General features: G+C 43.8%; 3 protein-coding genes across 3 annotated transcripts; 2 read left to right on the top strand and 1 right to left on the bottom strand.

Annotated features, from left to right (window-relative positions):
- Nucleotides 1–25,171: 25,171 nt before the first annotated feature.
- Nucleotides 25,172–73,325, top strand: LOC106576426 (semaphorin-3C). The gene is made up of 18 exons (XM_014153606.3): nucleotides 25,172–25,542; nucleotides 30,010–30,184; nucleotides 47,600–47,760; nucleotides 49,870–49,932; nucleotides 54,419–54,538; nucleotides 55,757–55,847; nucleotides 57,019–57,138; nucleotides 57,373–57,515; nucleotides 57,675–57,789; nucleotides 58,374–58,443; nucleotides 62,885–63,029; nucleotides 63,352–63,574; nucleotides 65,278–65,366; nucleotides 66,151–66,192; nucleotides 66,417–66,574; nucleotides 68,364–68,431; nucleotides 69,437–69,567; nucleotides 70,752–73,325. The coding sequence occupies exons 2-18, from the start codon at nucleotides 30,049–30,051 to the stop codon at nucleotides 71,181–71,183; spliced, it is 2,307 nt and encodes a 768-aa protein (XP_014009081.3). The 5' UTR covers nucleotides 25,172–25,542; nucleotides 30,010–30,048; the 3' UTR covers nucleotides 71,184–73,325.
- Nucleotides 73,326–74,001: 676 nt separating this feature from the next.
- LOC106576427 (platelet glycoprotein 4) lies at nucleotides 74,002–83,548 on the bottom strand. The gene is made up of 12 exons (XM_014153607.2): nucleotides 83,240–83,548; nucleotides 82,725–82,885; nucleotides 82,237–82,384; nucleotides 80,134–80,280; nucleotides 79,833–79,924; nucleotides 78,967–79,016; nucleotides 78,676–78,745; nucleotides 77,973–78,157; nucleotides 75,953–76,071; nucleotides 75,611–75,684; nucleotides 75,458–75,512; nucleotides 74,002–75,309 (listed from the first exon to the last, which is right to left on the bottom strand). Exons 1-12 carry the CDS (start codon nucleotides 83,360–83,362, stop codon nucleotides 75,139–75,141), a joined length of 1,395 nt encoding a protein of 464 aa, XP_014009082.1. The 5' UTR covers nucleotides 83,363–83,548; the 3' UTR covers nucleotides 74,002–75,138.
- Nucleotides 83,549–88,486: 4,938 nt separating this feature from the next.
- Nucleotides 88,487–116,752, top strand: LOC106576428 (guanine nucleotide-binding protein G(i) subunit alpha-1). Its single transcript, XM_014153608.3, has 9 exons — nucleotides 88,487–88,901; nucleotides 99,177–99,219; nucleotides 105,211–105,352; nucleotides 105,581–105,738; nucleotides 107,065–107,193; nucleotides 109,062–109,191; nucleotides 112,709–112,862; nucleotides 115,209–115,429; nucleotides 116,314–116,752. Exons 1-8 carry the CDS (start codon nucleotides 88,784–88,786, stop codon nucleotides 115,397–115,399), a joined length of 1,065 nt encoding a protein of 354 aa, XP_014009083.1. The 5' UTR covers nucleotides 88,487–88,783; the 3' UTR covers nucleotides 115,400–115,429; nucleotides 116,314–116,752.
- The last annotated feature ends 14,116 nt before the right edge of the window (nucleotides 116,753–130,868 follow it).

Here is a 130,868-nt window from a genome sequence, read left to right as displayed (position 1 = left end):
AGAGCCCTTATTGACGAGAAACTACAGATTGTGGTGAAGAATGTTTTTCCTCAAAAATGAAGATCACCCTTCGTTCCTTTCAGCGCTCTGAGGATGGGAGGCGTTCGGCCATTATGCCAGTGAAGAAACGGGGATGGTCAAAGGTAAGAACAGGTATGGTTTTGGGCTTGTGTTCCTACTTTGCCAGGTGTTACTATCTATGTTTGTGATACTTCATGCAAATATATTTTTGGGAAAAATTACAATATTTTCACTCGTTTATCAAATTGCTGTAGTAAAGCAACAGAGTTGTGTTATTGTCCTGTACCGTGTGTGAAGTTGCCGAGGACATCCATTTCGGTGGTTCTTATGTGGGCTTAGAGTCCATGGCCTTACTGTGGATCATGAGGCCTGTGTCTGGCAGTGAAACAGGACTCAGGTACACACACACATACACACACACACACACACACACACACACACACACACACACACACACACACACACACACACACACACACCAAATTACATAAGATATGCCTCTGCTCCAGTATGAATTCTGAATTATTTTCAGTTAGCTCTCCCTACATAGTTGACTGTTTCTTTTCTCCCTGCCTGGTTGAGGAAGAAGGATATCCGTACTCCACTGCTGGTCCAGATCTTTGTGTACAGTGGCCACATCAGCCAGGACTTCAGTGAGCAGGCTGCTGTAGCCTGTACAGTCGTAGAGCGCTGGTGTATGGCCCCGTAGTCCAAAAGATAGACATCAACAAGGACTGAATCCAGGGAACCCTTTTAATACCAGCAGGTGACTAAACAAGATATTTCGTACGCGATTAAATGTCCTAAAATGCATTACGGTATATCATTAGACCAGAATGTTGACCTTGAAATGTGACGGACTGTTAGATAATGGATGCAAGTGTAACAGATATGTATACTATACTATACTATACTATATTACTGTATATGTTTTCCTGCTGTGCTGGAGCTATCTGGGGGAGGAGGGGGGCTGTTTGAGCATCGCTCCTCCCTGTTAGCATCCCAAAGCTACGTCTCCTTTGTGCTGCAGTACTTCCCTACAACAGTTGCATGTACTTTGAGGTATTTGTACATTTCATTGTGGAAAAAGACACAACAAGCCTGAAGTGTGTGTGCTCTGGAGTTTGTTGTGAACCTGCCGCCCCTACTTCAGACAGCCTTCACTATGCTGAGACCATCCCCAGCTGGCCAGTGATAGAGGGGCTGTGTTTGGCTCCTCACTGGGAATCCTTATCACTGGCTGTTTACTCTGATGTCATTAATGTGAGTATTACACGCCTTCCTCTTTGAATTTGACTTGTTTGATTGATAACCAGTTAATTACTGAACACAAATACTGTAAACAATTATTTTACAGGTGCTCTGTAGACACAACCCTCTCCTGTTTTCCAACATATTTTTTGATAATTCCCCTCTTTTCCAGCCCAGATGTATGGTGTGTATAAGTGGCAGCCATGTTTTCCCTTTTAGGTTGTCCCTTGTGTCAATAGCTGACAAGTACAGCACGTGAGTGTGTTTTAACCTATTCTAAAGCAATGGTAAATTACCTCATTTGGAATACATTGAAATTATAGTTGTATTTTGCTCAAATCCCTAGAAATATGCACAAGATGCACTTTGATGAGAACAACCATTTGATCTGGAGAGACACGATGCAGCCCATCACTGAGAGTGACCCTAAGGTAGAGGTGATGATATCTCTCAGACTGCATTGTATGCACACTATACTGTATGTACTTGTACAGTGAGGAACTGACATGTGTTTGGACCTATTTTTTGACCCCATAGCTCAGGAGGTTAAAGTGTCCATTACTGATGGTCATTGGAGAAGCTGACCAGAACTGTGCCACTACAGAATTTGTCCAGGATGTAAGTACTGTACATTTGAGTTATTTAGTAGACAGTCTTGTCCAGAGCAACATACAGGAGCAATTAGGGTTAGTCAGTTCGGGGATTCAAACCAGCAACTTTTCAGTTAATGTCCCCACACTTTTAACCACTAGGCTACCTGCCACTACCTGATAATGCATACAAGTTGGCACACTAAAAGGCCTATCCCAGATATCACCTGACCTCTGACCTCTATGCACAGATGCGCATTACAGTATGTTGGAGAGGGCAGGGAATCTGTGTCTTACACTGGGGCTGGTCACCTGATCAAACCTTTCTACACTCCTCACTTCCGCCACAGCACCTTCCTTAGGCTTTATACCAAGAACAGGGGCAAAGGTGAGGGATTTTACAGAGCATCTCTCATCTGCTCTTACTTACTATAAGGCTAGATCAAGGACCCAGTCGATAGTATCACTAGACATTACACATTACATTACAAGTCTCTGAAAGGGATTGTTTTTCATTAGTATTTTTACCCTACTGTAAAACTGTGATGTGTTGTTGCAGTGATCATGTTGTAGGGAGAGCAGCCCAAATGGAGGAGGATCCTGGAGTTCCTTCAGAAGAACCTGTACCAAAGACAGGACCCCTCTGTCCCCTCAGAGCTGTGAGATCCTCCTGGACTATCTCCATTATAGTTGTAGCTTCTCTAGCTTCCTTATCTGTCAGGGCCCTATTCTTGAAATTAAGTGGAGACAATATTGGTTGGATTTGTTTTTACTCACCAGGTGGCAGCATTGCACAGTCTCTTAAATTACTGGTCTGCTGCTTGTAGTTGTCATGGTTGTCAATGTCCTGACAGACCTTGGCTGCTCGGTCACGTTTGAGTTGTGGTCTTCTAGCCAACCTGGTTTGGATTCCAAACTCCTGTGAGGTGATATGAAGTGTTATTGATATCAGCTGAGTTGGAGAGAATGAACACCGCTGCCTTTGAATCTTATCAACTGCAAACTTTTTTCTTATTTTTTTAGATGTCACCCATATATTCTCACTTCAGACTCCATTCTGGCAAAGGGGACCGATGGCCTAAACATCTCCATGTGTTGCACATATATTAAACCAATAAGCCTGGTCTGGATCTGTTTGTGCTGTGTTGCTCCTATGGTCATTGTCATCCCAAACATCGTCATGCACAAACAGATCTGGGACTACGTAGGCTACTAAACCAATGCCTTTTCTAGTGATGAATGATAAATTCCAATCTGGCAACCCTCCGTGCCATTAAACCAATGCCTTGTCTAGTGATGAAGAATACGTTCCCAATCTGGCAACCTGTCGTGCCATTAAACTAAGGCCTTGTCTAGTGATGAAGGAAACATAACCAATCTGGCAACCCGCCGTGCTGTTAAACCTTTACAGACTCAGTGGTGAGTTTCACAGCATAGACTGTCAATCTACTCCTTGCCAAGCACTTGCCCGCTTTGATGTGGTTTCTTGGGGAAGGCTTCTTCTCCAAAACCCCATAATGCTCAGTAACCAAAGCGGCCAAATGTATCACAGCTCTTGGAATTCTGGCATTCTGCTCCATGTTCCCACAAAATGAATTTGTTGTGCATAGCACCCCTGACAAAGTCGATAAGCGATGGGAGATAATTGTCAAGGAGGGAGTGATGAGGCTTAGGCATGAGGTGGTTCTCTCGTACTCCCCCCTACAGCTCTTATCTAGTATTGTTATGTAGGGGTGCTGGGTTCTCATGATAGATCTGGTATTGTTATGTAGGGGTGCTGGGTTCTCATGATAGATCTGGTATTGTTATGTAGAGGTGCTGGGTTCTCATGATAGTTCTGGTATTGTTATGTAGAGGTGCTGGGTTCTCATGATAGTTCTGGTATTGTTATGTAGAGGTAGTGGGTTCTCATGATAGTTCTGGTATTGTTATGTAGAGGTGCTTAGTTCTCATGATAGTTCTGGTATTGTTATGTAGAGGTACTGGGTTCTCATGAGAGTTCTGGTATTGTTATGAAGAGGTGCTGGGTTCTCATGATAGTTCTGGTATTGTTATGTAGAGGTACTGGGTTCTCATGATAGTTCTGGTATTGTTATGTAGAGGTGCTGGGTTCTCATGATAGTTCTGGTATTGTTATGTAGAGGTGCTGGGTTCTCATGATAGTTCTGGTGTTGTTATGTAGGGGTGCTGGGTTCTCATGATAGATCTGGTATTGTTATGTAGAGGTGCTGGGTTCTCATGATAGTTCTGGTGTTGTTATGTAGGGGTGCTGGGTTCTCATGATAGATCTGGTATTGTTATGTAGAGGTGCTGGGTTCTCATGATAGTTCTGGTGTTGTTATGTAGGGGTGCTGGGTTCTCATGATAGATCTGGTATTGTTATGTAGGGGTGCTGGGTTCTCATGATAGTTCTGGTATTGTTATGTAGGGGTGCTGGGTTCTCATGATAGTTCTGGTATTGTTATGTAGAGGTAGTGGGTTCTCATGAGAGTTCTGGTATTGTTATGTAGAGGTGCTGGGTTCTCATGATAGTTCTGGTATAGTTATGTAGAGGTACTTAGTTCTCATGAGAGTTCTGGTATTGTTATGTAGAGGTGCTGGGTTCTCATGATAGTTCTGGTATTGTTATGAAGAGGTGCTGGGTTCTCAGGATAGTTCTGGTATTGTTATGTAGAGGTACTGGGTTCTCATGAGAGTTCTGGTATTGTTATGTAGAGGTGCTTAGTTCTCATGATAGTTCTGGTATTGTTATGAAGAGGTGCTGGGTTCTCAGGATAGTTCTGGTATTGTTATGTAGAGGTACTGGGTTCTCATGAGAGTTCTGGTATTGTTATGTAGAGGTGCTGGGTTCTCATGAGAGTTCTGGTATTGTTATGTAGGGGTGCTGGGTTCTCATGAGAGTTCTGGTATTGTTATGTAGGGGTGCTGGGTTCTCATGATAGTTCTGGTATTGTTATGTAGAGGTGCTGGGTTCTCATGATAGTTCTGGTATTGTTATGTAGGGGTGCTGGGTTCTCATGATAGTTCTGGTATTGTTATGTAGGGGTGCTGGGTTCTCATGGGACTTCTGGCATGCTATGTTTCAACACAACCCACTGCAAGGGCCTTTAACTCAATTTGTCCCGGTTTAATCCTACCACAGGAGCTGGCTTCCCAAGGGGAAATGTTCATTGTGTGTGTGTGTGTGTGTGTGTGTGTGTGTGTGTGTGTGTGTGTGTGTGTGTGTGTGTGTGTGTGTGTGTGTGTGTGTGTGTGTGTGTGTGTGTGTGTGTGTGTGTGTGTGTGTGTGTGTGTGTGTGTGTGTGTGTGTGTGTGTGTGTGTGTGTGTGTGTGATTTTATACTTTTTCTTCCCCATTTTATGTTTCTAAGTTTAGTTAGAAAAGCAATGGTAGATACAGTAGTCGCAATAGATCCATGATAGTTATAATGCCAATATGATACTGATGAGATCAATTTGTTTCAGACCATTTCTGTCAATCCATCTGAAATTAGATATATGAGCATGTACATATTTATACTGAACAAAAGTATAATTGCAACATGCAACAATTTCAGGGATTTTACTGAGTTACAGTTAATATGAGGAAATCAGTCAATTGAAATAAATACATTAGGCCCTAATCTATGGATTTCACATGACTGGCGATACAGATATGTATCTGTTGGTCACTGATACCTTTTAAAAAAGTATCAAGTTTGACCAACATTTGCTTCATGCAGCGCGACACATCTCTTTTGCATAGTGTTCATCAGGCTGTTGATTGTGGCCTGTGGAATGTTGTCCCTCTCCTCTTCAATGGCTGTGCGAAGTTGCTGGATATTTGGATATATTTGAACATGCTGTCATACACGTCAATCCAGAGTATCCCAAACATGCTCAGTTGGTGACATGTGTGGTGAGTAGGCAGGCCATGGAAGAATTGAGACATTTTCAGCTTCCAGGAATTGTGTACAGATCCTTGCGACATGGGGCCGTTTAGGATGAATGGCACGATAATGGGCCTCCGGATCTCGTCACAGTAGCTTTCAAATTGTCATCAATAAAATGCAATTGTGTTCGTTGTCCGAAGCTTATGCCTGCCCATACCATAACTCCATCGCCACCGTGGGGCACTCGTTGACATCAGCATACTGCTCGCCCACACAACGCCATATAGGTGGTCTGCTGTTGTGTGGCCAGTCATACGTACTGCCAAATTCTCTAAAACAACATCGGAGGTGGCTTATGGTAGAGAAATTAACATGAAATTCTCTGGCAACAGCTCCCTCAAAACTTGAGATATCTGTAGCATTGTGCTGTATGACAAAACTGCACATTTTAGAGTGGCCTTTTATTGTCCCCAGTACAAGGTGCACATGTGTAATGATGATCATGCTGTTTAATCAGCTTCTTGATATACCACACCTGTCAGGTGGATGGATTACCTTGGCAAAGGAGAAATGCTCACTAACAGGGATGTAAACAAATTTGCGCAAAACATTTGAGAGAAATAAGCTTATTGTGAGTATGGAACATGTCTGGGATCTTTTATTTCAGCTCATTGAACATGGGACCCACACTTTACATGTTGTGTTTATATTTTTGACCAGTGTACCTTTTTCTTTGGATCATGTGGTTTAACTACTTGGGTACCCCCAACTAAGAATTCAGGCAACACTAAATCTAGGTCATATCTGGAAAAGATTCCCATGTGGTAACGGTTGGATACTGGATGCCTGCTGGGTCTGTTTTTGTTACACCTCAGCATTTGATTGGTCCATTAAACATAGGATCACAGGTGTTTTACAGGAACTGATTGACCTCCACAAGGCCGGAGAGGAGACCATGAACAGCTCAGATGTGGTTGCTTCAGATATAGTTGCTTATATGTGAATCACTCCATTTCTTCCATCAGGTAAAGATAATCTTTAACCAAACGGATCCTCCTGAAGAGCTATGTCAGCTCACACAAGCCCTGGCAGGGACCCAAATGAGAGCGCAGCACGCTGCAGTTAAATCACATCTGAAATCATCACTGTCACTGTAATGTAGGCTGTGACAAACAGCATTTTCCATCTCACATCCAGCATTCTTTTTTTTTGCATCATCGTTATTTATTTGATGACACATGGGATTGATGCAGGCAATATAAACAGAAAAAGGAACGTTTCAAGCAGGGCTCGTTCTAATTGAAATGCGTTCCAGATGAGTCAGAGTTCTCAATCACATTGTGCGTATCAAGGCATGTGTTGGGGGGGGGGGGGGGTCGGGGGGGTTGGGGGATCAGGGGGTGTGTTGGGGGGGTCAAGGTGTGTTGGGGGGGTTGGGGTGTGTTGGGGGTCAGGGGGAGTGTTGGGGGGGTCAAGGCGTGTTGGGGGAGTCGGGGTGTGTTGGGGGGTCAAGGCGTGTGTTGGGGGGGTTGGGGGATCAGGGTGTGTGTTGGGGGGGTCAAGGTGTGTTGGGGGGGTTGGGGTGTGTTGGGGGAGTGTTGGGGGGGGTCAAGGCGTGTTGGGGGAGTCGGGGTGTGTTGGAGGGTCAAGGCGTGTTGGGGGAGTCGGGGTGTGTTGGGGGGTCAAGGCGTGTGTTGGGTGGTCGGGAGGGTGTCGGGGGATCAGGGGGTGTGCTGGGGGGTCAAGGCGTGTTGGGTGTGTTGGGGGGGTCAAGGCGTGTGTTGGGGGGTCGGGGGGGTGTTGGGGGATCAGGGGTCGTGCTGGGGGGTCAAGGTGTGTTGGGTGTGCTGGGGGGTGAAGGCGTGTTGGGTGTGTTGGGGGGTCAAGGCGTGTGTTGGGGGTCAGGGGGTGTGTTGGTGTGGTCAGGGGCTGAGTTGGGGGGGTTGGGGAGTGTATTGGGGGGGTCAGGGGGTGTGTTAGGGGGTCAGGGGGTGAGTGCCGGTGGCTGTATCCCTCAGGGAGTCTTTAGCTGCACTCTCTGGTGAGGGTCTGTTGACTCTGTCAAATAGCTGTTGTCATGGCCCACTGATTAAACGGGAGAAGAAAAGAAGGAAGGAGAAGAGGGGGTCAGGGGGACCCAGAGGCCCCTGATCACTTTGGCATGAGCCGGCCGAGACCTACAACCACTCAGCCCGCCAGGGACGTTTTTGCTACTGAAAAAACTCAAATCTGTGTTCTTACTGGACAAGTTTGGTAGTATACCTCCACGTTTCTCTCTAGACCAAAATGTTTTCTCTACTGAACACCACCCAACAGTTAATGCCAGAGGAGCAACAGCCTTATCACGCGCCCACATTGCCCCTTACTGCCCAGTCCCCACAATAGACTCAGTGTATTAGCTATGTGGTTACAGCAGTCTGTTTTTAATAGACTCTCTCACTTTGGACATTGTGCAAATGTATTTGCCATCACAGGCTTGGGTTTCTCTTCCCTTGTTGCTTGGCATCTTTGTGGAGGTGGTTATCACACAACTGTTTTTTCTATTGGTTGTCGTCCATGGAGAAACTCTTGTGTGATTTTCTTGGAAAACGTAAGAAGATAACTGTGAGTAATGAGTAAACAACTTGCTCCAGGAGGTGTGCTGACTGTTGGAAAACACCTTGAGAATAAACACTGCACTTTCCTGCGCTGAGGTTTAAGGCCAATGGTTACTGACCCAGAAACAAAAGGTGGGACTGAAACAGTCAAACACTTGACTGTAAATGAACTCCAAACTGTTTAGGTCCTTGGCAGATTTCCATCCTAGCATTTTCTCTGTTTATTTAAGAAATAATCATTAAAGGGGTAATCCCCAGTTGAAACAATAACAAAACATAATCCCCGCCCATGTTTCAGTAATACATTTAGCTGTGAGATTGGGCTGGAGAAATGTAACCACTCTCAAATTCATAGACAGAGCTATGGATGCAAGGACTGACCATTCATGATATAAAAATTACAGTTTTAACTTTGTTTTGAGGCTGTATAGTGTTGGTTTACATTGACTTTGTTTACAAACATTGGAGTAACTAAGCTCATGAGGCATTTATAAGATATATTCTTCAAGAATCAATGAATTAATCATTAATGTATACGACCAAAAATTAATGTAGCAGCTGCAGATTGCCCCTTTAAGTAACTATAGTAACTATAGTAATGTGCATCGTGCTGTTGTGTCAACACATACAGGAAACCCAGTGTTAGGCCTCGACGTACGGGGAATTCAAGCGTTTATTTCTCACAGAGTAAACCGTGAAATTAGGTGCATGTGCGTCAGTGTGCACATACAGTACCTGTGTGCTTGCGTGCGTGTGCGCATTCGTCTGTGTGTGTGTGTGTTCCCCTCAGATGCGCTCCAACCCACCCCTGAGCTGCCAGTCACCAGAGGCAGCAGGACCATTATGTGTGTGTGTGTTCAGTGTGAAACTAGCTGTGAAGACGCGTGTGGCCCTCGGGGAGCCATCCTGACCCTGTGAGCCGTTTAGTCAAACTGCTTATCCTTCCATGTCAACACGCCATCTGATTTGTATTTCAGGGAATGTCCACCTACAGTATGATGGACCTTAGGGGTATGACAGTCTCCACTTGATGACCTCATCAGTAAGAGACACATGTAACATAACCTCCCTAGATCATCCCTTAGTCGTCACCGCTGGGTGGTGGTGCCTTATGGGAGTGGTGGCTTATGGGGGTTTTTAAGCAGTATCCATCTGACAGACATTGTTTGGCCTAACACACCCCAGGCTTTCCACAATGGGGAAGTATGTTTACTTGGATAAGATAGTAGAAAGTAAAAGGCTGTTGGCTTGGTGAATCCCTCTTTCCCCTCCTTTCTTGTTAATGGTTGTTTTTTTCAGGGGAACAGATGTGTTGACTGAGTCACATAAGGACTCTGCAGATGCTCTGGGTTGAGGAGTTGAAGCATTCGTGTCCTGGAGAATACATAACACACAGTAGGAGGGATATGATGTGGTGATCAATGTGTCCACATGGGGGGGGGGGGGGGGGGGGGAGGAGAGAGAGAGAGAGAGAGAGAGAGAGAGAGAGAGAGAGAGGAGAGAGAGAGAGAGAGAGAGAGAGAGAGAGAGAGAGAGAGAGAGAGAGAGAGAGATGAGAGAGAGAGAGAGAGGAGAGAGAGGAGAGAGAGAGAGAGAGAGAGAGGAGAGAGAGAGAGAGTGAGAGAGAGAGAGAGAGAGAGATGAGAGAGAGAGAGAGAGAGGAGAGAGAGAGAGAGAGAGAGAGAGATGAGAGAGAGAGAGAGAGAGAGAGAGAGAGAGAGAGAGAGAGAGAGAGAGAGAACTGAATGTGTCTTCCGCATTTAAACCCAACCCCTCTGAATCAGAGAGAGATACAGTGTATTCGGAAAGTATTCAGACCCCTTGACTTTGTCCACATTTTGTTACGTTACAGCCTTATTCTAAAATGGAATCTACACACAACACCCCGTAATACAAAACAGAAATACCTTCGTTACATTATACCCTTTGCTATGAGACTCGAAATTGAGCTCAGGTGCATACTGTTTCCATTGATCATCCGTGAGATGCTTCTACAACTTGATTGGAGTCCACCTGGGGTAAATTCAATTGATTGGACATGATTTGGAAAGGCACACAACTGTCTATATAAGGTCCCACAGTTGACAGTGCATGTCAGAGCAAAAACCAAGCCATGAGGTCGAAGGAATTGTTGCTAGAGCTCCGAGACAGGATTGTGTCGAGGCACAGATCGGGGGAAGGGTACAAAAATATTTCTGCAGCATTGAAGGCCGCCAAGAAAACAGTGCCCTCCATCATTCTTAAATTGAAGTAGTTTGGAACCACCAAGACTCTTCCTAGAGCTGGCCGCCCGGGCAAACTGAGCAATCGGGGAAGAAGGGCCTTCGTCAGGGAGGTGACCAAGAACTCGATGGTCACTCTGGCAGAGCTCTAGTGTTCCACTGTGGAGATCGGAGAACCTTCCAGAAGGACACCCATCTCTGCAGCATCTCAGGCCTTTATGATAGAGTGGCCAGACAGAAGCAACTCCTCAGTAAAACACACATAACAGCCCGCTTGGAGTTTGCCAAAACTCACCTAAAGACTCTCAGACCATGAGAAACAAGATTCTCTGGTCTGATGAAACCAATATTGAACTCTTTGGCCTGAATGCCAAGTGTCACATCTGGAGGAAACCTGGCACCATTCCTACAGTGAAGCATGGTGGTGGCAGCATCATGCTATGGGGATGTTTTTCAACAGCATGGACTGGGAGACTAGTCAGGATCGAGGGAAAGATGAACAGAGTAACGTACAGAGAGATCTTTGATGAAAACCTGCTCCAGAGTGCTCAGGTCCTCAGACTGGGGCAAAGGTTCACCTTCCAACAGGACAACAACCCTAAGCACACAGCCAAGACAATGCAGGAGTGGCTTTGGGACAAGTCTCTGAATGTCCTTGAGTGGCCCAGCCAGAGCCCAGACTTATACCCGATCCAACATCTCTAGAGACCTGAAAATATCTGTGCAGCGACACTCCCCATCCAACCTGACAGAGCTTGATAGGATCTGCAGAGCAGAATGGGAGAAACTCCCCAAATACAGGTGTGCCAAGCTTGTAGCGTCATACCCAAGAAGACGCAAGGCTGTAATCGCTGCCAAAGGTGCTTCAACAAAGTACTGAGTATAGGGTCTGAACACTTATGTAAATGTGATTTTTTTTAAATTATTATTTATTATAACTTCACAAAATGTTTGAAAAAACTGTTTTTGCTTTGTCATTATGGGATATTGTGTGTAGATTGATGAGAAAAAAAACTAGAATAAGGCTGTAAACTAACAAAAAGTTGGAAAAAATCAAGGGGTCTGAATACTTTCCGAAGACACTGTGTATCTTGGCATCACTGACAGACTTTACAGTTATGATCATGTTTGCTCCTATCTGTTAAATAGGCCTATAATTGATGTGTACTCAACTAAGGTACGCATATAGCTCTAGGAATGAGCTTTTACTGTTCCTGATACCACTGATAAATATGTCGGCGACATAGTGTATGTTCATATGCACAAAGCTCAACTTCAGCCCGGCCTTTGTGATTCCATCCCAATACAGCCGACGTGTAGTTTACCCAGGAAATCCTTGTCTGGTTAGGGTGCCAAGATTGCCCAGAGAGAGGTTATCTAGCGAACATCTGCTCTTTGTCCTGAGCGTTGGCTTTGGTTCTCCTGCAGCGTGTTCAGTCTCATAGTCCAGACATGGAGTTCAGACATGGAATCAGCATGGAACCCTAAACACATCATGATTAGATAAGAGGCTTTCTATTTATCACGTTCAAGTCTTTGCTTTACAGCTTTGCGGTGACTGTCAAGGACATATATGCTGATATGCAGAACAGTAAATGTGTTCATTAATCTGGTCCAGTATATAGCTTGAAGCGTGGAGCCCTGACCCAGTGACGGCTCCATAAATAAGTCCATGAGTCCATTAACGCAGTCGGTACTGCCTGACATGGAGCCATTCCTCTAGAAATACCGAGAATCAAAACTCATAGTTACACCTTACTAAACGCTGATTCATTAAAACAGTGATAACAGGTTCTAGTGTCCATGACTCAACACACACCATGCAGGGAACCTCTCATACATTTGCAGATGCAGCAATGGAAGAAGTGACCGCTGGCGCAGCGCCGGACACATGGCAGATGAACCTTGGTCCTCTCTGGGGCTGTAATGAGGAAGAGGGCCCATAGCGTGCTGGAGGAATATGAACCGCAGGTTAATCTTGACAGAATCAATCAGAGCCTAAGTAGAATTACCTAAGCCTGTCCCACCCAGGTCCCCAGGTCATCCATTCACATAATTAGCAAAGTACTATTCACCTACATCTCCCTCAGCGGTCTGAGGCTGGGCCAATTAAATAGCTGGTATTAATACAGCCATGTGTACGTACACACACACACACACACACACACACACACACATACCTCTGGGATTAGAATACAGGGGTGGGCATCCCATCAGCCCATCCCCTGTGGATTGGGCCATATTGATCTGGCCTTAAGTCATCCCCTTTAAAACATGAGGGACTCAATAGGTCAGAGACCTGGGTGCAATTCAATTGTTGGACGTGGTAGTAAAAGAACGAGCAGCTTACTCAAAATATGCCTCTTCAATTGAGTGAAAATGAATGGGAAGACTAGGGGGTAAGGATGGCTTGATTGAAAGAAACAAAGCTCCCAGCACACTGCACTTTCATAGTGTCACTTGTTTATTTTGTGCCAACGTTTCGCCTTCACACCCGTAGCTTGTGGTGGGAGAACGGTCTGTGAGTGTGAGGGTGTTCTTGTTTGTTTTCTATTTACCCAATATGTATATCTTATCGGCACCTTGCTCCCAGCCTTGCCTCATGTTGTCCACATGTGTTTCTAATCCAGCCTGCTGACTGCCTGATGGTTTGGTGTAATGAGCATATTTCTTATGATGCAGAGCTGGCCTTAACACTGCAGCAACCCTCCCTCAGAGAATGAGTTCATATCTGAGCTTCCAACATGAAGAAGAAAACAAGCAATCTGTAAGTGATTCCAGGATATGGTCAGGAAGATATTGCAATCAGCGGGCTATACGGAAAGTCTAAGATCCGCAAGATGTACTGGTAAGAACGCTTTTGGAAATTGTAAAAAGTTGCAAGCTGTCTAGCGATTTACAGTATATCCACATACTGTATCAGTAAATTAATGTGTATTTTATTGATGGTAACTCTGATTGAATACCAGAAATTGTAGGACATTGTTATATGCAGTAAATGCCTATGTACACCTACTACTTGTTATTGTCATACTTTACAGATGACATTTCAAAAAGCCTGGAATGAAAGGAATGGGTAGGTTTAATTGGTCACTTATCGCTTCATTTAGCTGCATCTGCTTAATCAGTGGCTTTCAGTGCAGTTTTTTTTGTTACTAAGCTATTTTTAAATGTCTAGAATAAAATAGCTATAGGGCCGATTTTCTGAAATATGAGTTTAGGCTAAGGCAATGCCTTTCTAATTCAAAAAGTTAAGACTGGAATATGTTAAACCTAATCTGAAAAGACTAAACAATGGATAGACAAGAGAACTCACTTCCTGTTCCAAATGCAGACACTAATCAGAAGTAGTACTTCTGCAGTGAAACCTATCTACCCACCAATAATGCAGTTATTGATTAACATGGCTGAGGCTCAAGTCAGTCTCTTTGCTGCTGATTGGTTTGGTCTTAGGGGACCTCCTGATTGAATTGTGGACCCAACATAAATAATGGTCTGCTGGCATAGACCAAAAGAGCTTCTGAAATGCAACTGGTAAGCGGAAATCAAGTGTCACTTTTCTCCTCTTTCCATTAATGCACTCGCTGCAGTTCCTTTTGACATGAGGAGGCGTGCAATCCTTGCATAGCCTTCGCCTGTTAAAAAAAACATTCATCAACAAAGTAACAATGAGGCTGACAGCAGGTCTTTAAAATGAATTAAACCTAATTGAATTCCACTGTGCTGATGACAGAATGCGTTCAGAGCCTGATTTGTGGCTGTGATTGGTCATACACGCCTATTGACCCCTGGCCCCAGGAAGCATATAAAACAGCAGGATGTTTGCACAAGGCCAATTCATAAGTGCTGCGAGACACAGTGGCCAATATCCCCTCCCCTCCCTTCTCTGTGCTATCCTGCCAGTCCACTCTAATCAGATAAATTTGTCTTTGTTTCTACCTAATTTATACAGCATGTGGAGGGAGGGACCACAATACACAGGGCCCCCTGCCCGCAGTTACTCATGGAGAATGAAGTCACTAGGTTAAATGAAAATGTATAGCTTTATTGATCATGTGATTTCTAGATAAGGCACTCCTTGGTGAAGGGAAAGCATGGTCACAATGCAATTCCATTTGTTTTGATTAGGGAGTGGGTTACATTTTGTCATGTTTTGCTGGATGTTAGAGGTTAAAGGCATTATTCCTGGTGACTGGGGTTCCAGGAATGGTATCTGCTAGTAAACAAAACGTCACTCTGAAGTGGAAAATCAGATCTAAAACATCAGATTTCTGGAAATAGTGAAGCATTTGGCAACACACTTTTGTTCAGAATTGGGTCTTGTTTGCTTTCAAATTCTACACCAGCTCCATAAAACCAATGATTATCCAATAATGCTCCAGATAGCGGACCGTAACAATGCCTGATAATATTGTGCAGATGATTTAGCCGTGGAAACATTGGTCGGGCTTTTGCTTAATCGTGTTTATCTCCCAGGAGAGAGACATCTGGGTTGGGAAAGACTGAAGGCCACGGCAGATTGCAAATTGAATCCCTGACATAGGCCTAGGGAACATACTGACCTTCCCCTACACTCTGTGTTCAGGCTTTCTACATCCACAGGTGAGTGGCTTTAGTGGGTATCTGGGGGGCGGTCTGGGGTAACCTTGAGTGGATGTAGGGTTGTAGGTCTACATAGCTCCATAGGGATGGATGAAATAGGGCTGGGTACTTGGGGCTAGTTAGTTTGAGTTCATGTTGAGTGGTTGTTGGGGTTGCCGGTCCGTGGGGAGGGCCACGGTCACAGGCTCCACCGTTGGTCTCCCAAGGCAGCATCGGCATGGAAACTAACATCATGCATCTGTGTTTAATGCCCAGACCGGGTAAGGGATATGGCTTGAACCCTGACCTCTAGAGAAATCCAGCCATTCGTCACGCATCGTTGGATCAGGGGGTGGCAGCTCCCAGCACATCTGTTCAGAGGCAGGCAGCATGTGGGGCCACTGGGCCAAGGCTTCTGTGCATCCATAGCAGTCTGTTGGTGTATGGAAATGGATGGCAGTTGGAGTTGTAAGCTCTGGGATAGCCTGACCCTCGTTGATTTATGTTGCCTATCCTAAGAGGTTTACCTTATCTAATGCAGCGGTTTTTCTTGAACTTTGAACTTTCTATGAAACTCAAACAGCTTTGGTTGAGTTGAAAGTCAGGCTAAACTCAACATGTATTTATATATTTTGATTCATTTGCTATCTAGATAGACATTTCAAATAACGTTGAGGTTGTTCATCTGTGGGCCATTCAGGTCTCCATCCGTGTTGAAAGCTATTGTGAATTTGAGTCTTTGGGGAACGTGAGGCGTTTACATGTTCCAAGATGGATGGCACTTACTTTCCCTTGCTCTGAGACTTTGTGTACATTATACCTTATTGTTACCATTGACGTAGCGTGAGGCTTGGACTTCCACATACACAAACTGGGCTTAGACTTTGGGCTGCCAGACAGACCATTGACAGCTATTCTGTGTTGAATGGGTAGAGATGAACGGTGGAGGCATATGTATTGAATCAGGCATTCTCTCCATTTCCTCAGCGGTCAGAAAGGTCATTCCTCTGATTGACACTTGGATTGTGACGGAGACTCAATCGGAGAAGCATGACCATTCCCAGTTGACGTTGACATGATCTGCTCAGGGAAGAATGGCCATAGAATACTGATTGGCATCTGCTGCTTTGAGCAGAACGACTATTGAGCGATTTGCCCCTGCCGTGACCCGGTTGAAGAAGGAATGTCCCGTTGAGAATTTTTCTACATTGACATGAGCTGATTAAAATTCCGGCAGAGGATACCAATGAACAGCTGAAGATCCCGGTGATGATCCACATGATCCAAGATGACAGTCAAATTACAGGAGTCTAGATGCAGAAGATAAAGCAGAACTAAAAACGCCCTAAAGGAACCTTCTGCCTTCACCTCCATGTTTAACTGTCAGCTACAGCCAAGTAGATTATGATGGATCGGTCTGTGTGGAATGTTGTTTTCTAAAGGTTCACTAGGCTCTGATTGGTTCTCTAGTAACTCATCAGTGTCCGTCTTTAGGGGTTTTCAGTGTCAAAGTAATCAGAGGTGTTATCAAAAGCTTTTGACCCACCAACCAAATCATTAGCACATTGCTGATAGGAGAATTTAGCCAGTGGTTAAAGCAACAATCCCCGGAAAGACGGAAAGCTGCTTTTCATACCAGATTTTCAGCTTCCAACTTACCGGGTGGGTCGGCACGAATACGGCTGCATTCTTTCAGAGGCTTCAGTTGTGTGTTTTTAAACTAGTATCCATCTGTAACTTCTGAGTAGGAAGAGTTAACAAGTCCTCCACCTGTCTAAAGGAAGGTCAAACTACGTCCTGTGTGTTCACTTGTTTTCTGTCCCAGTAGAAACTGTCGGCAGGGTCACATGCGTTCCAGACAGGAGTGCTCCATGTTAGATCTTGGGAACTGATACACTCTGGATTGAAGGAGAGTGTTTTCAGGTGTTCCTATTCCAGGAGTAGGCGCTCAGCTGGCTGTGCTGTTCTGATCTGTTCATACTGTGGTATTTTCCCTCCTTTGGCCACTTGCTTTGATATTGTTTCAATTTTCCACCACAAAGGCAGTAGAACTCTCCAACAGTACTAGAACTCTTCATCAGTAGTGCTTGTTGGCTTATGGGAGATGAGGATAAATAAATGAACACAATATCAGTGATGTAAAATGAGGGATGAAATGTAATCAAATCCAGTAGAAGGCAGAAGTCATTGTAGTGAAATTGAATGGTGCTTTATGGGAGGGTAATGACCCATGTACTTGACAAGCATAGAGGAAGCTATGATAATGGAAGAGAATGAGAAGCACTATACTATAGCTCTGGTCATGAGGTGAAACCTACTGTGGTATCTGCCTATCGGTCAGTTTTTCTGTCCCTCAGGCCCATGTCTCTTTCTCTCTCTCTTGTTCCCTCTCTGTGTCTCTGTGTCTCTCTCTCGCTCGCTCTCTCATCATTTGAATAACTTATTTAGTAGCTGGTAACATCCGCTGAGTAATGCTACACAGATGTCTGTGGCTTCTCAATGTGAATGCAGCACTTTGAGCAGCTGAAACATGGACAGAAAGAAATAGACTTGTCCATTCGCTATTATGAATCATTGGAGGAGGCTATTATTACAGTGTACATGGGACATTGGTCCTTTAAATTTGACCTTTTCCTGATAACTGTTCTCATCATGACATAAGGTACCATGCATCTGTGCTAGACCCACTGCCCCCTCCAAAATCCATGAAATTGAAATGATATGCCATAGATCCCTGGATAGGAAGGTCGTAATTATCTCTGCTAGTAACTGTAACCGTACCCTTTATCACAGACCATGGCTAGACAAAACTACAGGAAGTGGTATAAATCTTATAACTCAACTCCAATATGCTTTTCCTATTGAAGTTAATGCCTGAGCTAGAGAGATGTAATTGAGAAGATAAAACCTGCGAGGGCACATATGATATTATTATACTGTACCCCTTGCTGAGGTGTCTGGCACTGTGACAGACGATATTGTTCAGTGGCAGGGGGTGAGGGGTGGGGTTCTCCAAACAGTTCACTGTGCTGTATACCACACCTGGGTTCAGATACTATTTGAAATCTTTAAAAAAAAAGTGTTTGTTCTAGCCTGCCTGGAGTGCCAGATGGTCAGGGTTTGCACTATTGTGACTACTCTATTGGCCAGAAAAGCTCATTCAAGCCTAGCGGAAGTATTTCAAGTAGTGTTTGAACCCAGGTGTGGTGTATACATGTCATAAACAACAGGAAGGCCTCATACAGAGCCAGTCTAGGTCACAGACAACAGACAGACCAGTTGAGATTAAAGTTGACTTGTACAGTGCACCTCAGGGAAGGAAAAGGAGAGTAGTAGGAAGGTGGAGATAGTATAACAGTTGATTGATCCCATAATCTAACTCTGGCCCTTCCTGTGGGACTTTCTGGGAGCTGGTACGTATGAGACTGTGTTGGCAGAACTAATGGTGAGATGCAGCGCTATTATTAGACACCTGATGTCTGTCTTTCCTCGCGCCCTGGCTGCCTTAGTCTTCATTGGGCGACCTCGAAGGTATGCGATTCATAATAGGATCAGGTGTGGAGATATTATGAACAGTGTTCTGGGTTGAATTTAGTTTGTGGGATTCATGTAGTCTGGGGTCAAACAGACGTCAGCCAGAAGCTAGTTGAGAAGTAATCGTTCATTTTGACAAAGACTCGCTCTGTCTGGGTATTATGAGTCACTTAGTTAATGGAGTTTCTCCTCTCCTCTCCACTCCTCTCCTCTCCTCTCCTCTCCTCTCCTCTCCTCTCCTCTCCTCTCCTCTCCTCTCCTCTCCTCTCCTCTCCTCTCCTCTCCTCTCCTCTATAGGCTTCCGTCCAGCCTCCACTGTGAGATGATGTCCTTTAGATATGGAAATGCCCTCGTTTGTAGAAAATCTCCCTCTGTTTCCCTCAAATGCCAAGTCATTCTACATTAGACTGAATAAGTAGTCTCGGCTGTGCTGATTCCACCAGAACTGCAACTGTACTACAGTAATGGAATTCTTAAACACGGTCCGAGGGGAACACTTTCAAAGACAAGTGTCTGAAGAGATCTACCTCAAGCTGTTCTGACCGTGACTCCGGCTGAATTCCTCCTCTCTCTCTCTCCGTCCAGGGTGGCAACGGCCAGTCTATTCATCTAACACACGGTGCTGTTCAGATCAGATTCCCCCCCTCTCGCTGCCTGGTAGGTTATTACTGATCCCACTATTCTCGTTTTCTGCTGTTGTTATTGAAGTCTTTCATGGCTAAATGGCAGCCGTGGCCTCAACTATGTGCTGTGTGCACAGATGGAGGGAGAGATATGCAAAACCAGAGCAGCTGCACCAACAGAGAAAACAATATGTCCTTATTATACCTCTCATAACACACACAACACGCAAATCAATCAATCATTAGCGCGTTCAGGCGTCCACTACTCACACACTCCTGCCTCGTTGTCACGCCCGTCATTCCCATGGTAATTGAGGAGAGGGTTTGCAATAAGCTTCAGTCCGTTGATTGGAATGTCGTGTGCAATTTGGGTAGTATTTGTCAGAGGTACATAGGCTGTCCGAAATGGCATGCTATTCCCTATACACTGAGCATACAAAACATTAAGAACACCTTCCTAATATTGAGTTTCACCCCTTTTTTTCCCTCAGAACAGCCTCAATTCGTCGGGGCATGGACTCTACAAGGTGTCAAGCATTCCACAGGGATGCTGGCCCATGTTGACTCCAATGCTTTCCACAGTTGTGTCAAGTTGGCTTGGATGTCTTCTGTATTGTCTATTCACTCTCTGAATGGCACACATACACCATCTATGTTTCAACATCTCAAGACTTAAAAATCCTTCTTTAACCTGTCTCCTCCCCTTCCTCTACACTGATTTGAAGTGGATTTAACAAACGACATCAATAAGGGATCGTAGCTTTCACCTGGTCAGTCTGTGTCATGGAAAGAACAGGTGTTCCTAATGTTTTGTACACTCAGTGTATAGTGCACTACTTTTGACCAGAGCACTATGGAGTGCTTGTACTCAAGCTGGTGGGGGTTCAATACCCATGTGTTGAATACACAGTGAGGGAGCAGGCCAAGGTCAGCTCTCTGTCTCACATCTTTTATCATCTCCAATTAGTTGTTTATTGTAGATAATTAGTTAGAGACTGTAGCTATGATAATGACTTCCCAACTGTACTGTTTCACCAGGCAGTACTCAGACAGTAGGAACCAATTGGAGGTTTCATTGGCTCAGTGGGTTAGAGCATGATGCAGCCAACACCAGGGTTGTGGGTTAAATTCCCACACAGGCCACTGAATGCAGCAATCTTAGTCACTTTTGCCAGAAACATCCGTTAAATGATGCGAAGCTGAAGGCAAATGTCCAAAGAAAAATGAGTGCGGAGAAATCTTGATTTGTGTTAAGAATAAGACCAAACTTGAAGTGAGGAATATTTCATGCCTGATAGATTGTCCATGTAGTCTCTGATGAGAGTTTTTGTTGTGTTACACTATGAACTCTCCGGTATAGAATCACATACCATGAAAGCAGATGTGTGTGACGGAATATTTTGGCTTAGAGTGGAACCACCCGTAACCCTAGCCATCGCTCAATGTATTTAAAATCGGTGTGGCAAACAAAAAACATATGGGTGTGTGTATGTGTGCGTGGCCGCTTGTGAAACAAAGACACAGTCATAAGTACAGGTGGACAGTCCAGATTGCCTGATGAATTCTATAAACTGAAAGATGTATAAATCCTCCCAACAAGACATTTTTGGAAAACTCCAAATGAAGCATACCAATGTTTTATCATCTCTGGCCTTTAGAATTTCTACACAGAGCAGACATGTTTTACATGACACCACAGAGAATGCATCCTATTCTCAGGGGGAGAGAGTTGCAGCTACCTACAACGTCGTCACGTTCGTCGTAGGAAGGAGACCAAAGCGCAGCGGGGGTATCGTTCCACATCTTTTATTTTAATGTGAAACTTTGCAAAATAAACTACAAGCAAACCACAAACCGTGACGAAAGAGGTGCAACATGCACTAACTCAAAATAATCTCCCACAAACACAGGTGGAAAAAACAACTACTTAAATATGATCCCCAATTAGAGACAATGATGACCAGCTGCCTCTAATTGGGGATCATACAAAAATCCCAACATAGAAAAAAGAAACTAGAACCAAAACAACATAGAACTAAATAAACTAGATAAACCCCCCCAGTCACGCCCTGACCTACTCTACCATAGAAACTAAGAGCTCTCTATGGTCAGGACGTGACAAACGTTTACAGTGTCAGAGAGGGCTGTTATTCAGAAAGGTTCAGTTCATTTCCCTCCTCTTGTCCTCTATAATAATGTCTCTCATTTCTGTATGTAATGTCATGAAGATAGTTGCAGCCCATCCCTTCTGTCTGAGGCTGACGTGCTCTCAGCTTCATCACAACCATTAGAGTAATTTACTGCTCCTCCCTCCTCTCATCTGTAGAGGGGCTGGTTAAAGAGGAGACCCCTTCTGCCTCTATTCTCTCTGGATGAAGAGAAGAGGCTTTACGGCCCTATGAAATGGTCTCTCCCGCTCTGCTGCTCCATATCCTGACAGTTTAATTGGAGAGGCATAAATCAGCCCATCTGTCAGAGAGAGGGGTAATTATTTCCCTGTCTCCGCTACCAGCTTTACTGCCCTCTCTTCCTCCCTTAAATAGACATGTAGGAGCACACACACACATAGTAGTAGTAAATACACACACATATACGCACATACGCACACGCACATACGCACACATACTCACACACACACACGCACACACACACACACAATTACATTTGTCTTAATATTGTGTTGCAATGTATTTTTAAAACATTTTCTCTGAGTTGCATTTTCCGAGTTTATTGTATATTGTAAATGTTTTGAAACCATAAAACATTGACAAATATACATTTTCAATGGGGCGGTTTGCACCAAGCTCTCAAACTCTGTGAAAACTCAACCTCAAAGCTGTTAAAATGTAAAATTGTAAATCCTGCTTGCTTGCCTTTACCCATAAACTGACAGGAATTCAAGTCATTCCAAGAGCAAAACAAATGTGCCCGTTCATGGAAACACAACCTTGGTAGAGTGTACAATACTTCACAGCTCTCTGGAGCACCCTCTGGAAATATAACACACATTGGTATGTGGCTACGATGTGTGGTAACACATCTCATTCATTTATTTAAGTATGTGTCAGGCCTTTGAACAATGTGGTTTTGTTTTGGCACAATTCGCTGGGCAGTAGAGGTACAAACGAGGAGATACCTTTACATATCTCATCCTGAGGTTCCTACTCAACTCACTGGTGGAAAATACAAGTAAATGCTCCCTCTTTTCAGGACCCCGTTAATTGTAACCCCCAAAGCTGACTCAGCACAACAGGGTTGTGTTCATTAGGCACCAAATTGAATAAATGTACTGAAACAAGGAGAGACTACCTAAACTTGTCTAATGTAAATGTTCATATTATGTTGCAAAACGTTTGACCCAGGAACATGACCCAGGACTCCAATGGCCCCTTTAAAGTGTGTTTGGTGGGTGTGTTTTTAGGTGACTCTGAAAGTGATATGGTCTCTGCATGGTATGGTTGCATGCTTCTGGTCTAAGAGAGGGCATACCACTCAGACCATGAGTCATATGCTCCCAGAGGCTACCCTACTATAGTAGATCTCTCAGGGATGCACTAACCTACCCTGTGACTTAGAATGTAGGCTTTAGGCTATACCTTAGTAAAGGCAATGGAATAATAAAGTCTGTATATACAGTTGAAGTCGAAAGTTTACATACACTTAGGTTGGACTCATTAAAACTCCTTTGTTCAACCACTCCACAAATTTCTTGTTAACTATAGTTTTGGCAAGTCGGTTAGGACATGTACTTTGTGCATGACACAAGTCATTTTTACAGCAATTGTTTACAGATAGATTATTTCACCTATAATTCACTGTATCACAATTCCAGTGGGTCAGACGTTTACATACACTAAGTTGACTGTGCCTTTAAACAGCTTGGAAAATTCCAGAAAATGATGGCATGGCTGTAGAAGCTTCTAATAGGCTAATTGACATCATTTGATGCAATTGGAGGTGTACCTGTGGATGTATTTCAAGGCCTACCTTCAAACTCAGTGCCTCTTTGCTTGACATCATGGGAAAATCAAAAGAAATCAGCCAAGACCTCAGAAAAAGAATTGTAGACCTTCACAAGTCTGGTTCATCCTTGGGAGCAATTTCCAAACACCTGAAGGTACCACGTTCATCTGTACAAACAATAGTATTCAAGTATAAACGCAGCCGTCATACCGCTCAGGAAGGAGACGCTTTCTGTCTCCTAGAGATGAACGTACTTTGCTGTAAAAAAGTGCAAATCAATCCCAGAACAACAGCAAAGGACATTGTGAAGATGCTGGAGGAAACAGGCCGCTCAGCAAGGAAGAAGCCACTGCTCCAAAACCGCCATAAAAAAGCCAGATTACAGTTTGCAACTGCACAAAGATCGTACTTTTTGGAGAAATGTCCTCTGGTCAGATGAAACAAAAATAGAATTGTTTGGTCATAATGACCATCGTTATGTTTGGAGGAAAAAGGGAGAGGCTTGCAAGCCGAAGAATACCATCCCAACCATGAAGCACGGGGGTGGCAGCATCATGTTGTGGGGTGCTTTGCTGCAGGAGGGATTGGTGCACTTCACAAAATAGATGGCATCACGAGGGAGGAAAATTGTGTGAATATATTGAAGAAACATCTCAAGACATCAGTCAGGAAGTTAAAGCTTGGTCGCAAATGGGTCTTCCAAATGGACAATGACCCAAAGCAAACTTCCAAAGTTGTGGCAAAATGGCTTAAGGACATCAAAGTCAAGTTATTGGAGTGGCCATCACAAAGTCCTGACCTCAATCCTATAGAACATTTGTGGGCAGAACTGAAAAAGTGTGTGCGAGCAAGGAGGCCTACAAACCTGACTTAGTTACACCAGCTCTGTCAGGAGGAATGGGCCAAAATTCACCCAACTTATTGTGGGAAGCTTGTGGAAGGCTACCCAAAACGTTTGACCCAAGTTAAACAATTTAAAAGGCAATGTTACGAAATACTAATTCAAATCAAATGTATTTATATAGCCCTTCGTACATCAGCTGATATCTCAAAGTGCTGTACAGAAACCCAGCCTAAAACCCCAAACAGCAAGCAATGCATGTGAAAGAAGCACGGTGAGTGTATGTAATCTTCTGACCCACTGGGAATGTGATGAAAGAAATAAAAGCAGAAATAAATCACTCTGCTATTATTCTGAAATTTCACATTCTTAAAATAAATTGGTGATCCTAACTGACCTAAGACAGGTAATTTTTACTAGGATTAAATGTCAGGAATTGTGAAAAACTGAGTTTAATCGTATTTGGCTAAGGTGTATGTAAACTTCCTACTTCAACTGTGTGTATATATATATATATATATATATATATATATATATGGAGGAAAGTGGAGGAAATTAATAGTTTAGGAATATTTGTATGAATGCCATAGTAACTTCCTTAGGATATTAAATTATCATCAGAATTCAAGTAACGTCTCACAACCGATTTTAAATATTTCAGCACGAAGAAAACATGTCCCCCGACTAACTCAAAATCTGGGCTGTAACATTTTACGACACTACTATGAAATAATTCATCTGTGGTTTTTGAAACTGTCTCCAGCCCATGTTAGTTGTGATTTTTTTTTATTTGGATATATTCAACAGGAATCATTTTTAATATTGTGTTGGTGTGTAGTGTAGATAGTGAAGAAGGAAGGGTCTGTGTTTTAATTTCATCTACTGCTGAAGGGCAATATGACTGAATGTGTTTGGGCAGTGAGTGTCCATAGATAAACTGTCCAGGGCTCTGCTGGACATAACTGATTGGTACTGGCTCAGTTTCTCTCATATTCTCCTGCTTTCTCCCTGGTTGTGTGAGGTAGGAGTCCTCTGTTTGCCTGTGTGAGATGGGAATCCTTCACCAGATGAATGTTAGTACCGGGAGGGATTGGGTGATCAGTCCGCTGTCTCGTTAGCTGACGGAGGGGGAGAGAGAAAGAGAAGCGAGGGGGGGACTTCAGTAGAGTATGTAATAGGAAACCAGCCCTTTCTCTCTCTCCTCCTCTCTCTCCCCTTCCCTCTATCATCTCTTTCTCTTTCACTCATCAAGTCAGTCCTGCAGGCGGTTGGATGGAATAGCAGCAGCGCTCTCTTCTCTGCCTTCTATCTGGGAGAGTCACCAGGGAACCGTCTCAGTGGTACTAAAGTGATTGAAGAGGATAAGGACTGGGTCAACACAAGAACAAACAGGGAACCAGGGCTTTGGGATCGGGACAGAGACAGAGCAGGAGAGGAAGCCTTATAAGGTGGGTCCAAGGCTGGGCTGTCCTAGGCTGGGACAGGGGTGTGTGGACAGTCAATCTTTGTGACAGAGAGATCACTCACCGGGGCCATGAAAGAGAAGTGGTAGTGGGCGAGAGCTGCATAGACTCGGACTAACAGGTGCAGGGTCCCACTGGTAGACTGAGACTGAAAGGGAATAAGAACGGCTGAAAGGAACACATTTAGACAAGTATTAGGAAAAGCTCCTAAAGACTATCAATTTGTGTCTTGTTAATTTAGATACCTGTTTACGGTTTGGTGGTTTATTTTCTCCTTTCTATAATGATGGATAAGGGGTTGTCTGTGTTGAGTTTTGTCACAATATGTCTGAAATGACATGCTGTGAGGTGTCTGAAAAGTAATGCTGATCATTGAATATGTTTTTGATTGTTCTTCATCACTGATGTTTGCACACCATACTGTATTTATGGTGGGGTAAATGTTATTAACATTTACATTGATTAGAAATAAGTATAATTGTTATAGGGCGTACTATTACAAATATATCAGGGTGATCACAAGTGTGCCTTTGCTCTGGGACTGAGATTGTCACGTTGTCTGACGTTAACTATATGAGTAAAAATAGAAGGTTGTGAGTCTGAGATGATTGACTATAAACCAAAGATATTGTTCAAAAGTATTATTCAATTCTATTCAACAGGTTACTGTTGAACCACGAATCCTCTGTTTTCGTAATACAATCACTCAGTTTTCCTTAGCTCTCCCTAGTCAAACGTGTTCTTGGCAACATGTCCATGTACCCGAGCCGTTAACTTGTGAGTGACAGAGTGTGGTGTGAACACTCGGAGCCCCTCTGTTAGATCCTGTAGGCAGAGGGATCACTCCGATACAGACAATTCACACAGATCAACTCTTTACTCTCAGTATATTATTATTATTATTATTATTATTATTTACCATCTGTTATTATTTCATGCTCTAGGTCTAAATAGCATATCTGTCATGACTAGAGAGAGAGACACAGTCTCTTGTCTAATTTATGTGTTGTAATTACAGTGCGGTTATGTCCATCTAAAGTAGGAATCTTTGTACAAATAGAACCAGGAAGAAGAGCGAATCTAGACCAAAACAATCCATTTATCAAGTCGTAACCCAGATGGAACTGCTTTTTCCTCATTACGTTCCATGTACAGTGCATTCGGAAAGTATTCAGACCCCTTGATTTTTTCCACATTTTGTTACGTTACAGTCTTATTCTAAAATGTATTAAATTGTTTTTTCCCCTCATCAATCTACACACAATACCGCATAATGACCACGTTCTAGTGTACAAAGCCATATGGAGAGCCATAAATATTCACATTAATTTGTCTGGCAAGACTGTACTCTGTCCAGAAATACTGCTGCTTGCAAATGTATAAAAAAAATATATATATATAATTTTTTATATTCAGACCCTTTACTCAGTACTTTGTTGAAGCACCTTTGGCAGCGATTACAGCCATGAGTTTTATTGGGTATTATGCTACTTTCAGGTCTCTCCAGAGATGTTCGTTAGGGTTCAAGTCCGGGCTCTAGTTGGGACACTCAAGGACATTCAAAGACTTGTCCCAAAGCCACTCCTGCGTTGTCTTGGTTGTGTGCTTAGGGCCGTTGTCCTGTTGGAAGGTGAACCTTCGCCCCAGTCTGAGGTCCTGAGTGCTCTGGAGCAGGTTTCTATCGAGGATCTCTCTGTATTTTGCTCCGTTCATCTTTCCCTCAATCCTGACTAGTCTCCCAGTCCCTGCCGCTGCAAAACATCCCCACAGCATGATGCTGCCACCACCATGCTTCACCGTGGGGATTGTGCCAGGTTTCCTCCATACGTGACGCTTGGCCTTCAGGCCAAAGAGATCAATCTTGGTTTCATCAGACCAGAGAATCTGTTTCTCATGGTCTGAGAGTCTTTAGGTGCCTTTTGGGCTGTCATGTGCGTTTTACTGAAGAGTGGCTTCCTCTGGCCACTCTACCATAAAGACCTGATTGGTGGAGTGTTGCAGAGATGGTTGTCCTTCTGCAAGGTTCTCCCATCTCCCCAGAGGAACTCTGGAGCTCTAGGAGTGACCATCTGGTTCTTGGTCACCTCCCTGACCAAGGCCCTTCTCCCCTGATTGCTCAGTTTGGCCAGGTGGGCAGCACTAGGAAGAGTATTAGTGGTTCCAAATTTCTTCCATTTAAGAATGATGGAGTGTTCTTGGGGACCCTCAATGCTGCAGACATTTTTTTGGTACCCTTCCCAGATCTGTGCCTCAACACAATCCTGTCTCAGAGCTCTATGGACAATTCCTTCAACCTCATGGCTTGGTTTTTGCTCTGACATGCACTGTCAACTGTGGGACCTTATATAGACAGCTGTGTGCCTTTCCAAATCATGTCCAATCAATTGAATTTACCACAGGTGGACTCCAATCAAGTTGTAGAAACATCTCAAGGATGATCAATGGAAACAGGATGGACCTGAGCTCAATTTCGAGCCTAATAGCAAAGTGTCTGAATACTTATGTAAATAATCTAAAAACCTCTTTTTGCTTTGCCATTGTTATTGTGTGTAGATTGAGAAAAAACATTAATTTAATATATTTTATTTCTGTAACAAAACAAAATGTGGAAAAAGTCAAGAGGTCTGAATACTTTCTGAATGCACTGTAAACATGCTCAATTGTGTGAAATGTTAATAGTCCATTACAAAAGACAGACAGAGGAATTGCTCTCATTCAATAAAGACATTATGGCAGAGCCAGACGATCAGATCTCCTGTTCGGCATCTAGGAAAAACAAATCGGTCTTAAAATGTCATCATACATTCATCGATTAGTCGTTTTTGAAAAGAGAGACTCCCTCTGAAGTGGTGAGATGGAATATTCGTGAGGCAAAGGGCCAAGCAACACACAATAAACCCAATTATCCTTATACCCCTTCGGTAATGTATTGCTGTATTTATTCAAGTTCACCTCCTTTGTGGAGACCGATTTATTTGTCATTGCCAGGATTCCTGGCAAGGCTTCGACAAGCAGCAGTATTTCTGGACTGACTTCAGTCTCGCCAGACAAATGAATGTTTATGGCTATCCACATGGCTTTGTACACCAGAATGTGGAGCAATGCTCCTTATAAGGCTGTTATGTACATCAATGTGGAGTTTGGTTGTGTACATGGAGCACTACCAGGCTGCCAGACATGCCTTAGGAGGTTAGGCAGGTCAGTTGTATTAGCTAGGTGCCAGTCATATTTGTAGGGATCTCCATGATATCACCTGATAGGTTATACAGTGTGACAGTGGTAGATTTAAAGCAGGAGAGAAGTTCCAGTTGTATGTGTCTAATCCTGCTGAGGTGGTGTGTCAAGGCAGGTCTGTGTCTTCTCTCACTGTAATGACTCCTGGCACTCAACAGCAGCAGAGGCTCGGATCTCCAGCGATGGCTTAAGCAGCTGTGAGGCTGACATCTCTAGTCCAGCGCAAGGGCTTCTCTCTCCGGGAACTCACCCCAGCTAGGGTGGGCTGGGATAGGGAGGGCTGGGGCTAGGGCCAGGGCCGGTTTAGGAAGCCATGCTGCCAAAGAGATCTTAACCCTTCTGCACTTTTCCATATGCGTTCTAACTCTTCACACGCGGCCGCTCAAACGTCAACCCTAGACTGTCATGCAGGTTACATTTCAGCTGGGTGATATATGGTCAAAGGTTCATCTGATCCCAGTGCCTCAACCTTTCCGTCAGCTGCATCCCAAATTCAAAGTTTCATAGATATCCCAGCCTCATCTATAAGCCATGAGAATATAGATCTGCCTTTGTTTGGGTGCATTTTATTGTCTCCCCCATTTTTTATTTTTTATTAAACCAATATGGATCCCTTGCGTACAATACATTGAGTGGCGTGGCCATGGGCAGAAGAGCCTGCACATTAGCAGTTAGCAGTAGGAGAATCTCTCTACAGGAGAAGGTCCCCTGGTAATACCTGTCTTCATCAATAATGGAGCTCCTCTTGTCCAATAATGGAAGCAGAGTGAAGGCAGAGAGGAGATTCTCCCCCAGCTCTTTTGTGTAGATGAATCTCATCCATATTTAACAGTGAGCCATGTTAAAGGATGTGGTAACTGATGGATTTAACTGTCATGTGACGCTCTGATCTCTCTCCTTTAATACGGATCCTCCTTATGTATTGTTATTATTAGAACAGGAAGTAGTCACCATAGGACAGGAAGTAGACACCATAGGATAGGAATAGTTAATGGAGGGCTGCAGCACTGCTAGTTTTAATCCTACCTTTCCAATCAGGAATTGTTTCAGACCTGGGAAACCAGATGAGTGAGTCAATCAATTACTGGGATCTATTAACTACCGGGAAGAGAATAAAATCAGCAGTGCTGTAGCCCTCGTGGACTGGATTTGAACATCCCTGCCGTATCTGTGGTACTGTAGTCTGACCAGTGATGTACCTCTCTCCTCCTCCTTCAGGTCATTTGGACTAGGTGTGGTTCCTGAGGCCCTGCTGTCATGAGGTCGCCGGAGGGGGTCGTGAAGACCCCACCCCGGATAGGAGTCAGATCCACCCTCCTGGCTCTCTCTCTCCTCCTCACTTGTGTCTCCAGCTTCCTCCAGCCACTGCCAAGAGTCTTCCTCTCCTTCGAAGGTAAAGAAATGTCCTGTTTACTCCAACAGTGAATCCCTAAGCATCGGACAGACATGCCCTCCATCTAACCTTCTACAGAACATCCGTAAAGCATTACCTCAGGCTTAGTCTCATCCTGATCTGCTGTGTTTCACCACAGCTGTGATGAGCTTACAGAACACAATGAAGCTATTAGTTTATGGTGTTAATGGGTCACATATGGTCAATAACAGATTGATGCCCAACCAGAGGATGTACAATCATCTTTGTCATTTTGAACTAATGAGAAAATACTCTATAATTACCTTCTCTGCAATGTCTGAGATGAGATCGTTGAATGTTCCCTTAGATGTTTGATTGACCGGCTCTATCCTTTATAGTACCCATGCTGCTTAGACCCTGTGGGCCTTAACATCATCATGTCCTTGGTTTCGGCCTGTGAGACCCTGAAATCATGGTTCCATTTTTTTGTTCTGTTCAATGTCATTGAGGCGAGCCAGCCGTACCTCTGTGAGATTGTACTGTGTCATGACTGACTGACCTGGCTCAGCCTGGTCCTGGTTAACTTCTATGGGCTAGGTGGGAAGTTAGCGTCCCACTCTATTCAACAGCCAGTGGAATCGCGTGGCGCGAAAAACAAATACCTCAAAAATGCTATAACTTCAATTTCTCAAACGTATGACTATTTTACACCATTTGAAAGATAAGACTCTCGTTAATCCAACCACATTGTCCGATTTCAAAAAGGCTTTACAGCGAAAGCAAAACATTAGATTATGTCAGGAGAGTACCCAGCCAAAAATAATCACACAGCCATTTTCAGAGCAAGCTAAATGCAGCACTAACCTTTGATGATCTTCATCAGATGACACTCCTAGGACATTATGTTATACAATACATGCATGTTTTGTTCAATCAAGTTCATATTTATATCAAAAATCTGCTTTTTACATTAGCATGTGACGTTCAGAACTAGCATACCCACCGAAAACTTCCGGTGAATTTACTAAATTACTCATCATAAACGTTCACAAAATACATAACAATTATTTTAAGAATTATAGATACAGAACTCCTTTATGCAACCGCTATGTCAGATTTTAAAATAGCTTTTCGGCGAAAGCACATTTTGCAATAATCTGAGTACATAGCTTGGCCATCACAGGCTAGCTAATTTGACACCCACCAAGTTTGGGGCAACCTAAACTCAGAATTACTATTAGAAAAATTGGATTACCTTTGCTGTTCTTCATCAGAATGCACTCCCAGGACTTCTACTTCAACAACAAATGTTGTTTTGGTTCCAAATAATCCATAGTTATATCCAAATACCTCAGTTTTGTTCGTGCGTTCAGGTCACTATCCAAAGGGTAACGCGCGAGCGCATTTCGTGACAAAAAAATTCAAAATATTCCATTACCGTACTTAGAAGCATGTCAAAAGCTGTTTAAAATATTTTTTTTATGCTATTTTTCACATAAAATAGCGATAATATTCCAACCGGACAACGTTGTATTCATTCAAAGAGGGAAAGAAAAAAATGGCGAGGTCTCGTGAACCCGCATCTCCAGTCTCTCTGTCCCCAGGCAGACCACTGACAAACTCTGCTCCTGTTATCTGCCCAGAGACAGGAGACGCGTCAATCCGCTTTCTGAAGGCTTTAGAGAGCCAATGGAAGCCTTAGAAAGTGTCACGTAACAGCTCAGATGCTGTAATTTCGATAGAGATTGTCAGATTGTCAGAAAGGCCACTTCCTGCATGGAATCTTGTCAGGTTTTTGCCTGCCATATGAGTTCTGTTATACTCACAGACACCATTCAAACAGTTTTAGAAACTTTAGAGTGTTGTCTATCCAAATCGACTAATAATATGCATATTCTCGTTTCTGGGCAAGAGTAGTAACCAGTTTAAATCAGGTAAGTTTTTCATCCGGACGTGAAAATATTGCCCCCTAGTCCAGACAGGTTAACTTTAAACACACACAGTGGGTGGAGGCACTGTTTCCTTTCCCTGTAAGTGTTGTTACAGCCTCTTGGTCTGATTCTCTTTTATTTAATTTCCATGACACAGATAATTGGATGAATTATTAACCCTCTGAACTAGGAAGGAGTTTGCGGGGGAGGAGGGGTTGTTTCTTGTTTCTTATGCTTTCAGGAACCACCTACCCCTCCTCATAAGTGGTGTAACTGTACACTGGTGTTGATGTTGTACAGGAACTGATGGATATGTTTGATCATCTTTCAGTACCTCCAGGCCCAATGTAGGAGAGACTGTGTGGATGTGCTAAACTCAGCAAAAAAATAAACTTAATATAAAAGCAAACTTAATATATGTTCATACAAATATTTACACAACAAGATTCAACAACTGAGACATAAACTGAACAAGTTCTACAGACATGTGACTAACAGAAATTTAATAATGTGTCTCTGAACAAAGGGGGAGGGGGTTAAAATCAAAAGTAACAGTCAGTATCTGGTGTGGCCACCAGCTGCAATAAGTATTGCAGTACTGCATCTACTCCTCATGGACTGCACCATATTTGCCAGTTCTTGCTGTGAGATGTTACCCCACTCTTCCACCAAGGCACCTGCAAGTTCCCGGACCTTTCTGGTGGAAATGGCCCTAGGCCTCACCCTCCGATCCAACAGGTCCCAGATGTGCTCAATGGGATTGAGATCCAGGCTCTTCGCTGGCAATGGCAGAACACTGACATTCCTGTCTTGCAGGAAACCACGCACAGAACGAGCAGTATGGCTGGTGGCATTGTCGTGCTGGAGGGTCATGTCAGGATGAGCCTGCAGGAAGGGTACCACATTAAGGAGGAGGATGTCTTCCCTGTAACGCACAGCGTTGAGATTGCCTGCAATGACAACAAGCTCAGTCCGATGATGCTGTGACACACCGCCCCAGACCATGACAAATCGATCCCGCTCCAGAGTACAGGCCTTGGGTGTAATGCTCATTCCTTTGACGATAAATGCGAATCCGACCATCACCCCTGGTGAGACAAAACCGCGACTCATCAGTGAAGAGCACTTTTTGCCAGTCCTGTCTTGTCCAGCGACGGTGGGTTTGTGCCCATAGGCGACGTTGTTGCCGGTGATGTCTGGTGAAGACCTGCCTTACAACAGGCCTACAAGCCCTCAGTCCAGCGTCTCTCTGCCTATTGCGAACAGTCTGAGCACTGATAGAGGGATTGTGTGTTCCTGGTGTAACTCGGGCAGTTGTTGTTGCCATCCTGTACCTGTCCCGCAGGTGTGATGTTCGGATGTAACGATCCTGTGCAGGTGTTGTTACATGTGGTCTGCCACTGGAGAGGACGATCAGCTCTCCGTCCTGTCTCCCTGTAGCGCTGTCTTAGGCATCTCACAGTACAGACATTGTAATTTATTGCCCTGGCCACATCTGCAGTCCTCATGCCTCCTTGCAGCATGCCAAAGGCACGTTCACGCAGATGAGCAGGAACCTTGGGCATCTTTCTTTTGGTGTTTTTCAGAGTCAGTAGAAAGGCCTCTTTAGTGTCCTGCGTTTTCATAACTGTGACCTTAATTGCCTACCGTCTGTAAGCTGTTAGTGTCTTAACGACTGTTCCAAAGGTGCATGTTCATTAATTGTTTATGGTTCATTGAACAAGCATGGGAAACAGTGTTTAAACCCTTTACAATGAAGATCTGTGAAGTTATTTGGATTTTTACGAATTACCTTTGAAAGACAGGGTCCTGAAAAAGGGGTGTTTCTTTTTTTGCTGAGTTTATGTCTGTGTTGCACATGTCTGTGCGGCATCTGAGTGCTCAGACAGTGTTAAGAGGTGTTGTGACTGTGACTCATTGTCTTTGGAAAGGCTGTGATGTACTGTGGTCATCTTTTTCCTTGACTCCAGGCACCTTTCTCTTCCTCTCACTGGCTCTCGTCCTCTCTCTGCCCCTTTTCTCCTACTGTCTCTCCTTTCTCCTTTCATTTACTGACTTTCCCTCTCCTCTCTTCTTCTCTCTGTGTTTCTCTGTGATTGTCTTGAGTGCTGTAGCCCAGCTGTCAGACAGAGACAGGCAGTGAAACGCCCCACTCAGCAGAGCTGCTCACAGACAGGACCCAGGCTGTATAGTCTTGTCTAGGGGATGTGTGGAGCATTACGGGTGGCGTGGAAAAAGCCTGCTCACTCACTGCAAACAGACCAAACCACTCAAATACCTCTGTGGCTTTTACATACAACCCCGGTAGGCCTATTCACTCCTGCCCTGTTAAAATGTCTGACCTCCAGGATTCCCCGTCAACATGCTGGAATTAATCTATCCCTGCTGCTGATCATGGGATTGGTCAATCCCTTTTCCATGTGTGGATTTGATTTGTCCCCATTTCATGCTTTAGTTCGGTACTACTGTATCTGAGTGAAACGTCAAAGGGAGCTATTATCAGTCAAATAGGTTCTAAAGTGGTTCTTGGTTGGTTAGCTCTGGTTCTGTGATGGACCGGTAGAAGCTTTTTTCTTTTTTTAAGTCAGATGTGTGTCTGTCACTTAGGATGATCTATGTAGGTGCTTCGCTGTGCTTCGTTCCCATGGGACTCATTGGATTGAATTAGTGGGAAAACAGAAGGGGAGGGGATTTGGCAGTGACTAGAAGGACATTTCAAAGTAAAGAAAGGAATGTGATTGGGAGCCAAGATTTCAGGTGTTGGTTTGCTTCCATGCTGTGATTTTAGAGCTATTCTGTCCGAAATGTTAAGCACAGGGGAGTTGAGCTGAAGTGATCTTTGTTGGTGGAGATGGAAATAACTTGCCGTTGGGGCGGACAGGCTCCATATTTCACCCTGCTTTCAGTGGAGCTTCTGCCTGGGAGAGATCCAGATGTAGGGAGTTGGAGACTCCTCTGACCCAGGCAGAGGGCTCTTCTCTCCAATAAACTCCAGTGTGGATTTCCCCACTGAGGGAAGTATTTGGGGTGCATGGGCTCTCTCCAGTACCAGGGTGGGGAGAAGAGAGGAGAGGTGCAGGGCCCAGAGAGGGTAACAGGTGGGGGGTCCAGTCAGCAGCAAGTGTAAGGGTGTGCGTCAAAGGTTCTGCACTGGAGGCGAGATATATTGTAGTTCCCTAGAGTAAAGACTTTATTACTACAGCCTAAACTGACTAAACCAAAAAAGAGAAAATAAACTCTGGGAGGAGGCTTGTGTCAGTACATAGTATCTCACTCTCTCTCTCTCTGTCTCCCTCCCTCTATCTACCCATCTTTTCATCCCTCTCTCCTGAAACTTTAGTCGAGGGTAAGGCAGGTTCACGTGGCCGAGTGAGTCAGCTTGCGTCTCCAGGAGAAGTTGCCGTCACTGACATTCCTGCTCCCTCACACTGCTAAATCTTGTCTTGGAGAGGCAAACGCAACGCAACGGGACGGCAACCAAAACACAATAATAAACGGTGAGAAACGCAGGCCCTATATAATAAACGTCAAATACGGCCATACGTTTCAGTAAAGCTGGAAAATAAACGAGAGGCTTCAATTCTTTGCAAAAATCATTATGGATTTACTAGCATGATAAGGGATTTGTTTTTAAACTTTTGTTTTCAATCACTTTTATTTTCTCCGATATTTAGTCTCGTGTTCCCTTTCATTTCACATATTCCAAAACACAGACTCCATCTGTTGTCTCAGTGAAAGTTAAAATAATGAATAGCAGAGCGTTCCGAAGTCTGTGTTTTGTAAACCACGGATCAAAGAAGACAAGGGCCATATTTTCCCATGAATCATTAAAATGTGAGAATGGTACAAAGCCCAGGACTAAGTACTGAATAATAAACCACTAACAGTGAGGCGTCCTATAGCTTTCTCTGAGCAGGTGAGGTGTAGATTAGACTGGACTAGGTCTAATCCAAGGCCAAGATTCAGACAAACGCAGAGAAAATGTAATAAAATATTTGTCTGAATCCTGGGCTAGGGTTACCTAGTCCATTCAGATTTACACTTCCCATGCTCAGAGAAAGCTTTGTGATTTAGAGCCCTTGGCGTCGTGATTTGATGGTTACTACTACCATCACCTCTGTCATGGTCTACAAATCAAGTGCACTGTGATGTCGATAATCTGTGTTTATTTAAATCCCTGCCTTAGATTATATGGAGATTTGTTTCAATTTCAACTAAGGTGGAAAATTATTCTGGATCTGGTCCAGTGGTCATATAGCATTGCCCTTTCTCAAATGGATTCAGTGACATAGGTGATACGCTTTTAATCAGAAACAGAATGAACTTTTCTCTCTTGGCTTTTTACCCCGCAAAAAAAAAGACTTTCAAACATACAGTATCTGGATTTCATCTCAGTTTATTTGGCCAAATTGCTGAGCATAGAAGAAAACGTTTGATCATCAGTTTCTTGGTCAGAAAGGCCCTGGCTCATGCCATGTTTATACTTTCTGTTGTTTGACCCAGGTGAAGCTGTTCACAACCTTTGTTAGGCTGCATTCTGCACCTGCCAGTGAGTTTACAAGCCAATAAGACAATGTTTTAGCCCCGATCTAATTGTTAGGAGGCCATATTAACAAGTTGCCAGCCCAGGGCTATGGCTGTATGGTACTTCTTCTTAAGCCTAGGCGTCCCGCTAGCGGGACAACTTCCGGTGAAACTGGAGGGCGTGCAATTAAAATAATATTAAACATTTAGGTACATATAAAAGTGTCTTATATCGGTTGAAAGCTTAAATTCTTGTTAATCTAACTGCACTGTCCGATTTACAGTAGCTATTACAGTGAAAGCATGTCATGCAAATTTCCAAGACTGTGTCCCTGTACTAAAACTGATATTTCTTCTTCGTTTTTGAAATTACAAGCCTGAAACCTTTAACATAGACTACTGACACCCTGTGGAAGCCATAGGAATTGCATCCAGGGAGCAAATTTCCTGTATGCCCTTATACTTTCCATTGTAAGAGCATGGTCTCTCTCAACAACAAAAAAATCTGGTTGGTTTTTCTTTGGATTTTCTCCTACCATACCTATTGTGTTATATTCTCCTACATTATTTGAACATTTCTACGTTTTCTTTCCAATGGTACTAATTATATGCATATCCTGGCTTCAGGGCCTGAGCAACAGGCAGTTTACTTTGGGCATGTCATTCAGGCAGAAATTGAGATAAAAGGGGCCTAGCCCTAAGAATATTTATTACACATCTAAGGCTTTCTGTATATGGTCTGGTAGGATGATTTTGGTTTTGTTTCTCTCTGGGTGATTGTGAAGAGGATTATACACTAACACAGTGGGTGTTGAGAGTCATGGTCACTGTCACCGCTGACAGGGTGCGTGTGGCTCAGGGTGGGTGTTGGTCTTTGTTTAAGATGTCGTTAATGTCCTTCTATCCTGGTAAAACACTGCTGGTGGTCAGGGTGTCACTATGGAAATTACGTTGAAGAAAATATAAAAAATAATAATAATAATATTAAAAAAATGTAAAGTGTGTGTGTTTAGCAGGTGTCTATTTGAATCCTCCTGTCTAGTCCTTGGTAGAGAGCCTTGGTCGCTTAGCTGCAGTTTGAGACGTGTGGGAGATTAATTAAGATAGTGTTCTTGTAATGAGTGTTCCCTCTCTCTGGGAGCTACTCCTGTTCTCAGCCAAACCCTGAGCGGAACCAGACGTCACACACACACACAGCCGTCTGTCTCACAGCCTTTCACCATAGAACGGATGCTCTGGTGTCCCAGCTTCCTCAGATTAGTTCCTTCTTTTATCATGCATCATTAGAATCTCCTCCTAGCCCTCATTATTCATAAAGGATGACTATCGGGTGCTCGTCCAATTGCGAAGTATGTTTATTTAATTGTGGGATGGCGTGTGGGTGTGTGCGCATGCAAATTCTTCACATTTGATTGCTTTCTGATGGTATGCCTTTCTGCTGAATCACCATAGAAACTGACCGGGGTTTTTTTGTCCCTCTTTATAAAACAAATTGAGGCAGTGAGCTGTTAAGTGAATATTTGGAATACTTCAGGTATCCTGAAAAATGTTTGACCCCTTTCAGATTTAACCCTAATAACACTGCTCAGCGTTTTACTAAGGAAAATCAAGAGGTGCATTCAGTGGAACTGAAACACAGCCAAGGTAAAACATTTTCTGAATTCCTACGTGAAGAAATCATTTGGAAGACCAACAGCAGAGCCTTGCCAATGTAACATTCACCTCCTGTAAGATAATGTCTCAAACTTTAAATTTAATGGGAAGGTCTGAGCCAGTGGTTTGATGTTCAAGGTTTTTTCCTTGCCGAACCTAAACCTTTAAACCTGACCATAAATCGCCTAACTTGCCCCAGATCTCATGATAATGTGTTCTCTATGGGTTTGCCCTTTTGTCTTCTATCCCTGACCCCTCCGCAATTACGGGGCCCGGATAGGTCAAACAGACCGCTGCCTGCATGGTTGTCAGCAGGGTCAATAGGAAGTCAAAGGTCGTCAAAGGTTATAGGCAGGGCTGACGCGGGGCAAAAGTGGACCAGTGTGTCTGCGTTAGTGCTCAGGGGCATGGAAGTAAAATAAAATGCTTATAATTTCACAGAGTATCCCATATCTGCTTTACACTATTTTTCCCAGAGTGCATCTAAACTTGTAATTTGCAACAACATTTGCCTTTGAAGTGAAATCACAAATCCGTGATGGTATGCTCCAGGGAGTTCAAGGCTATACAAACCGGTGACCTGTCAATACTGTCGACAGAGAGATGTTTAGAAGTAATTTTTGTGTGGTTGTTGCTTGTGTCTCCAGGCATGTGTCCTATTGCTAGCCAAGCTAATTGATTGAGTTAGAAACAGGACATTCTCCAGTGAAGGTTAGCGGGTACAGGCTGCAGCAAAGCCTACGGCTGCTGTGTTTGCAGACAGGGTTTGACAAGCCTTCTGTCAGTCATACCTTTTCTCTCCTTTCTCCTCCTTTCTCTTCCTGTCTCTGTGTTTTGACATTCCTGTCTTTGACCTTGCCGCCCCAGATGAATGTTTTAGTGTTCATCCCGTGCACCATGTTGAAAGGTAATCAATGGCCATCAATATGGAAGAGACAGTATCTTTCTGGAAGATACACAAGGTCAAATGGAAATGGTGACAGTTGGTCTTTGGGAATTTAGGCTATTGATTCTGTGAAATGTATTCTCAAAGTTGTTTTTCTGTTTTTTTACAGATGTATCATTAAATATTTTCTTTTGTACACAGAACTATTCTCATACTGGCTTTGAGCTTAAGTGAGTTTCCATAGAAAAAGGCCAAGGTTATCTACATAATAAAAGGGAAAAGGTTAAACTAACACAGCTAGACTATTACATACAGTGCATTGGGAAAGTATTCAGACCCCTTCCCTTTAACCACATTTTGTTATGTTACAGCCTTATTGTAACATGGATAAAAAATGTTTTTTTAAATCTCATAGATCTACACTCAATACCCCAAAATGACAAAGCGAAAACTGATTTTTAGACATTACTGCAAATGCATAAAAAAAAACGATACCTTATTTACGTAAGTATTCAGACCCTTTGCTATGAGACTCAAAATTGAGCTCAGGTGAGTCCTGTTTCCATTGATCATCCTTGAGATGTTTCTACAACTTGATTGGTATCCACCTGTTGTAAATTCAATTCATTGGACATGATTTGGAAAGGCACACAGCTGTCTATATAAGGTTGACAGTACATATCAGAGCAAAAACCAAGACATGAGGTCGAAGGAATTGTCCGTAGAGCTCATGTCTTGGTTCTTGCTCTGACACAGGTTTGTGTTGAGGCACAGATCTGGAAAGGGTACCAAAAAATGTCTGCAGCATTGAAGGTCTCCAAGATCACAGTGGCCTCCATCATTCTTAAATGGAAGAAGTTTGGAAACACCAAGACTCTTCCTAGAGCTGGCCGCCCAGCCACACTGAGCAATCGGGGGAGAAGGGCCTTGGTCAAGGAGGTGACCAAGAACCAGATGGTCACTTTGACAGAGCTCCAGAGTTCCTCTGTGGAGATGGGAGAACCTTCCAGAAGGACAACCATCTCTGCAGCAATCCACCAATCAGGCCTTTATGGTAGAGTGGCCAAACGGAAGCTACTCCTCAGTAAAAGGCACATGACAGCCCACTTGGAGTTTGCCAAAAGACGCCTAAAGGACTTTCAGACCATGAGAAACAAGATTCTCTGGTCTGATGAAACCAAGATTGAACTCTTTGGCCTGAATGCCAAGCGTCTCGTCTGGAGGAAACCTGGCACTATCCCTACGGTGAAGCTTGGTGATGGCAGCATCATGCTGTGGGGATGTTTCTCAGCGGCAGGGACTGGGAGACTAGTCAGGACCGAGGGAAAGATGAACAGAGCAAAGTACAGAGATCCTTGATGAAAACCTGCTCCAGAGCACATACGTCAGACAGCAGCGACGGTTCACCTTCCAACAGGGCAACAACCCTAAGCACACAGCCAAGACAACGCAGAAGTGGCTTCGGGACAAGTCTCTGAATGTCCTTGAGTGGCCCAGCCAGAGCCCTGACTTGAACCCGATCTAACATCTCTGGAGAGACTTGACAATAGCTGTGCAGCGACGCTCCCCATTCAGACTGACAGAGCTTGAGAAGATCTGCGAGAAGAATGGGAGAAACTCCCCAAATACAGGTGTGTTAAGCTTGTAGCGTCATACCCAAGAAGACACTGTAATCTCTACCAAAGGTGCTTCAACAAAGTACTGAGTAAAGGGTCTGAATACTAATGTAAATGTGATATTTAAAACATTTTATTTTCTTACATTTTAAAACATTTCTAAAAACCTGTTTTTGCTTTGACATTATGGGGTATTGTTTGTAGATTGATGAGGGGGGAAAAAACGATTTAATCAATTTTAGCAAAAGGCTATAATGTAACAACATGTGGAAAAAGTCAAGGGGTCTGAATATATTCTGAATGCACTGCATTCACTAACAATGGAACAAGGCTCAGAGTGACTCTTTGGATTAACTTTCTATTATACCAGTGGAAATGATTGTAGTGAAGTAAAAGTAAAACTCGTCGAAAATAGTAAAGTACTTTACAACACTGACCCTCACCATCATTCAACAGCACTGAGATGACCGTTTGACCTGCATGATGTCAGCCAGACTTTGTAATCCAACCAAACGACGATCTCAACATGTCATCTCCGCCCCATTCGCCTAAACTTTACTCAGCCTTTGCTTCTCTTCCACCTCCATCACTAATAAATCAGAGAACCTCATGGCCCAGTACTGTCTATTAAACCTCCCCTACACCCGACAGTTTCAAGTTTTATTAGTCGTATGTACGGGATACACATGGTATACACCGTCCAACCAAATGCTTACTTGCAGGTTCCTTCTCAACAACGCAACAAGAATAAGATATAGAAGTTAAGAATACGAACGTAAAGTAAATGGCAGTAGAACAGAATAAACATTTTAGCATAAATACAATACAGGAAGGAACATTTTACATGTCCAATATTGACACTCCCTCTGGTCTCATGGGGCCTGTAGTCTGTAGCTTAACTGACAGTAAAAATACATTTGATTTGGTATCTGCGGGTGAAGGTGTAACCGGAGGACTGGTTAGGTGAAAGGTCGTGAGAGGCTCTATAGAGAGTTGGTGGGATTCTGTGGCAGGTGAAGAGGCCAGGTGCTAATTAAGGCTACCGCTAGCTAGCGTGATGGACAGGTTGATTTGCGTCTCCGGTTTCAGACTCCTGGAGGGAATATTACCCAACGCCGCTGCAGCGCAGGTCATCCGTGTAACGAAGACTGCTCTGACGCTGGTGCTGAGTAACCTCACCCTGCAGAGTCTCAGAGAGCTTCACTCTAAGACTCTCGTTCCCTCTTGTCCTACACTTGTGTCCTACGTAGTGAAGATGGAGTGAGAAATCAATGATAGGGAGGTTATACCAAAGGCTAATAGGATAGTCATCCTTCATATGGCCATGAGATTCCCCTGACATTACGTCTGCAGACTGCTAGATAATGCAGTAACTTACAGAAAATGTTGGGAAGAGGATGATGACATTGGATGGGATGAGAGTTAGTCAGCCAAGCGGTTGTCCCTCTTCCTCACAAGCAGTCCCTGTATGTCTATGGAGAGGAGTGTGTTGATGCTTGAGTGGTGAGTTTGTGTGCTCCTGCTCCTCTTGCCTGGCCGAGAATGTGGAGAATGTCAGATAGACAGACAGCCAGACGACTCTGTCGCCCTGCACTGGCCACTCTGGGTGGTCCCTCTCTACGAGGGGGGACAAGGAGGAGACCATACTCTGGCACGATACCCAACCCAGCCCCTCTGCTTTACCTGCCTATATACCACCTGCCAAAACTCTGTATACTGTAGAAGTACTGTAGGCTAGGCCTGTATCACCATGGAGATGGAAGAAATGTCCTCGTGCGGGTCAGCGTCTCCAGAGCCAGACCGAAGCTTTGAGTTGCCAGGATAAAGGTTGTGAGTGGCGCAGTATGTGTGACTGTACCAACATTGTATTAGAAAAGTGTAGCCATGCAGAACTGAACCCAAGGAGATGTGGCATTGTCCTCACAAAGAGCACCGACACTTGGCAAGAGGTCTAAAGTCAGACGTTTATAAAGAAACCCACTCTATCTTCAGTGGGTACATGAATCAGGGGGCGGGGGTGTACTAAGCCCATGCTTCAATATTTATCAAGGCGAGTGATTGGGATCTGCCTACTCCTGCCCCTGAAAACAGGGGAACACAGGTCCTATTCGCTGAAAATAGACGATTCCTCATTTGCATGTGGTTAATGAATTCATGATGGCTTTTGAGGGTGCGGCCCGTTTGGAAAAGGACTGCATTGAATCTGAGACACAAAGGGAGGTTTGTGATTGGCCGCCTGCCCAGCTCTGTGGTGTTAATTTGGTCTGAATACCTCTGGGCCTTTGGCTCTCAGACACTGAGGTAGCCAACATCCAGAAAGAACTCACACTCCACAGGCCTAGTTAACCATTTAAGCTAGTCTAGCTTTCCAGTACTCCTATGAGTAGAGTGGATTAAATCTTGGTTGTGTAGACTTGGTTCTCTTAAACTTCATCCCCAGATAAAGCCTTGGCTCGAACTACGCTGTACCGTGTACGGCATCCATATTAGGAAGTTGTTAGTTCACACAATGCCGTAATCCTGATCTTTTGATATCTCTCCTGCCTCCTTGTGCACCTAACCCTGCCTGGACACAGCTGGACTACAGGTGTCATGGCTCAGTACAGCCTGAGAGTGTCAGTCCCCAGCTGGTGCCCCCCACATAGAGAAAGGGAGAGTAGAATGAGTCTGTCAGGGTGGCTCAGTGGGCCGACCAGCACAGACTGCTGGCTCCATGTCCTTAAACACGATCTTGGGGGGACCCACAAAGTCATCGCTCTTGTAAAAGCCAGACAGCGTACTTTCCAGCGGCGCTGAATCTCTATTTTTACAATTCTGCAATGTGATAAACTGTTCCTTGTATGGCGAGCCAAACCTAAAACACCACTGGCTTGTTTACTGGTGGGGATCATGGTGGAGGCCCGCTTCTTTGATCAGTCTAACAAATGGGAGAGTTAGTCTGTCATTCCGTGTTATGGGTTTTCACTTCGCCGGAGGGAAACTTCTTATTCTCTGTGGTGGCACCATTCCCGTCTCCCTCCCTTTCACTCCCCCCTCAATGTAATCACAGCACCATGAAACAAGACAAGGCCTATCTCCATCTACATAAAAAAAAATATGAAATGAACACTGCAATGTCTTCCACGATTTTAATTACAGTAAAACCATCATGGGCAGAATCCTTCACTTAGATTCTACAGACTGACATCACAACTGTTTTGTTCCTTTTGGACAGTACTATGTGGCATGCAGGACGGTTGTTGCCTTTCTCTGCTGTCCTCCCTTAGTTTACAGAGGACTCGTTTATAAGGAATGATGATCAAGGCTTGTAGTCTTGTCATGTCACTAGACGTTCCTGGTGGGTACATTTTAGACTGGATTAAAAGCCTGCTGTCTAAAACAGATTCGCCCTCTGTGCGAGGTTCACTGGACTGAGGATCAATGCAAATGTGAATCGAAAGCTGAAATATAGATCTGAGATCCTGCTGTAATGTCAAGGTGAATGTGTATTCATTAGGCTCGTTAGTTACATTATCACCACCGAGGATGTCTGACCTGCTGTCTTGGGTGACCGCTAGTATGGATTTATATCTGGGTTTTAGTCTTGCATGCGAAATATGTAGACTACTTCACTCAGACTAGATAACATCTGCAGTTGCTCTGCGGCAGTGTACGACCATGCGAAGCCCGCAACCCACCACCACTAAATATTGAATGACCGTTGTGGTCTCTTGGCACCTACGAAAGGTTTTTGTGCCGCTTCCGCTTGACCCAGCTCTCACAAATGAACCACTCTTCAAAAGGGACTAGAGGTATTACTGTGCGGTCACCTGCAGCGGTCGGCTGTTCTGCCAACCCGCAGTCCACTACATGGATGACCGCTCTTGGTCAGAACGCTATTCCTGCACAGCGGAGCCCCCATGGGTGAACGCTCACAGTCAAAGTGAACTCGGGAGTCCTACCAGGAGGCACATGGGGGAAGGTGCGGCCCACCTGCACACATAAATAATAGACTACCCACAATCTTCTACTCAGTCCTCACCACTGCTCTGCGTTGTCCTCCTGCGGGCTTGTTCTATAACGAGGCCAGAAAAGTGTTTGTATCCTGTCTGTCCATGATGCCTAAACAACAAGGGATACGCCATTTCATCCTCAGTCATCACCACAGCAGCTCAACCTACATACCAGACCTCCCCAACGTCTTACTGTCAAGGGTGGTGTCCTCCCATTTTACGACCCCCTGAATACTTCAACCGAGCCAATAACAATGACCAACATTCTTATCCATTATGTTTAACATTCAGAGCCAGTTTATCCTCAAGCCACATCTGAGTGAATCCAGTCTACATAAACAGCACCAGCCATAGCAGACTGGACAGACAAGGACAATTTAGCCAATTATATCCACAAACACTTATGACACACTCAGGATCTCTGCTGGTGATGTCATCATAGTGGAATGCAGGCTAAGCCCGTGGCTAATCAATCACATGTGGCTCGGGAATATTACTACAACCTAATGGATTTATAATTCATTGTGATGAGAGAATATGGAAGCTCCCATTTGATATGTTGGTTTTCAATAAACAGGCCCGAGCTCATCGTAAGAGCATGGGTTTGATTGTCAACCCAATGATTTATATGGTAACAGACCGTACTGTACATGTATCAGCCACTGTCCTCAAATGCTTTAAGCGATACTTCTGGGACTCATTATTACTGATCTATGACAGCCATTATATAGTTTAAGGTTTGATTACATTTCCACAGCCACGTGTTAATGTTATGGCGTCAAAATCTTAACTCGTCCCACAAGGATGACCTCCGATCCCATCAGGTCAAAGGTTAATGGGTAGTAGAATAAACATCCACAGACTTGCCTGCCACCATCTCTCTTTGTAAGCCTATCTCATTATAAATTAGACCCATGTGAAATTGTGCAAATCCCATGTATCTCAGGCAGAAAATGATGGAGAAAGCACTTGAAGTGAGTCTTGTTGTTTTCTTCAGAGAGTGCAGGTGCACTACACTAACGGTTATTGTGACATTTTGATAGAAGGCTGTAATGCTTGCCCAGGCATGACTCATGTGTTTCCTGCTGGGGTCATGATGAGCAGACAGACACTGGATCCCATGGTATGCACCAGAGGCTATGCTCGCCTCACCATGGATCAGCTGGGTGGCGGGGTCATGTGACGCACGCCTGCCGCGTTTCCCCCCGAACACTGGACTTAGTTAGGGCTTCCACCCATGGGAGGAAACATGAAAGTCTCAAATTCCTCCACTGAGAAAACAATACAGAGTTAATGATAATAATAAGTTATTTCACCCGGGCCACCTCACCCCCCACCCCTCTGAACACTTTGTTCCCCTTGTGGAATGTTCCAGAGGGACAATATGGATAGAATCAGACTGTACCAAGAGCATTGACTTTAGGGGGGATTCCAGATCCACATTGAGCAGGGTTACAATGAACCCTTCTGTAAACAGGAATTATTAAGTGAGAATCAGCACCTTTTGCTCCAGGAAAAACAGAAGCAGGAGCCCGCAGGCTTGTAAACTGAACAGTCCTTTCCCACAAGCATAAGTAAAATATAAAATAAAACCCTTTCCAAGAAGGTCTTTAAATCTCTCCCCTGCCTGCTTATTCTGGAGAGATGTAGGTAAGAGTGGTTTGGAGTGAAGCATGGTTTTAATTAGTTCTTATAGTTACTCCTTCACCCCTGGTGGCACGCATGGTTTCCCTGATCTCTGGCAGAGGTGCTGTTGAACATCTTTAGCCTGATGAGCCGAAGGCTTGAGCTAACCCAATATCTCCCTGAGCCCAATGCGACACTATCTCCTCAGCTGTAAAGCTTTGGAGATGGGATCTTCTCCTTTTTCCAGAGGTTCCCTTTATTAAATGCACATTGACTTGTTGGAGTTTGACAAGGGCCTTCGTATTAGATTTGAGTCTGGTGGAAACAAAGCATATGTTGTGTGGTGTGTGTTCTTCATTCCGCACTGTGAGAATGCTCATGCCTAAAATTATACGTGATACACCAACCGACTAATTTATGCTTTTTTAACAATATAGCTTAAGTTGATTTCTCTCCATATGATTGGGGCATAGTATATGAGGATGCTTATAGAGGTATGTCAAGATCAATAGAGTGAAGAGGCGTGGGAAATGGTACTTATTCATGTAAACAACTCTAGCTTTATTCCATACGGCAACAGCACTAAACACACATCCATGATCAAAAAGAGAGGGGGAGGGGAGGCACTGGAAAACAGCTTTCATTCAGGATAAAAGGGCCTCGACCTCAAAAGCAATGTGCAATACTATTGAATAGAATAATGAAAAGTGACTTTAGCCTGGAGGCCTGAAGGAGTGCACAGACAGCCTGTTTGTTGATTAGAGAGAGAAGACAAAGGAAGAAGGATCAACTTGCTCTCAACTCCTCCACTCCTGCCCTCTGTCAATAGTGATAAATATGCATGAGTTTGGCATAGACAGTGAAGGCCTTTGATGGTTTGGATGGAGAGCTCTCCGTCTCTGGACGCTTAGAGACAGAGGATGTTTACTTCTTCCTTCTAGCTTTAGGACAATAAGGGCTTTTACAGTAGCTGGTCGGTCAGAGAGACAACCAAGTAAATGGTTTTTCCACAGATCTCTTTTGCTCACCATGATAGTGAAGTGTTCATAAAGTGGCTGGAAAGTTGTTGTGTGGAATCTACTGCATCCGTTGCAAAACAGATGATGCAATCACTTTTTATGCACTTGTTGTTTAGTCAGTGTTAGCTGACTTGGTATAGTCCTGCTGTAAACGCTACAGATTCCTCATTATTTCCCACCATAACATTTTCTGTTTGTATCCCACAGACCTGCAGGCCTCCCAGACGGTGGAGTACTACAGTCTGTCAGACAAGGCCATGGACTACAGGGTCCTGTTGATGGATGAGGACCAGGACAGGATGTATGTAGGCTGTAAGGACCATGTCCTGTCTATGGACATCAACAACATCACCCATGGGACACTCAAGGTGAGGTCCTCTTAGCAGTCCGTTACACTGCTAAGAGGATTTTCCTTACAGCATCAGGGAAATGTTTAGTTGATCATTGTTTGTTGTGATAGTATTGTAAGTAGAGAATTGATATAGCAGGATACTGCCTACAGCCTTACAGTATTATAGTATGATGGTGTGTTGACTCATAACTCCCTGTCCGTTGCCTACATTACTTCCATTACTTTCCATCCTATTTATCAAGGAGACAAAATGATGTTGATCTCATTTAGCTTTCCTTGCATGTGGCAGATCATGGCTGAATACATTATGCTAGTTATACAAGAACAGTAATGGTGGTAATTAAATTATAATATAGTACATTTTATATGCTAGATCACACCCATTTCATGGAGCAAAATATATGACACATATTAGTGGTGCTTGATGCAGCTCTGTGATTCTGTAACAGAAATGCCATGCTAATTGTATCTCTGTGTGCAGTGAGGGAGCTATCCTGTCTATAACTGACAGGCATGAAGAGCAGAACAGATGGGAATGCATTTAGTTTACCCCAGAGAGAGCTGTAGCACATCCATTTGCAAAGTAATTGCCTGATACGTTCCCAGCATTAGATCCTTCAAGCTCCTCACGGGATTGGAAATATAGCATTTACTGGAGACAAGTTATCATCATTATTGGGAAGTTCACTACAGTGTAGAGCATCCCTACTAGGAAGTCACTACAGTGTAGGGCATCCCTATTAGGAAGTCACTACAGTGTAGGGCATCCCTACTAGGAAGTCACTACAGTGTAGGGCATCCCTATTAGGAAGTCACTACAGTGTAGGGCATCCCTATTAGGAAGTCACTACAGTGTAGGGCATCCCTATTAGGAAGTCACTACAGTGTAGAGCATCCCTATTAGGAAGTCACTACAGTGTAGAGCATCCCTACTAGGAAGTCACTACAGTGTAGGGCATCCCTATTAGGAAGTCACTACAGTGTAGGGCATCCCTACTAGGAAGTCACTACAGTGTAGGGCATCCCTATTAGGAAGTCACTACAGTGTAGGGCATCCCTATTAGGAAGTCACTACAGTGTAGAGCATCCCTATTAGGAAGTCACTACAGTGTAGAGCATCCCTATTAGGAAGTCACTACAGTGTAGAGCATCCCTGTTAGGAAGTCACTACAGTGTAGGGCATCCCTATAAGGAAGTCACTACAGTGTAGGGCATCCCTATTAGGAAGTCACTACAGTGTAGGGCATCCATATTAGGAAGTCACTACAGTGTAGGGCATCCCTATTAGGAAGTCACTACAGTGTAGAGCATCCATATTAGGAAGTCACTACATTGTAGAGCATCCGTATTAGGAAGTCACTACAGTGTAGAGCATCCATATTAGGAAGTCACTACAGTGTAGGGCATCCCTATTAGGAAGTCACTACAGTGTAGAGCATCCATATTAGGAAGTCACTACAGTGTAGGGCATCCCTATTAGGAAGTCACTACAGTGTAGAGCATCCATATTAGGAAGTCACTACAGTGTAGGGCATCCCTATTAGGAAGTCACTACAGTGTAGAGCATCCATATTAGGAAGTCACTACAGTGTAGAGCATCCATATTAGGAAGTCACTACAGTGTAGAGCATCCCTATTAGGAAGTCACTACAGTGTAGAGCATCCATATTAGGAAGTCACTACAGTGTAGAGCATCCATATTAGGAAGTCACTACAGTGTAGAGCATCCATATTAGGAAGTCACTACAGTGTAGAGCATCCATATTAGGAAGTCACTACAGTGTAGAGCATCCCTATTAGGAAGTCACTACAGTGTAGAGCATCCATATTAGGAAGTCACTACAGTGTAGAGCATCCATATTAGGAAGTCACTACAGTGTAGAGCATCCCTATTAGGAAGTCACTACAGTGTAGAGCATCCCTATTAGGAAGTCACTACAGTAAGTGAAGTTTGTCAGTTTGCTTCAGAGTCTGTTTATTTCTGTTCAATATGTTGTCATCTCTTCCTTCCTTCCGCTCCCACAAGCTGTCCATTGTTTCTGGGTTTAAAAAAGTTCCCAGCTTTCCAAGAAGACCAGGATGTGCAATGGTCCCTAATGAAGCTGTTTTCTGTGTTTCTCACCAGGTGTTTTGGCCTGCATCTGTTAGCAAGATTGAGGAATGCCAAATGGCTGGCAAGGACCCCACGGTAAGAAGAGTAATGCTCAATATGTAGCACTAACCGCTAACTAAATCCACTGAAAGTCATGTGTGATGCTACCCGCTAACTAAATGAATGAACACACTATACTGAGGATGTGGTCCTTTTCCATTAGCATGTATTAGCATGTTAGCATCCTGAGTTCCAAACACGTGGGGCTGCAGATGTGGAGTTGAGGAGAGTCATTGACTCCTCTTGGCATTCTTTATGTTAGTCGATAGAAGAATGAGGCGTAGGAGTGCTCTAATCCACCCAGAGAAAACAAACAAGCATGAAAGCAGTACGTTAACCACTGTGACTGACAACAGATCTCATAACCTGGCCTGAACCCTTACTGCACTGCGTCTCTGTATTAGCATATACAACATTGACAATCTCAAAACAGCAGCTGGTGATTCAGTTTCTTGTAACTAATTAGGCTGTTTTGCATGTTAGGACAAAAGTTCTGTTTTTGTTCCATTGTTTTTATTGGACTGTATTGGCCTGTTTTTACTTGGACTGTGACTTCAAAGGCATGCATGTGGTGTACTGTTACGAAGCTAGTAGCCTTAGTTAGCAACAACAGCCACCATGGCAGAGAGCTGTGGTCTTGTACAGTACTATAGTGTAGGACCATAGTCTTGTACTGTAGGAGTAGAGAAGAAGCTGTTTCCAGTCAGTGGAGGGTGATTAGTGCTGCCTAGAGTCACGGCTCCAGCTCTGTGGACAGCCTCACACAAATATTTGTGTGGAGAAGACCAGTGGTCAGCTTACCTCCCTCCTCCGCCTCTACTCTGCCATCCCTCTCTTTCGCAGCCCTGCCTGGTCTCTCTCTCTTGCATTCTCGGCCTCTCCCCCCTCTCTCTCGCTTTACTCTTACTGTCTCGCTCGCTCTTTCTTTCTCTCTCTCTGTTTAAACTCTGTTTTTATAATGCAGTTTCTCCCGGACATTTTATTTCTCTTCCTGAATCGCAGTCAGTTTGTTATGGTTACCCTCCTGATGTGTATATATTCAATTCCTCCTTTACGATAGAATCTGGGGTCACCGGGCCTCCAAACTACGACCACACATTGTAAGCACTGGAGGATGGCATTTGGGGAGAAATATTCCTTTATTGTATGTATAAAAGGTTGAGATTGATTAAATCCATGTTTAAAAGTTCCCTCGCTGTGTGATCCTCCCTTAAAGGCCATCAGCCTGGTTTTAAATCCCCTGCTACAGTTGCTCTGGCTTGTCTCTGAAGGGGGGCTGTGGCTGGATAGTTAACCCAAGCAAGCTCTGGGACATGATATTAGTTTATATGTAAATCTGCTATTGGATATGAGCAGACAGTGGGGGGTGTAGAGTTGATGGTGGGTGTCGTCTGAGGGGTGTTTATCTGCTAGGAGGAGAGAGAGAGGGAATGAAAGAGATGGTGAAAAAACGAGAGAGGGAATGAAGGGTGTGTGATGTTGGACGTATCATTGTTTTTCTCGGTAGAGTTGGTGTGCAGAGTGTGAGCGGACACAGCTGCCCCGTTTCCGTGGGGATGGCCAAGTTCCTAATGGCTCCCTGGGTGCTCCTCTCCTCTGCTGGCTCGCTCCGCGGTCTGAGTTTTTATTACGCACAAAGCCCAGTGCTCCGGCCACTCCCACCTCGTGCTGAAGAGGGAAAGATCGCGATTGGATCTGTAATCAGATCACAGGGCTGTATATACTCAGCCCTGGAGACGGGGCTTTGACAAAATATCACTTTCACTGTTGACACGCTTTTTTTCCACTCTACCAGTGCCAGGGAGCAAACTGGAAATTATGATATTATGATATTATGCTATTATGATTGTACTTCATGGCAGTATATACAGTTGAAGTCGGACGTTTACATACACTTAGGTTGGAGTTATTAAAACTCGTTTTTCAACCACTCCACAATTTCTTGTTAACAAACTATAGTTTTGGCAAGTCGGTTAGGACATCTGCTTGGTGCATGACACAAGTCATTTTTCCAACAATTGTTTACAGACAGATTATTTCACCTATAATTCACTGTATCACAATTCCAGTGGGTCAGAAGTTTACATACACTAAGTTGACTGTGCCTTTAAACAGCTTGGAAAATTCCAGAAAATTATGTCATGGCTTTAGAAGCTTCAGATAGGCTAATTGACATACTTTTTGTCAATTGGAGGTGTACCTGTGGATGTATTTCAAGGCCTACCTTCAAACTCAGTGCCTCTTTGCTTGACATCATGGGAAAATCAAAAGAAACTAGCCAAGACCTAAAAAAAATGTTTTTTAAATTGTAGACCTCCACAAGTCTGGTTCATCCTTGGGAGAAATTTCCAAATGCCTGAAGGTACCACGTTCATCTGTACAAACAATAGTATGTAAGTATAAACACCATGGGACCACGCAGCCGTCATACCGCTAAGGAAGGAGACGCTTTCTGTCTCCTAGAGATGAAGGTACTTTGGTGCGAAAAGTGCAAATCAATCCCAGAACAACAGCAAATGACCTTGTGAAGATGCTGGAGGAAACGGCTACAAAAGTATCTATATCCACAATATCAAATCAAATGTATTAATAAAGCCCTTCTTACATCAGCTGATATCTCAAAGTGCTGTACAGAAACCCAGCCTAAAACCCCAAACAGCAAGCAATGCAGGTGTAGAAGCACGGTGGCTAGGAAAGACTCCCTAGAAAGGCCAGAACATAGGAAGAAACCTAGAGAGGAACCAGGCTATGAGGGTTGGCCAGTCCTCTTCTGGCTGTGCCGGGTGGAGATTATAACAGAACATGGCCAATATGTTCAAATGTTCATAGATGACCAGCAGGGTCAAATAATAATAATCACAGTGGTTGTCGAGGGTGCAACAGGTCAGCACCTCAGGAGTAAATGTCAGTTGGCTTTTCATAGCTGATCATTCAGAGTATCTCTACCACTCCTGCTGTCTCTAGAGAGTTGAAAACAGCAGGTCTGGGACAGGTAGCATGTCCGGTGAACAGGTCAGGATTCCATAGCCGCAGGCAGAACAGTTGAAACTGGAGCAGCAGCATGGCCAGGTGGACTGGGGACAGCAAGGCGTCATCAGGCCAGGTAGTCCTGAGGCATGGTCCTAGGGCTCAGGTCCTCAGAGAGAGAGAGAGAGAGAGAAAGAGAGAGAGAGAGAGAGAAAAAAAATAATACTTAAATTCACACAGGACACCTAATAAGATAGGAGAAATATACAGATATTACAGACTGACCCTAGCTCTCCGATACATAAACTACTGCAGCATAAATACTGGAGGCTGAGACAGGAGGGGTTGGGAGACACTGTCGCCCCGTCCGACGATAGTAAAACAAGTCCTATATCGACATAACCTGGAAGGCCGCTCAGCAAGGAAGAAGCCACAGCTCCAAAACCGCCATAAAAAGCCAGACTACGGTTTGCAACTGCACATGGGGACAAAGATCGTACTTTTTGGAGAAATGTCCTCTGGTCGGATGAAACAAAAATAGAACTGTTTGGCCATAATGACCATCGTTATGTTTGCAGAAAAAGGGGGATGCTTGCAAGCCGAAGAACACCATCCCAACTGTGAAACACGGGGGTGGCAGCATCATGATGTGGGGGTGCTTTGCTGCAGGAGGGACTGGTGCACTTCACAAAATAGATGGCATCATGAGGGAGGAAAATTATGTGGATATATTGAAGCAACATCTCAAGACATCAGTCAGGAAGTTAAAGCTTGGTCACAAATGGGTCTTCCAAATGGACAATGACCCCAAGCATACTTCCAAAGTTGTGGCAAAATGGCTTAAGGACATCAAAGTGAAGGTATTGGAGTTGCCATCACAAAGTCCTGACCTCAATCCTATAGAAAATGTGTGGGCAGAACTGAAAAAGCGTGTACGAGCAAGGAGGCCTACAAACCTGACTCAGTTACACCAGGTCTGTCAGGAGGAATGGGCCAAAATTCACCCAACTTGTTGTGGGAACCTTGTGGAAGGCTACCTGAAACGTTTGACCCAAGTTAAACAATTTAAAGGCAATGCTACCAAATACTAATTGAGTGTATGTAAACTTCTGACCCACTGGGAATGTGATGAAAGAACTAAAAGCTAAAATAAATCATTCTCTCTACTATTATTCTGACATTACACATTCTTAAAATAAGGTGGTCCCAACTGACCTAAGACAGGGAATTTTTACTCTGATTGAAAGTCAGGAATTGTGAAAAACTGAGTTTAAATGTATTTGGCTAAGGTGTATGTAAACTTCCAACTTCAGCTGTAAGTAGCAAGTGAGGAAAGTTGGAATAACATTGGTAGCTAACCATTTGGAACTGTGTAATTGTTCTTTATGAAGCATAGTCCCTGACCAAACACAACTTGGCCACTGTTGGCTTTTATGACCTTCTCAACAATTGCAGTCTGGAAGGATTTTGCTGTTGATAGATTGATTGACTGATGTATGAATACTTTGGTGATTTCATACATGTACTAACCAATTTCCTCCCCATCTCTCTGCAGCATGGATGTGGGAACTTCATCCGGGTGGTCCAGCCGTTCAACAGAACCCATCTGTTCATCTGTGGGAGTGGTGCCTACAGTCCTGTCTGTGCCTTCATCAACAGGGGCAGGAGACCAGAAGTTAGTATGCTCCAGACCATGACAGTTATGCTATTCTTGACCTACAGTACATTCTCTACCACCATAGTGTCATACAAATGGAAATTCCTGTGGATATGTGATGTGGATATTGCTGAAACGAAAGCTTCTTAGGTTTACTACTGGGCGTCTGCTTCTGAAACCAAACTATGGGATTTTTTATGTTTCATCTGGGGCAAGAGGAAGTCTGTCTTAATCCAAGACATCCTCAGGAAAGCAGCCATTTGAGTTTAGTCATGTGTGTCTGTCTCTCTGAGACAGAGAAGAGAGGGATGGAGGAGCTGTCTGACCCAGTCTCTGGCCACCCGGCCCTGGAAACCAGACTGAGAAACCTCCAGGAGAAAAGCGCTCACTGAACTCACTCATAGTTACAGCAGTCTGCAGCGCCTGCCAAGTACTAATCGGCACAGAGTTCGAAACCAGGCTCTTTCTGCAGTATGGTGTCTTCTGTCATTTAGGGTTTTGTTTGAAAAGCTGCTTTGCTCTGTTTTTCCCATCAGCCAATGCTTGGATGTGTCAGTATCGTGTCTCAGACTGGGTTTGCTAACAGTACCAAGCTGCTATTGTGGGACTTTGACGCATAACTCCCTGGGCACTTTGACCCCTAAGCGCGTGTCACATTGTTGTATGGGAGCCTAGTGAGGGGGATTTCAGTGTCACAGACAGGTCACCTTTTGTGTGAGGGTGTCGCCGTACAGACCCTGTGATGAATGGCCACGGTTCACCGCCAGAGCCACGGGGAATCTTCACGCAGTGGAGATCAGTCGCGCTTTTCTGGAGAACGTCCCTGGGCTGACGACACCCCCTTCCCCTTCATTCCCCCAGTCAGAACTGTCGAAGTGTGGGTAGGACCAAATCGGGGGGATGGGATGGGGGGATTTTCCGCTGACCGCCAAGATTGTAAATTCAGATGATCCATTTCACTGTGAGGGGTGGCAGAGGGCCAGGTCTGAGATGGAACCACAGCATCTCAGCCCATCAGAGGACATGTTCTTTTAATGTCCCGTACAGACCAGTAAAGGTAAAGCCCAGCGCTGGCTTTGTAACTCTTTAAACCAGAGGGATAAAACCTTACACTGGACTACCTTGAGAACATTTGAAATGCTCATAATCTCATATTTATTGCTAATAAGAGCGGAGGGTAGAGTTCTGCCAAATTCCCATTCTAAAATCTGTTATTTACATTTTCTTTTCCTGTAGGAGCAAGTGTTCCACATTGACTCCAGAGCGGAATCTGGGAAGGGAAGGTGCTCCTTCAGTCCTAGAGTCAACACTGTCTCCGTCATGCTTAGTAAGTTCTCCTCTGTCCCTCTATTGGCTCTATTTATGTCTCTGTAGCACGCGCCATCCAAAAACACAAACCGCTATACTTCACCACCCTATGGTTAACCCCACTCCCCCTTATCGGTGACCCTGCCGTAGGTCGGGCCGCACACCCTCGTCACTCTGTGTTGTCCTATGGTCTCTGATTGGTTGCCGGGTGTCAAGTTGCTGACGAAATAGCCGGAGTCACCGTGTCGCACGCACAGCTCGCTTTTCTGACACCCGAGCCCCGTGGCATCAGCAGCCCTACCCATCATCAGCCCCTCAAGCCCGGGCAGTCCGGTCACAAGGAGAGGGTTGGCAGAGAGGAGGGGTAGTGGTGGCAGAGAGAAGGCCTCTGAGTCAGACTAGGGGACAATCAGGCCTGTGTCTGGGCTAGATAAAAGGCTCTATCTCCATACTGAACCCCTCATATGAGCCTGTGCTGTCTGGGGGATGTTGACACCACTGCTCCCCTCAGAGCAGCCAACCACATACAAACACTCCCACTTGGACCTGAGCCACACCGCCAGAGTACAGGCTGCTGCATGCTGGGCTGGGGCTGATGGAATGATGAAGTGACAGAGTAATGGAATGATGAAATGCACAGCGGGTGTGGAGAGAGGAAAGAAAGAGAGATAGTGCGGGCTCACAGCCAGGGTCATTAGCAAAGTACAGGGAGATCAAACACTATGGCTGTAAATCCTCTGTTGGCTCCATTACTGTTTACTGTCACCATTCCCTGTCCACAGTGATGTACTGTCATTGTAAACAGTACATCAAAGGCTGTCATTGTAAATAAGAATTTGTTCTTAACTGACTTGCCTAGTTAAATAAAGGTTCAAAATTATTATATAGTTGTGTTTATTCCATCACCATTGAATATGAACCCAGAATGTTCGTTGACACAGGCACATTTTTGTTCCGTTGGCTGTTAATAGTCAGTGGTTGATCTTGTGTTGCCAAGTCTCCAGGGTCAGGGTTGTGTTCATTAGGGCACACTATATGGCAACACTTTTTGCAATGGAAAATTAAAACAAGCTTTTCTTAGTGGACAAGTTCAGGTAGAACAAGTTCCGGTAGTACCTCCCTGTTACACTCTGTTTTCTTCCATGTTGTGCCATAATGAACACAGCCCTGTATGTGTCTCTGTGTTCCAGACCAGGAGCTGTTCTCAGGCATGTACATAGACTTCATGGGGACGGACGCTGCCATCTTCAGGAGCCTCACCAGGAGGAACGCAGTGAGGACAGACCAGCACAACTCCAAGTGGCTGAGCGGTGAGCACATACAGCAGAAACATATGAAGCACATGTAATGTACACCAGAAGTCTCCAACTGTGACCCTGAAAAGCTAGAGGTTGGGCAGGCTTTTGTTCCATCCCTGCACTAACACATCTGGAGTTGGAGATCCACATGAAGTAAATTAAAAGTACTTCAACTACTTTGATACTGGAGACAATGGACAGAACGTTATACTGTAACATTTTACCCTGTTTATTTATTTTCCATAGAACCCATCTTCATAGACGCCCAGTTAATCCCAGATGGATCGGATCCCAACGATGCTAAACTGTATTTCTTCTTCCGGGAGAGACTGACGGACAACAGTGGGAATACCAAGAACATCCACACCATGGTCGCTAGAGTGTGTCCTGTAAGTGTGTGTCCTGTAAGTGTGTGTCCTGTAAGTGTGTGTTCTGTAAGTGTGTGTCCTGTAAGTGTGTGTTCAGGAAGTGTGTGTGTACGTGCGTGTGTGCATTGCATATGTGTGCATGCATGAGACATTAACATGCATCTCTTTCAACGTCTACAGAATGACATAGGTGGCCAGCGTAGCCTGGTGAACAAGTGGACCACGTTCCTGAAGGCCCGGATGGTGTGTTCAGTGCTGGAGGAGGACGGCACCGAGACACACTTTGACGAGCTCGGTGAGGAATACGCCAACACCTACCTACCTAAGGCCTGGAACATTCTGTTCCAACCCAAACCACCTCTCCTGTTTACCTAGAACTAAACATCTCCCTGGCCAGTCTCTACAAATACCAATGTATCTCAGATTCTCAGGTGTTTTGGATTATAAGAAGGGTCTTTACACCTATTTCTTGACCTTCTCGTCAGTATTGAAAGAATTCATGGTTGCACTTTAGTTGGCTAGTCCACCTGTAGATGCTCTACAGACTATCTACAGACTATTAGTAACATGTAAACAATCTACTAACCCTAGCTCTAACCCCAATATTAACCTTTACCCTATCCTTTAGTCTAATCCTAACAAGCAGTTGCTTATCAACAGATCGTTTGTTGATAATATGACAATCCGGACTATCCAACCAGAGTGACCCAATTCATCCCGTAGTATTATTTTAGTCTTCTGTGAGTCTATGGAGGTCTGTCAACACGGACATTCATTCAATTCATCTCCACTTCAGACTCTTCCATTCCAGGAATATTAAACTATAAGGTGCATGATGAACGCTGACTCCATAACACAACGCTGTGTTTTCCCTTCCAGAGAGTGTGTTTTCGCTGGAAACCGATCACCCCAAGAGCCTCCTGGTGTTCGGCGTCTTCACATCCACAAGGTGAGGCCAATGGTAATATTGCTCAAGCCTTGGTGGCTATGCTGACTGGCATGGCAGCACCGGATATCACTAGGAATGAAGCAGACATGACAGGAGCTCCTGGATAGAGACCCCAGTATCACCTTTCACTGGAAATGCCAGTTAGCATAGCATATTTAATGTAACCTTTACTTAATCAAGGTTAAGAACAAATTCTTATTCACAATGACGGCCTACACCAGCCAAACCCGGGCGACGCTGGGCCAATTGTGCACCGCCCTATGGGACTCCCAATCATGGCCGGATGTGGTGTAGCCTTGATTCGAACCAGGTACTGCAGTTACACCTCTTGCACTGAGATGCAGTGTCTTAGACCACTGCGCCACTTGGGAGCCTACTCTAGTGACCTGCATGTACCAGGGAGGCTGGTGGGAGGAGCTATAGGAGGATGGGCTCATTGTAATGGAATAAATGGAAGGGAGTCATACATGTGGTTTCCATATGTTCCATTCCAGACATTACAATGAGCCCATCCTCCTATAGCTCCTCCCACCAGCACTACAGTATTTGGCTCATTGACTTTACCATACCGTTCTCATTACATTGATCACTTTTCCTTATGTACTAGCAATGCAGTTAGTGAGCTCTGCTTCCTTTCGCAATGTTGACAGCAAGTTCATTATGTATGAGTATCACCATGTAGTACCCCTGGTGTTTCCTGAGGTCTACTGTATGTGGTAACTCAGACACTATATGTGTTCAATTACGTTATTTATCCTCAAGGGCTTTTGCAGGATGGCTATGCGTGCCTGTTACGTGTACTCACTGGGTTGTATTCACTAGGAACTAAACAGAAGCAAACGCACAGAAACAGGAAGGGAACTATCAATAAGAAACACGTTTTCTTTTTTACATTGCAAAACATTTTGCGTTGGTGTGCACTAATGAATACAACCCTGGTTTCTTTAGTCATCAAGGCTAATTGGGCAGTATCTAGATCAGGGTTACTTAACCTTGTACCGTGACCCTTCCATAAATCCTAAGGAAATGCTTGTATCTTTTGACCCTGCCCATAGGGCTCTGTAGTGCACTATATAGGCAAGAGTGTGCCATTTGAGACTCATCCTCTCTCTATAGCCAACACAAACCGTCTGTAGTCTCCAGGTCTCCATGCAATGTTGTCATTCCTATCTCTCCCTCTATAGCCAACGCAAACAGTCTGTAGTCTCCAGGCAAAGTTGTCATTCCTATATATCTCTATAGCCAACACAAACCGTCTGTAGTCTCCAGGTCTCCATGCAACGTTGTCATTCATATATCTCTCTCTCTATAGCCAACACAAACTGTCTGTAGTCTCCAGGCAAAGTTGTCATTTGTATCTCTCTCTCCATAGACAACAGTCTATATGCAACATTGTCATTCCTATCTCTCTCTCGCCAACACAAACAGTTTGTAGTCTCCAGGTCTCCAGGCAACGTTGTCATTCCCATCTCTCTCTCCCTCTATAGCCAACACAAACAGTCTGTAGTCTCCAGGCAACGTTGTCATTCCCATCTCTCTCTCCCTCTATAGCCAACACAAACAGTCTGTAGTCTCCAGGCAACGTTGTCATTCCCATCTCTCTCTCCCTCTATAGCCAACACAAACAGTCTGGAGTCTTCATCTCTGGAGTCTTCAGAGTCTTGTCATCTCTCTCTATAGCCAACAGTCTAGTCTACAGGAAACATTGTCATGCCTATCTCTCTCTAGCCAACTGTTACGTACACCTCTTAGAGAGGGAACGCAACACCCTGCTTCAACTCAACTCCCCGTTGAGGCAGAGAATTTACCGTTTACTTTGAATTTATTCCTTCACACGGTAAATTTGGGGAAAAGGGGCTGAACGGAACCAAATCAAAGAAAGTAAATGTCAAAGACCCCTCTTCTACCTTACCTGCCTACCCACTACTTACCTAACTAGCACCACCTGGTGACCCACCCACTACTTACCTAACTAGCGCCACCTGGTGACCCACCCACTACTTACCTAACTAGCGCCACCTGGTGACCCACCCACTACTGACCTAACTAGCGCCACCTGGTGACCCACCCACTACTGACCTAACTAGCGCCACCTGGTGACCCACCCACTACTGACCTAACTAGCACCACCTGGTGACCTACCCACTACTGACCTAACTAGCACCACCTGGTGACCTACCCACTACTGACCAAAATACAGGGGGTGGTCCGCCCAGGTCTTACCTAGTGTGTATAGACAGTAAATACTACGGGTTATGTATGCCCGCAGGCCTCTTGCCTAAGCACTCCCTAGGGGCCTTCCCCCCTGGGAACAAATTAAACAATACAAGCATAAGTAATCAATTTCAAGAATCAAAACACTGCATCCTATTGGCACACATACCTCAGAGCAGCGGTTACAAAAATACCTAACAAAAACCTGTCTCTAAGCAACAACCAACACAGGACATCACCATCAGCTCTCTCAACAACAACCAACATAGGATACAACCATCATCTCTCTTAACAACAACCAACATAGGACATCACCATCAGCTCTCTCAACAACAACCAACATAGGATACAACCATCATCTCTCTTAACAACAACCAACATAGGACATCACCATCAGCTCGCTCAACAACAACCAACATAGGATACAACCATCATCTCTCTTAACAACAACCAACACAGGACATCACCATCAGCTCTCTCAACAACAACCAACATAGGATACAACCATCATCTCTCTTAACAACAACCAACACAGGACATCACCATCAGCTCTCTCTCAACACCAACCAACCAACCAACCAACCAACCAACCAACCAACCAACCAACCAACCAACCAACCAACCAACACAGGACACAATAATCATCTTCTCTTCTAAGCAACAGAACACTGGCTTATATAGCTGTAGAAGGAGTCTAATGGGATACAGCTGTATCCTGATGAGAGGGCTGCTTGGGAGAATTTGAGGAAGCCATCCTGAAACACACACACACACACACACACATACATACATACATACATACATACATACATACATACATACATACATACATACATACATACATACATACATACATACATACATACATACATACATACATACATACATACATACATACATACATACATACATACATACATACATACATACATACATACATACATACATACATACATACATACATACATACATACATACATACATACATACATACATACATACATACATACATACATACATACATACATACAAAACCACAACACAGAAACTGGGGAACGTAACACCAACACAAACAGTCTGTAGTCTCCAGGCAACATTGTCATTCCTATTGCTCTCTCTAGCCAACACAGTCTGTAGTCTCTATGCAACGTTGTCATTCATATCTGTCTCTCTAGCCAACACAGTCTGTAGTCTCTATGCAACATTGTCATTCATATCTGTCTCTCTAGCCAACACAGTCTGTAGTCTCTATGCAACGTGGTCATTCATATCTCTCTCTCTCTATAGCCAACACAAACAGTCTGTAGTCTCCAGGTCTCCAGGCAACGTTGTCATTCCTATCTCTCTCTCTATAGCCAACACAAACAGTCTGTAGTCTCCAGGTCTCCAGGCAACGTTGTCATTCCTATCTCTCTCTCTATAGCCAACACAAACAGTCTGTAGTCTCCAGGTCTCCAGGCAACGTGGTCATTCCTATCTCTCTCTCTATAGCCAACACAAACAGTCTGTAGTCTCCAGGTCTCCAGGCAACGTGGTCATTCCTATCTCTCTCTCTATAGCCAACACAAACAGTCTGTAGTCTCCAGGTCTCCAGGCAACGTGGTCATTCCTATCTCTCTCTCTATAGCCAACACAAACAGTCTGTAGTCTCCAGGTCTCCAGGCAACGTGGTCATTCCTATCTCTCTCTCTATAGCCAACACAAACAGTCTGTAGTCTCCAGGTCTCCAGGCAACGTTGTCATTCCTATCTCTCTCTCTATAGCCAACACAAACAGTCTGTAGTCTCCAGGCAACGTGGTCATTCTTATCTCTCTCTATAGCCAACACAAACAGTCTGTAGTCTCCAGGTCTCCAGGCAACGTTGTCATTCCTATCAGCACAATGTGTTTCTTCCTCTCGCTCCTTCAGGCTTTCTCCTCTGTTTCGCTCGCTGAACAAAGGCTCTCTCTGTATTACTGATGGTCATATGGTTTTAGGGTCCGGTCCAAACCACATCATATCCTCATAACCTTCTGGGAATGGAGTAAGAATGGGGGAAGAGGGGCAAGTTGGGTAGAGCGGAGTGGTGTGGCAGTAAGCTTCACCCGGATTTGATGGCTTGGATATCCTATGAACAGCAGGGTTTAAAGGACTGTGATGTTTTAACTGGGTGGAACTGGGGGCTTCTAGGATGTCAGTTCACATCACACTGACCGCCGGAATGTGTGTGTGTGTCGTTTCCCACAGCTCAGTGTTTAAGGGCTCGGCCGTGTGTGTGTACAACATGGCGGACATCTTGACAGTCTTCAATGGGCCGTTCGCTCACAGAGATGGGCCGAACTTTCAGTGGGTGGCGTACCAGGGACGGATCCCTTACCCCCGGCCTGGAACAGTGAGTTTAGGATCTAATATCTGTATTGAACTCAAAATAAGACAAGAGCTCCAATGCAAATGTACAGTTCCTTGTTCTTCTCTTACTCAGTATCTACTGTGTATCTACTGTGTATCTACTGTGTCTATCAGTGTGGTTGAGGAAACCAGGTCAGAGAAACATGAATCAATGAGGATGAGGACAGCAGAGTTCAGGGTCAGGGGTTAGGCTTTTACTTTCTGTACCTTTGTCACAGAGCTGAGTAGTAGGGATGTATTCACCTCTATAACAAATCTCTCTCTCTCTCTTGCTCTCTCCTTCCTCCCTCCCTCCCTCCCTTCAGTGTCCAGGCGGAGCCTTCACCCCTCACATTCAGAGCACCAAGGAGTTCCCTGACGACGTGGTGACGTTTGTCAGGAACCACCCGGTCATGTTCAATTCTATCTACCCCGTGGGCAGGAGGCCCCTGGTGGTCAGAACGCAAGCTGACTACAAGTACACCTCCATCGCTGTGGACCAGGTGACCGCCGCAGACGGGCACTACCAGGTCCTCTTCCTGGGCACAGGTTTGTACTGAACGATGCATCCTTATTGATCTATTAGAGACAACTAGCACCCATTCCCACCACACAACATACACACGCCACAGGCTGGGAGCAGCACAGGGTCACGCCTGTACATCGCCTACATCAGCACCTAAGTAGCTGTTCAGGATGCTTGTTCAGGATCTCTCCTTCAGACTAACATTCTCATATTCCTCGTCTCGCCACTTGTGTTCAATAACCATCATGAGTTACAGTGAGTTACACATGAGTTACAGTGAGTTACACATGAGTTACAGTGAGTTACACATGGGTTACATGAGTGGGATGCTTCGTAAAGAGTGTGACATCGTCCATGGTGGAGCATCCATGTTGGCTACGGATGCTAATAGATTCCAGGCCCCAGCATGACAGCCTAAATGACCTGTTCTCTCTGTCACCAGGGTGTGGCGCCACCACAATGCCCTCATTATACATAACCCACTTAATTCCATTATATTCTATATTGTAATAATCTATCTCTGCTCTCTCATGCCATAACACTGGCGTTTCATAGGCAAATGATTACAGAGGGAATATGAACTCAAGATAAGTAGTCTGTCTCGCTCCTCAGTGAATAGAACAATAGCCTACACTGTAATGAGCTGCAACAGAGACAAATAGACGTTCAGGAGGGCGATGCAGCCCACTGGGTGGAGGAAGAGGAGGAAGAGGAAGAGGAAAGGTCTGCGCAACACAGAGGGGAGTGTGGAGCTGGCTGTACGTCCTGCATCCCAGGGAGCCTCTCTCCTTTCTCTCACTCACAGCTGTTTATGTTTATCAGCCTTCCAGTCTTCCAAAATTCCTGAAGACATGCCAGTAATGTCAGACTGCAGGGTGGAGAGGTGGAGGCTTTGTTTCAGGGATGTGGAGAGTTTTTTTCAGGGATTTCCAGGAGATCTTGCTGTAACTCTCCTCTCTCCTCCCTCTGCTCGCTAGCTAACTCCGGGACAAACAGAGTTCTGCCCTTTTCGTGGCCTTTGTCCGTTCTCTTGTCTGTGGGTTCTAAAGATCACACACCAACTGACTTTACTGTGGCTGCCGGTCACAGCAGTCGAGTTTAATTTAAACCCAAATATGTTTGTTTTTTTACATTTTTGAATTAAACCTTTATTTAACTAGGCAAGTGAGTTAAGAACAAATTCTTATTTACAATGATTTCGCTAGCACTCTAATTTCGCTAACCACATGTGTCAGTGTTGGGTCTGTGGTGAGGTTTGTGTGTGTTTAGTGTGCGTAGGGTTTGTGCCTATGAAGTGGTTGTCTAATGACTGTCTCCATTCTCTTACATGTATGTGGAACCGATAGATGCACACACACACTAGATGTTCATGTTTTTAAATGTATGTCAATTGTAAAGTCTTTTGTCTGTAATGTCTTTTTCGTTATGTGTTGGAGCCCAGTAAGACTATCTATCGCCATTGGCTAATGGAGATCCTAATAAATCAAATGAAAATGTATCTCTGTCTGTCTGTCTGTCTGTCTGTCTGTCTGTCTGTGTGTGTGTGTGTGTGTGTGTGTGTGTGTGTGTGTGTGTGTGTGTGTGTGTGTGTGTGTGTGTGTGTGTGTGTGTGTGTGTGTGTGTGTGTGTGTGTGTGTGTGTGTGTGTGTGTGTGTGTGTGTGTGTGTGTGTGTGTGTGTGTGTGTGTGTGTGTGGTGTGTGTGTGTGTGTGTGTATGTGTCCTCAGACAAAGGGACAGTGCAAAAGGTCATCGCTCTCCCCACAAACCGCTCCCTGGACCAGGATTTGATACTAGAAGAGCTGGAAGTGTTTAAGGTTTGAATTCTCTCTCTCTCTCTTTCTCTCTCTCTCTCTCTCTCTCTCTCTCTCTCCTCTCCCCCAAACACAGACAGACAGACAGACAGACAGACAGACAGACAGACAGACAGACAGACAGACAGACAGACAGACAGACAGACAGACAGACAGACAGACAGACAGACATCAAAGGCAGGCAGAATAGGAACTCTTGGCTTCTTCACAAGGGGTTGCAGACTATACTCCTAAGGGAGGGGCATTCAGGAGAGTGATGACCCAGGCACTAGACCACCACACAAGAATGATGGGAAGCATACTGACGATAGAGGGCGATGCCAGTCACCCATACCAACCCTCACAAGCTGTGTTTTATCTCAGCCTGATAAACAAAGCAAATCATCCGTGTGATCAAGGCCCAACCAAGCTAATCTCTCTCTGCACCTGGACGACACCGGTCTCCCAGTCTCCCACTAGTGTGGTTTGACGTGTCATCGAGATCTCACATAGTGTTCCTACTAGTGCCGCGCGGTGGAAGGTTATATGGTATTCAATAGGATGCAAGATAACCTGAGTGTGAGATGAATGAGTGAGAGCATTGATTAAAAGATCCCTCCACCGAATGTAAAGGACCAAATTAATTTCCTAAGATTTCCGGTGTGCAACAAGGACTAGCTCAAACACACCTTATGTAATATGACATGAAAGATAAGAAAGTTATTATGGCCCATTACATTTATGACATAGGGTCAAAACATTTGTTACATAAGAGTATTGACATTTTGGCATGTTTCTCTCTTCCCAGAACCAAGCTCCAGTGACAAACTTGAGAATATCTTCCAAAAAAGTAAGTATATGCAAGCATTGCCTAATCAATATTGTTTCAGAATGCTTCTGATTAGTTCATTGCTATTGCCTAATGCAATAGTTTATTTTCTGCATTAAAATTGTGACTCAGCCGGAAAGTCAGCTAATAAGCCATAATGGTCCGTGAGCTTAACTTAATCAAGTCACTCTTCCACTTATTAAAACAAACAGTGTGGTTGACATTTGAACTGTTTTGCCTTGCAGCAACAGCTGTACGTAAGTTCAGAGCACGGCGTGTCCCAAGTGTCTCTGCACCGTTGCCATGCCTACGGCTCAGCCTGCGCCGACTGCTGCTTAGCCAGAGACCCCTACTGTGCCTGGGACGGCCTGAGCTGCTCCCGCTTCTACCCCACTGGCAAGAGGTACGGTACTACAGACCCTGGTTTGGGTCAACATCAACAGTACAGTACCAGCTGTGAGAAAGGAGCGCTCTAAAGCAAACCGAGCGGTGACAGTGTTATTCCACTCTATGCTGCAGTCTGCTTTTACCCATAAAACATTGGTGCTGAGGACCCAGGTTGTTAAGGGTTACAGTATAGGGCAACACTTCACATAGCTTAGGTGTTATTCATGGGGAATGAGTACAAGTCATTACACAGCACTTAGTTGTTTCTTTCGTTTCCCCAAAATACCAAAAGGTTTGAGCTAACGATATACTGATGTTACTGTAATTACATAGCTAGGTTATTCCACTGGTATAAGGTAATGTATTAGTCTGGTTATACAATGTATCTGCAGGTCGTAATGATAACATACACTATAGAAAACATCCATGACCGACTGACCTGGTGAATCCAGGTGAAAGATATGATCCCTTATTGATGTCACTTGTTAAATCCACTTCAATCAGTGTAGATGAAGGGAAGGAGAAAGGTTAAAGAAGGATTTTTAAGCCTTGAGACAAGTGAGACATGGATTGTGTATGTGTGCCATTCAGAGGGTGAATGAGCAAGACAACAGATTTAAGTGCCTTTGAACGGGGTATGGTAGTAAGTGTCAGGAGCACCGGTTTGTGTCAAAAATGGCAACACAGCTGGGGTTTTCACGCTCAACAGTTTCCTGTGTGTATAAATAATTGTCAAGCCTGCTCCCGCTCTCCCTCCCTGGCCCTCGAGGGCGCCAGGCTGCGCAGCACTACGCACTCCTGCCACCATCATTACACACACCTGTTTCCCTCGTCGCGTGCATCAGCGATTCATTGGACTCACCTGGACTCAATCACCTGCTTTCATTTCCTCCCCTATATCTGTCTGTTCCCGAGGTTGTTCCCGAGGTTGTTCCCTGCTTCAGCATTATTGTCGTCATGCCGTTTTGTTCCCCCTGTTCTGACGCTGTTCCTGTCCTGCTCCTCGTCTGTGCTTGATTAAATGTTCACTCTCCGTACCTGCTTCTCATCATCAGCGTCGGTTCTTACAATAATGGTCCACCACCCAAAGGACATCCAGCCTAATTGACACAACCCTGGGAAGCATTGGAGTTCGACTCCTTGTAGAGCCCATTCCCCGATGAATTGAGGCTAATCTTAGGGCAAAGGGGGGGGGTACAACTCAATATTAGGAAGGTGTTCATAATGTTTGGTATACTCAGTGTATACACCATGTATTCTTGAATTGTTCCAACCATAGCCATAACACAGCCGTAGCAGTGAGTGATACTGTTCTACTTTGAACAGTCCCCCCTCTGGTTTCCCTCCTCACCGGCTGCTCAGCTGCCATTACAGTCAACCGCAGTTCAAGTTTAGCTTGGTCAGGGAACAGAGGCTCTGCCCCTTTACTCCTCAGAAAACCTGCTGGAAATGTGCCTGCTGTTTAAGCTCCCTCTCCCTGTAGCTGTTGGATGGGAAGCGATTGAACCATGTAGTGGAATAACATTGTCAAATGTTCCTCACACCTCTGTGTCTGGCTCAGTGGTCCTTCCTCACTGTTGATATTATGGGATTTTAGAGATTTTCATTATGGGCTGGAGGGTTTCTAAGCTACTGGGCTTTGTGAAATGTATGTATTCTCCAACTAGTTTGTGTAGGCAATGAAACTAGATATACAATATATTTGACAGGATTCAACGTTTATGCCACTTCACAGTACATAACATATATACGGGACTGTATTGTGGCATTGGAAATATTTATGTATGTTTATGGTTTCTATACAGAAGGAGCAGAAGACAGGACATCATCCATGGCAACCCACTGACTCAGTGCAGAGGATTCAACCTGAAAGGTATGACAACATCCAGCCAACATGTACCCAATGCCTGAGAAACCCACAGCTCTGTTGAATTGGCCAACAGAGGGCATTGGTATGCTAGTCCATTTATCTGATTTCCTCGACTCATTTGCTCTGTGGCTGGTCTATCCCAGCTGTACTCATTTTACTCTAAAAGGGTCTAACATAGATTCTGTTGGTTTATGGGTCATTTGAGTTCATGCCCTCTCGTGGTTCAGTAGCAAGTGCATTGTGTTTTACTGTATTGTCCCCTTGAGACTGTGTGTGTGTGTGTGTGTGTGTGTGTGTGTGTGTGTGTGTGTGTGTGTGTGTGTGTGTGTGTGTGTGTGTGTGTGTGTGTGTGTGTGTGTGTGTGTGTGTGTGTGTGTGTGTGTGTGTGTGTGTGTGTGTGTGTGTGTGTGTGTGTGTGTGTGTGTGTGTGTGTGTGTGTGTGTGTAAGCAAACAGACTACACAGAGATGATTCACTCAATCAGCTGTCGGCAAGCGGTCTTACAAGGGGAAGAGCTACGGCCCTCATAGTGCTACATTCCAGTATAAGTCTGTGTAATTGAACATATGTCATGGGACTAAACCATATGGTCATTGGTGCTAATTAGTTTATACCCTGTCATCCATCCAGCATGGAGCTAGTTGTCTGGGACATAAACATCAGATGGCAATGCTGTCAGTTAAAGACCAGGTCAACCTAGCTTGTTCTACTATACAGATATGAAGTGCATCTCAGTGGGAATGCAATCTGACAAACAAGCGTACATGGGGGATAATCTTAACTTGAGTCAAATTTCTTTAGAACATTAAAGTCAATGTGAGACTAAGTGAAAATTAGACTTCAGTGGAAGTTAGGATTCACCCCCTAGTGACTGGGAGGGTTTGGTTGTACTGCAGGTGTCACTAACCCTCAGGTCAACTTTTGACCCTGACTCTTGGGACCTACATCATACAACTGTGTGGTTTATGTCTGTCAGTGAGTTGACGTGTGTGAAACGCTCTTGTTTCAGCGTACAGGAACGCGGTGGAGATGACCCAGTATGGGGTGAAGAACAACACCACCTTCCTGGAGTGTCTTCCTAAGTCTCCCCAGGCCTCCGTCCGCTGGCTCATCCACAGAGACAATGACCGGAGGAAAGAGGTCAGACAACAACTTCCCGAGTCAAAGTTAACTGAGAAGCTGGGTTGAACCATAGAAATGGAATGATTCATTCTATGTGTTCAACGTCGGAGCTGGCTCAAATGGCTCAATTCCGACTCCAGTTTCTTGGAAATCAATGACTTTTTAAGCAAATATGGAATCCCATGACATGAAGGAGGATTAAGGAGGTATCGTTTTTCCTCAGTCAGTAACACACGGGACAGACTGAGTACAAAGGCTGTTGGTGGTCGATTACATTATCAAACACGTTGTTACAATCGAATGATTGTGTCAAATAATTGTGTCGAACGCCTTGATCTAGTTGGAACTAGTTGGAACTAGATCAAGGCATTTGACACAATCCTTCGACTGTGATGACGTGTTTGAAATAATATCAGACCACTATCATGGCATGCCTCGGGGATGACGTTGCAAAGTATTTATTGTCTGTGTAACAAGATAATGAGTAGTGATATACTGTAGATCAGATGTGATATGGAGCCTAACTAATGAGTCTATTCTCAACGGGGGGAAACATTTCACATTACTGACACCCTCTAAGACTTCCTGCTACCCATCAGGCCATGAGAAATGATACGGGGCTGTGCAAAGAGAACCTGCTCTTTGATAAAGATTCACATCTTTTACAGATTTCACTGTTTGTAGCTCATGAGTAATATTTATATCAGAGATTCTATGAGAATGAGTATTCCAGATGAACTGTTTAAAGACGTCCTCCAGTGATTTTTGACCTTTTACTGTTGAAAAGCCATATCCCCAGTATACGTACAGTAAAGGACACCCTAGAGGGTAAAAAATGTTTGTTTTGAGCAAAATTGTGTTTTTTAGACACAACAGCAAACTTCTAGGAGTAGGACATTGATGGCTGATGGGAAGTAGTGATGTCATGGGCCTCCCCCCTTGCTTGAGGAACAACAGAGAATAAAAGAGGAAAGCCCCCCCCTTCCTTGTGCTATGTAATGACATACCTGGACTACCTATTGAGATGTGCCTTACGTTAAGTAAATCCAGTGTTAAATGAGGTGAAAAGGAGACTGGAGTGCCACTTGAAGTTGATTTGTCTTTGCTCGATTTACTTGATTATAGATCATGCTGTGGGATAATGTGTTATGCTATAGGACAATTAAGACCATTCTGCTGACACCTCTCTTTCCCCCTTCCAGGTGAAGCTGGGTGACCGTGTGGTCGCCACTGACCATGGCCTGCTCATCCGCTCCGTCCAGCTGTCCGACCAGGGCCTGTACTATTGCCTGGCCACGGAGAACACCTTCAAGCGCACCGTGGCCAAGCTCCGCCTGCGTGTCCTGAGTGAGGCCATGGTGTCAGTGCTGACGGACAAGCAGCAGTCTCCCTGGGCCTGGGCCAGCACCCTGCACCCCAAGGCCCTGCTCTCAGCCTTCAGCCCTGCAGAGAGCCTGGCCGTACAGCAGTACTGTAAGGAGAGGAAGCAGCTCCAGAGCTTGCAGGGGGCCAGGCAGCAGAAGGGGCCGAGGGGAGGGCCCCCTCTTCGGGGAGACATGGCCAAGCTCAAGCCTCTGCTAGACCTCCGGAAGAGCCGTAACCGCAGGAACCACCTGGAACTGCCTGATGTCTGACTGGGGGAAACAAGGGGTTAACGGCTGTGGAGAGGGGGGTATACATGAACACACACACCTGGCCACACACACACATCCCCTGAGCTCCCGCCCTGCCCAGAGGCAATGGACCTGAACTGAATGCTTCCCCAGCTCTAGCTACTATAGGTTTACAAGGAGGAAGTGGGAGTGGGACTCACCCTGCCTGGGGCTGTCTGTAGTCTTATATGCATGAGGTACGCTGACCAGATTACTGTGATATACATACACATCTCACATCCTGTCACACTCGCCATTTAGACAGAGGTGTAAGCCCTGACCCTGGATCAGGACACATGGAGATGTGTGGATTTAGGCATCGGGTTCAGGTGTCGTTGGCTACATACACAGGATGACTTACTGCATTCACTGCTGCTCATGTAGTTGTATGATAATACTTGCCACACATGTATACTGTAGTCACGCTATACAGTAGGCAATGGTCTGATAGCAGTAATGTAGTATATTGCAGTATAGACATTTACAGAATGGGGAAATGTATCAGGCAGCATGTAATGGCTTAATATGAATGGTTGTCTGGTCCAAGGAGAACAAACCTGGAGTTTCAGATGGTGAAGGTTGTAATTTGAGTAGGGAAATCATTGGCATATTATCATTGCATATCCAAGAGGGGTGTTTTATAGGGAGCACCCTAGCTGTTTACACTCTGCAACTGTACATTGACTCATATTCATATCATATTCTTCCATATGGACACTGTTTACAACTACCACCTATTACAGTTTTACATTTGACAAAACGACAGAGCTATCATCAAGATCAAAACAAATCTCTCATTGTATGACCCGTTTCTATGTACACGTTGTAGCTCTGTCTCTATGGAGGAACTCTATCCCTCCTAACACCAGATAAAATGGCAGCACTGTCTATACAAAGGGCATATTGTCCATACTAAGTGGTCCCAATAAAAAGATTCCAGCCTTGGAAATGAAAACATAGTGGCTAGGCCAAAGTACACCTCCAGCTCAGCTGCCACCCATATGGACAGTACCGTTACCCTAGAACATGTAGCGCTGTGTGAGCAAAGAACCTTTGTTGGGAGGGATTCTGCTCAATTTATTATAGGAACACGGGCAAGACCACCCTACATGTTCACAATCTTTACTTAGTCATTTTCTAAACATCACGTTTAATAGGACAAAGGTCATGTAAAACGTTAGGTCACAGCATCCTTACATTCTGTCTTTTTTTCCTGTATTTATTCACATTACTTGGAACATTTATGTTCTTAAATGGTACGGGACATTGTGCCATACTGTACAAGTATCTCTCCATTATCTCTTCGATAGTGTATGATACTGTGTTGTCAGCACATAAGCATGTTAATGTATATAAAATCCATCTAAACTTTGTGGCTATTTGCAATACATTGCTGGATTGGTTTTATACTGATGGAGTATAGCAGTCACGCACATCCTAGCTTTTGTATTCAGGTACATGCATGTATACACTCCTGATTTGGGGGTTCGCATTTTCTTGATCCATGATTTGATGAGATATATTTCATCTCCTTACTGAGTTTTCATTTCACACACAGCAAGACAGACATGCATGATCAAAAATAATCATGATGACCATTTAACTTGAATATCATTTTAATCATTTTGAATAATGCATTTAATTCACAGTTTGTGGGATGGTCAGATTGGTGCACTCTGTTTATATAGTGTGAATAGCTCTTTCCTGTTTGTCTCAAAGTATAGTCTGTGTAGATGTATTCATGGTTGTTATGTGTACAGAGTGTTTTTCATTCTATATTTTCATCATTATAACTTATGTCATTGTGTCCAGTTTTTGTGGATCTGCGCTTTTGAATGTGACCCTAGTGTATATAATTTAACATATTTCATAAAATATTCTCGACCGTATCTGCAAATCGTAGAGATATATTTTCATTTTGACAAAATATTTTTTGAAGGTCTGACTTTTCCTTAACATAAATCTCTAGACTGACGACTCATTGAAGTTTTGAGATCGATTCAAACTTTTAACAAAGAAGTGTCGTCATAGTGAATGTTCAATGTCATTTCCATGTTATCATAAAACTGGTGTATTTCTATTTATTAATGTAATGACAGCCTGAATAAATGCATTTAGAAACTACTTTGAATTTCATACATTTTGGTTGTAAGTAGTCCTAGATGAATCTGACAGAGGAACAGCAGGATCATTCCAAGGAGCAGTAAGTCCCCATATTTCACTTATCTCTTCAGATGTGATACACTTTCACCGTTCACAGTCACGCTTAGGCTTTACATAGATTTATTGAATGTATGAAATTCATATGAGGTTGGTGGCTCCTTAATTGGGGAGGACGGGCTTCTGGTAATGACTGGAGTGGAATAGGTGGAATGGTATCAAATGCATCAACCACATGGTTTCCATGTGTTTGATGCCATTCCATCGACTCCATTCCAGCCATTATTATGAGCAATCCTCCCCTCAGCAGCCTCCACTGATGAAATTGTATGATGAATGAAAACAATCACATTACTGTTCTATTGGCTAGATATTTGCCGTGTTCATGTGTTAGTTGAAACGCTGAAATTTCCATCTTGCTAACTGGATGAACGCGGCACGTGTATAATAACTACAACCATTTAGCAAGTCAAAAATGTAAGTTTCCTAGTTCCGACTAGCACGTGAACGCGGCATTAATACTGAGAAAAAGGTCAGGGGTCACTTCTGAGGAATTATGGGTAGGAAGAAGCTGCCCATGCAAATGGGAAACGGGTAAGAATTCTGGGAAACAATGTAATGACTCCAAGTGATAGCCGAATAGATTTACAATGTGATTTATTAGGTGCCCACAAGTTTAAATATTTTAGAAATTGGCCTACTTTTCTTCAGAATATTTCAATGAAGATATCAGTAGCTGCTGTTAGAACTAGCATTGAATATTGGTTAGTTTCCATTTGTAGATTCATACTCAGTATTTAATGTTCATTTTCAAACAGCCACACATGTTTCTAAGCCATATGAAAATATGGCTTAGAAAGAAAATGGCTGCCTTACAGAGTGCACTGGTGCAGAGAAGGCGAGAGAGCTGAGGAGCACTAAGGCAAGTAAAGATGTCTCCTTCAATCTCACTTTCCACTGTTACTGTACTCTCTACAGTAGACAGAGGAAACAAAGAGCCCCGGGAATTGGCAAATGGTCATTTAAAACCCCCTAAAACTAAGAGAAGTTTCCTGCAGGGCAAAAACAGTGCTTTCTCACCAAACAAACCCAAGTGCCAGAAACCACAGAATAATCATCCGTATGGGGGTGTTTAGACTCTCATTTTGATTTACGGGCCACATGAGGTGAAAGGGAAACTGAATAATTTGGCTTCAAATGTACAATAGAGCGGTTTGTTCCAGCAATGAGAGAACCTAAGCTGGTTACTTCCCATGGGGATGTGGGCCAGTTTTGCTAGACTCATGCCGTGTCATAACCCTACTTAAGACCCCTTGAGAAGCAAGGTATCATAAAAAAATAACTTCACTTCCTCCCCGTTCCTGCCTCCATTGATATTCATGGCTCAACTTCAGCGTGAGCAGAGATTAAGTTGAATACATTTGAATCGGCTTGATTTATTTTTGTTGGAGCCATGAATGTTCGCTACATTAATGCCATAGCAATTTCAACCACTGTATATTCTAGCTTTCAAGATCCCTGACCAAAATCTAGCAGGGAGGTGTGTGCAAATCAAATTACAATAACATGAAAGAACAGTTTATAAGAATATCTACAACAAAAAGTACATTCTAACTCACGTCTACAATATATCCTCACTATGTAACAGAGCAAGAATTTTCACATTGTAAATAACATTGAAATGAAGAACGTGCAGGATATTAAAAGTGACAGGTTACAGCACACTGATATCCTTGTACCCCCGCTGTTCCTCTGTTGTACAGCAGCATTGTCCCTCTCACACAAGCTTGTTGTTGTTTCTGCTTATCAAACAATGTGCCACTGTGCAGAGTACAAAGGCTGCTGACCCTAAGCCTATCAGCGTGAACTGCACCGTCTCCAGCATGTCAACACGAGATAACAGCTCCTTCTTAAACCTGTCCGCTGTCTCGTCATCCAGGGATGCCGTCTGTAGAAACAGACAGTCGTTGAGGTATAGCATGTACAGAAACGAGAGATTATATACTCATTAAATACTTTGGAAATATGCAATAAAAGGCAAGTTAAAGCTTTAGAAGTAAGACCTGGCAGCAGTAAGTACAACTCAAATAACTTACCTCGTTTAGCCAAACTATAGGGAGTATGGTGTAATCCTTCACTTTCTTTAACACCCTGGAGAATATGTAATGAGAGAGAGATATCCTTGGATGAGTTGCTGTATATACAATAGTAAAGTACAGGAAAATAATAGACCAAGACATTAAACCTACGTGATGATCTTGGAGGGGCCATACATCATGTTCACCTGCAGTCTCTTAGCGAACCTCAGACTGAACCCTGTTGTCTGACAGAAACAAACAAACACCAAATAAGACACATTTATTCCCACAGCAGTTAGGCCTACTGTACTGCACACGCCAGCAACAGACAATCATGATCTGTCAAAATCGAAATAGTTGCGAGAGCAAAAGGATGTCGCTTATTGCGAGAACAGCACAAGAATACCATGCGTGCTAAGACTTTTTGGGGAGTGTTAGCATATTCACAGATGACTGCATATTTGGGAAGGTCATTTGACAGAGGTGAAAGGTGAATGGATGCAGCGCTCTCACCGGTTCCACATCCAGGAACGTGACGTGATGCTCTTCACTAGGACCAAGGCCCTCCACATCTTCAACCAGGTATGGACTACCATGCAGGAAGTGAGGCAGGGAGATGTAGACTGGTTGTCCTGGTTGAGAATATCAAAGATGTACATGTTGATCACCTGGTACTGTACACAGTACATGCATACAGTACAGTCATGGCCAAAAGTTTTGAGAATGACACAAATATTAATTACTACAAAGTTTGCTGCTTTAGTGTCTTTAGATATTTTTGGCAGATGTTACTATGGAACACTGAAGTATAATTACAAGCATTTCATAAGTGTCAAAGGCTTTTATTGACAATTACATGAAGTTGATGCAAAGAGTCAATATTTGCAGTGTTGACCCTTCTTTTTCAAGACCTCTGCAATCCGCCCTGGCATGCTGTCAATTAACTTCTGGGCCACATCCTGACTGATGGCAGCCCATTCTTGCATAATCAATGCTTGGAGTTGTCAGAATTTGTGGGGTTTTCTTTGTCCACCTGTCTCTTGAAGATTGACCACAAGTTCTCAATGGGATAAAGGTCTGAGGAGTTTCCTGGCCATGAACCCAAAATATCAATGTTTTGTTCCCCGAGACACTTAGTTATCACTTTTGCCTTATGGCAAGGTGCTCCATCATGCTGGAAAAGGCATTGTTCGTCACCAAACTGTTCCTGGATGGTTGGGAGAAATTACTCTCGGAGGATGTGTTGGTACCATTCTTTATACATGGCTGTGTTCTTAGGCAAAATTGTGAGTGAGCCCACTCCCTTGGCTGAGAAGCAACCCCACACATGAATGGTCTCAGGATGCTTTACTGTTGGCATGACACAGGACTGATGTTAGCGCTCAGCTTGTCTTCTCCGGACAAGCTTTTTTCCGGATGCCCCAAACAATCGGAAAGGAGATTCATCAGAGAAAATGACTTTACCCCAGTCCTCAGCAGCCTGTGCCTTTTGCAGAATATCAGTCTGTCCCTGATGTCTTTCCTGGAGAGAAGTGGCTTCTTTGCTGCCCTTCTTGACACCAGGCAATCCTCCAAAGTCTTCGCCTCACTGTGCGTGCAGATGCACTCACACCTGCCTGCTGCCATTCCTGAGCAAGCTCTGTACTGGTGGTTCCCCGATCCAGCAGCTGAATCAACTTTAGGAGACGGTCCTGGCGCTTTCTAGACTTTCTTGGGCGCCCTGAAGCCTTCTTCACAACAATTGAACCGCTCTCCTTGAAGTACTTGATGATCCGATAAATGGTTGATTTAGGTGCAATCTTACTGGCAGCAATATCCTTGCCTGTGAAGCCCTTTTTGTGCAAAGAAATGATGACAGCACGTCTTTCCTTGCAGGTAACCATGGTTGACAGAGGAAGAACAATTATTCCAAGCATCACCCTCCTTTTGAATCTTCCAGTATGTTATTCGAACTCAATCAGCATGACAGAGTGATCTCCAGCCTTGTCCTCGTCAACACTCACACCTGTGTTAACGAGAGAATCACTGACATGATGTCAGCTGGTCCTTTTGTGGCAGGGCTGAAATGCAGTGGAATGTTTTTTGGGGATTCAGTTCATTTACATGGCAAAGAGGGACTTTGCAATTAATTGCAATTCATCTGATCACTCTTTATAACATTCTGGAGTATATGCAAATTGCCATCATACAAACTGAGGCAGCAGACTTTGTGAAAATTAATATTTGTGTCATTCTCAAAACTTTTGGCCACGACTGTAAGCGTAGTACCCACAGTTTTCCCTGACCATGAAAAACTCTAGGACCTGCTTATAGTCCAACGGAACTGCAGTAAATGCTAGTTGCTATTAACCCTTTATTTCTCCTGTAAGTCTCTCTGGATAAGAGTGTCTGCTAACATGAGTAAAATATGAATTTATTAGACGTCGGTCCCATTCATACAGTGCTAATAGATCATTAGATCATATTATGATTTTTATCTGCTGATGTCCAGCAGTGCAGGAACCAGTTAGTGATGGTTGCCCGTGTCCCTCACCACGAGAGGAGCTGATGTCCAGGACTCCGGCCAATGTGCAGTTCTTAGTGACCACAGAGTCCGTGCAGAAGCACTGGTTGTCTGGGTTGACTGCAGGGGAGGCTAGGGTGAGCGGGGGCAGTTTGAACCGGTACACCTCGATCCCCTTCAGGTTCAGGCTCCTCTCATACTCAGCCGACACAGACCTGAAGACATTGAAGAACAGTGCTTTTAGGAGACAAGGCTCTTTGTTTTTGCCAGGGCCGGACCTCTTGTGGTCATGATTAGAAAGGCATCCTCAAAAGTGATGATGGAAATAAAAGATCAGGGGCCCTACTGTATGTATAAAGCTTCTCAGAGTAGGAGTGCTGATTTGGGATCAGTTTAGTCTTTTAGATGAATGAATAGGATTGCATGGAGGGGGGATCCTAGATCAGCACTACTCTGAGATGCTCATTGTATATGGCCCCAGATCTGACTACAGTGTCTGTGAATATTAGGCCAAAGGACATAGTGAAGATAAACAAGTAGTAAATGCTTATTGGCTGTATGGCGGCAGTGAACAGGATTAAAGCTGATGGAAGTTGCTTTACAAATTAGGCCCACTGCAAAACCTAAATTAGTTGTCATCTCCACTTGTCTTTGTTTACCATAACGCCAGTCTACATGAGATCAGAACATTACTATCCACCCCAATAGGTAAATGAAAAACAGATCACTCCACCTGCTGATGTCAGGGGAAAAGAAGTACAGAGGCTTCTTCTTGTCCAGGAAGGGAGAGAATGACGAGCCATCTGATGAAATACAAGTTAGTCAGATCAATGGTGAAGAACATAAAATTGAATATATTAACCATGGGAGTATAAGATGACTTAGTAATTATTCTCCAGTGTTCTTAATTGATTTCTTACGCATTTGAAATGTTTTGATTGTGTGATGATAGAGTAAAATATAATTCAACCAGACAGTGATGCAATGCAAGTTGTCTGCTGCCTGGGTATTTGGGTGACTATACCTGTGCCGTTGATCATGTCGCAGTATGTGTTGTTCCAGAAAGACACCTTCCTATTAGAGAGAAATGGCCTCTCAGTAAAACCATCCGTTTTTGGGTAATATGACTCAGACAAAAACTACCTGCAATCAGGGGCGGACTGGGACAATAAATTGCCCTGGCATTTCAAACATACCAGCCTATTTTTTTCCCCCTTGAGGCCCCCACACCGGCCTATTTTTTTTCTTTGAGGCCCCCATTATTAGCCAGATAATTATTTGGGGCAACAAAAAAAACTAGTTAGACAAGCCCACTGGGCTACAAATGGACCAGCCCATCTGGCATTTGCATCTGGCATCAGTCCGCGCCTGCCTACAATCACCAAAGACCTGTGGTTTTATGTGGTTTGCCAGGAGAATACTACAGATGATGCTGCAAATCCATGATGTCATTAGACTGAATTGACAATATGGACCAGACTCCGATTTTTCACTTTAAAATGTATGCCAAACAAAAATCCATGATTTCAAAGTTTAATAACAAACCATGCAACTCTATGCACAAGGACTACTTTGAACAATTTACACAGAAAATGTCACAAAAACACATTTACTAGTACTGTGCAGATGCACATTTTTCTCACAGAATTACGGTATATTTATGTTTTATTTTGTTTGTTGATATTACAGTAGGTGAAGTGGATTTACATCCGGTAACGGAATAACGGTAAGAGAATTACATCATGAATTACATCATGGGTCCCTGGTCCCATCATGGGTCCCGGGCCCTGTTATGATATAGGTTAGTGTGTACTCATTTCACTATTTGGATTCAACCCTCACAACAACTCTCCATCAACTTTAGTGTGTTGAGGCTCAAGATAGACTCACTTTTCCCCCTGCCAGCTGTCAATGATAGACACTTTAGAGATGTCATCCTTGCCTGTGAAGACACTGTATGGCCCATCATAGGTGCCGTTGTACTGAGGAAACAGCACATCACACCATAGTACAGTTAGGTAGCTACACAACATTACATTTCATTAAGTTATTCTTACATTTTCAGTGAATGTCACATAAATAATGCAGATTGGTAATTATTTTAATAATGTACATATAAAACGAAATAAAGGATTTGTATTATTATTCTGTATAGCGAAGGTGTATGAAAATGATATGCATGTGAGCTTACAGGAAAAAAGAGGCCCAGTGTCCCTTTCAGAATGGGGTCTTTATAACCCCAGAGTATTTCTCTCACTGTCCGTCGTTGGAAGAGTGAGACATTGTTTAACTTTATTGCAGCTTCCAGTACCAATGGGGGAAACAACTTGTACCCACCCTGAAAGGAAGGAGAAGAAAAATGAAGTCACATTTCCAATATTCAAAACGAGTACATTACACAATGTCAGCACACACGCATATCACTGCTTCCCCGGCTCATAAAGATAGAATATTACAACAACAACGTTTTATGACTGATATGGTGACATGCGAGAGAGGGCTGTGTCCTACAAACGGTTGTATTTATTGCCTCTAATCTTATAGGTCCTTGAACATATAGGATAAAAAAGTCCCAATCTGTTATCTACAGTGCCTCCGGGAAAGGAGTCAGACCACTTGACCTTTTCTACATTTTGTTAGGTTACAGCCTTATTCTAAAATGTATTAAATAAAGACAATCCTCAGCAATCTACACACGATACCCCATAATGACAAAGCAAAAACAGGTTTTAATTTGCAAATGTATTGCAAATAAAAAACAGAAATACATTATTTACATAAGTATTCAGACCCTTTGCTGAGACTCGAAACTGAGCTGAGGTGCATCCTGTTTCCATTGATCATCCTTTTTTTTGGTCACTCTGACAGAGCTCTAGAGTTCCTCTGTGGAGATGGGAGAACTTTGTAGAAAAACAACCATCTCTGCCACACTCCCCCAATCAAGGCCAGCATCCCGGAGTGGCCTCTTCACTGTTGATGTTGAGACTGGTGTTTTGCGGGTACTATTTAATGAAGCTGCCAGTTGAGGACTTGTGAGGCGTCTGTTTCTCAAACTAGACACTCTAATGTACTTGTCCCTGTTGCTCAGTTGTGCACTGGGGCCTCCCACTCCTCTTTGTATTCTGGTTAGAGCCAGTTTGCGCTGTTATGTGAAGGGAGCAGTACACAGCATTGTACGAGATCTTCAGTTTCTTGGCAATTTCTCGCATGGCATAGCCTTCATTTCTCAGAACAAGAATAGACTGACGAGTTTCAGAAGAAAGGTCTTTATTTCGGGCCATTTTGAGCCTATAATCGAACCCGCAAATGTTGATGCTCCAGATACTCAACTAGTCTAAAGAAGGCCAGTTTTATTGCTTCTTTAATCAGGACAACAGTTTTCTGCTGTGCTAACAGGGTTTTCAATTGATCAATTAGCCTTTAAAAATTATAAACTTGGGCCTGCCGGGTGGTGCAGTGGTCTAAGGCACTGTGCCACCAGAGATTCTGGGTTCGAGCCCAGGCTCTGTCACAGCCTGCTGTGACTGGGAGGCCCATGGGGTGGTGCACAATTGGCCCAGCCTCGTCTGGGTTAGGGAGGGTTTGGTCGGCAGGGATATCCTTGTCTCATTGTGCACTAGCGACTCCTGTGGCGGGCCGGGGGCAGTGCACGCTGACCAGGTCGCCAGGTGTACGGTGTTTCCTCTGACACATTGGTGCGGCTGGCTTCCGGGTTGGCTGTGCATTGTGTCAAGAAGCAGTGCGGCTTGGTTGGGTTGTGCTTCGGAGGACGCATGGACAAAAAATGTGCTTTTCTTTCTAAGACATTTCAAAGTGACCCCAAACTTTTGAACGGTAGTGTAATGTGATATTTCAATTTCTAAAAGCCTGTTTTTGCTTTGTCATTATGGGGTATTGTGTGTAGATTGATGAGGGGGAAAAACGATTTAATCCATATTAGAATAAGGCTGTAAAGTAACAAAATGTGCAAAAAGCCAAGAGGTCTGAATACTTTCCGAAGGCACTGTACATGTGCACTTCAACCAAACATTCACAATAACACTGGAGTGTTGTGAGACCACCACAGCCAGACTCACAACTAAATAAGTTGTGGTTTGTAAAAACAGTGAAAGCTAGGGCCCCATAATTTATGTTGTGCTCGTACAATCCAGACACCTGGTTCCCTTCAACCCCAGCTCTCCTTATTGTGTTTTTTTCTACTCCAGACAAAGTAACCCCGACAGAGGTGGAATACACAACATCCACTCAGACAGGTAGAGAGCCATTACAATGTAATGAGATGTCACCCACTTACAGCCACAGCTAGGTTGAGGGAGGTGACACTGTCCTCCTCAGATCCCACAGACATGGAGGGCTCAAATATGGCCCCCGCAGGGAGCAGGAAGGAGATGGTGTAGGTCTCTGGGTTGGCCGTGATGTTCTCTTTGGGCAGGTACCGTGTCCTGATGGGTAGAGAGAGACACACGGACGAGTGTCACCCACCCTTTGGTCTCCTGTTTTCTCACCCAGTGACTTTTAATCTCTCGTACATTATACCATATTAGATTGGATTCTAGATTAGATTTAGTAAAATATAGGTGTTTTCTCTTCATTTATATTAATTGTAGAATTAAAGAGCAATTTATAATTCAAAGTCATCCAATTATATTTAGAATACAAAGTGATGAACACCATAGTTTTTTTCCTCTATACAACGTTGAAATCACCTAACAGAGATGATGCACATCATATATACATCATTTTGTTAATCTTTTAGAGACATTTGAGTGAGTAGGGACATACTTGTATGTGTAGGGCCCTTTCTCCACCAATTTTGGCTTTGACCCATTCTCCACCACATCCAGCGGGTTCTGCACGTCAAAGAGCCAGAACTGCCTGTACACAGGTGCGTCTGCAGACACCCAGTTGTCCCAGGCTGTGGTCCCAGGCTCGATGACCGATTCCTGCATTCACCAGACAGACATTAACTGTTTCTATACAGTGCCCTGGTTTTAAGTAAAGCAGCAAACTTTTCACTCATTTATTTAAGTTATGACCAAAGTGGCTGTCAACTTTTTAGATGCATTTGGAAAATATGACCTGGTACCTAGTAATGCAAGAGATTTAACAAATGAAGATGTTTCTTTCACTTACTATTTAGAATCCACTCTCATGTCCCTTTCTTGCTAGCAGAAAACCACTTTTTCCTAAATGGCCCTCTTTGAAATCCTCTTATTTCTATTTTTCTCTTGCCCACCTCTCATGCATTTGATTGACCACCTCCACAATGTTTACACCTCTAGCCAGCTGACACTCACCTTTGTTACAGTCTCATGGATGATATTGTTCCCCACGGGGATAAGGATTATACCTAATATGGCCACCGCAATTCCAGCCCCAATTCCAACCTTCAGCCCACACAGCTTGTTACAGCAATCCATGGTGCTGTGTGTTTCTGTCTGTGGGGGTATGTAGGTCCCAGCAGCAGCTGTGCCAGTGGAGCGACTGAGACTGAAGGACAAGTACAGGCAGACGTAGCTGGTCCTAAACCAGGCCACCTACTGATAAGAGGTATATAATAATGTGACTGCTGGGGGTTGAAGGTTGAGTGATGATGACTCCTGGCCAAAAGATATCATCACACTATATGACAGCTGATTAGAGCTTTGCTTAACTGAGGAGGAGTCAAGAAGGAAGGAGATGCTCTGAGAGGCACTGTGATTTCTGTACCTTTAAATACAGAGCAGGTCTCTGTATATCATGCTATGTTAACTGGATATTCTATTCTAATATTATTTCCTGATGGGATGGGGGTTGCTTTATGCTCTCCCCTGCTTAGAGGAAGAGATGAGATGGTCACTGTTGGAGGTGTGTCGGAGGAGACGAATTGGGTACTTTTCATATAATATATCCACAACTGTATGTTTTCAATGGAATTTGCAGAGCTTTATTAATCTCATGCTGATAACGAAGAAGAAGAAGCGTAATCTTGATTATATGACTATGGCAAACCATGTTTATGACAGCCATAAATTTGAGTGATATTGGAGTTATCTTCTCCCTCAGTCTGGTCAAATGTCAGGTCATTCAGTATGTGGGAGATTCTGTGTTACAAATATGCCCCCTGGTGTTACAAATACAGACCTACATCTTTTGTTGAACAGGAGTACTTATTATTGCAATACCGTACTGACATGCGTTTTTCAGGTGTTGTTTTCTTAGAGTTAATAGGTTCCTCCTCTTCCCTCCAGATGACCCTCAGTCCCACATCCATATCTCTACTTTACTAACCACCCTGACCCAGAGGAACCTGGTGGGAGGACAGATAGGAGGATGGGATCATTGTAATGGCTGGATTGGAATTAATGGAACAGATTCAAAAGTGTGGTTTCCATATGTTTGATACCGTTCCATATATTCCATTCCAGCCATTACAATTAGTCCATCCTCCTATGACGCATCCCACCAGCCTCCTCTGCCCTCCTGACCTGCCACACCCTGTTCTTCCCCTTTACGGGCACCAGGTAGCCTTGTGGTTAAGTGAGTTGGGCCAGTAACCAAAAAGTTTCTGGTTTGAATCCTTGCGCTGACTAAATTCAAAACCTGTTGATGTGCCCTTGAGCAAGGCACTTAACCCTAGTCGCTCTGTATAAGAGCGTCTAATAAATGACACATTTTTATTTAAATGTATTTAATTCACAGGAGGGTGTCAGACTCCACCTGAAGAATCACTACAACAGGTGCATAAACCTGGGCCAAACATAAATAAAGCTTATGTGTGATTATGCCAAAGCAGCATGTGCATTCTACATAATAAACTGCTATCTGAAAGAGGCTGGTCAAGCAAATGTTAATTGTCAACAACAACAAAAATACTGTCAGTAAAATATTGGTTGAAATGACTGTCTTTCACACATTAAGGTACTTCGGAATGACACCATCACCACAGCAAGGTGTTATTATGTGTTATTACACTACAGTCCACCTGTTGGATGTTTCATCTACAGAACTTGGCTTCCTCCTCTCTCCATTCCATTTCCACAATAAAAGTTCTAAACCTATTTCAATGTTTGGTCCTTGCTTCGCAAACAGGCACATAAGCATGCCTCTCTTCATGTGAAACCTATTGGAATAGTTACAATATATTAGAAATGACATTAGAAGATGTATTCAATTAAATCTAGTGAATATCGTTATATTTAATGGCATTGCAAGACTGAGGTCATGACTAACATTACCATTTCAGACTAGTGCCATGATTATTAATAGGCGCAAGGTTCTCAGATCAGTCTTGTTTGCTTTTCATTTCACATAGGTTGGAAGAGCTGTCAATGGTTAAAAAAAAATGTGCTGTGAGCTGCACCTCTGTGGCGCATAGTGTCTGTCAATGAGCTGATTGTTTAGGAATTGAATGAGTGTGCATTAACCCATTGAGACATGACATCATATCTAACCATGCAAATGATCAGAGGATTGAATAATAATTGCAGGATTTGAACCCGTTCCTCACATGTAGGAGATACCTGTGTTAGCCTTTGTCCTGTTCTTTCTGATTCTCTAATACCCCTGTTTGTCTTCACCTTTGCTAATAGCCCCTCCTTTCCTCCCCACTATCCCCAAGGGAGCCAGTGCCCCCATCTACCCCTCCCCTATGGGGTATCCCTACCAGTGCACCATCCTGGGCAACCCCAGCCCACTTACCTCATCCTGGATCCAGCAACACCTCCTCCCACTTCACCGTGAAGGAGAGACAGACTGAGTGGGGCTCAAACCCACATTGCAAGGAATAACTCATGAGCCACTCCTGAGATCTGACCAGTGCTCATTCGTGATATTTAACCAGACAAGTCTAGAAAACTTAAATACAAACATCTTGGGAAAAGCTAGCATTCAAACCCATGTCGGAGTTGGCTTGATCTCCAGCACTAACCTGTTGAGCTATTGAGGAACTCAGGGGTTCAGAGATTCAAATGAGTATTCATCACTATGTTCTCTTCACTTGTATTCTCCACCAGATGGCCACCAGCATGATCCTGTGCGTTTTAAATGAGAGGCCACTGAAGGCTCTAGTGTATTAGTAAGTGAAAAAGATCCCGTTCATGGCCAAGTTTCATTTTTTAAATTGATATCACTGTAACATCTGCTTCCAACTCACACCCTCAAACACGTACATCCCCTGAACGTAGCTCACTTTCCAGCCCACATTCCAGCTCACACTCTCAAACACCTAGATCCCCTGAACGCAGCTCACTCTCCAGATCCCAATCACCTGAATTCTGATCACCTGTTCACTCACCTGTATGTCATTATCACACACTCTTTAGTTCAGTTCTTTGCAACCCATCACTGTGAGGTATTGTTTGTTTTGTGACACGTCTTTCAGAGCGCTGGTGGTTTCCACGTGAGTTACGCATCCAGTGTAGGATAGTTTTTGCCTGCCTCACTAACGACGCCTTTTGCCTACTCTCTGCCTGTACCTCAGCCTATTGGATTTCCTGTTATCTACCTATTGCCTGATCTCCCGGACTACGTTACTAGCCTTTTCCCTGTCTGTACTGTTGCCCTTTTGCCCTGTGTATGACCTTCTGCCTCCTCCTGTTGTCCTTTGCAATAAACACCTGCTGAGCCCTGTGCTTGAAACCAGCTCTCTGTCTCCCATTTTGTTCATTACAATCCCAAGATGTTTTCTATTTTTGATCTTGCTGAAGACTTAAGCATATTCTGTTGGTTAGCTTACTGCTTGGGGTCGAGTGTTGGTTTGTGAAGATGGCCCCGTAATGTAGGAAGTAGGTTAGAATGTTCATTCACGGCATCACAACTCAGGCGAAGGACGGTATAGCTAATTAGACTGCTGCTCAGGTTAGAGGTTACAGGAGCAGCCTAGAGAGTCACTGTCCAGCAGGTCTCAGCTCCTGTTTCACCATCCGCTCAATGTCCTTGTACACATCTGGGTCCTCAACGGTAGGAGTGATCTGTGGAGACAAAGGCTTCCACAGCAGCCTTTTTGATATATTAAATCAGCTTAAATTTAATTACATTTTATATTTGATATGATCCTCAAACTTTTATCCAATTTGTTTGTATGAATTCAATTTATCCAACAACCGGCTCACCAGAAAACTGAATTGGCAGCTGTACAGGAATCTTACTGAATAATTCCACCTTTGTTGTCCTGAAACAACCATTATTAATTTCTATGCAACCATTCCTCAAAGGGTGCCTGAATGTCTCACTTTTTTTATATGATTCAATGGGCTTGTTGAATTCATCCTAAATTTAGTTTAGGTGAATGGCTGGTGAAGGGAGTTACAGTATGCCTTCCCGTTGACGAGGTTGGCACGAGGATCTTCCCAGAGCCGGTCTTGGGGAGTCGTCTGACAATCAGCACCTTCCTGAAAGCAGCCACTGGTCCGATGGTCTCTCTGACCAGGCTCACCTTCTCCTTCACCACATCTTTCTGGCTTTTCTGTAAGACAGACAGACCACATGTGGAGAACCACCTCCAACTGGGCACGGACATTCGAGAATGAAGAAAATATCACCAAGAACAGATTAGTTGAAAAATGGGTGCTGGCGCTTTCCATTAGCCAAGCTGTAACGCTGTATGGAGCTTTCACATAACACGTTATAATTCTGTATCTACCCCCTCTACTCTCCTCAGCACCTGGCCTGTATCTGTGGTCACGAAGGGAAATCTGTTCATAGGAAACCATTAAAATAGCAGGGGTCACCACCATTATTTTGCATGTACTCCTAAACATCCCCATTTGAAAGTAAAATGTTATGTAAAAGGCATGCTGGAAATGTTCCCTGCATGCCTGGCTGGAAAGAAATGGAATGGTATCAAATGTGTATTACATTCACTCCATTCCTGCCGTTGTTATGAGTCATCCTCCCCTCAGCAGTCTCCTGTGATGCAGACTATTCACATGGTATCTCTATCAGAAGGTGGAGATGGTGGTCTGTCCATGGAGATCAGTCTTTTCTCTATAAAACCACCAGGTGGCAGAAATGCAACTACAACTCAGGTGTTGCATCTCCTTTTGATATTGTTTATTCTGGGAATTAAAAACCTTTTAATTCATTATATTTGTACTGTAACTTGTAAATTAACTTTTGGGGTGGCTATTAGAATCACAGAATAAGGTCGTGGAATAAGAAATCACGTATCCTATAACAACCCCCATGGCTTGATGATGAAAATATATTATAACACCCTAGTAGCCTAATAATCTGCCGGAACTGTATGCTATATCTCTTGAGGTCTCTCTTGGGGGTGAATAGCGTGTTTGCCTTGGTTTAGCTATATCGGTGTCAGAAGTGGGATGGCCCAAGTGTACCCTATAATATTTTCTACACAGACAAGAAAACAGTAAAGTACAGTACATTGTTTTCTCATGTGATATCAAATGTCACTTACAGTATTAGGCATTTCCAAAGACCACAATATATTAACTCAAAGGTCAGTCTGGTATGTTGACAGAAAAAAATGAATCAGGAAGTATTCGTGTAGCCAGCTGGTGGTAATTGTGGTTGAATGAGCAGAGCGCACTGTGGCAGTGAAAGACAGACGCGCTGAGACAGAGAGCAATTCGCCCTGGAACTGTTTTCATTTGAAACTATTTATGCCACGACGAGAGAAATAGCTTACACTGACTGGAAGCATAGGAATATAGTGGACTGGAGAAGAACACTCCTGGTCCTATAAAACATTTTTTAAATAAAAGTATAAATCCAAGCGAGCTGATAGCTTTCACACAAGGGCGTGTGTGGGTCTCGGGGAGCACTGGCTCGCTTTTTAAACCTTGCATGTTGTTACTGTATATTTTTGCATCACTTGGGTCCGGAGGATTTGCTTGAGGATGGGGTGTACCCTGAGCACGGACGATAAGGCGGCGGTGGAGCGCAGTAAAATGATCGACAGGAATCTGCGGGACGACGGGGAGAAAGCAGCAAGAGAGGTCAAGCTACTGCTCCTCGGTAAGGGACGTGGTTGTCCTTGCTTCGTCCCGCAACGTGATACATTGTGGGACGAAACAATGGTTATCCGTGAACTTCACTAACTAATATTATCTGCGATTGCGACATTGTAACTAAATGTCAAACGCACTATTTAGAGTGATATAGAATTGGTCTGCATACATATAATGGCAACAATTTGAATTGAGAATTCCTGCACGATTTCATACAATTCCGCATAGCACACAAGCTGTCGTCATCACATTTAAAACATTGTCAACTTTTGCATAGACTACCTTGATATCACAAAGCACATTGGCTACAGTGGATTCTCTAATTAACAAAAGTTTAAGAATGATTTCCGATTTAGCCTATAGGCAGAACAAAGGTCGTTGTCCACGCTGGCTCATCAGTTCCAGCCTTCGGTGTGTAACCACCCATGCAGGCAGTTGCAACAAAGTAGCCCCCTTTTGTTACGCTTGTCCAGCAACACAAATGGTTTCTATGGGCCATATTCATTGGCTTAATCCTCCCAGCATTTGACACCTTGTCGCCTGTCTGCAGCATTGTGTTTGAATGCTATGTCCAGCTGAGTGCATATGATGTTTCCAAATTGGTAATTGGCCCAGAAACTGTTTGAATAACGAATTGCAATAACTATACTACTATGTTCAAAACATTTTTGTTTGAGACTTCATCACCTTTTTTGCTACTTCAGGCATAGATGTAGGCTGTTTATGATTCCGCCATTGCTTAGATAAACATAGGTCGAAATTAAACTTGAGGCTCTTTCTTACCGCTACCCTCATTGGTTGGTGCAATAGTGGATGGATTTATCCCTGTAGCCTACTGCACAATATGTTTTACCTAAAATCAATTGAAACCGTGGAAATTCAATTGACAAACAAACGAGCCCATTCCCTGGACAGAAACAAGTGATTTGTTTTTGAAATACTGCTCTACCATCCATTCCATTGGTGAAGAGATCTCTAGAGTTGACACGCATGTCATATATAATATTTTCATGTTGAATATGGGTCACAAGGACTGGATGTGTCTTCTCTATTAATAAGGGTATTCTTCACTGATGCCATGAGCAGGAACGGCTGTCCTGAAATGCCTGTAAAACTGTAGGCCTGTCAGTAGATGGCTATGATTGTCCCTGTTTTGTTTTTCTGCTATTTTCTTCTGGTTTTACATGTTGATATTTACCATTTATAAACTGGGTGGTTAGAGCACTGAATGCTGATTGGCTGACCACGGGTATGACAAAACATTTTTTACTGTTCTAATTACCTTGGAAATCAGTTTATAATAGCAGTAAGGCACTTCTGAGGTTTGTATGGTTATATGGTATAAACCTCTTCCTTGTTGTTGAGAGCCTAGGCTACATTCATCTGTCTTGCTATGAATGATGAAACTGATTCGAAGCAAGTCGGGTCAAGTACTATGCCTGCAGGCTGCAACTTCGGTCTCCAACTATTCCTCTGAGTGAAATTCTAAAGTTTGTGTGAAGTCAATACCAGACCTGTGACGTCCAATATTTTGAACTCTTTTGAAAATGGTCTTTCCCAATATCATATACAGAACAAAAATATAAACGCAACATGTAAAGGGAAATTTTCCTTACGCACAAAAAGCTTTTCTCTAAAATGTTGTACACACATTTGCTTACATCGCTGTCAGTGAGCATTTCTCCTTTACCAAGATAATCCATCCATCTGACAGGTGTGGCATATCAATAAGCTGTATTAAACAACATGATCACTACACAGGTACACCTTGTGCAGGGGACAATAAAAGGACACTCTTAAAATGTACAGTTTTGTCACACAACACAATGTCACAGATGTCTCAACTTTTGAGGGAGTGTGCAATTGGCATGTTTGACTGCAGGAATGTCCACCAGACCTGTTGCCAGATAATTTAATGTTAATTTCTCTACCATAAGCTGCCTCCAACATAGTTTCAGATCATTTGGCAGTACATCCAACCGGCCTCACAACCGCAGGCCATGTGTAACCATGGCAGCCCAGGCCCTCCACATCCAGCTTCTTCACCTGGGGGATCGTCTGAGACCAGCCACCTGGACAGCTGATGAAACTGGGTTTGTACAACACAAGAATTTCTGCCCAAACTGTCAGAAACCATCTCAGGGAAGCTCCTCTGCATGCTTGTCATCCTCACCACTTGACCTGACTGCAGTTTGGCGTCGTAACTGTCTTCAGTGGGCAAATGCTCACCTTTCATGGCCACTGGCATGCTGGAGAAGTGTGCTCTTCATGGATGAATCCCAGTTTCAACTGTTCCGGGCAGATGGCAGACATCGTGTATAGCATTGTGTGGGTGAACTGTTTGCTGATGGCAATGTTGTGAACAGAGGGTCCCATGGTGGGGTTATGGTTTGGGCAGGCATAAGCTTACGGACAACGAATACAACCTTTTATCAACGACAATTTGAATGCACAGAGAAACTGAGATGAGATACTGAGGCCCATTGTCGTGTCATTCATCTGCCACCATCACCTCATGTTTGAACATGATAATACACAGACCCATGTCGCAAGGATCTGTACACAATTCCTGGAAGCTGAAAATGTCCCAGTTTTACCATGGACTGCATACTCACCAGACATATCACCCATTGAGCATGTTTTGGATGCACTAGATCGACGTGTACGGACGACTGCGTGTTCCAGTTCCGACAATATCCAGCAACTTCGCACAGCCATTGAAGAGGTGTGGGACAACATTCCACAGGCTACAATCAACAGCCTGATCAACTCTATGCGAAGGAGATGTGTCACGCTGCATGAGGCAAATGGTGGTCACACCAGCTACTGACTGGTTTTCTGATCCACTCCCTACTTTTCTTTTTAAGGTATCAGTGACCAACAGATGCATATCTGTATTCCCAGTCATGTGAAATTCATAGATTAGGGCCTAATGTATTTATTTCAATTGACTGATTTCCTCATATTAACTGTAACTCAGTAAAATCTTAGAAATTGTTGCATTTCTATTTTTGTTCAATGTATTAATAAGAAAATAAATGCTCTCCCAATATCATACATACCTATACAAATAGGTGCTATGTTACATGCTGTTGCTTCGTTGATGATCATGCTCTCCGAGACCGACGTGCGTAAGGTCTTTAATCAGGTAAACGGACGCAAGGCCGCGGGTCCGGAGAGTATTCCAGGGCTCGTTTTCAGGGAATGTGCAGATCAGCTGGCAGACATAGTCACATATTCAGCTGGCAGGCATCATTTTCAACTTCTCATTGTCCCAGTCTGTAATCCCCACATTTTCAGATGACTTCCATCATTCTATAATCATGAAGTGCTTTGAAAGGCTGGTTATGGCACACATCAACTCCATCATTCCAGACACCCTAGACCCACTCCAATTTGCATACCACTCAAATAGATATGTAGATGACACAATCTCAATTGCACTCCATACTACCCTCACCCACCTAGATAAGAGGAATGCCTATGTAAGAATGCTGTTCATTGACTACAGATCAGCGCTCAACACCATTGTCCCCTCAAAGCTCATCACTAAGCTTAACACCTCCCTCTGTAACTGGATCCTGGACTTCCTGACGGACTGACCCCAGGCTGCCACACTCACTTTCAACACGTGGGCCCCACAGGGGTCTGTGTTTAGTCCCCTCTTGTACTACCTGTTCACCCACAACTGCGTGGCCACGCACAACTCCAACACCAAGTTTGCCGATGACATGACCGTGGTAGGCCTGATCACCGGCGATGAGGAGACAGCCTACAGGTAGGAGGTCAGTGACCTGGCAGTGTGGTGCCAGGACAACAACCTCTCCCTCAACGTCAGGAAGTTAAAGGTTTGGTATAGGCCCTCAAATCCTCAAAGTTCTACAGCTGCACCATGACTGGCTGCGCCACTGCTTGGTATGGCAATAGCACCGCCCTCGATTGCATGGCGCCACAGAGGGTGGTGCGGACAGCCCAGTACATCACAGGGGCCGAGCTCCCTGCCATCCAGAATTTCTATATCAAGCGGTGTGAATGGAATGCTCAGAAAATCATTAGACTCCAGGAAGGAATGTTCTAGATCAGGTCTAAACCCTAACACTCATTATGAATTGAGAAGGTGTACTCATGGCGAGGAACAAGATGTTTGGTTGCTGTTTGTTAACCTATTAGTCTTTTCAGTTACTATACTTCTATCACAAAAGTCTCAAGTCCTCTCATCTGCCTCCTATCCGCCCCACTAAACATACTTTGTTTAATTACATCTTGGTCAAGAGGTCACAAACATATCAGTGACGCTGATGGTGCGTACATCGGCACAGGCAGCACCTCAGAAATGGTGGTGAATATTGACCACTAAATCACTTCAAGGACACCAACCGTCAAACATCCGTGTTTTACATTGGGTGGCGTTGATGGGCTGACCCTGTCCATGTCTGTACTGTGGACTTCATGTGTGCGTGCGTCCTACAGTATGCCACCCCCATAAAACAATTGTTGCATTGTCCAGAGGTCCAGATGCATGTAAGCATTTCATTGGCCAGTGTATACCATGTGTATCCTGTACATACGACTAATAAAACACACACACACACACACAGCATAATGAGCAGTCTGTCAGCAGAGTATACCGGCATCCTGCTGTCAGAGGAACAATCATTTGTACGAGGAGTGCTATGAGTGTTTGGGTGTATGCTGTCAAGTCTGTACAAGCAACATCTTGTCTATATTAGGCCGACTAGACGACCCAACCACGTTGGTGTCGAGAGGATTCTGTAGGTGTTCTATGTAACATTTTATGTAAAGCATTATGGGTAGTACTTTATTTTACAGTACTAATGCTTCCACTTGTATTTCCTGGATGTTTGATAGGAAATTGTCTTTCTTGAACTTCAAATAGTTCAACACATGGTAATAACCTGTTACCAAATTTGTAGCAATAACTGTCAAATAACCTAGGAGTTGCTTGTTTGTTTATCACTGTATCTGCTATTTTACCATGTCATTCATCACATCTGGTGATTTTATGTAGGTCTACTGTATCCTGCTTATGAGGAATTCAATAGCTTCCACTTCTCCAGCACTGTCCCGTTACTGGTCTCTTCCAGTAAAGTATCGGCCTGCATGGAGTTTGAGGAAACATTCTATTAACCATTGATCTGGATGTGGGCAGATGAATCCAGCTGATTTAGCTACATGACTCCCTGATTGGTTAATTAATGCAACTGTAACTTCCTGGGTTCCCTTGTGAGTCACTCACAGGCTCAACAGCTCCCGATGGTAACGAGGAAAAGAGATAGGGATGGTGCCAGCTCATTTCGCTAATGTGGCGCCACTAATGTGGTTCCTGGAGAGTGAGCCAGGCCCAGCTGTAAGCCCGTTCAGCTCTGTCCCTCTGTCCCCTGTCCCTCAGCCGTGTCCCTCGCTCTCTCTCAGCCGGGTCCCTCGCTCCCTCTCAGCCGTGTCCCTCGCTCCCTCTCAGCCGTGTCCCTCGCTCCCTCTCAGCCGTGTCCCTCGCTCCCTCTCAGCCGTGTCCCTCGCTCCCTCTCAGCCGTGTCCCTCGCTCCCTGTTTACCAGGACAGCCTGGCCAGAGGACTGTATGCCCTGGCCAGTCTAACTGAAACCCAGGCAGGACAGGCTCTGGTTTCTTCTAGTGACCCAGACGGATAACTCCGTGACAGGCAGAGGGAGCGAGGGGGAGAGAGAGAGTGGGAGGAACTCCAAAAGCTGTTCTCCCCACCCTAGTATTATATAAAAGCTCCAACTAAATTATTTAAGATTAAAATACAACAGAGCTGTCATTTGGAATGAAGACCTGATTGTAGCCAATCCTACCACAGCACTTTGTAAAACGTTCCTCCATTGTTGACATGCATTCCATTCATGTCCTCTTTTTACTCTGTGGAAAACCACCTTGGGGGAAGTTCCAGGAGAGATGGGTTGGGTGGTTGGTGGGCTTTAGAAGTACTGTTCTATAAACGTCCATTTTGTTTGCAGGCCTCAACAATTTTTCTTAAAATACAGTCGTTTCCCAACCGCCAGAAAGCAGCTGCCTCACTGTGGTTTTGGTCTGGCTCTTTGATGGATGAATCGAATTGTGGGTGGGTAACGTGACTCTGTCTATCCCAGCCCATGAGGTCCACTTTTCTGCCTTGCTTTCTCTAATGGCCCATGTGGCTCAAATCAGGGCCAAATCAGGGCCATTAGACTTTACAGTTACTGTGGTGGGGCCACACCCCTATGACATCGCTAGAGTTGAAGGATAGGGCAAGGTCAGTTAGGCAAACAAACGCTTCAGTCTGGACTGACTTAAAGAAATGTCATAAGGGAACAGTACCGTGGCGATATCATCCAATAATTATTCCTGTGACTTGCTAGCATACATTTTGTTGACCCTATGCAGGGTTTTGTGTTCCATATTGAGAAATCAAGTGTGTGTCGGTCAGACAGTAAAACATATCTAGAGGGAGGGTTCAGTGAACACAACGGCCTGTAAACAGGGTATGTTTATTCTAGATTGAGAGGCAGGCAGCCAGCCAGTGTGTTGTAGGGAGTGGAATGCTGTGTTGTCGCTGCCTTGGCACTGAGGCCCTTAGCAGAAGGAGGGAGGTGACTTTACCTGCTGCCAATGCTTTTTGTCTGTGTGCGCGCTCGTGTGTTTTTATGTATGTTAGTGCACGTGTGTCTGCTTTCTCATAGTCCCTCTGGGGTTCTTAGTGTTTGGCTCCGGAGCAATGAGACATGTTAGTCCACTCCTCTCTGGGGCCAGGGCCACAGCAGTGACATGTAATTAAAATAATTAGTCCTCTGGTGAAAGCCATTCCAATTAGGCTGAACAGTAGGAGGTACGTGCCTGGCTTGCACACTGTTAAAACACTCACATTCTCACACACGCACTCTGTATCAGCATGCTCTAAGGCTCTGGAGAAAGGCTTGTCCACAGGAATTCACTTCTACATGTTGGTTTCAGGTTCTCTTCTGCGTTTAGGGAAAGTTCCAGGCCCCTACGTTTCACTTGCCACAACGAGAAGCTCTGACGTAGTGTGTGGTGTGCATGTGCTCATTGTCTTGCTGTAATGCAATACATGCTGGGTCTTGTAAGATGGGAAGATTGGGTGTTACAGAACTAGCTTCCTCCTGGCAACTCAGATGGGTGTTAGTACAGCCTGGACCATTCTGAATAAACAGTAAAGAACTTTAATCACACTAGTAACAACAACATTGTATTAAAATGTAATATACTTCTTTGGTAATTGCATTTTATTGCATAGCAATGGCATTTGTAATTACACAACATGAGTTGGGATTTTCTTATTCCACTACTGAACTTAGTAATACTAATGAGTAAAGTTTAGACTGACATGGCTACAGTTCCCCTTTTCTCTGCCTGTGTTTGTGTCCGAGCTGAGCAACCCCTATGGGAAGGGACTTAGCAAGCCCACCAAACACGTGAAAACATCATGAGTTTGTTTACAGGGTCAACCCATATTTCCCAGTGGTCTGACTTTCCCTGAGTGGAAACGTCCACCGGTGGGTTTTATGTCAAGGGGGAGGGGCCTGCCTTAGTCAATCTCCATGACACATCCTCTACTTATGCGTTATGGGGACATGGCATGCATTTTGGGGACATTTGCCTGTCAATAATACATGCCCTGGCTATGGAGATGAGCCATCGCTACACAACTGCCACCAACTCTCCTCAGGTGACCGTGTGGCGAGCGCTTTGGTAACGGACCCGGTTGCCATGGCAGTGTGACGTAGGCACGGAGCCCCTAGCAGCAGCCAGGCCCAAGCAACGCTTATTCTGTGTTTCCTGCCTCTCTCATAGGAGTATTGCCATGTCAATCACTTTTCCGCCTCACACTCATTGGCTGCTAGCTTAGTGTCCACCCTCCCGGCTCTTGTCCTCGTGTGAGTGGTTTACACAGCCTGTCAGTAATGTGTAATTCAATATAGAAGGCTTGTACCATCTTGAAGTAACACTGTGCTCGCAGGCCCTTTAAGGCAGGCCCTTTAAGGCAGGTCCTTTAACCTCTTACATCTAGACGTTCTGCTAGCGGAACACCTGCTCCAATATCCAATGATAGGCGTGGCGCGAATTACAAATTCCTCAAAAATACAAAAACTTCAATTTTTCAAACATATGACTATTTCACAGCATTTTAAAGACAAGACTCTCCTTTATCTAACCACACTGTCCGATTTCAAAAAGGCTTTACAGCGAAAGCAAAACATTAGATTATGTCAGCAGAATACCAAGCCAGAAATAATCAGACACCCATTTTTCAAGCCAGCATATAATGTCACCAAAACCCAGAACGACAGCTAAATGCAGCACTCACCTTTGATGATCTTCATCAGATGACAACCCTAGGACATTATGTTATACAATACATGCATGTTTTGTTCAATCAAGTTCATATTTATATCAAAAACCAGCTTTTTACATTAGCATGTGACGTTCAGAACTAGCATACCCCCCGCAAACATCCGGTGAATTTACTAAATTACTCACGATAAACGTTCACAAAAAACATAACAATTATTTTAAGAATTATAGATACAGAACTCCTCTATGCACTCGATATGTCCGATTTTAAAATAGCTTTTCGATGAAAGCACATTTTGCAATATTCTCAGTAGATAGCCCAGCCATCACGGCTAGCCATTTAGACACCGACCAAGTTTAGCCCTGATCAAACTCCGATTTACTATTACAAAAGTTTCATTACCTTTGTTGTCTTCGTCAGAATGCACTCCCAGGACTGCTACTTCATTAACAAATGTTGGTTTGGTCCAAAATAATCCATCGTTATATCCGAATAGCGGCGTTTTGTTCGTGCGTTCCAGACACTATCCGAAATGGTAAAGAAGGGTCGTGCGCATGGCGCAATTCGTGACAAAAAAATTCTAAATATTCCATTACCGTACTTCGAAGCATGTCAACCGCTGTTTAAAATCAATTTTTATGCAATTTTTCTCGTAGAAAAGCGATAATATTCCGACCGGGAATCTCCTTTTCGGCAAACAGAGGAAAAAATCACAAAGACGGGGGCGGCCAGGTCACGCGCCTAAGCCCAGAGTCCCTTGATCGGCCACTTGAGAAAGGCGATAATGTGTTTCAGCCTGGGGCTGGGATGACGACATTCAGGTTTTTCCCGGGCTCTGAGCGCCTATGGACGACGTAGGAAGTGTCACGTTAGAGCAGAGATCCTTAGTAAAAGATAGAGATGGCAAAGAAGTTCCAGAAATGGTCAGACAGGCCACTTCCTGTAAAGGAATCTCTCAGGTTTTGACCTGCCATTTGAGTTCTGTTATACTCAGACATCATTCAAACAGTTTTAGAAACTTTAGGGTGTTTTCTATCCATATATAATAAGTATATGCATATTCTAGTTACTGGGTAGGATTAGTAACCAGATGAAATCGGGTACGTTTTTTATCCAGCCGTGAAAATACTGCCCCCTAGCCATAAGAGGTTAAGGCAGGCCCTAGTTACAACTGGTGATCGTTGTCTTTCTGGTGGTAGATCAGAGCTCACAACTAACTCATTTAATGTACAAAGACCCAATGACCCGATATGAACTGGGGGATAGCAGCCTTGTGTTGATGGTGTGTTAGTGGTTGCTGGGAACTACTTCAGGCTGCATGCTTCACTGCTGGTAATGTAGATGAGGACTGTACTGCCTGTGATTTGGCCTTTGCAATAATACTGAGGAGACTGTATTCACCTCTGTCCCTTCACTGTACTCCCATCCCAACGCACTCACACACACACACACACACACACACACCACACACACACACACAAACACTCTGAATGTTACGGTGTTTTGCTATGGTGCTGTTCATTCAGTGAGTCTTGCGATGCTGCCTGAGATGGGTCGTTGGTTCCTGCTGCAGTAGGTAGTTCCATAATGCTGTGTTAGTGCTGCTGTCGAAATGTGCTCATAAAGGGAGCGGTGGGGAGGGTCTGTATCAACAGGACGGCTGCAGAGCGACGCTGTGGGTCAGAGACATCAATACAGAAACACAGGAAGGGAAATGATCAGTGTGTTTGACCACCTCGGGGTTCTCCACTACGCTCCAATTAAAATGGGGTTGTATAATGGCCTGTAATGAGTAGGTCTATACAATTAGATGTTTCTTTCTCAGTATGTTAGTCAGTGTAATCCCATACCAGGCAATCAACATTATGGTCAGTGTTGGATTATTGCATAATTGCAATTAGCTAAATATAGGCTTTGACTGGTTTGATAAATGTGTTCTCTCTCTCTCTCTCAGGTGCTGGTGAGTCGGGGAAGAGCACAATAGTCAAGCAGATGAAGTGAGTATGTTTCTTCCAAATGCCGTATCTGCCACACAATCAAAACAAAGCATTGTTTTTGCCCTTCTGTGGGGACAGTTCTCAGAAATGAGCCATTGTTATTGTCCTAGTGCCCCATTCAATTCAGATGCTGTAAACATTGTTACCTGGATAGTGTTATCAGTGTTCGCTTTTCCCCTGTCATTTTATGATGGAAAGGTTGCCATGGGGTTGGGGGTTATAACATGTTCTCAGAAACAGAAAGTGTTGTTCCATGTTCCTCATGGTGACTGACTGTGTCGTGTTGCTCCTTGTTCCTCATGGTGACTGACTGTGTCGTGTTGCTCCATGTTTCTCATGGTGACTGACTGTGTCGTGTTGCTCCTTGTTCCTCATGGTGACTGACTGTGTCGTGTTGCTCCTTGTTCCTCATGGTGACTGACTGTGTCGTGTTGCTCCATGTTTCTCATGGTGACTGACTGTGTCGTGTTGCTCCATGTTCCTCATGGTGACTGACTGACTGTGTCGTGTTGCTCCATGTTCCTCATGGTGACTGACTGACTGTGTCGTGTTGCTCCATGTTCCTCATGGTGACTGACTGACTGTGTCGTGTTGCTCCATGTTCCTCATGGTGACTGACTGACTGTGTCGTGTTGCTCCATGTTCCTCATGGTGACTGACTGACTGTGTCGTGTTGCTCCATGTTCCTCATGGTGACTGACTGACTGTGTCGTGTTGCTCCATGTTCCTCATGGTGACTGACTGACTGTGTCGTGTTGCTCCATGTTCCTCATGGTGACTGACTGACTGTGTCGTGTTGCTCCATGTTCCTCATGGTCACTGACTGACTGTGTCGTGTTGCTCCATGTTCCTCATGGTCACTGACTGACTGTGTCGTGTTGCTCCATGTTCCTCATGGTCACTGACTGACTGTGTCGTGTTGCTCCATGTTCCTCATGGTCACTGACTGACTGTGTCGTGTTGCTCCATGTTCCTCATGGTCACTGACTGACTGTGTCGTGTTGCTCCTTGTTCCTCATGGTGACTGACTGACTGTGTCGTGTTGCTCCATGTTTCTCATGGTGACTGACTGTGTCGTGTTGCTCCATGTTCCTCATGGTCACTGACTGACTGTGTCGTGTTGCTCCATGTTCCTCATGGTGACTGACTGTGTCGTGTTGCTCCATGTTCCTCATGGTGACTGACTGTGTCGTGTTGCTCCATGTTCCTCATGGTGACTGACTGTGTCGTGTTGCTCCTTGTTCCTCATGGTGACTGACTGTGTCGTGTTGCTCCATGTTCCTCATGGTGACTGACTGTGTCGTGTTGCTCCATGTTCCTCATGGTGACTGACTGTGTCGTGTTGCTCCATGTTCCTCATGGTGACTGACTGTGTCGTGTTGCTCCATGTTCCTCATGGTGACTGACTGTGTCGTGTTGCTCCATGTTCCTCATGGTGACTGACTGACTGTGTCGTGTTGCTCCATGTTTCTCATGGTGACTGACTGTGTCGTGTTGCTCCATGTTCCTCATGGTGACTGACTGACTGTGTCGTGTTGCTCCTTGTTCCTCATGGTGACTGACTGACTGTGTCGTGTTGCTCCATGTTCCTCATGGTGACTGACTGACTGTGTCGTGTTGCTCCATGTTCCTCATGGTGACTGACTTACTGTGTCGTGTTGCTCCATGTTCCTCATGGTGACTGACTGACTGTGTCGTGTTGCTCCATGTTCCTCATGGTGACTGACTGACTGTGTCGTGTTGCTCCATGTTCCTCATGGTGACTAAAGGTCGACCGATTATGATTTTTCAACGCCGATACCGATTATTGGAGGACCAAAAAAATCCAATACCGATTTAATCAGCCGTTTTTTTTTTTTACTTGTTATTTATTTATTTGTAATAATGACAATTACAACAATACTGAATGAACACTTATTTTAACTTAATATAATACATCAATAAAATCAATTTAGCCTCAAATAAATAATGAAACATGTTCAATTTGGTTTAAATAATGCAAAAACAAAGTGTTGGCGAAGAAAGTAAAAGTGCAATATGTGCCATGTAAAAAAAGTTAACGTTTAAGTGCCTTGCTCAGAACATGGGAACATATGAAAGCTGGTGGTTCCTTTTAACATGAGTCTTCAATATTCCCAGGTAAGATGTTTTAGGTTGTAGTTATTATAGGAATTATTTCTCTCTCTACGATTTGTATTTCATATACCTTTGACTATTGGATGTTCTTATAGGCACTTTAATATTGCCAGTGTAACAGTATAGCTTCCGTCCCTCTCCTCGCTCCTACCTGGGCTCAAACCAGGAACCCATCGATAACAGCCACCCTCGAAGCAGCGTTACCCATGTAGAGCAAGGGAAACAACTACTCCAAGTCTCAGAGCGAGTGACGTTTGAAACGCTATTAGCGCGCACCTGGCTAACTAGCTAGCCATTTCATATCGGTTACACCAGCCTAATCTTGGGAGTTGACAGGCTTGAAGTCATAAACAGCGCAATGCATTGCGAAGGGCTGTTTGAATGAATGCTTACCAGCCTGCTGCTGCCTACCATTGCTCAGACTGCTCTATTAAATCATAGACTTAATTAGAACATAACACACAAAAATACGAGCCTTAGGTCATTAATATGATCGAATCCGGAAACTATCATCTCAAACAAAACGTTATTCCTGTTACATTGCACAACCTTCAATGTTTTGTCATAATTACGTAAAATTCTGGCAAATTAGTTCGCAACGAGCCAGGCGGCCCAAACTGCTGCATATACCCTGACTCTGTTTGCAAGAGAAGTGACACATTTTCCCTAGTTAAAAGAAATTAATGTTAGCAGGCAATATTAACTAAATATGCAGGTTTAAAAATATATACTTGTGTATTGATTTTAAGAAAGGCATTGATGTTTATGGTTGGAGCAATGTGTACCTAAGCGATTATTTACAACGCAGGACAGGCTAGATAAACTAGTAATATCATCAACCATGTGTAGTTAACTACTGATTATGATTGATTGATTGTTTTTTTATAAGATAAGTTTAATGCTAGCTAGCAACTTACCTTGGCTTCTTACTGCATTTGCGTAACAGGCAGGCTCCTCGTGGAGTGCAATGTAAAGCAGATGGTTAGAGCGTTGGACTAGTTAACCGTAAGGTTGCAGGATTGAATCCCTGAGCTGACAAGGTACAAATCTGTCATTCTGCCCCTGAACACAGCAGTTAACCCACCGTTCCTAGGCCGTCATTGAAAATAAGAATGTGCTAACTGACTTGCCTAGTTAAATAAGGTCAAAAAAATAAAAATCGGCCAAATCGGCGTCCAAAAATACAGATTTCCAATTGTTATGAAAACTTGAAATCGGCCCTAATTAATCGGCCATTCCGATGAATCGGTCGACCTCTAATGGTGACTGACTGTGTCGTGTTGCTCCATGTTCCTCATGGTGACTGACTGTGTCGTGTTGCTCCATGTTTCTCATGGTGACTGACTGTGTCGTGTTGCTCCATGTTCCTCATGGTGACTGACTGACTGTGTCGTGTTGCTCCTTGTTCCTCATGGTGACTGACTGACTGTGTCGTGTTGCTCCTTGTTCCTCATGGTGACTGACTGACTGTGTCGTGTTGCTCCATGTTCCTCATGGTGACTGACTGACTGTGTCGTGTCGCTCCATGTTCCTCATGGTGACTGACTGACTGTGTCGTGTCGCTCCATGTTTCTCATGGTGACTGACTGACTGTGTCGTGTTGCTCCATGTTTCTCATGGTGACTGACTGACTGTGTCGTGTTGCTCCATGTTCCTCATGGTGACTGACTGACTGTGTCGTGTTGCTCCATGTTTCTCATGGTGACTGACTGACTGTGTCGTGTTGCTCCATCTTTCTCATGGTGACTGACTGACTGTGTCGTGTTGCTCCTTGTTCCTCATGGTGACTGACTGACTGTGTCGTGTTGCTCCATGTTCCTCATGGTGACTGACTGACTGTGTCGTGTTGCTCCATGTTCCTCATGGTGACTGACTGACTGTGTCGTGTTGCTCCATGTTCCTCATGGTGACTGACTGTATCGTGTTGCTCCATGTTCCTCATGGTGACTGACTGACTGTGTCGTGTTGCTCCATGTTTCTCATGGTGACTGACTGACTGTGTCGTGTTGCTCCATGTTCCTCATGGTGACTGACTGACTGTGTCGTGTTGCTCCTTGTTCCTCATGGTGACTGACTGACTGTGTCGTGTCGCTCCATGTTCCTCATGGTGACTGACTGACTGTGTCGTGTCGCTCCATGTTCCTCATGGTGACTGACTGACTGTGTCGTGTTGCTCCATGTTTCTCATGGTGACTGACTGACTGTGTCGTGTTGCTCCATGTTTCTCATGGTGACTGACTGACTGTGTCGTGTTGCTCCATGTTCCTCATGGTGACTGACTGACTGTGTCGTGTTGCTCCATGTTTCTCATGGTGACTGACTGACTGTGTCGTGTTGCTCCATGTTTCTCATGGTGACTGACTGACTGTGTCGTGTTGCTCCTTGTTCCTCATGGTGACTGACTGACTGTGTCGTGTTGCTCCATGTTCCTCATGGTGACTGACTGACTGTGTCGTGTTGCTCCATGTTCCTCATGGTGACTGACTGACTGTGTCGTGTTGCTCCATGTTCCTCATGGTGACTGACTGACTGTGTCGTGTTGCTCCATGTTTCTCATGGTGACTGACTGACTGTGTCGTGTTGCTCCATGTTCCTCATGGTCACTGACTGACTGTGTCGTGTTGCTCCATGTTCCTCATGGTGACTGACTGACTGTCGTGTTGCTCCTTGTTCCTCATGGTGACTGACTGACTGTGTCGTGTTGCTCCTTGTTCCTCATGGTGACTGACTGACTGTGTCGTGTTGCTCCTTGTTCCTCATGGTGACTAACTGACTGTGTCGTGTTGCTCCATGTTCCTCATGGTGACTGACTGACTCGTGTTGCTCCTTGTTCCTCATGGTGACTGACTGTCGTGTTGCTCCTTGTTCCTCATGGTGACTGACTGACTGACTGACTGTGTCGTGTTGCTTCATGTTCCTCATGGTGACTGACTGACTGACTGTGTCGTGTTGCTCCATGTTCCTCATGGTGACTGACTGATTGTTGTGTTGCTCCATGTTCCTCAATGTTTCTCATGGTGACTGACTGTTGTGTTGCTCCATGTTCCTCATGGTGACTGACTGACTGTGTCGTGTTGCTCCATGTTCCTTATGGTGACTGACTGACTGTGTCGTGTTGCTCCATGTTCCTCATGGTGACTGACTGATTGACTGTCGTGTTGCTCCATGTTCCTCATGGTGATTTACTGTGTCGTGTTGCTCCATGTTTCTCATGGTGACTGACTGACTGTGTCGTGTTGCTCCATGTTCCTCATGGTGACTGACTGTGTCGTGTTGCTCCATGTTTCTCATGGTGACTGACTGACTGTGTCGTGTTGCTCCATGTTTCTCATGGTGACTGACTGACTGTGTCGTGTTGCTCCATGTTTCTCATGGTGGCTGACTGACTGTGTCGTGTTGCTCCATGTTTCTCATGGTGGCTGACTGACTGTGTCGTGTTGCTCCATGTTTCTCATGGTGGCTGACTGACTGTGTCGTGTTGCTCCATGTTCCTCATGGTGGCTGACTGACTGTGTCGTGTTGCTCCATGTTTCTCATGGTGGCTGACTGTAGTTGTGTTGCTACATGTTTCTCATGGTGGCTGACTGTAGTTGTGTTGCTCCATGTTTCTCATGGTGGCTGACTGACTGTGTCGTGTTGCTCCATGTTTCTCATGGTGGCTGACTGTAGTTGTGTTGCTCCATGTTCCTCATGGTAACTGACTGACTGTGTCGTGTTGCTCCATGTTCCTCATGGTGACTGACTGACTGACTGTGTCGTGTTGCTCCATGTTCCTCATGGTGACTGACTGTGTCGTGTTGCTCCATGTTCCTCATGGTGACTGACTGTAATTGTGTCCTCTGTCCCGCATGTCAGGATCATCCACGAGGCAGGCTACTCGGAGGAGGAGTGTAAACAGTACAGGGCTGTGGTCTACAGCAATACCATCCAGTCCATCATCGCCGTCATCAGAGCCATGGGACGACTCAAGATCGACTTTGGAGACGCCGCCAGAGCCGTGAGTGGGCTAGACATGATGATGATGATGGATTGCATTTATCAAAGCCTTCTGACTAAAACTATTATCATCTAACACACCCAATCACATGCCCAACACTGTTGATGCCATGGCAGTATTATTAATGCTATTGATGGTTATGATGGTAGGGATGATTTTCACAGTGGAGCTGATGATGACGATTGATGGTAATAGTGATGGTTGTGCTGACAGACTGCTCTCTCCCAGGATGATGCGAGACAGCTGTTTGTGCTGGCGGGGTCGGCAGAGGAAGGCTTCATGACGGCGGAGCAGGCCGGGGTCATCAAACGCCTGTGGAAGGACGGAGGGGTACAGGCCTGCTTCAGCCGCTCACGAGAGTACCAGCTCAACGACTCTGCAGCATAGTGGGTCACACACCACCTTGTCCTGCTCATACTGTCTTCTCAGAATGGTCTGACACACACACGCACACACACACACACACACACACACACACACACACACACACACACACACACACACACACGCGCGCGCACACAGCTCCTGCAGTTCCTCTTCCTTCCAAATTCTCTTCTGCTGGAAGTAAATAAATTCTCATTCTTCTGCAATAACCAAAGGCCTTGAGCAGTCCATTTATTACAGATGCCCGCCCACTCTCTGGCAGACGTATCTCTACTGCCTACAGTCCAGTCTGCTTGGTGTTTCAACCTTGAGTGAGACTGTCAATATTTGTTTTGTGTGGGGGTGTCACCCCTGTAGCAGGACTGTAACATGCAGGCTGCTGTGTGTCTGCTGATTCCTTGACCTTAGTATTTAGCACATGTAGCTGTCTAACAGCAGATTGCCCAGGGCTGCTGTGTTTACCAAACCCTGGTAGCAAAACACCACAGACAGAAGAGCTAGAAAACATGTCCAAATCCCTTTCAGTCAGTGGGCAGCGTTTGAGCTCAACTCCCTCGGTTCAGTTGTTTTTTTTCCTGAAGTGGTTGTTCTTTTTTCATACGCATTGTGCAAGAGCCTTTCCATTAGCCACTGAAGTCACCAGAGGGGCAGCCCCTGCGGTGTGTCATGAGAAACCCCTCCACCTTGTTTTGGAACGGAACAGACGTCACCGATTGGCTCTCTGGCCTTGGGTGCTGCAGCTGCTGGCCATTTCCAAATCAATACCCAGAATATTTTTGGCCAGGGCTACCACACACACACACACACACACACACACACACACACACACACACACACACACACACACACACAGACCAGCGTCACGTAGCCTGCCGACCGTCCTCTACAGCGAGGCTGCTGACCCCGATCTCTGCTGTTTGTTTGGGTTGAGTCTTGTGTAATTACTGCTTCCGTAATCTTTTGGAAGAGTAATACAGGGTAGGCTGTTTGCGCTGGGGGGGTTCTACTGTAGATTTACTGTTGAGGAGGGGGCAGGTGTGTGCGACAAGTCCAGAACTGAGCCCTATGTGGACTATTTGTGGAAAGATTTGCTTAGAGGGACCATTCTGAGACCATTCTGAGGGGCACTGATGGTGTGGAAGAGAGTGGGAAAAAATGTCACTTGTTTTTCCCAGTTCAAGATATAGAAGCAGACATGGTTCATGGCCAAACAAGATCTGTTTATTATTTGAATAGCTTATTGTCCTATTGTTCCATTGAAGTATGTGTATTGGATGCATTGACTCCCATCTAAACATTCTCTCTCTCCCCCTCCCCCCATTCTCCAGTTACTTAAATGATTTGGACAGGATATCCCAAGCCACCTATATCCCAACCCAGCAGGATGTCCTGAGGACCAGAGTCAAAACCACAGGCATTGTGGAGACACATTTCACCTTCAAGGACCTCCACTTTAAGTGAGCACTTCCTCGAAATCCCTTTTTAAGTGTCGTCATATTCCATACTTTAAATAGGTTAACTCAATCTACTTCCCTACTGTGCATAGAAATGTCCTTAGTCCAGTGGTTTCATTGTGACTGGATGACAGAGCTGACCATACAACATCAGCAGTGAATCATATGTTCTAGTGTTCCATTGGCTGATGCCAGAGAGGAAAGGGGAACGGTTGGCTCACTGGTCAATACCCATATTTCCAGTGTTGGGGATTAGTGAAGTACATGTAGTTCAACTAGTAATTGAACTGCATTTTACAGTAGCTTGGTGGTAGTTCAACTAAATTCAAATCTAGGTTGTGTTTTCAGTAGTTAACTGTTTTACTATGTAGTGGTGTAGCTAACTACTGGAACTACACAATACTTCTTTACCATGTAGTGGTGTAGCTAACTACTGGAACTACACACTACTTCTTTACCGTGTAGCTAACTACTGGAACTACACACTACTTTTTTACCATGTAGCGGTGTAGCTAACTACTGGAACTACACACTACTTCTTTACCATGTAGCGGTGTAGCTAACTACTGGAACTACACACTACTTCTTTACCATGTAGTGGCGTAGCTAACTACTGGAACTACACACTACTTCTTTACCATGTAGTGGTGTAGCTAACTACTGGAACTACACACTACTTCTTTACCATGTAGTGGCGTAGCTAACTACTGGAACTACACACTACTTCTTTACCATGTAGCGGTGTAGCTAACTACTGGAACTACACACTACTTCTTTACCATGTAGCGGCGTAGCTAACTACTGGAACTACACACTACTTCTTTACCATGTAGTGGCGTAGCTAACTACTGGAACTACACACTACTTCTTTACCATGTAGTGGCGTAGCTAACTACTGGAACTACACACTACTTCTTTACCATGTAGTGGCGTAGCTAACTACTGGAACTACACACTACTTCTTTACCATGTAGTGGCGTAGCTAACTACTGGAACTACACACTACTTCTTTTCCGTGTAGCTAACTACTGGAACTACACACTACTACTTTTGCAAAAATAAAAAATAATACCTGCCTAATTGTCACTTGAAACAGTTTTTTGTGTTAAATAGGCTAAATTACACATTAAAAGTAACTTTACTTAAGAAAATTATATTTTCCTTAATGGTAGCATTAGTGTAGCTTTACTACTTCCAGTGTGAAGTAATTGGTAGCTTGGTAAACTATATTTTCAAAGTAGCTTCCCCAACACTGCATATTTAGTTGTTTTATCACGTCTGGCCCCTACTCCACGTCCAATCGGATATCAAGCCCTTTAAAAATGCTCTTTCTCAGCAGTTTGTTCAGCCAAGCCACTCAGTGCAACTCAGCAGAGAGAACTATGTGGAGCCATTCCTGCGCAAACCATATCTAAGTACATTAGAGCCCCACAGCCCTCTGTGCCAATGGGTGGAAACTGGCTCACAAAGCGGGTGACATTATTAGAGCTTGTTCCCTTGGGTTGCGTTAATGTGTTATACAGCTCAAAGTGCAAATTTGTTACGGTATAAACAAGAATATGTTTTTTAAAATACAAAAACATTACATTTACGTACCCCACAATTATTTTATTTTTTAATTATACCCTCCCTTCTAAATATTTTATTCTGTGTTGAGCATTTCTACTGTATACCATCTCTCCACTGTATACCATCTCTCCACAACACAGAAAAGAAAAATGCACATGGTGGCCTGTTTAACCAACTAACACTTAAACCAATGTTTTCCCTAGTGGCCAATGGCCAATAAAGTTGTTTGTCTTGTGTGCGACGTGCCTGGAAACATGCTCCGTTTACATTGTGTGGTGCATTATCCACCACTTCCTCCTCAGGATGTTTGATGTTGGAGGTCAGAGGTCAGAGAGGAAGAAGTGGATCCACTGCTTCGAGGGTGTCACTGCCATCATCTTCTGTGTGGCGCTCAGCGACTATGACCTGGTGCTGGCTGAGGATGAGGAGATGGTGAGTTCCTGTCCAACCATGGACATTAAATAAGAGTACATGTACAGTACCAGTCAAATGTTTGGAGACACCTACTCATTCAAGGGTTTCTTTATTTTTACTATTTTCTACATAGAATACCAGTGAAGACATCAAAACTCTGGAATCATGTAGTAACCAAAAAAGTGTTAAACAAATCTAAATATATTTTAGATTCTTCAATGTAGCCACCCTTTGCCTTGATGACAGCTTTGTACACTCTTGGCATTCTTTCAACCAGCTTCACTTGGAATGCTTTTCCAACAGTCTTTGGCCTCTCTAGGCTAGGCGGGACGAATTCGTCCCACCTACGTAACAGCCACTGCCAGCCTGTGGCGCGATTTTCAAAACCTTAAAAATCCTATTACTTCAATTTCTCAAACATATGACTATTTTACAGCCATTTAAAGACAAGACTCTCGTTAATCTAACCACACTGTCCGATTTCAAAAAGGCTTTACAACGAAAGCAAAACATTAGATTATGTCAGCAGAGTACCAAGCCAGAAATAATCAGACACCCATTTTTCAAGCCAGCATATAATGTCACCAAAACCCAGAAGACAGCTAAATGCAGCACTCACCTTTGATCTTCATCAGATGACAACCCTAGGACATTATGTTATACAATACATGCATGTTTTTTTCAATCAAGTTCATATTTATATCAAAAACCAGCTTTTTACATTAGCATGTGACGTTCAGAACTAGCATACCCCCCGCAAACTTCCGGGGAATTCGCTAACATTTTACTAAATTACTCACGATAAACGTTCACAAAAAGCATAGCAATTATTTTAAGAATTATAGATACAGACCTCCTCTATGCACTCGATATGTCCGATTTTAAAATAGCTTTTTGGTGAAAGCACATTTTGCAATATTCTAAGTACATAGCCCAGGCATCACGGGCTCGCTATTTAGACACCCGGCAAGTTTAGCACTCACCATAATCATATTTACTATTATAAAAGTTTGATTACCTTTTGTTGTCTTCGTCAGAATGCACACCCAGGACTGCTACTTCAATAACAAATGTTGGTTTGGTCCAAAATAATCCATCGTTATATCCGAATAGCGGCGTTTTGTTCGTGCGTTCCAGACACTATCCGAAATAGTAAAGAAGTGTCGCGCGCAATTCGTGACAATAAAATTCTAAGTATTCCATTACCGTACTTCGAAGCATGTCAACCGCTGTTTAAAATCAATTTTTACGACATTTTTCTCGTAGAAAAGCGATAATATTCCGACAGGGAATCTCCTTTTCGGCAAACAGAGGAAAAAATCCCAAAGGCGGGGGCGGTCGGGGTCACGCGCATAAGCCCAGTGTCCCTTGATCGGCCACTTGAGAAAGGCGATAATGTGTTTCAGCCTGGGGCTGGAATGACGACATTCTGTTTTTTCCCGGGCTCTGAGCGCCTATGGACGACGTGGGAAGTGTCACGTTAGAGCAGAGATCCTTAGTAAATGATAGAGATGGAAAAGAAGTTCAAGAAATGGTCAGACAGGCCACTTCCTGTAAAGGAATCTCTCAGGTTTTGACCTGCCATTTGAGTTCTGTTATACTCACAGACACCATTCAAACAGTTTTAGAAAATTTAGGGTGTTTTCTATCCATATGTAATAAGTATATGCATATTCTAGTTACTGGGTAGGAGTGGTAACCAGATTAAATCGGGTATGTTTTTTATCCAGCCGTGTCAATACTGCCCCCTATCCTAAACAGGTTAAGGAGGTCCCACATATGTTGTGCACTTGTTGGCTGATTTTCCTTCACTCTGCGGTCCAACTCATCCCAAACCATCTCAATTGGGTTGAGGTCGTGTGATCTGATGCAGCATTCCATCACTCTCCTTCTTAGTCAAATAGCCCTTTCACAGCTTGGAGGTGTTGGGTCATTGTCCTGTTGAAAAACAAATGATAGTCCCACTAAGCCCAAACCAGATGGGATGGCGTAACGCTGCAGAATGCTGTGGTAGCCATGCTGGTTAAGTGTGCCTTGAATTCTAAATAAATCACTGACAGTGTCGCCAGCAAAGCACCCCCACACATCACATCTCTTCCTCCATGCTTCACAGTGGGAACCACACATGTGGAGATCATCTGTTCACCGACTCTACGTCTCACAAAGACACGGCTGTTGGAACCAAACATTTCAAATTTGGACTCGTCAGACCAACGGACAGATTTCTACCGGTCTAATGTCCATTGCTCGTGTCTCTTGGCCCAAGCAAGTCTCTTCTTATCGGTGTCCTTTAGTAGTGGTTTCTTTGCAGCAATTTGACCATGAAGGCCTGATTTCACACAGTCTCCTCTGAACAGTTGATGTTGAGATGTCTGTTACTTGAACTCTGTGAAGCATTTATTTGGACTGCAATTTCTGAGGCTGATAACTCTAATGAATTTATCCTCTTCAGCAGAGGTAACTCTAGGTCTTCCTTCCTGTGGCAGTTTCATCATAGCGTTTGATGGTTTTTGCGACTGCACTTGAAGAAACTTTCGAAGTTCTTGAACATTTACGGATTTACATGCCTTCATGTCTTAAAGTAATGATGGACTATTGTTTCTCCTTGCTTATTTGAGCTGTTCTTGCCATAGCCCTATTTAGTAAAAGACCAAATCCATACTATCTTCTGTATACCACCCCTACCTTGTCACAACACAACTGATTGGCTCAAGCACAACTTCTTATGGGCAGGTGGGTTTCGCCTGCCATATCAGTTCTGTAATACTGTAATACTCACAGACATCATTTTAACAGTTTTAGAAACTTTAGAGTGCATATCCTAGCTTCTGGGCCTGAGAAGCAGGCAGTTTACTTTGGGCACGCTTTTCATCCGGATGTGAAAATACTGCCCCCTACCCAAGAGGTTAAGAAGGAAAGAAAATCCACAAATTAACTTTTAACAAGCCACACCTGTTAATTGAAATGCATTCCAGGTGAATACCTCATGAAGCTGGTTGAGAGAATGCCAAGAATGTGCAAAGCTATCAAAGCAAAGGGTGGCTACTTTGAAGAATCTGAAATATAAAATATATTTTGCTTACTACATGATTCCATATGTGTTATTTCATAGTTTTGATGTCTTTATTATTTTATAAAGAAAACTCTGGAATGAGTAGGTGTGTCCAAACTTTTGACTGGTACTGTATATCTGTATGAAACCAGCCAAGTCCTGAACAAAAAATCGTTCTCAATATAATATTTACGTTAAACATGCATTTTCGTTCTGGCTAAGCTTCATTCTGGGTCTGTGAAGCTGTCTCTACGAGTCCAAACATGTTTCTGAGTATATCTCGATAGTCTAAAGAGGCTTTCTCTCCTCAACTCCTTTCCTTCATCTGCACTGATCTGAAAACATAGGATAAAGCTATATGGTGGACGTCCTAGCAGGTGTTTGCTTTCACCTGTCCCTTTTTTCCACATCAGTGCAGATGAAGGCCTGTAGCTCGAAGCCCCACAAAAACCATTGTCCAATGTTATCGTTTTCTCTCCATAGAACCGGATGCATGAGAGCATGAAGCTGTTTGACTCTATATGCAACAACAAGTGGTTCACAGACACCTCCATCATCCTCTTCCTTAACAAGAAAGACCTGTTTGAGGAGAAGATCAAGAAGAGTCCTCTAACTATCTGTTACCCAGAATACGCAGGTACAGTAACACAGCCAACCAGCCATGGTAGTCTATTGAATTTATTTTTTTAATTTTTATTTATTTCACCTTTATTTAACCAGGTAGGCAAGTTGAGAACAAGTTCTCATTTACAATTGATTGGTGATAAGTGTGTGACTTATCACTGGAGTTGTCTGTACATTTTCTATGATTTCTTTGTCATTTGCACAACTGAACAAATATAACTGAATATCTACATGAGTGGAAAGAGGATCTCATATAAACATATAACGCTGGTAATATACTGTAGTTACTGAACATATGCAGATGGTATGTTCCACCCCATCAGTGTTGTGACAGGAGACGTTCAACAGACATTAGTCACTTCTACCTTTTTAAAGAAACCAACGAGAACAAAACAAATAGCGGAAAGCCAGGAGGCAGGACATAGTGTTTCTCTATCACCTGTTCCCCCATAACACAACAGGGAGGATATCCCATTTCAACACAATTCCCATGAGGTCACTTCCTGTGGAATTGTGTTGTCTAAACTGGGGAGTATAAGAAATGTTGATCTTTTTGTTTCATGGTTGGTTTATTATTTTATTTTGTATGGATGACATGCTTGTTGAAGTCGGATGTTTACATACACCTTAGCCAAATTCCTGACATTTAATCCTAATAAAAATTCCCGGTTTTAGGTCAGTTAGGATCACCACTTTATTTTAAGAATGTGAAATGTCAGAATAATAGTAGAGAGAATGATTTATTTCAGCTTTTATTTCTTTCATCACATTCCCAGTGGGTCAGAAGTTTACATACACTCAATTAGTATTTGGCAGCATTGCCTTTAAATTGTTTAACTTGGATCAAACGTTTCGGTAGCCTTCAATAAGCTTCCCACAATAAGTTGGGTGAATTTTGGCACATTCCTCCTGACAGAGCTGGTGTAACTGAGTCAGGTTTTAGGCCTCCTTGCTCGCACATGCTTTTTCAGTTCTGCCCACAAATGTTCTATGGGATTGAGGTCAGGGCTTTGTGATGGCCACTCCAATACCTTGACTTTGTTGTCCTTAAGCCATTTTGCCACAACTCTGGAAGTATGCTTGGGGTCTTTGTCCATTTGGAAGGCCCATTTGCGACCAAGCTTTAACTTCCTGACTGATGTCTTGAGATGTTGCTTCAATATATCCACATAATTTTCCTCCCTCATGATGCCATCTATTTTGTGAAGTGCACTAGTCCCTCCTGCAGCAAAGCACCCCCACAACATGATGCTGCCACCCTCATGCTTCACGTTGGGATGGTGTTCTTTGGCTTGCAAGCCTCCCCCTTTTCCTCCAACATAACAATGGTCATTATGGCCAAAAAGTTATATTTCTGTTTCATCAGACCAGAGGACATTTCTCCAAAAAGTACGATCTTTGTCCCCATGTGCAGTTTCAAACCGTAGTCTGGCTTTTTTTATGGCAGTTTTGGAGCAGTGGCTTCTTCCTTGCTGAGCAGCCTTTTAGGTTATGTCGATATAGGACTCGTTTTACTGTGGATGTAGATACTTTTGTACCCGCTTCTTCCAGCATCTTCACAAGGTCCTTTGCTGTTGTTCTGGGAGTGATTTGCACTTTTCGCACCAACGTACATTCATCTCTAGGAGACAGAACTCCTGCCTGAGCGGTATGATGGCTGTGTGGTCCCATGGTGTTTATACTTGCGTACTATTGTTTGTACAGATGAACGTGGTACCTTCAGGCGTTTGGAAATTGCTCCCAAGGATGAACCAGACTTGTGGAGGTCTACAAATTTTTTCTGTGGTCTTGGCTGATTTCTTTAGATTTTCCCATCATGTCAAGCAAAGAGGCACTGAGTTTGACGGTAGGCCTTGAAATGCATCCACAGGTACACCTCCAATTGACTCAAATAATGTCAATTATCCTATCAGAAGCTTCTAAAGCCATGACATAATTTTCTGGAATTTTCCAAGCTGTTTAAAGGCACAGTCAACTGTATGTAAACGTCTGACCCACTGGAATTGTGATACGGTGAAATAATCTGTCTGTAAACAATTTTTGGAAAAAGTACTTGTGTCATGTACAAAGTAGATGTCCTAACCGACTTGCCAAAACTGTAGTTTGTTAACAAGAATTTTGTGGAGTGGTTGAAAAACGAGTTTTAATGACTCCAACCTAAGTGTATGTAAACTTCCGACTTCAACTGTATATACTGTCTTATTATGGGATGAATTCTAACTTGCTCTTCAATTCTCACTTAGTCTCCTATTGACATCAATTCATGACATAGTGAGAATGACTGAAGTAGAGGTTGGGATTCCCCCTTATGAGGAAAGCCATTAGAAGTGTGGGGGTTTTCTTGTTGTCTTGCGGCCAGGCTCCAACACGTACGAGGAGGCGGCGGCCTACATCCAGTGTCAGTTTGAGGACCTGAACAAGAGGAAGGACACCAAGGAGATCTACACCCACTTCACCTGCGCCACCGACACCAAGAACGTGCAGTTTGTCTTCGACGCCGTCACTGACGTCATCATCAAGAACAACCTGAAGGACTGTGGACTCTTCTAAGACCTGGATTTGATCGATGGAAGTTTTCTAGTGAGCCCGCCTTTTTTTTCATTCCCTTTCTCCATCAGTCTTTCCCTCTGTCTCTCCATTCTCATCGCTTCTCCTTGTGCGACATAGCCCTGCCCACGCAATGCAGACTTGTGAACTTGTGTCCGTATGTGTAAAGTGCTGGGGGATTGATGGGGGCTACATGGTTGAGGACACATGTCTGACTGGTGGCTGCCATGAGTGCTCACAGTGCCAGTGTTGAGGACTAACAAACATACCGTATGCTCACTCTACAGCAAGCTTGAAATGTCACAGCCACCAGTTCGATAGCTCAAACGGTTGGTACGTTGTCAATGTGGGAGGTCACGTGTGAAGCGAAGCAGAGAATCACTGGTTCAAGCTCAGTATGGGGACAGGGAGAGTGGAGGAAGCGAAACTGTTAGCAGCACACTGACGTCCGTTACAAGAGCGTGCTGCAGTCATAGCCAGGGGCGGTTTCAGGCAGGCTGCACCGTATTGTCCACATTGCCAATGTGCTAAACTAGTATGCTAGCTTTCCCAGATGGTGAGAGTTATCCTCAGGAGCTCTTGTTGTCGTGTGTATCTCTACCTCCTGACGACTGGCATCCAACTTCAAACGTTTTAAAATCAGTTGACGTGTTTGAATTGCACTGCTTCCAGGCTGCATTGGAGATGCAGTTTAGTTAAACCCTTTCATTATTAACTGCTTGTTAAATCTAATCATCTGAAATCAAGGCCCTCTTTATTCGGAAGTCTAATTAAATGTTCTGCTCCATTAATATGTTTGGGGGATGATCATGGCATGGTCAAACACTATTTTCAGGATATTTGAATGGAACGGCCTTTTGTACCGCCAAGCATTCAATAAAATCTAATGGTGTCTCTTTCTCTATTTCTCTCTCTAGGCGGTGAAAAGCCAGCATAATGTGCATTTTCGGGGGGGAAGATCAGAAGAATGGGGAGAATCAATTATGGACCATTGCTGTACTATATGCCACTTTTAATGGATTTATTTATGTTTTTGTCTTGGAACATTTTGAATTTGTGTTTAAACATTTGTGTTTGATGTTTATCATTTGTCAAATCATTTTCACACTTTTCTTTTTTGGAAGAAGAAGCTTGTTTTATTTAGTTTGTTCCTTTTTTATGCCCTCTGGAAAAGGAAGCTTGCCTTTTGGTCAAAATATTCCTTTTCTCCCTCCCCAATTGTTAGGGGAAAAGGATTTGCTTTGAGCTCAGTTTGTTGGTATTTGTGCCTTTGCATGTCCTTTTCTCTGCAGCCACTGACCAAATTGCTAGTTTTTTTGCCTGCTAAAATTGTTCCCACATAAAAGGTGAAACGTTTTCTGAGGGATATTAACAATCTTTTGTGCACATTCCCAACCAATTTAGTGGTGGGATTCCCTGTGGTCCGAAGGTGTGTGTCTCGATGGTGACCAACACAGCCCCGCCCACAGGCTGTCCCATACTGACAAAGGGATGTGGTTTTTAACAGTACACCATATCCAATGTGTATCCAATAGGGACCTAGCTAGGTCAAGGAGCTTACGTTATGCTGTGGAATTACAGAACAGCTAAACCAGAGTCATATTTTACTGTATATTTTAAGATTTATTTAAGGAGATTTCGGGGACTTGGTCTCTGCGATCACTGCAGAATCACAATTGTAAAGCAAAGTAAAAATGGATGGGGAACAGACACATGGTTAAGGTCTGTCACCAGCCTCAGCTGTTTGTGTTCTCCAACAGACAGGGAGCCTTTGTACACTCATTCCCTTATTTTGCTAATAAAACCCTTTACAAACCATCCAGTGAACCTGGCGTCTTCAGTGCTCTCCTGAGTTACAGTTGGTGAAAAGAGGGAGGGAGTCAACTTACTGCAGGTGAGTTTGAGCATTTCCTCTAGTCACCTTCATCTATTCATCCTTATGTCATGTAGTCACCCTCATCTATTCATCCTTATGTAGTCATCATTTTTGTTTTACCATCCTGTTTCTTTATGCCATGTTGATGTTACAATGATGTCACATGCTGACTGGCTGCCATGTCCAGTTGGCTGGGGAAAACCCCAAAATGAATCCTTCTGTTTAACTTTTGTTTTACTTCACACGGTGTGACACACTTCACTGTGGAACAGTGGTATAATGGGAGTGATTTTCCCACCATGCTAATTCCCAGTGTCTTTGATCCTTAACTTTTTTTTACTTTAACGTAGCGTAACATTTTTGAAATTCATGTGTTTCTTGAGTGTTTGGCACAAACGCATCCAAAACACATCACATCATAGTGTGTTTGATCAAGGAAACTGGCAAACTGGAGACAATTCTCCTTGTCTCTAGATTATTCTCCTCTGGTGGCATTTCCCTCTGTTTGAATATACAGCTGTATGGAGTGTGGCACTGCTGTTTATTGGGTGTTGAGTGATTGACAGCCTGTCATTGGGTTGTGGGTGACTTGAGGAGAGGCAGAGTCTGGTCAGTGGCCATGGTGACATGTTTGGTCATAATGACATAAAAAAATCACTTCCATTATCTCGATTCTCTAATCTCATTAGCCAGATTACCCTGCAGAGCTATTGTTGGTTTGGGTTTTCGGGGGCAACAAAACACTTTCATTTAGTTTACAGGTTCTTTATAACCTTTCATGTAGTTTACAGGTTCTTTATAACCTTTCATGTAGTTTACAGGTTCTTTATAACCTTTCATGCAGTTTACAGGTTCTTTGTAACCTTTCATGCAGTTTACAGGTTCTTTATAACCTTACAACTCAGAACAGCCTGTCATGAGAGACAAGGTTCTCAGCAACCTCCCACACGGCACACTGGTGGAATCAATGTTTCTATCGTCACTTCAATGAAATTACGATGAACCAACATGGAATAGACGTTGAATTGACGTGCGTGAGAGAGACCTACTCAGTTTCCATATCTAGTGAGCTTGTTCAGATTATCTGATACATATTTGTATTGGTCATAGATGTTATCCCAGATACACTGTTTGCAATGTAAATGAGTTGGCACTTTCCATAGGCAGAGACCACTACTGTCCACTTCTGTGACACACACTTGTGAGTTCCCATATCCCAAGTCAGATCTGGGCTACCTCAGGGGAGCGGTCGGAGGTATTGAACTGGCACAGATGCCCCTTAGCAGCCACACAACCCTTCAACGCTGTGGAGCGTTCACCTCTTCCTCCGTCCTTCCATCCCTGGCCAGATTGTCTTCAACCCGGGGATCTCTATTCTCTAAGGACTTTCTAAGGACTGGGTTGGGCACCATATTTTGCATATTGTGTGCACATGATAGACACGCTGATTTGCATCTATAGATGCGTGCACATCCCTGTGGCAGCGTGTCTGTGCAGGAAAGCTACATTTGCACAGTTTAGCTGTCATTACAATATGACAGAGAAGGAGGGAGAGACAGATGTGTGACGGACGGAGGGAGGGAGGAAGATGTATTTATGTGAAGCAGGGCTCAGGGATTTGGCTCCCGTGGGCGCCACGGTTGGGGGAGGTATATTTTTAGCACCCCGAAAATATGAGAACAAAAACAAACTCGGTGGGGTGGGCTTCGGCTGCGGCAGTGTGAAACACTGAAAAACAAAAGTGACACTGTTAATGAATGGGTAACGCTGAAGGACAGAGGGAGGTTGTGGTTTGTGTGTGTGTGATAGAGAACAATGGACGTATTATAACTGTACAGCGTTTACTCTTTGTTTACTGTGTCTGGTATCTCTGTATGAAGGAGCTGGCCGTTGGAGGGAGAAGACAGGCTTATCGGTGTGATCTGGTCCCGGTGGTGGCTGTGTTGGACCGGCCACATGGTTAAATTAGCCACACTTTGTCGGTCTGGCTGCCACCTCCAAGTCATCATGGGGTGTGTATTCACTCACTCGCACGTACGCACACAATCTGCAATGTTTGCTTTCAGTCTACCGGTATAGACACATTCACCTTCATGGAAGGACTCACCCCCCCCCCACACACACACACACACACACACACACACACACACACAGACACCACACACACACACAGTTTGTATTACAACCCCAGGGAGCACCAACACAAACTTCTGCATGCAATAAGGGGCACAGCTGATTGGAGACTATAGTCAGTGCACAGCATCAGTGTTGGTATTAGCAATTCTATATGATACACCAGTGAAGCTGTGACATGAGAAGGTGAAATTGATCAATGTCACTTTCCAACGCCTGGAAACTGTCCACAGCTGACCAACCCTGGTCTTATCAGTTCTCCTGTTATTACCAGTCAGAGGACCTGTTGATATTGTGTATGGATGTTCTCTCTTTCTCTGACGTGCTGTGTGTGTGCGTGAGACAATGTTTCCCTGAAGGATTTTAGTTTTTCAACAGCTGTGGCATAGTTATAGCGTGAAAGTCAATAAATTTGCCATGTCAGCGAAATGAATGTTGATTGGGAAGTTAGTCTAGCCAGCTATCTATTTTTGTAGTAATCATGGCCGAATACCGTCCAGGCACGCAGGGCACGTGCCCAGGGGCCCTGACCTCCATATTTTGTTAGTCACTCTCATTCGGATATCATTAACATGGCATTAGTCATGGCATAATGTGTAGAATTGCAGTGAATTAGCTTTAAAACTGAAAGCATTTCTCCACCCCACAAAAAGGAATTTGAAAGGGAATCAATTGTTTGGTCCCCACAAGGATGGTTAAACAAACGTGTGTGTGTGTGTGGATTTCAATCTACTACTGTATTTGTGTGTAACTATACAGCCTGTGGTTACGCTCCTTGCTTCTATTTTTTTCTCCCCAGCCCCCCCTCAACCCCACAACACGTCACCTGATCTTTGTTGCTCTTGTTCAGTCCCCGTGACTCGCTTTCATCTTCGTCCTCTCCCCGTGATGTCATCGGTGCTGGGCTCCATGGCAACAGGCAGAGATATTCCTTTAGACAGGCATTACCTTCAGCTCAGTGGAGAAGAGAAGTGTTATAAATAGCTCCTGATGTTTCTATGTGTTAGACAATGATGGGACGTAAAACGCAATCGTTCATCACCAAGCTGTTTTCTGCCTATGGAACATTGGGTCTTTGTGACGAGGCGGTCACGTGACTCTACGGGGCCAATTGAAGAATGACGCCCACCCAAGATTTAGTAAAAAAATGTTAAATTAATTGTTTTATTATCAATGACAACACGTCTTCTCAAGTAGAGTGCATGCATTGAGCCAAGAAAAGCACTTAACGTAATCGTCACAACTGCATTGAGCAATCTTATCATTTACAGCTTTTTAATTCTGCTTTTCTTTTCCAGTTCTTTTTCCAGTTCTTTTTATAGTTCTCTCGTTCATTCTTTCCTGTCCTTGACTGCTCTGTGATGATGCTTAATTTAGTTTGACGCAGACACACCAACAGATTCACTGATCACTTCTCTACTGCAGTGTGACTACATCTAGTAACACGTGTATACTACACTATGCCGCCACCACCACCCACATCAAATCCATAGCACGTGTGTTGGGGGGGATGAAGAAGCCATCTTCTCCACAGGCCTCGGTGCAGGGAGAACCCCGGCATCCAGATGTGTTAGGAACAGTTACAGCTCGAACACCTCATCCACTCCTTTTTGCAGTCTGAATAATATTCCAGGGAGAGTTAGCTCTCTCTGTGCCTTGATGTGAAATGCCTGGGATTAAACAGCCTTTGCAGACTCTTAACATTCCTGTGTGCCCACTGCCTGGGCCCAGTCACATGAGCTGCCTGGCTGGCTGGGGTAGGGTGGTGGTCATGGAGGGTTGAAGGGTTACCCATTTCCGGACAGGAGTTTGTGCCCACGGGGCTGCTGCAAAGGCTTATGGGAGATGAAGTACGGAGCCAGGCGGTGTAGGTAGGCCTACCACTATGGCTGCTCACTGGGCCACTGCTGAGGAGCTCTCAAGCTCCCTCTGTCTGTCTGTGGGCGGGCCTCTGCTGCTTTCCTGTGAATGAATCATTCATTATGCAAAAGATTATGGCTTATGTACTTGTTTTGTCCTACTTTGGGAAAATGGGGGCAGTAGTGATGTCATGTATTTGTTTGGTTTCTATGAGGATAGTACACAAACTGTCTACTTTGTAAGGAGGCTTGAGTCCTGGCTGGTGTAACCATACCTCTCAGGCTGTAGGCTACTGGAAGCCCTTTGGACTCAGGTTTCTCCTTCCAGACAGAGAGATGGGTTGTACTCAGACCAGAGCACCTACTTCAGCCAAGCTAAGTAGCCTAATAGTCCACTGTACATATATGGAATGCCTTCTCGGAACATTGTTTCTGAAACTGCCTCTTCCAGTTACTGATAATGTTCTGCCTTTCATATCATTAAAGGTGAAGACTGTTATTTTTATCAAATCAATTCTCTGTAATTATTATTACATGATTAAACTAGTCATGTAAATTTAATTAACCAGGTAGTCGGCACCATGGAAAATCTTCAGATTACAAAGTTATAATTTTCAGAATATAACTCTTCAGATATTTTAATATCTGATCAATTAGTTTTCTATTAATGAATTATTCTTTACCTTACGTCAGTCTCATTTCAAACGTTGTAGAATTCTTGGTTATCTGACCGAACCCAGCCTAAACCATGAATCATCCATTCACCAATTTTCTTAATCATTTATTTACTAACTAAATAATCACAGAAATGCATAACAAACAAACAGTAGATATTGGTTACTAACAATGATGGGGAAGATTCCCTAGTGGGCTAAACCAATATGACTGCTTGGTATACAAAGAAAAGGGGGTGTGGACTGATAAAGGAGTGGGAAAGACAAAATGGATGACTACACACAGTGGATAATTATATTAATTGAAATGCTAAACCTTTGCACATGAACGCTCACTCATTCGGGAATAACTGCAATCAATATATTTACGCACATATATCGTTGTCTTCTCTGTTGGAATCGTCGGTCCGTCTGCTGGAGAGTCAGTTCACCAGAGAGTGTCTGGTTACTTCCCCAGAAGTCACAATGTCTTTCATGGTTGTAGATCTATCGGCGGCTCCCGGTTAGTGTCTCTTGTAATCGTCAGGTTTTCAAATTTTCTTAGAATAGATGTTTCGACTGTTGTTGGTATTCCATCCTAGGTTTACATAATTTCTAGCTGCAGTCTAGTAATTACTATCTAAGATTTGCTCATATTCTGTCGAGATCGATAGTCTCAGAGTATAACCATTTCCAGCCGTGTAGCCAATGCTCCACGTGGTATGGTTAGGAATTCAACAACCATTGCAACCTTAGCTTACACCGGAGTTTGTGTGGTCTGATGTGAATTTCCTCAGGAGTGGGTTTTATTCGTAACAATAGAAAAGGGCGGTTCCATGACGCCAGATCATGTCTGTGCTCACGGGGGCGTGGCCGCTGAGTACTTAAGCTTTACAGGGAATACAATTCTCTCAAATTAAAGGTTAACATCATTTCACAAATAGTTTCACCTTTACTCATTCATTTTATACAAGAATTAGATGCAAACCCCATAATTGAGAAATGTACACATTGAGATATAGTTGAGGTCCATGAGGTCACCAAATGAAACACACTCGTCATTCCCATCCCTTAAGTGTCCACGGACCCTTACCACATTCTCAAAAGTGGACATTGTTTAATTCTCCCATTTTGGGGATTTAGGAGTTCGGCCAAGTGAAAACCTTTGTTCACTCTGTGGTGTCTCTGCATGACCAGGGTGAGAGAGTCTCCGCCAGGAATTTATGGCCTGAGATAACAGAACCTGTGTGTGTGTGTGAGAGAGAGAGAGAGAGAAGCCACGATCTACACCCAGAAAGGGACACGTCATGACAATAGTCATGCACCCATCAAGAAACGCACTGTTAGAACTGCCAAATCCCAATGAATAGATGATGAATTGAAAAACTCCATGGCTGCGAGGGATGAGGCAAAGGGAATAGCAAATAAGTCTGGCAAAACAGCAGATTGGCAAACATACTATAAATTGAGAAATCACGTAACTATACAAAAATAAGAAGAAACTATACTATGGAACAAAGATCAATGGCAGTAAAAAGCTCTAGAGTACCTTAAATACATTTCTAGGCAAAAAAGCTAACTAAAGCTTGCTCCACCCTTCATTGAGCAGATGGCTTGTTCATAACAAAACCCTTTGATATTGCAACCACTTATTTTCTTGTTGACAAGATTAGCAAACTTATGCATGACAAGCAAACAAATGCTGAGCCTAAATATTAATGTATTCCACTACCAACCTCAGTTATTTACCATTCAGGTTGTAGGCACTAGGTGGCTTGTCCTTATTGATAGAAATAATGTTATCACCTCTCCCACACTAACTTTGCGGAATTTAAAACTACAGTGCTTGTTTTTCATTATTTGGTCAGTTATACATTGCGACTCCTATTTGCCACATCTTCAATTTAAGCCTAGAAGACGGAGTGTGCCCTCAAGCCTGGAGGGAGGCATAGGTCATTCCGCTGCCCAAGAATAGCAAAGTATACTTTACATGGTTCAAACATTTGACCAATCAGCCTGTTACCGTTGCTTAGCAAACTTTAGAAAAAATCATGTTTGACCAAATACAATGATATTTTACAGAAAAAAACGTACGACTTTCAGCATGCTTATAGGGAAGGGCACTGAAACAAATGACTGATGATTGGCTGAAAGAAATGCATAAGATTGTGGGAGCTGTTTTGTTAGACTTCGGTGCTGCTTTTGATATCATTGATCATAACCTACTGCTGGAAAAACTTAGGTGTTATGGGTTTCCATCCTGTCTCATCATGGATGAGTTGCCTATCAAATAGAACAGTGTTTTATTTTATGGAAGCCTCAAATCAAATTGTATTTGTCACATGTGCCGAATGCAACAGGTGCATGTGCCGAATGCAACTTATAGTGAAATGCTTACTTACAAGCACTTAACTAACAATGCAGTTCAAGAAATGGTTAGTAAAATATTTACTAAATAAACGAAAGAAATCAAATCAATCAAAAAGTAACACAATAAATGTACATAACAATAACGAGGCTATATACAGGGGGTACCAGTACCGAGTCAATGTGTGGGGGTACAGGTTAGTTGAGGTAATTTGTAAAGTGAATATGCATAGATAATAAACAGCGAGTAGCAGCAGTGTAAAAACAAAGGGGTTGGGGGGAGGGGGTGCATTCTTGTTTTTACTAATGACCTTCCACTGACCTTGAATAAAGCCAGTGTGTCTATGTACTCTGACAACTTAACAGTATACAGCTACAACAGTAAAATAAATAACCTACACCTTTAACTTAGAGCTACAGTTAGTTTTAAAATGTGTAACTAGCAATAGTGTTGTGACTTTACTTTCATTAATCTGATGACTGTTATTTATTTAATCAACTATGTTTAATTGTTACCCGATTTAAAATGAATCATGTAACAATTAACTTATTAGGATTTGGGGCACCACGAGAGCATTTGTTTAAAGCATTAGCATCTCCTGAATTAAACTCTAAAGGTCTTTTCCTATCACATCCATAAAACAGTCAACCTATTAGTCATTACCTCTTATCATATCATTCTGAACAGTCGTAACCTCATGCATCTGCAAAAACCCCAGCCTCACTCATGATTCAGTACTACACAAATTGGTTGAATTATTTATTTACTAACTTCATACATGAGAAATAGGTCCCTAACTGACCGACAACATATGGCGGCTTGTTACACAGAATGAAGCGGTGGCAAAAGAGAGAGAAAAAGGGATGCTTATCATTGATACATTTTAGAACTATTCTCACAGTAATCATATACTTTGCACACAATCCGCCGCCCATTTGGAGTAAGAAATCATTCATGCATTTACGTGTGAATGCCTTATCTCTGTCAGAACCAGCCCTGCGTAGGAAGGGTGATGGGTTGGCCTTTCAGCGTCACGCTTGTAAAGCTCTGATTGTCCGGAAGGGTCCAGACCCGTCTCTTCTACTGTTCACTGGAAGATGCTCCTGGTTCCCCCTGGGTGATGAGAGTAGCGTACTAAGGTGATTTGAGAAGAGTAGTAAAGTAGGATGATTTGAAGAGTAGTAGGATGGTCCCACTTAGATTCTCTTTTCTAGATATTTGACTCATGACAGATAATCAGCCGTACCAGTGATTGTCCGAGTGGGGAGTTTTCTCCTCTCTCCACCTCGTGTTGATAGTGTTTGCACCACTTTACACTCGCAGTTGCAGCGTGGCAATGTTCTGGCCTAGTCTGGGAGGCGAGTTTATTTCCTTCACATTCAATGCTTTTCTGGTCAAATGTTAATTTCTGTTACCAATCCTTTTATGCATCCTGGCCGAAGGGGATGGTTCCATCAGTCTGACTCTCTTTCTGACATCACTTGGGGCGTAGCTACTTACTATGCACAGTTTATAGGAGATCGATTATACCTCCTAAAATCACATTCCTATCTTAACAAAAATACTTTCATAATGTGTCCTATTTCATAGACAATGTTAAGGATGGAAACTTGTTAGATAAAGGGGATATACTTTCCAAATTATAGTATTTCCTTTATAACCTTTTTACTGACATCACAAAATAAAAACCAATATGACATTAGTTTTCTATAGATCATCTCTGACCATTCCCCACATTCTTATGTTAGAAATATTGTTCCAGTATTCGCTTTAGAACATGTTAGAGTTTCGGTGGGAAGACTCTGTTAACAAAGACATTCCTTTGGTTAATACTGGCTGGGAAAAACCTAGATCCCCTCTCCTTTAATTTACGACAGGGTGTGAGCTGTGGAACCAGCAGCAGTTCCCTCCTCCCCTCTTCTGTGGGTGAGAGAGGTTTGGTTATTGTCATCCATTGCTGAGCTGATCTGACCCATTCAGATCCTCACAGGACAGTCATGGCAATAGGCTGGTGCTAAATAGCTCAAACTAAAAACCTAATATTTTGGACAAATCAAACCTAAACCTCATCTAGATCTATTATTGAATAATGTGGCCATTGAGCAAGTTGAGGAGACTAAACTGCTGGGTGTAACCTTAGATGGCAAGCTGTCATGGTCAAAATGTATGGACTCCATGGTTGCTAAAATAGGAAGAGGAATGTCCATGATAAGGCGTTGCTCTGCTTTCTTGACATCTCAATCAACCAGACAGGTCCCACAGGCCCTAGTTTTGTCACATCTAGACTACTGCCCAGTTGTGTGGCAAAGAAGGACATATGCAAATTGCAGTTGGTCCACAACAGAGCAGCACGTATGGACTTAGATGTACACGGAGGGCGAATGTCAACATGCATGTCAAAGTTGGCTCAAAGTTGAGGAGAAATTGACTGCATCACTATTGGCCTTTGTGCGAGGTGTTGATCGTACAGAACTGTCTGTTCAAGCAATTGGCACACCGTTCAGACACTCATTGGTACCACACAAGACATGCAACCAGAGGTCTCTTTTACAGTCCCCAGGTCAAGAACAGAGGCTGGGAAATGCACTGTATTAAATAGAGCCATGACTACATGGAACTCTCTGCCACCCCAGGTCACTCAAGCTGGCAATAAAACCAGATTCAAAAACATGACGGGCACTGTGTACTTTGTATTGTATTATGTAGTGATACGACTGTGATATGTGGTTGTCTCGCCTGGTTGTCTTGAGATTAATGCACTAGCTGTGGGTCACTTTGGATGGGAGCTGTGGGTCACTCTGGATGGGAGCATCTGCTAAATGACTCAATTGTAATGTAAATGTAGTGCTATGTATTTATTTGTTGTTTTGATTCCTGTTTGGACCCCAGGAAGATTAGCCACTGCCTCGGCAGCTGCTAATTGGTGATCCTAATAAATACTACTGCCTGAAGGCGCCTTTAAAACGGGCATAAAGACCTTTTCTCTTTAGGACGGCTTTCTGTTGATAGTTGTGCTCCTTGGTGTACTTGTCCCTTGTATCGTCAGCTGTCTTTGCGTTGGTTACCCTGTCTAGTTGTTTCCATTTTGTTTCTGTTTCGTTTACATTTTATACACTTTGAGACTATTCTCTATAATGAAAAGAGCTTTACAAATGTAGTAAATTATTCAAAACATCCAATACAGTAAAGGAGGATAATGGAATTGCTAATGCAGCCAGATGTGTTCCAACACATAGATCCTTAATTAATATTCATCCTCTATACATCATGAATAGATAAAGGGCCTAATGGCTGCATGGAGCCAGAGAGGAGCCCATCTATATTTCAGAAGATAATTGGCCATTTAGAGCCACTGGAACCTGATGTCTAATTACAAAAAAGGAAAAATCCCCCCAAGGCAAAGCAGAAATCAATAGGCTACCGTTACATAACACAGAGCCAGTAATTATCAACCTCTCTGTCCAGCTCCCACGTCTATTTTAATGTCCTATAGCAATTTACTTTCATTATTCATGGCATTGCATGATTGTTTACGGGCCTCGTTGGTGGTTATTCCGGAAAGTGTTGTCTGTCAACCTGGTGTCAGAGCATTTCGTATTATTCTGTGCGTAAATCCAAGACACTGCTTTTAGTAAGATATGTTACATTGCTTATGGTCTGTATTAATTTGTGGATGTCCATCATCCATTTCGTATGATATATGAATTACAATTACATTTACATTTTAGTCATTTAGCAGACGCTCTTATCCAGAGCGACTTACAGTAGTGAATGCATACATTTCATTTCATGCATTTTATTTTTGTACTGGCCCCCCGTGGGGATCGAACCCACAACCCTGGCATTGCAAACACCATGCTCTACCAACTGAGCCACAGGGGAGACCAATTCATCTGATACGTTATGAAATTTGCTAAAGGTACAATGTATTACGAATTTGAAAACGTATGATATGTTACACATTCCACTTGGTTGCTGGCTAATGTTAGCTAGTCTAAGGGTTAGGGTTAATTAACTATAGGAGTTGGGTTAGGGGAAGGGTTACCGATCATGATAAGTAGCTAAAAAGTATTAAGTTGAAGTTACTAATTAGCTAAAATGCTAAAGGTGTTCGTGATGAGATTTGAACACGGAACATTTGGTTTGCCAGACATTCACATTATACACCCGACCAACCACCCACCTTTTGTTTTTCCATAATTTTTTGTCTAAGATGTTGCGCGGGGGGGGTGCTAAGCTGAAATACGGAGTTGTTTTAAGATGGTCATACTATGGATAATTTAGCTATTTGATTTTGAATTTTAGGACCCGCTTTAGGAGTAAAAAAAAAATCGTAACCTATTTTTTTTTTTATTAAATATTGATTGTGGCCTTCACAACAAAAGCCCATATAAACGCATTGAATAACATTCAAAAATGCCAGAAAGGAGAGTCAAAAAATGTATCATAAGAAACAAGGTTTTTAATTGTCTGTCCTAAATCTCAGGAAATATATATATATTTTTTACATAAATATGACCCCTTTTTTTGGGTAGGCACAAAACTACCTTCATACTTCCATACTTCCATTCGGTTTTTTAAAACTGATCCGGTTACCTTCAGATGAGTCCCGTGACACTTGTGAAGGTTGTAGAGCACCTCATGAGATCCTCCTCTTTCCATAGAGGGGTCATGGTAGTTTCTAGGTCAAACTGTTCAGACGCTACAGACATTTACTTGAGAAGACTGATCGGTTGCATTACCGCCTGGTATGGCAACTGCTCGGCATCTGACCGGAAGGCGCCTCCGAGGGTAGTGAGTACGGCCCAGTACATCACTGGGGCCAAGCTTCCTGCCATCCAGGACCATATACTAGGCGGTGTCAGAGAAAGGGCCAAAAAATGGTCAGACTACAGTCACCCAAGTCATAGACTGTTCTCTCTGCTACCGCATGGCAAGCGATACCGGAGCTCCAAGTCTAGGACCGAAAGGCTCCTTACCAGCTTCTACCCCCAAGCCATAAGACTGCTGAACAACTAAACTAATCAAATGGCCACCCGGACTATTTACATTGAACACCCCCATAGTCACTTTACAAATGATCTCGATTAACCTGTACCCCCGCACTTTGACTCGGTAGCCATTGTATATAGCCTCGTAATTGTTATGTAATCATTGATTCAATTTTTTTTTTTACTTTTAGTTTATTTAATAAATATTTGATTAACTCTTTCATGAACTGCATTGTTGGTTAAGGACTTGTAAGTAAGCATTTCACGGTAAGGTCTACACCTGTTGTATTCGGTGCATGTGACAAATAACATTTGATTTGAAGACCAATTTTCAGGATGTCTCATTGTCTGAAAAACACAGCTCTAGCTCTGCCACCTTTCACCACAGATACAGAAGCGCGACACTGGCAGATGAGGTGGATTGAGGCGCATGCAATGCAAAACAACTGATATCTCAAGCTTCAACTGACTAATTTTGATGGGGATTTTTTTTGTTATGCAACTTAGATTGATGCACCAGTGCGTCGGTCGACTCTAGGGGGTTGCAACCTTCTGTCTTCGGTTACGTTTGGTATAGTTACATATCATACTAATTTGAGTGATCCGTTTTACATTTACTATGGTACGTTTAGGCTATGAGACCAGGCTGTGTCTGTAGAACTGAGCAGAGGTCAGAGGGAGTGAAGGAGAGAGAGGTTTGGGGTGTTATTGTAAACCATTCACTGAGTGCTCAGGGTTTCTAGCACTTAGGCTGCTGATAATGGTGGGTTTGGGTCCTTTCCAAGGTAAAACTACAGTAATCATACTGTTCTGAGTCTGATAACGAGGTGCAATGATTGCTAAGTATTTAGCCTGAAATCAGGCTTTGAGATGGATTGAAATAGATTGGCACTTTCACACTTGTTGTGAAACAGTTTTACGGTTTTAGACGGGCTTGAACAGTGGCTGTGGACTCGACAGCAGACCACCTGACTCATAGGCTATAGCACCCCCTGGAGTCAGACTACTATAGCACCCCCTGGAGTCGAGAGATGGAACCTCTCACTGTATGCAATTAAAGGCACGGCTATGCTATCGTCATCAGCATGACAGCATTGATTTCACTCAGGAAAGGATTGGCCTATAAATGCTGCCGTAAACATAACAAATCTGCAGCATTATCACTGGAGCATTCAACCAATCCCAAGAATGAAGTGCCAATAATTCATCCCGCTCAAAATATGTATTTTTACAGTGCATTTTTATAATCTTCCTTCAATGGACAAGACGGATATTTCAAGAACAACAGAAATTATTTTGTAAACCCAACTGGTCTGTGAAGTAGTGTTGAATGTTTATTAATAGCTCCCGTGTCTTTTCAATAGTTTTATAAAGTGCTCTGACTAATGAGCGTGGTGATTTGAGACTGCACTGCCGTCTCCTCCAATCACAATTCACATCAGAACTGTGAACTCTTATTAAATGACTCTCACCCTTCTGTAACCACCTTGGTATAATAGTTTTCTGTTTTTCAGAGATGCTTCCTGCTATTCATAGGACCTATTCATGTGTTTAAGTAAGCCATCTTTCTGTCTTCAACATTTCTTGATGAG

Source organism: Salmo salar, chromosome 17 (assembly GCF_965601325.2).
Source record: "Salmo salar chromosome 17, fSalSal1, whole genome shotgun sequence".
Classification (NCBI taxonomy): domain Eukaryota; kingdom Metazoa; phylum Chordata; class Actinopteri; order Salmoniformes; family Salmonidae; genus Salmo; species Salmo salar.
This window is presented reverse-complemented; position numbering and strand designations above follow the sequence as displayed.

What these genes read in the sequence shown, in the direction of transcription:
- LOC106576426 (XM_014153606.3), top strand. Translation starts at nt 30,049, where the DNA reads ATGAGGTCGCCGGAGGGGGTCGTGAAGACCCCACCCCGGATAGGAGTC. An exon ending in TGGTCGCTAGAGTGTGTCCT is followed by an intron (nt 57,516 to 57,674) that starts GTAAGTGTGTGT and finishes CAACGTCTACAG; the next exon opens with AATGACATAGGTGGCCAGCG. An exon ending in TTCTACCCCACTGGCAAGAG is followed by an intron (nt 66,575 to 68,363) that starts GTACGGTACTAC and finishes GTTTCTATACAG; the next exon opens with AAGGAGCAGAAGACAGGACA.
- LOC106576427 (XM_014153607.2), bottom strand. Translation starts at nt 83,362, where the DNA reads ATGGATTGCTGTAACAAGCTGTGTGGGCTGAAGGTTGGAATTGGGGCT. An exon ending in TCCATGAGACTGTAACAAAG is followed by an intron (nt 82,886 to 83,239) that starts GTGAGTGTCAGC and finishes TGGTGAATGCAG; the next exon opens with GAATCGGTCATCGAGCCTGG. An exon ending in CACTGGGCCTCTTTTTTCCT is followed by an intron (nt 79,925 to 80,133) that starts GTAAGCTCACAT and finishes CTGTTTCCTCAG; the next exon opens with TACAACGGCACCTATGATGG.
- LOC106576428 (XM_014153608.3), top strand. Translation starts at nt 88,784, where the DNA reads ATGGGGTGTACCCTGAGCACGGACGATAAGGCGGCGGTGGAGCGCAGT. An exon ending in TTGGAGACGCCGCCAGAGCC is followed by an intron (nt 105,353 to 105,580) that starts GTGAGTGGGCTA and finishes GCTCTCTCCCAG; the next exon opens with GATGATGCGAGACAGCTGTT. An exon ending in CTCAACGACTCTGCAGCATA is followed by an intron (nt 105,739 to 107,064) that starts GTGGGTCACACA and finishes CCCATTCTCCAG; the next exon opens with TTACTTAAATGATTTGGACA.